The following is a 144,179-nucleotide window of genomic DNA, read 5'->3' as shown; positions in this document are numbered from 1 at the left end:
AAAAATATAATGCAAAATAATTATAACCAAGTCCCCACCTGCCGGGACTAGTTCAAACAAGGACCAGCCCACCCAAACCCGCGGCCATTTCTATGCAAGATTGAAGACCTAAATTAAATATGTCCAGACCTATATCCGATAAGTGAATTCCATCCCACCTATAAAGGCCGGGAAAACCACCCTCCAAATCAACATGGCGAAATGAGAAACCATTAATGGATGGCATACATTTTTCCATAGCGTGATTAATACGCTTTCTAATTTTTTCCAGAGGTTTGACCTCTGGCGAGGAAAACCATAACAGACGTAGAACAATTTCTGAAAAAATTATAGTAGTATTAGGAAACTACATTTTAAAATGGTGCAAATCTATTTTCATCATAAACAATAAATCCAAGGTTTTCAACTTGCCGATGTCATTTCCACCTAAATGAATAATTAGAATAGATGAAGATGGCCATATCTGTGTTAACCTAGAGAAATAAAAGAAAAGGTTAGGCCATTTCAAACCTCAAGCACCCATCCAGCGCACATGAAATTGATGAGTATTCAATGACAAGTTCTCTGAATAACAACGCTGAGAAGCCCGTTTCCAAGCCCAATGAATATAAGAATGTCCAAGAATCCAAATCTCAAACTTCAAACCTAAAGAGATTAAAAAGATAAGTTAGGACGTATATAAATATTATACCTCTGTGATTCCCATCTTCCCAACCTCATAATGATGGATTCATCCAAGCCCTCCGTGGCGGCTCCTGTACGAAACGAGTGTGAAGTAATTTTCATATCATCCAATCCCAAATGAGACAAACAATGCTTGAGAACAGCTGAAAATTGAAATTTTGTCATAGAAAATAGATCTTGATGTATGAAAAAAGAACCATCACCCATAGGTCTAACCGCTAAATATTTTGAAATTACTACTAGTGGGCATGTTATAGGATTGCCACAAGCAGCCAGATTGAGCCAGTGTCCTCTAGCAAATTGATCTGTTTTCGACTGACGAACAAAGATCCTAACATCCGAAAAATTAATGACAGCATCACTAAACCTCAGACCCGCCTGACCGGTTCTGCGGTACGCCGCTAACTCTGAAATGCGAAGCGTCTCAAAAAAAACATAGCACAAATGCCGAAGAGAACTAAAGCGCCTCATATTCCGAGTAGCATACCGCAGAAGTGGCCAGGCAAATCTTCCTCAATAACTGGATATAGGCCTACGATTATCTGGCAAAATGCTTTCCTGTATCCCTTCAAAGCCTGCCTGACAGTGAAACAATTATTACAACTAGGAAGGTTATGTAATTTAAGAAATAAGGAAACTCCTGCCAAAACTTTATAAATGTGATTGTATGAAAAATGTGCCTGTATTAATGAAGGCAAAAATGCAAAAACAGCCTGCTCTGTTATTGACCAAACTGACCAGTTGAGCTCCGTGCAAAATGACACCCATTTACCCCATGCAGCTGAATAATCGACCCATGTATGAGGCACTATAGAACCTCGGATGGCCATAACAATTGGTTTCAAATCAAATTCCAAAGGTGCCTCGGGCAAGAAAATCCCACGGGATCTGCACTCGAAAGGAGTTCTCTGAAACGTGATATTTGGAAATGAGATAGAGAATCAGCAATATTGTTTGTTTTTCCAGGCACGTGTTTTGCTTTCACCCAAATGTTTAGTTTCAGACATAAAAACACAAAATGCCTAAGCAATTTTATGACCAATAAAGATTTAGATGACAAGCAATTGATAGCGTAAATAACCACTTTATTATCAGAGTGTATTAAAATCCTTTTATCCTGAAAACTGTCACCCCATAGCTCCAGCGCCACTAAAATAGGGAAGAACTCTAAAAGAACTATATTCTTAGTAGTTTCCTGCTCAACCCGAGCCGGAGGTCAAGAACCATAACACCAGCAGGTACGCCAGACAGCAGCGAAACCTTTTTCCATTTTATTCTGAGGAACGTATTTCTGCAGGAGCATCAAATTCAGCCAAAGACCGACATCTTTCATTCCCCATTTGAGACTTGGATAAACTGACAATTTTTGGCGAAAGGATTCGTCATAATAGAACCATCCTAAACCTCTAAAATTCCTATATGCTTCTACTATATGTTCCACATGCTGGAAAAGACCACTAAATGTTTCTGGAAATTTCTCACCCATAACTGCAGCAAAGATACAAAACGCCTGTAGCCAGTTGTTAAAAGACCTGGCGACTGGACGCTTCCTAATATCCTCAGAATTATCCTCCGTCCTTTTTTCATTCCTAAATGTAAAATCCTTAGAAGAAGGAAGGAGGGAAAGTATGTCCGCAAACCCTCCCCCCTCCATATTTTCTCTTTAATACTAATGGGTAAACGGTAACCTAATGGAGATACATCACAGGGTAAAACCTCCTTTAAACAACTATCTGGAACAGTATTAACTATAGGAGTAAATATGGGCACCTTAAAGACCACAACATACAGGGGTATACAATGTATGGTTAACAGCAAACACACACACATATCATAGGTTGAACTGGATGGACTGGTGTCTTTTTTCAACCTCACTAACTATGTAACTATGAATGTTGTTGAAATATTGTTTTAAAATCTTTATCATTTCTTTATTCTTTGTCAAAAATTTTCAAAAAACATACTGAAACTGAATGGAGGAGGTGGGGGAAAGGATGGGTATAGCCAACCCTTTTGAAGAGTGCCTGTCACAGGTCCAGAAGATTACAGGTAAGGGTAAGGGGGATCCGAGGAGAAAGATTTCAGCTAATGCAGGAGCTAGCAGCACACATTTTATTGACTGTAAGTAATGCCCCTTGTGTTTTTTCATTTTTGACTAAACTTAGACTGTAATTTCTTTCACACCTTATTTTGGAGAAACACTGAAAATCTGGAAACCTTTATGTGCAAGCTTCTAAAAGCACAATGTGATGTCTGCATAAGATGTTGTTTAGGTGCAATCTTTAAAATGTTATAAGTAGTGTTGAGCGAACACGGACTGTATTATTCGTGTTCGTACCGAATAATTGGATTTTTTGTACCCGAACACGGACACGGACACTTTACTGTATGTTCGGGTAAAAATCCGTGTTCGGTCGTTTTATTTCCGGGTTTTGCATGCTTTGGCGCTCTTTTCATGGCGGGCTTTCAACAGCCAATCAACAATCGTTTAACTGGTGTGCCTTAAGCCATCCCAGCCATGCCTGCAAATGTCTCAGTAGCTGTGATTGGCCGTCTGAAGCATGTGACCAAGTCTTTATAAGTTCGAGGCAGCCGCAGCGGCGTCATTATGCTGCTTAGATTCAGGGACAGAGCACACATCAACGTGCTGGCTGCTGATTAGGGAAAGATAGGCAGGAAAAAACCATTTGTGTCCGGATAGAATTGAGGGACAGGTCGGAGTGTTTAGGCAGGGCGAGTTGTAGGCATTTTAGGGATAGAGTCTGCTGAATTATATAGGGTCAGTGTCTTCTACAAACTACAATCGATATTGCTGTGTGGGGGGTGGGGTCTGCACTCAATCCTGATCTACGATCTCTTCTCAATCCTGTTAGGGACAGAGTCTGCTGAATTTTAGGGAAACTGTGTTCTACAAACTACAATCGATATTGCTGTGTGGTGTGGGATTGGAGATAGGCAGGTGTCAGTGATCCACATCCATTTTTCTGTGTGTGAGCTGCAGTGAACACAATCTTTTTGGGCTGCAGTGAACACAATCTTTTTGGGCTGCAGTGAACACAATCTTTTTGGGCTGCAGTGAACACAATCTTTTTGGGGTGCAGTGAACAAAATCTTTTTGGGGTGCAGTGAACACAATCCTTTTTGGTGTGCAGTGAACACAATCTTTGTGGGGTGCAGTGAACAAAATCCTTTGTGGGGTGCAGTGAACACAATCTTTTTGGGGTGCAGTGAACAAAATCCTTTTTGGGGTGCAGTGAACAACATCCTTTTTGGGGTGCAGTGAACACAATCTTTTTGGGGTGCAGTGAACAAAATCCTTTGTGGGGTGCAGTGAACACAATCTTTTTGGGGTGCAGTGAACACAATCTTTTTGGGGTGGAGTGAACAACATCCTTTTTGGGGTGCAGTGAACAAAATCCTTTTTGGGGTGCAGTGAACAAAATCATTTTTGGGGTGCAGTGAACACAATCTTTTTGGGGTGCAGTGAACACAATCTTTGTGGGGTGCAGTGAACACAATCTTTTTGGGGTGGAGTGAACAACATCCTTTTTGGGGTGCAGTGAACAACATCCTTTTTGGGGTGCAGTGAACACAATCTTTGTGGGGTACAGTGAACAGAATCTTTGTGGGGTGCAGTGAACACAATCTTTGGGGGGTACAGTGAACACAATCTTTGTGAGGTGCAGTGAACACAATCTTTGTGGGGTGCAGTGAACACAATCATTGTGGGGTGCAGTGAACTCAATCTTTGTGGGGTACAGTGAACACAATCTCATACTGAAGGTTTGAGGGTGCTGCCTGTTCCATACTCCCCCTACTCCTCATCTAGCCTTTTAGGGGTACAAACAATAGTAATTGGGGCCTAGTGTGGTTGTGTACGTGTGATATACATACACTTTTTTGGGATCATATTTTCTATTCCGCTATTTAATCAAAAACCTTTGGGGATCAGTTAAATTGGGGGATAGTCTGTGTTGGTACGTGTGAGAGAGATCCACCTTTCCAAGTTGTTGGGGTTCATCTCATACTTCTGAAGGTTTGAGGGTGCTGCCTGTTCCATACTCCCCCTACTCCTAGCCTTTTAGGGGTACAAACAATAGTAATTGGGGCCTAGTGTGGTTGTGTACGTGTGATATACATACACTTTTTTGGGATCATATTTTCTATTCCGCTATTTAATCAAAAACCTCTGGGGATCAGTTAAATTGGGGGATAGTCTGTGTTGGTACGTGTGAGAGAGATCCACCTTTCCAAGTTGTTGGGGTTCATCTCATACTTCTGAAGGTTTGAGGGTGCTGCCTGTTCCATACTCCCCCTACTCCTAGCCTTTTAGGGGTACAAACAATAGTAATTGGGGCCTAGTGTGGTTGTGTACGTGTGATATACATACACTTTTTTGGGATCATATTTTCTATTCCGCTATTTAATCAAAAACCTTTGGGGATCAGTTAAATTGGGGGATAGTCTGTGTTGGTACGTGTGAGAGAGATCCACCTTTCCAAGTTGTTGGGGTTCATCTCATACTTCTGAAGGTTTGAGGGTGCTGCCTGTTCCATACTCCCCCTACTCCTAGCCTTTTAGGGGTACAAACAATAGTAATTGGGGCCTAGTGTGGTTGTGTACGTGTGATATACATACACTTTTTTGGGATCATATTTTCTATTCCGCTATTTAATCAAAAACCTCTGGGGATCAGTTAAATTGGGGGATAGTCTGTGTTGGTACGTGTGAGAGAGATCCACCTTTCCAAGTTGTTGGGGTTCATCTCATACTTCTGAAGGTTTGAGGGTGCTGCCTGTTCCATACTCCCCCTACTCCTAGCCTTTTAGGGGTACAAACAATAGTAATTGGGGCCTAGTGTGGTTGTGTACGTGTGATATACATACACTTTTTTGGGATCATATTTTCTATTCCGCTATTTAATCAAAAACCTTTGGGGATCAGTTAAATTGGGGGATAGTCTGTGTTGGTACGTGTGAGAGAGATCCACCTTTCCAAGTTGTTGGGGTTCATCTCATACTTCTGAAGGTTTGAGGGTGCTGCCTGTTCCATACTCCCCCTACTCCTAGCCTTTTAGGGGTACAAACAATAGTAATTGGGGCCTAGTGTGGTTGTGTACGTGTGATATACATACACTTTTTTGGGATCATATTTTCTATTCCGCTATTTAATCAAAAACCTTTGGGGATCAGTTAAATTGGGGGATAGTCTGTGTTGGTACGTGTGAGAGAGATCCACCTTTCCAAGTTGTTGGGGTTCATCTCATACTTCTGAAGGTTTGAGGGTGCTGCCTGTTCCATACTCCCCCTACTCCTAGCCTTTTAGGGGTACAAACAATAGTAATTGGGGCCTAGTGTGGTTGTGTACGTGTGATATACATACACTTTTTTGGGATCATATTTTCTATTCCGCTATTTAATCAAAAACCTTTGGGGATCAGTTAAATTGGGGGATAGTCTGTGTTGGTACGTGTGAGAGAGATCCACCTTTCCAAGTTGTTGGGGTTCATCTCATACTTCTGAAGGTTTGAGGGTGCTGCCTGTTCCATACTCCCCCTACTCCTAGCCTTTTAGGGGTACAAACAATAGTAATTGGGGCCTAGTGTGGTTGTGTACGTGTGATATACATACACTTTTTTGGGATCATATTTTCTATTCCGCTATTTAATCAAAAACCTTTGGGGATCAGTTAAATTGGGGGATAGTCTGTGTTGGTACGTGTGAGAGAGATCCACCTTTCCAAGTTGTTGGGGTTCATCTCATACTTCTGAAGGTTTGAGGGTGCTGCCTGTTCCATACTCCCCCCTACTCCTAGCCTTTTAGGGGTACAAACAATAGTAATTGGGGCCTAGTGTGGTTGTGTACGTGTGATATACATACACTTTTTTGGGATCATATTTTCTATTCCGCTATTTAATCAAAAACCTTTGGGGATCAGTTAAATTGGGGGATAGTCTGTGTTGGTACGTGTGAGAGAGATCCACCTTTCCAAGTTGTTGGGGTTCATCTCATACTTCTGAAGGTTTGAGGGTGCTGCCTGTTCCATACTCCCCCTACTCCTAGCCTTTTAGGGGTACAAACAATAGTAATTGGGGCCTAGTGTGGTTGTGTACGTGTGATATACATACACTTTTTTGGGATCATATTTTCTATTCCGCTATTTAATCAAAAACCTTTGGGGATCAGTTAAATTGGGGGATAGTCTGTGTTGGTACGTGTGAGAGAGATCCACCTTTCCAAGTTGTTGGGGTTCATCTCATACTTCTGAAGGTTTGAGGGTGCTGCCTGTTCCATACTCCCCCTACTCCTAGCCTTTTAGGGGTACAAACAATAGTAATTGGGGCCTAGTGTGGTTGTGTACGTGTGATATACATACACTTTTTTGGGATCATATTTTCTATTCCGCTATTTAATCAAAAACCTTTGGGGATCAGTTAAATTGGGGGATAGTCTGTGTTGGTACGTGTGAGAGAGATCCACCTTTCCAAGTTGTTGGGGTTCATCTCATACTTCTGAAGGTTTGAGGGTGCTGCCTGTTCCATACTCCCCCTACTCCTAGCCTTTTAGGGGTACAAACAATAGTAATTGGGGCCTAGTGTGGTTGTGTACGTGTGATATACATACACTTTTTTGGGATCATATTTTCTATTCCGCTATTTAATCAAAAACCTTTGGGGATCAGTTAAATTGGGGGATAGTCTGTGTTGGTACGTGTGAGAGAGATCCACCTTTCCAAGTTGTTGGGGTTCATCTCATACTTCTGAAGGTTTGAGGGTGCTGCCTGTTCCATACTCCCCCTACTCCTAGCCTTTTAGGGGTACAAACAATAGTAATTGGGGCCTAGTGTGGTTGTGTACGTGTGATATACATACACTTTTTTGGGATCATATTTTCTATTCCGCTATTTAATCAAAAACCTTTGGGGATCAGTTAAATTGGGGGATAGTCTGTGTTGGTACGTGTGAGAGAGATCCACCTTTCCAAGTTGTTGGGGTTCATCTCATACTTCTGAAGGTTTGAGGGTGCTGCCTGTTCCATACTCCCCCCTACTCCTAGCCTTTTAGGGGTACAAACAATAGTAATTGGGGCCTAGTGTGGTTGTGTACGTGTGATATACATACACTTTTTTGGGATCATATTTTCTATTCCGCTATTTAATCAAAAACCTTTGGGGATCAGTTAAATTGGGGGATAGTCTGTGTTGGTACGTGTGAGAGAGATCCACCTTTCCAAGTTGTTGGGGTTCATCTCATACTTCTGAAGGTTTGAGGGTGCTGCCTGTTCCATACCCCCCCTACTCCTCATCTAGCCTTTTAGGGGTACAAACAATAGTAATTGGGGCCTAGTGTGGTTGTGTACGTGCGAGATACATACACTTTTTTTGATCATATTTCCTATTCCGCTATTCAATAAAAACCTTTGAGGATCAATTGAATTGCGGGATAGTCTGTGTCGGTACGTGTGAGAGAGATCCACCTTTCCAAGTTGTTGGGGTTCATCTCATACTTCTGAAGGTTTGAGGGTGCTGCCTGTTCCATACTCCCCCTACTCCTAGCCTTTTAGGGGTACAAACAATAGTAATTGGGGCCTAGTGTGGTTGTGTACGTGTGATATACATACACTTTTTTTGGATCATATTTTCTATTCCGCTATTTAATCAAAAACCTTTGGGGATCAGTTAAATTGGGGGATAGTCTGTGTTGGTACGTGTGAGAGAGATCCACCTTTCCAAGTTGTTGGGGTTCATCTCATACTTCTGAAGGTTTGAGGGTGCTGCCTGTTCCATACTCCCCCTACTCCTAGCCTTTTAGGGGTACAAACAATAGTAATTGGGGCCTAGTGTGGTTGTGTACGTGTGATATACATACACTTTTTTGGGATCATATTTTCTATTCCGCTATTTAATCAAAAACCTTTGGGGATCAGTTAAATTGGGGGATAGTCTGTGTTGGTACGTGTGAGAGAGATCCACCTTTCCAAGTTGTTGGGGTTCATCTCATACTTCTGAAGGTTTGAGGGTGCTGCCTGTTCCATACTCCCCCTACTCCTCATCTAGCCTTTTAGGGGTACAAACAATAGTAATTGGGGCCCAGTGTGGTTGTGTACGTGTGATATACATACACTTTTTTTGGATCATATTTTCTATTCCGCTATTTAATTTAACTGGGCCTCCATGCGAGACCTGTGTGCCTTGTTGCGCTGTTTTGAGTACTCCACCAACATGGCCAGTGGCAATGACGCCGTTCTCAGCTTAACTATCCCACTTCTATGCCTCCTTGAAAAAACAATTCGGGCGATGATGGAAGAGGATGTGGCACAGGATGAGGAGGAGGAGGAGGATGAAGAGGTAACATTTCCAAGGCTTTCAGGGCAGTCATTCGCAAGGGGCTCCGAGGGTGGGTTCCTGCACACGCAAACGCCAGGGACGCAATTGTCCAGCAGGGGCACAGTTCTGGAGGATGAGGAGGATGAGGAGGAGGAGGAGCTGGAGGAGGAGATGGAACCATGTTCACAGCAGGGTGGCACCCAGGCCAGCTCATGGCCATCACTGGTGCGTGGCTGGGGGGATACAGAGGACACGGACGATACACCTCCCACAGAGGACAGCCTTTCGTTGCCTCTGGGCAGCCTGGCACACATGAGCGATTACATGCTGCAGTGTCTCCACAACGACCGCCGAGTTGCCCACATTCTAACTTGTGCTGATTACTGGGTGGCCACGCTGCTGGATCCCCGTTACAAGGACAACGTACCGTCCTTAATTCACTCACTGGAGCGCGATCGCAAGATGCGCGAGTACAAGCGCACGCTGGTAGACGCCATGCTGCTGGCATTCCCATCTGACAGCGGGGCCACAGTGGAAGCACAAGGCAGAGGAGGAGGAGGAGGAGGTCGCCAACGCAACCAGGGCACCGCCAGCACCTCAGAAGGCAGGGTTAGCATGGCCGAAATGTGGAAAAGCTTTGTCAGCACGCCACAACAAACAGCAGCACCAGCAGCTCAGATGGAACGTCTTAGCAGGAGGCAGCATTTTACCAACATGGTGGAGCAGTATGTGTGCACACGCCTACATGTAGTGAATGACGGGTCTGCCCCCTTCAACTTCTGGGTCTCCAAATTGGGCACATGGCTTGAGCTTGCCCTTTACGCCTTGGAGGTGCTGGCGTGCCCTGCAGCCAGTGTATTATCTGAACGGGTATTTAGCACGGCTGGGGGCGTTATAACAGACAAGCGCAGCCGCCTGTCCAGAGACAATGTGGACAAGCTCACGTTCATTAAAATGAACCAGGCATGGATCCCACGGGACTTTTCCGTACCTTATGCAGAATAGCAATGGATACCGACCTTACCCACCCATTGTTCCATTTTTGCTCTTTCTCACTCTTTTGGGGTGTACCCTCATTTAAAATTTTTGAAAAGAAGCAGTGTTGGCTACCTCGTCCTCCTCCTCAGGGCCAGATTAATGTAGGGGCTATTGGAGCTGCAGCTCCAGGCCCCTACCTTTTATATAGGCCCCGGGTTGGCCATATTCACTGTTACCGCTCTTCTGTCACTTGTAAACACAGAAGTCTGGCTTCTATGCTCGCTTCCCCAGGCAGCACCCTCAGAACCTCCCCACACAGCGTGAAGGCCGGACAAGGAGGGACAGTTGGCGATGCATGGATGTGTTTATGGGCTTCAGAGACAGCATCCCATGTTGAATTAGGCATGCATGGCTGCACCCTTCCTCCTCTGGGTGCATGGCAAGGCACGGCCCTTAAGGCCCTTCAAAATCCTCAGCACCAAGCCCATGATGCTGTTAATCCGGCCCTGGTCCTCCTCCACCGCCGCTTCCACCTACACCGCCCATAGGTGTGCGCAGCCTATTGCATTAAGGTGTGCACCCCAAAGTTGAAATACACATGCATGTGTTTGCCAGCAGGGAGAGTAATGTATCGGGGCCATGTACCTGTAGGCAAGGAGAAATAGAGCAGAGCAGGTCCCAGGGAGATCTTTCCCATCTCCTCACTGGCAATGCTATGTGCCCTAGGTGATTAGGGTGTGCCCAGGCACACCCAGCACACCCTGTGCGCACGCCTATGTCACCGCTAGGCTTGTGACGGTATCAGATTTTCATGCTGCGATTAATTGATTAAGGTTTTGCCACGGTATACGGTATTATCACGGTATTCTATTATTAAATTTAAATTATTAAATTTCCACCTCACTTCAATTTCATTGCTGAATTTAGGGGCTTTGGTTCACTTATGCACATTATTATATAGTCAGTCAGTACAGACTCTGTGAACCAGGCCTAAAATAGGTCATCAAGCAGTGTCTGGCCTAACTGGTGATAACTGGTTCTGGCGCTCGGCTCCGATCCGATGGCCTGGTCATTAAGAGGGCAAATCCTTGTGGTCAAGAAGTGGTTAAACCTGAAGGAGGTGTTGTTTATAAATTACTTTACTATTGCTTTAGGCCTGGTTCACATGTATGCGGGTTGGTGGTTCACATTTGCACAGGCATAGCAGCCCATTGATTTGAATGGGCTGCTATGCCCTCATTTTCCGCAGAAAAAAGGTGCATGCAGCATTTTTTTAAAATTCAGTGGCCTTGAAATCCATCCTGCTTTTGCACCATGCGACTAACCTGCAGTTCCTGCTCTGGCAAGCTTTCTGCATTTTTTGTATACGTGGGCACGGCATTTAAAAATAAACAGTTTGCGTGTGCAGCAACGGCAGGTAAGTCGCATGGTGCAAAAGAAGGATGGATTTCATGGCCACTGCATTTTTTTAAATTCTGCATGCACCTTTTTTCAGCTGAAAACGCAGGCATAGCAGCTCAAGCCCATTCACATCAATGGGCTGCTATGCCTGTGCAAATGTGGGCCCCCAACCCGCATACATGTGAACCAGGCCTAAAGCAATAGTAAAGTCATTAATTGGTTAAACCTGCAGGAGGACCGGTGTTTTTATCTATTAATGACTTTACTATTGCTTTAGGCCTGGTTCACATGTATGCGGGTTGGGGGCCCACATTTGCACAGGCATAGCAGCCCATTGATGTGAATGGGCTTGAGCTGCTATGCCTGCGTTTTCAGCTGAAAAAAGGTGCATGCAGAATTTAAAAAAATGCAGTGGCCATGAAATCCATCCTTCTTTTGCACCATGCGACTTACCTGCCGTTGCTGCACACGCAAACTGTTTATTTTTAAATGCCGTGCCCACGTATACAAAAAATGCAGAAAGCTTGCCAGAGCAGGAACTGCAGGTTAGTCGCATGGTGCAAAAGCAGGATGGATTTCAAGGCCACTGAATTTAAAAAAAATGCTGCATGCACCTTTTTTCTGCGGAAAATGAGGGCATAGCAGCCCGTTCAAATCAATGGGCTGCTATGCCTGTGCAAATGTGGGCCGCCAACCCGCATACATGTGAACCGCCAACCCGCATACATGTGAACCACCAACCCGCATACATGTGAACCAGGCCTAAAGCAATAGTAAAGTCATTAATAGATAAAAACACCGGTCCTCCTGCAGGTTTAACCACTTCTGGATCGCAAGGATTTGCCCCTTTAAAGACCAGGCCATCGGATCAGAGCGCCAGGACCAGTCATCACCAGGTAGGCCAGACACTGCTTGATGGCTATATAATAATGTAATGTGGGCTGCTAGGCGTGTGTGTGTGTATATATATATTTATTAGAGCTGCACGATTCTGGCCAAAATGAGAATCACGATTTTTTAGCTTGGAATAAAGATCACGATTCTCTCACGATTCTCTGTGTAACAAAAAAAAAAAAAATTGGGATAACTTTACTGTTACGTTTTTTTTTTTTTTTTTATTCATTAAAGTCTAATCATTGCGTTTGAAAGACTGCTGCGCAAATACAGTGTGACATAAAATATTACAACAATCGCCATTTTATTCTGTAGGGTCTCTGCTAAAAAAATATATAAAATGTTTGGGGGTTCTAAGTACTTTTCTAGCAAAAAAAAAACTGATTTTAACTTGCAAACAGCAAGTGTCAGAAAAAGATCCAGTCTTTAAGAGGTTAAACTTCCTTTCTCCCTGGCAGAGGGAAGGAAAAGATACAAATGTAATCATTTTTGTTTATAGTTAGGAGACTTAATGCTGAAAGGTGTTAGCTGAGTGAGTGAATGAGTCATCCAGCTCACTGAAATGTATCAATTCACAAGTCAGGCAGACTTGACAGAGAAACTCGGTATTTTAAAAATGCCACAATAACAATACCGTGGCTATGCAATACCGCGATATATCGAATTACCGAAAACCGGCATATGTCTAGTCACCGCCACATCCACCACCACCTCAACCTCCCTCCTACTCCATATGGGCCTCGTCCTTCAGAGATGAAGAAGAACATTGTTTTATTTTTCTGTTTTTTTTTGTTGTTTTAAGTTATTTCCCTATCCACATTTGTTTGCAGAGCACTTGCCATGCTCTTAATTACGTTTTGCTGCCATTTGCAGCACTCTAGCCCTTTCCTTTGGTGTTTTAGAGCCATTTTAGTGCCTTAAAGTTCGGGTCCCCATTGACTTCAATGGGGTTCGGTGTCCGGGAAAAGTTCGGTAAAAGTCCGGGACACGGACCCGGACTTTTTTTTAAAGTTCGGCCGAACCCGTCGAACACGGACATCTAGGTGTTCGCTCAACCCTAGTTATAAGTACACTGAATAACATTACCTCACAATCCAGATTTTATAAAAGAACTTTGGAATAATCAGGTTTTGCAGTAATTTTTCAGGTGTTTTACAGGCGTTTTTGCACAGGTGTTTTTAGGTTGACAAGTGACCAATGAAAAAAAATAAAAACGCCTGTAATCTGCCAAAAAAGAAGCTCATGTACTTTTTGAGCGTCGGACATTTTGCTTAAGGCGACAGAACACTCAGATGGGAACAGGATCCATTGAAATGAATGGGATTTGTCTTGTTGGGCATTTTTAGAGCTAAGGCTTAGAGCAGAAAATCGCCCAAAAACGCCTAGATGCGAACAGAGCCTAACTGTTTAAAATCTGTTCAGTCTGTAGGTTGAGATTAGTCTGATCCTGGGCATGTGTGAATCAGGTCACACATATTTACCAATTAAAAATTGTGCAAGGACATGAGTAAGTGTTTGGAAATTTGTCTTGTCTGCCGATTGTTTGGTTCACCTTTAACAATCACATGAAGTTATTATCACTGGAGAATCTCATTATGACAAGTCATTTACATAACCTCTGAGACTCTTACCATAGCAGGGAGGAGGTGGACGAGTATAAATGTGATTGCTGTTAATATCGGTATGTACCGAACTTACTGTGACTGCAATTACATTTTCAATACTGTCATGCTTTTATTTTTAGCACAACAAAGTAAAATTCCCAACAAAGGGAAAGTCCAATATTTAGTTTAAACAAAAAACAGTTCTGTTCAAGCAGTTCTAATGGCCATTGTAATTACTTGTAAAATATTTTCTTTTCTAAATTAGTTCTTGTGTTTATGGTAATGTTGATACTGTATAGCTGCTTCTCTAGGAGATCACAGATTCCAAGCCTGACTTTATTTTACCATATTGTCTATTCCTAAACAGTCTTGAACTCTGCCTGAGCTCTGCATGGCATCTAAGCACCTTCCCAGCTTATGTCTAAGAGAGGAGACTCGTATTAAAATGAACCTGTGCTTCATAATGTAAAAGCATTTCCAACAAGCAGATATAACAAGATACTATCAGACTTATTATCTAAAAAAGCCAATTCTCTGTGACTCTTTGATTTAGTTTCACTTTGGTCCTGAACCTTGAGTTTCCCTGACTTTACAGCTAAAGTTAGCCTTGCACTGCTTGAATTTTGTCCAATTCCTCCTGGCTTGGAGCAGTGCATAACTCCACCGACACTGCTCTGTGTTCCAAAAGTCTATTGTTTAATTGCCGAAGGAGCCTATTGGAAAACTGTTGTCCAATCATTTGCAGGCACTGTTTGGTTTTGACAGCTGGCATGTGTGGCAAACCTACGTTTCACTAACTACCACCCCAATGTCCAATGAGCAAGCCCCAATTGGCGCTTTCGGTTGACTGTGGAATGGCAGTTTATAGAGCTTAGCCCAAATTTTTGGTAAAATCAAACCCCATTAACAAGGTAAATTTTAATCAAAAAGAAGATTTTCTGGATAACTAATTTAATAACAGAGATCTTGTGGTATTTTCCACTACATAGGATGCTTACTTTTAAAGTGAGTGCAAATGAAGACTCCTAATACTTGTCTTTCCAGTGAACAGTGAGTCCTCGCTTTGCTCACTTTAAGATCTATGGTTTCCAAGAGAAACTTCAAAATTCAACCTATTTGAGTGTGTCAGATACTTGCAGTCTCTATATCACTACAGAACACATCAGAGGACTAGGCAGCCTGTACTTCACTACAGGCTCAGGCATCTTACATATCCAGCATTTCAACTGTGAAGATTCTGCCAGAGGATATAGCTTTTGAAAACACAGAAAGTAAAGATTCGCTGCCCAACAGAGAGTGTCTTCATTTGCAAGCAATTTTTTTTAATTGGAAGTATCACTTTAAAGTAGAACATTGGTTAATTTTATAGAAAATGTAAACCCAATAAAATCTTAAGCCTGAACATGTTAAACTGGTCATACTCAAGCCAGCTTGGTGGTGGGTGGCCTTGTCAGCCACTATCTGCTCAACATTTCTAGATTAAAAAAATCAATGGAGCCTGGTGGAAACTTTCTGCCCTAATAGCACCTGTATCCAATCATGTGAAGGCACTTTTCGGATATTTTGACAGCTGGTCGGGCCGGCTGGCAAAAAATACCTGCAGCAGGAGATTTGTCCACCTGTGCTGTGCAGTATGGACGGAGAAAATGTTACCTAGGGATCTGATTAGTAACAGCACTTTCTATTTTAGGCTGACAGCACTAGGCCATTGCATTACCATTTGCAGCAGTGTTCTCAGCCTACCATGCATGCTACTTCAGTTGGCCATTGGGCTGAATATGCCTCCAGTAGACCCGATGGGCAGCCCGATGGCAAACTGGAGAGTTGCACATAGTCGGACAAAAATACTGTTACTAATTGCAAGAACACAACTTAATGCTATCAGCCTGAAAAGGGATGTGGTGTTAAGAATTAACAGAAAACTATTTGCCTAACAAAACTGTGTAGAGTAAGACATGATGCTAAACATACTGAAAAAAAGTTGTTTTGTAAAGAATAATGGGAAATAATATAGAGCAGAATTAAAAGTATATGTTGTGTCACTGTTTGGATGCTATGTATAGTCAGTACATATATAGTATATATTGAGTTTTTGAAATAAACATTTACAATAAGATTAAGGACATGTATAGGTTGTGTTTTACAATCTATAGTTTCTGCTTTTCTTGTTTTAATATGGTAGAGCAACAAGAACAAGCTAATAACAGTACAATGCAGTGAAAAGCTGTGTACCATTACCAGTCTATAACAAATGTCTGGAATGGGCACATGGATTATCACCCAGGTCATTTCCAACATTCACAGCCTGTCTTAGTCACAGCTGCCTGTCATGCCTATGTCACCTTATGGGTATTTTAGGAATATCCTGTCTTTCACTTTTTGCTCCTCACATACTACAGTTCTGAACATTTCATTCTTGAGTTGATAATACATTGTCATCTAAAACAGTACTTGTTCTGACTTCAAACCACGCTTCAGAAGTCTACAGTGATAGAATATTCATATCCTCAGGAGACAGTTTGTACTCTAGTGCATTCCATTGTATTCACTTTCAGAGGATAAAGTCAACAAATCAGCTTGATAAGAAATGCTAGTAGCCATAGAATAAACTAAAGGAGCCTATATTTAGTTATGTCATGCTAGGAAAAGTCCCTGGGTTTTATTAAACAAGAACAAAAATGTATTAAATGTAGTGATTTATTTTTTATGCTACCATTAGGACCAAATGTATACCTCCTTGTACTCCTAGGCCAACTGCCTTGTGCTACCTCTTTTCTAGTCTTATTATCACACCCAGATCATACATTATATCTACACAAGGTACACAGGGCTGGGGATAGAGGCAGTTTGTCCTCTCTGCCTCATTGAATCTAGAACTGACAACTTGAAGCTTAGGTCTTCCTACTATGCTAGCAGTTTAGTTCTAGATGTACAGAGCCTAAGTAGGTAAACACTAAGTACACTCTCCACTATTTTACCAATAAAATGCACAGGCTGTGCAGGGACAATGAGGATTGGTTGGGAAAGAACTGGCAAGTAGGGTGGCAGTTTGAAACTTTTTATTAGAAATGGGGGTGTGTTACTGATGGTCAGAAACAGGATTGGTGGGTGGCTGTGTGTCACCCCTTGCAAACTTGCTGTCCCAAGGTACAGTCTATATTGACTATGCAGAGATCTGGCCTTGACTACTATTGGCATTGTGGTGCAAGAATTTGTATTTGTATTATATTCACTAAGTGGCTGTATTTTGTTGGCTACACTTAGTAGAAGTCTATGAAGACCTATGCAGGAGGTGTTACTATTGCAGTCCGGATACCTTTAAGAAACGAGTGGACATAGGGCAAATACCCCCTGGGTGAGTTCCCCAGTTCTTAAAACTACAAAGCTCCAACAGTCTCAAATACTGAGAACACAGTCCACTATGCCATTTATAAGTCTCACTGATTGTCACAGTACTTGGTGCAGTGAGGCTCTGTGGGGTTCATTTACTAAAACTGGAGAGTAAAAAAATTGGTTACAGCTGTGCTTGGTAGTCAATCAGTGTCTAACTTCAGCTTTTTAAAGTTTACTTTTTGACACAAAAACCTGGAAGCTGATTGGTTTCTATGCAGAGTTGCACCAGATTTTGCACTCTCCAGCTTTATTAAATCAACCCCTATTGACCACATCTAGAGGCAGGAGTACTCAAGGACTGTTGGGGAGTGCTTTCCTAGTGAGTCAGAGCAACTGCACTTTTTTTTTTATACCAATTGTAGAACACACTCCAGACCGGGCTGGCTGTTTGGTCCCAGGTTCCAGGCAGCCAGACACACAGTAGTTCACAGTCACTCAAATCAGAATAAAAAAATTATTTACTGGATTAACTTGGATAGGGTGAGGGTGAGCCTTGCGATATTGCGATACTCAAAAAGCAACTAGTAAAAATGCAGTGGAGGACACTAAAGCTGATCTGCTCCTCCATCGTGTAACCACCCTCTTGAATGTGAAGATTAAATTAACTTCAATGCAGGAACTCCTCCACTGTAACAGCTTCCTCTACTGCTTCAAGATACTCTGGACAGAGTTTCCCGAGCTCTATTCCCAGCTAGACCTTCTACTGTAGGCGGCATGACTAGTCATGTATTTTTGGCAGCCTATTCTTGAAGATACTGCCCACATTGGCATATGTGACATATATTGACAGGTCCCCTCACCTCCCTAGTACATGGTTTGCAGGCAGTGAGGTGATGCTGTAACCTTCAGAAACTAATCAGTAAGCTGTAATTATGTGCTGTAACCTGGGACCCCAAAAAGATTTCTTCAGTGCTATTGCTGGCCCTCAAGATGGGTCTTACTCCTCCAGGAACAAGACAGCACTGTCCTAGGCCCCAGCCTATTTATTCCTCTCTCAGCCCCCTGCTGGCCACTCACTCTCCTGACCAGTGATTGGCTGAAAATGCATGAATATGCAGGCCAGGGTCAGATTCTCCCACCCACTATATCCAAAAAATCAGTGGGTTGCAGGGGAATGTAGTTGAGCCTGTACCAATGGAACCAAGGACAGACAAAAGCAAATGATCATTGCTCCCCTGCTATAGGAAAGCCAAAAACTAAATTTACCCAAGAAACTAGAAGCCTAACTAGAAGGGTGCTCAACAATTAAAGTGGCCCTGATTGTAGTCATGACCAATGTTACCATGACCCTGAAATGGCAACTTGAAGATGATAGGAGCATAAGGGAGAGGATAGAACCAATAGATTGAGGTATGGTGAGAACATTCTTTATAGCAGACTGGGGAGCTGAGTAAAGCGCTAAAGTGAATGTAGCAGCAAAGGGAAGACAGGAGGTCTTTACTGTGATCTGTGTACACTGGTCATCCCCCTGGGAGTCACTGCAAGACCGACTGGTTTTGTACGATATTAATATTTTTAATATTGAATACTTTCCAATTGACCATTTTTCTATACAATAGGGAATGTGGTGTTGATTATTACAACTGAACTTGCTTATTTGAAACTACTTCTATGATATTCAAATGTGTTTGCAATTGGAAATTTCTTATTCTCCTTGTGTACTTTATTTATAGCTAGTTACACTAATGTGTGCATGTCTGACTGTTACTATCCAGAATCCAAATATGCTTATCAGGTTCTTTTAAACATCTCAAGCATTTCTTTGTGTGAACTAAATAAATAAATATAAAATTATGAGCTAAAAATAAAAGATATGTTTTGAAAGTTTTCAGTGTTTGTATCTTGCCACTTTAAGTTATTACAATTTTTTTTAAAAACTGTGAGTTTCTTGTATTCAACTTATACTTGCTGTATTTGAAAGTCTTATTTAAATAATGCTTCTTTTTAAAGCTTTAAAGGAGAAGTATAGCCAAAGCTATTTTGGCTGTACTTCTATGGATCACAGGAGTGCAGTTCGTTCTGAAGCGCGCTGTGAGCTGATGTCACAGAGTCGGTCCAGGCTCTGAAAAGATCTTGATCTGCCCAGAAGCCTTGACCAGCAACTGGTTTAGCCAGGCTCTGAAAAGATCCTGATCTGCCCAGAAGCCTTGACCAGCAACTGGTTTAGCCTGTCAGCAAGCAACTGAGAGCCCGAGCCAGCTGCACAACTTCCCTCCACAGGTCAGCACACAAGTGAGCGCTGGGGAGACAAAGAAGAGAACAGGTGACTGACAGTCCACGGCTCCCTGCTCAAAGAATGCTGAGAACTGAGCAATCAGCAGGCTTTGCTTTTCAGTCTTAGAGCCTGTGTTCTGCTGAAAACTCTAAACTAGTCACTTCTGGTGACCCTCCAGCAGCAATAATTGGAGATTTTGACCAGTTGGTGTTTTCACAGAACAGGCGGCAGTAAATACACTACGGTACACGCTATAATGAGTGAACATTGTTAGTCTGCCCCCTAGTAACCAACAACATGGCCGCCTACAAGGCGGGGACAACTAGCGGCGGACTAACAATGTCCACTCATGATAGCATGTAGCATGCACTGCCGGTGTTCTGTGAAAACACCAACTGGTCGAAAACCTCCAACTATTGCTGCTGGATAATTACTGGAAGTGACGTGGTTGGAGATTTAGGCGAGTTGGAGTTTTCAGCAGAACACCAGCAGAGGACAGATGCAGCATTGGATCGATGCTGCATCAAGCTAGGTTAATATATATGTATTTTATTTCTAAATCCTGAACTTCTTTTTTAAGTTAGAAATACAGACCAAACTGTGGAAGGAATGTATACAGTGGAATGATCCAACTTTGTTTTAACAGTGTTCATATAGGAATAAAACAGGCAAAATATTTACAGAATACATTTTAACTGGACCATGTACACATGAATAAAACGCTCATAAACTGCATGTTTACCTGCAGACACCTTGTGACATGGAAATTATAAAAGACAGGTACTCCAGAGGCTTATTGTATGTGTAATGTTATGGATTTTATTGCAGAAAAATATATATTGTTTAATTAACCCCTTCATGAAGGGGTTAAAAACACTGCCAGTGGCCGCTAATGCAGCACAAAGGGTTTAATTAACTCCACCAATACCCACCAATGGGGTGGGGATTAAAGTAGAATTTCCAGTTTAAATGTAACTAGCCTTAAAAATTCTCCAAGCCCCCTCCTAACACCTATGATGGTTAACCATTGTAGAAAAGATGTATACACCTATTTTCAGGCTGCTCAAGTAAGGTCATGTTATCCCCTGTGTGAGTTAGTGGTGTATGCAGTGGAGAGGAGGGAGCGCAAACAACAGATGGGATATAGGAACCTATGGGTGATGTCACCAATCCAGGCTTCACCAGCCATTGTCAAGCTCTCTCTCCTCTACCCTGCAGCCACCAATGACTAGCACAGGGGATCATGTGACCAGACCGGAGCGAACTGAGAAAAGGTAAGTCCTCAGGTTAGGGGGTGCAACTTGCCTGGCCCCGGGTGCTAACAACCCACACTACGTCACTGTTCTGAAGGGAGCCTTGAGCTTTGCCCATGCCTGTCATTTTAAGGGCTGTGCACACCTGGACATGACCTGCTGATCTTCAGCAAGACTTTGATACTAGGTACGAGATTTCTTCTATCCCACAGCACTTTGAAATCTCCAAACTCCAGAGCTCCATCTGGGAATACCAAAACCCAGAGAAAGCTGTGAAAACAGTTTTCTTCACTCAAAACTGATTTTCTGGAGCTCCGCACTGCCTCGCACTGTCACAATATTAAAAAACATATTTCTTCATCACATTCAGAGCTTCTTTTCGCAAACCACATAATAGAGTCTTTAGCTTTTTTTGCAGCCTTTGGCTGTATACTTGTTTTAGTTTACGTGGAGTAAAGCCCCAACAAAACATAATGTTACACTTGTTCCTAGTGGTGATTTTCAATAAATGTTCTACTTGTCACAGGGTAACTAGCAAGGGTTTTTATTTTTTCAGTGGGAACGCCGTTCCGGCACCTCCAGCATTGAATGTGTGTAACGGCAAGAGGTGCTGAAGTGTGCTAGATGGTCTATTGATGTTAGCTGCTGGGGGATCTATTGTTGCTCAGGGGAGTCTCTCATTGTTGGTGGGGGAATCTATGTTTGCTGGTAAGGAATCTATTGTTAATGGGGGAAAATTTTGCTAGAAGGGTCTATGTTTCAGGGAGCGGTCTGTTGTTGCTGACTACTGGAGAGTCAATAATCCTGGCTGCTCAGTGTTCTATTGTTTCTGGTGGACAAATCCTATTGGGGGTGTATTGTTGCTGGTTTAGATCTATTGTTGCAAGGGTGGATCTATAGTTGCTTGGGGGGTATTGTTGCTGGCTACAGGGAATCTATTTTTCAGCTTTTTTTGTTATTAACATATGCAATACAAATCAATTAGCACCACAAAATGATACTTAATTCTGTATTCCCTAAAAGTGGCAATACTGGGTGGCAGCTAGGGGTTGGAACCAAGGAATGGTGCTTGGAGGTGAGTAGGTGGCGGAGACAAGGCTTGACTCAGAAGGAAGAAGTACCTGCACCTATTTCCTGAGAAAAAAATCCCTGGAAATTAGAGGAGGATAATCTCCCTCCTCAGCTTTATAAAGCATACTGTCACTATATGGTTGCACAAAAAAAGTGAATCAAAACACTGCAACTTTCCAAAGCACACAGTTTGTTATGGAACATCCACCCACTGAAAATGGCCCTGTGCACAATATACTATTAGAAAGCACTTTTGGAACTATTAGAATCTACTTTGGGGATTTCACCAGGCTTGATATAATATGCGTCACCAAATACACAAATTAGTTACTCCCAATGGCTGTGGTACAAATGCATTTTTCTCTTTAAACATCAAAGAGGTGTATTTCTAACTCCAGATTTTCAAAGGCAAAGTTAACTTTGCTGGCCCCTCACTGATGGGTAACTCAAACTTCAGCTATAGCTAAAAATAAAATTGACATATCTTAGGGGTTTGTTTTTTCTTTTTTTGTTTTAAAGGTATCTAAGTGTTTTTAAAATAAAAGTGAAAGTTTTTTTTTTTTATTTTAAAGTTTATTTACAATCAAAATTTTAAATCATATGTAGCACTACCCCCGTAGGAGTTGGTGAAGTGAGGGTTCACCCACTGCTACACGACTTGTCACACAGCATTTCCTTCTTTCATCTGGACACAGAAATTAGTCTCTGTCTTGTTTTTTTTGTAGTTTATTAGGGAATGATAACTTTGATAGGGTAAGGGATTATGGGATACCCAGTGTGACAACAATAGTAATTCAGGGACAACTTTGTCCCTATTTACCGTTTATATCTTCTTCCTTCCTCCTGCATAAACTGGGTTCCCTTTTTTTACAGCTTCTGCTGACTCACTACTGAGAGTAACTAACAGCCTATTGTTGGTTCAACAACAGCCCATTACAGGCAGGAACTCTCAGTCCCTTGACAAAGTAGCACGTGTGGAGTAAATAGCATTTAACATCACCTTCTGCTTCCCTGTGGCCACTGATCTCAAATCCACTGCTTGCAGAAATGCTAGCCCACCTGGCTGCTTTCTCTTCCCAGTCCTCCTGACTGACATGCACATGGCGATTCCCCAGGGCAAGGTTTAAATAGGGCTTTGCACAGTACTGTCTTCAAGAGAGCACTTCTACAACTAGCAGTCTCTCCCCTTGGCTGTCCCTGCACCATGCTGATCTACCCACACTCTCTTTGCTGCCTCTTCGGTTAGGGTCCCTCCAACTGCCTCCTGTGGTAGGATCCTTCCAGGCCAGCCTCCCGAGCTCCAGCCCGAGGTAACCCCTCCCCCCCTCGTGGGGGCTCCTCACTCAAGGGCCACCAACAGATTCTCCTCAGCACTGGTTCTCCGTCTTCCACCTGACTCCCCTTCTGGCATGGCTCATGTCTATTTAAGTGCTCCTCATTTCCCTGCCAGGCCCTCGACCTGAGGATTGGCTAAAGTCCCCTAAATATTCAAGGGAACCCCTCCTAGCTTTCACCCACTATTTTCTAGATAATGTTTCAACATTCTAGAAACAGGGGGAGGCATCAGAGAGCTGCCAGGATGAGTCATCCAGCCCTGGCTTCTAATAACACTGACCCAGATTTAGTGACTTAGGTTTATACCTGGGCCAGACTATAGTTTATCTACTCTCACTTCAAGTAGCACACACTAGATGGTGCTACATCTTCCTGGGAGTACCCCCAGGAAGAAGTCAGCTGTGACTAAACGTCGGACCAGCGTGCTGACGTCACCACCCAAAACCCGGAAGGACGGGCGACGGTGTTTCAGTTTCAGCGCTTTTTATTCTACTAAATATGAGTTCCTTTCTTTACATTAATAAAGTGTTGAGTTTTTACATACTACACTATGGAGGCTTTTGTATTCTCTATATAGTAACCTCTGGACGGATACTGCTTCTGGCTTATGTGCTCTGAGTCTGATATCCGGTGGAATCTCTACCTTATTGATGGTCCTTTGTAATTCATATTTACACCAGCATCTCGATCTGTATCCAACAGGGATTGAATTGATTGGCTCATTGATTACCACTATCTGGTTAGCTCACAGGCATTCTTTACTGACAGACACACCGTGGAGGAGAATATTTATCTATATCGTTGTGGTGGAGGACTGTATATTCCCTATACACTTTGTCACACCAATTGCTTTTGGGACTTTACTACCCTTTATTTATCCTTTGTTATTATTTAATTACACATTTATTTTAATTGTCACCTCACTGTTTATTATCAGTGTGCACGTTTATACATCAGTTGAACATACATTTTTATATATATTTATTTATATATGTCTGGTCATATATAGCGCACCTTCACTTTGTTTATTTTTGTTTAGGTGTTGTCCCACTTTAAGCTGCAACTTTGTTTTTCTGTTATTAGCGCAAATATTATTTATACATGATTTTCTATATGCACTGCTCTTGCTTAAGGGTATAGGAGGATACTCATGCTCATGAGTCTTAGGGGAGGAAGGGGAAAGACAGCAGGTGGAACAGCAGGGTGCATCAGCTCCCAGAATCTGAGAGGAGGAGGCGGAGAGACAGTCGGCAGAACAGCAGGGAGCATCGGCTCCCAGAATCAGAGGGTAGAAGGTGAAGAGACAGTGGGAGGAACAGCAGAGAGCATCGACTTCCAGAATCTGAGAGGCAGAACAGCAGGAAGCATCGGCTCCCAGAATCGGAGGGTAGGAGGCAGAGAGACAGTTGGCGGAACAGTAGGGAGTATCGGCTCCCAGAATCTGAGGGTAGAAGGTGGAAGGTAGAAGATGGAGAGACAGTGGGCGGAACAGCAGGGAGCATCAGCTCCCAGAATCTGAGGGGAGGAGGTGAAGAGACAGTGGGCGGGACAGCAGGGAGCATTGGCTCCCAGAATCTGCGGGGAGGAGGCGGAGAGAAAGTGGGCGAAAAGCAGGGAGCATCGACTCCCAGAATCTGAAGGGAGGAGACGGAGAGACAATGGGCAGAACAGCAGGGAGCATTGGCTCCCAGGATCTGAGGGTAGAAGGTGGAGAGACAGTGGATGGAACATCAGGAATCATCGGCTCCCAGAATCTGAGGGGAGGAGACAGAGAGACAGTGGGCGGAACAGCAGGGATCATCAGCTCCCAGAATCTGAGGGGAGGAGATGGAGAGGCAGTGGGTGGAACAGCAAGGAGCATCGGCTCCCAGAATCTGAGAGGAGGAGACCGAGAAACAGTGGGTGGAACAGCAGGGAGCATCGGCTCCCAGAATCTGAAGTGAGGAGGCGGAGAGAAAGTGGACGGAGCAGGGAGCATCAGCTCCCAGAATCTGAGGGAGGAGGCGGAGAGAAAATGGGTGGAACAGCAGGGAGCATCGGCTCCCAGAATCTGTGGCGGAGGAGGCGGAGAGACAGTGCACCAAACAGCAGGGAGCATCGGCTCCCAGAATCTGAGGGAAGAGGCAGGGGAAGGCCTGGACAAAGTTACTGGTGAGAACCAATGGGACAGGAGGCTGTGTGAGGGAGGGCACTGTTTACATCCAGCCTGATTGTTAAGGAAGCTGGCATGTGCTGGCTTCTTAACAATACATTATTCACTCATTGTTTAGAATGCAGCTACTTAACAACAAGCAAAACACACACCTAATACTCATCCTGGGTGCAGCAATCAGGATTTTTCAAACCGCAGCCCAAATGCAGTACAGCAATGTGAAAAGTCTCAAAGCCTTCAAGGCAGATCATTTTTGATGCCCTTTTGTCCCACTGGAAAGGAGCATTCCAGCGTGGCAAAAGTGCATTAGTGGGAAAGGGCCCTAAAGGAACCACAGCTCAAACAATGGTGAAACATGTCTTATCTCCAGAACCTTTCCCTGGTGTCCTGTACAGTACCAAACAAATTCTGGTAGAGCAGTGTAAATTTGTTTTTCTCTCTGTGCTGTGATTTTTTTTTTTAAGACTTGCTATACATCTATCTACACCTGTGTTTTACTAGGTATCATGTCAATACATGTGCATCATACCATGTGCACCCCAATGCACAAAAATAGCAACTGCAATACAGCACATCACAATGCACACAGCATGTGCTATTTTTCCCTGCATAATAAAAAAAAATTCAGCAGGTCTAGTATTTTATTTATTGATTTATGTTGGCAAGCTATTGAAAATTAAGTGGAACGCAAGATACCATGGAGAATAGAGCACGTTAATGGACTGCGAAGGTCTGAAGGGTCACTTAGACAATTTTTTAAGTGCTAGTAAAAAAAAATTGGCGCCAGACAAACAAAAGTATTTCTAACTATGTTTGCATCAGACAAATATAGCAGCCCACACCTTGCATAGCCACTCATTTTTATCCTAAATATTGGTTGATTCAGTACTGATTATTTATGCAGTTTTAGTATATTGCTGAATTGCAAATATCTCAGAACATGACATTTTGTTCTGGAAATTCCATTGACTTTCTAGTTATAGGACTGCATGGACAAATTCAATGCAGCAATCTATAACAACCACTCAGATTTACTTTTCTGTCATCTGAGTACAGAAATGTAAAATTTCAACAGTTGCTGTAAGTTGCTGCAGCTTGTATACAGTCCATGTACTTTAAATTTTTCTAATTAAATAAGCATGTTTGTTAACACGTTAATATGGTGTTTAGATGGAACAGCATCTTGGAACACAGTGATGCATAACCCTTCACAAATTAACCACAGACATGCAGACAAAACAGAAACTACAAAAGAAAAAAAAAAAATGCGTGTATGTACAGTAAACTGATCTTTACACATGTAAGGACAGTTTGTTCTCAATCATCAGTTTAATCCAAAGGCTCAATTAAGTGAGTGAGAGATCATATTCAGGAAACTGCAAGTTCCGGGTTACTCACGTGTGATTATTAAAAAAAAAAAAAATGTGCGCAAACACTGAGCCTAATGCATACTTCCTACACCTTGTAAATACTGCATAATATGAATACATAAATCTGTCATCAATAGTTTCTCATAACTTCCTTACATGGGTCTGAGCTGCTACAATAAATGTTTTCTATCATGTTAACATTGAACTTCAGGTGGATAGAAAAAAATATAAGTCAATGCAGTCATATATATTATTCATATACGAGGGTTCTTCAAAATGTTTCTGCACTTTTAAATCTATTAATTTTAAAAAAAGTGTGGAAAGGCTTTTTATGAATGGAGGAGGTGCCAAGCAAGTGACCTCCTGTGATATCTGTACTGCAGTAACTTCAAGTCTCAATGCCAGCAGGAAGTGCAGGTAGAATATAAGTTATAATTACCGTAACAATCCACCAGCCAGAGATGGTGCACACTTAATAAGGCAACTTATTTTTTACAGTGTAAATGTACAAAAATAATCTTTGGACATGCCTCAGCTTGATTTACACTAGATCAGGTTATCAAAGTGGAGGTGCTATTTGATAGGGATGTTTAAGTCTCAGGACTTGATAAAAAGAAATGAAAATCATTTGGCAGAAAAAAGAGCTCCCACGTATGTACTGCATTTTAATGGTGTTTTTAGATGTTTGCCTAGATTTCAGCTTTAAGCAATATATAAAAAATATGGCTATAAACAAATAATAAAGACACATTAAGGTATAGCAACAACTGCACTACAAACAAGGTGATTGATATGGGCTATGGGGTATAAGCATACTTGAGATGAGGGAATGATGGGAGAAAAATTGTTTTTACATCAAGATTAGCAACCGTGTGGTCAAGGAGACTAAACCCCCCCCCCCCTTCTTATATACTGTATATAGTTTTATATACAGTGGGTACGGAAAGTATTCAGACCCCCTTAAATTTTTCACTCTTTGTTATATTGCAGCCATTTGCTAAAATCATTTAGGTTCATTCTTCTTCCTCATGAATGTACACATAGCACCCCATACTGACAGAAAAATACAGAATTGTTGACATTGTTGCAGATTTATTAAAAAAGAAAAACTGAAATATCACATGGTCCTAAGTATTCAGACCCTTTGCTGTGACACTCATATATTTAACTCGGGTGCTTTCCATTTCTTCTGATCATCCTTGAGATGGTTCTACACCTTCATTTGAGTCCAGCTGTGTTTGATTATACTGATTGGACTTGATTAGGAAAGCCACACACCTGTCTATATAAGACCTTCCAGATCACAATGCATGTCAGAGCAAATGAGAATCATGAGGTCAAAGGAACTGCCTGAAGAGCTCAGAGACAGAATTGTGGCAAGGCACAGATCTGGCCAAGGTTAAAAAAAGATTTCTGCTGCACTTAAGGTTCCTAAGAGCACAGTGGCCTCCATAATCCTCAAATGGAAGACGTTTGGGACGACCAGAACCCTTCCTAGAGCTGGCTGTCTGGCCAAACTGAGCTATCGGGGGAGAAGAGCCTTGGTGAGAGAGGTAAAGAAGAACCCAAAGATCACTGTGGCTGAGCTCCAGAGATGCAGTCAGGAGATGGGAGAAAGTTGTAGAAAGTCAACCATCACTGCAGCCCTCCACCAGTCGGGGCTTTATGGCAGAGTGGCCCGACGGAAGCCTCTCCTCAGTGTAAGACACATGAAAGCCCGCATGGAGTTTGCTAAAAAACACCTGAAGGACTCCAAGATGGTGAGAAATAAGATTCTCTGGTCTGATGAGACCAAAATAGAACTTTTTGGCCTTAATTCTAAGCGGTATGTGTGGAGAAAACCAGGCACTGCTCATCACCTGTCCAATACAGTCCCAACAGTGAAGCATGGTGGTGGCAGCATCATGCTGTGGGGGTGTTTTTCAGCTGCAGGGACAGGACGACTGGTTGCAATCGAGGGAAAGATGAATGCGGCCAAGTACAGGGATATCCTGGACAAAAACCTTCTCCAGAGTGCTCTGGACCTCAGACTGGGCCGAAGGTTTACCTTCCAACAAGACAATGACCCTAAGCACACAGCTAAAATAACGAAGGAGTGGCTTCACAACAACTCCGTGACTGTTCTTGAATGGCCCAGCCAGAGCCCTGACTTAAACCCAATTGAGCATCTCTGGAGAGACCTAAAAATGGCTGTCCACCAACGTTTACCATCCAACCTGACAGAACTGGAGAGGATCTGCAAGGAGGAATGGCAGAGGATCCCCAAATCCAGGTGTAAAAGACTTGTTGCATCTTTCCCAAAAAGACTCCTGGCTGTATTAGATCAAAAGGGGGCTTCTACTAAATACTGAGCAAAGGGTCTGAATACTTAGGACCATGTGATATTTCAGTTTTTCTTTTTTAATAAATCTGCAACAATGTCAACAATTCTGTGTTTTTCTGTCAGTATGGGGTGCTATGTGTACATTCATGAGGAAGAAGAATGAACTTAAATGATTTTAGCAAATGGCTGCATTATAACAAAGAGTGAAAAATTTAAGGGGGTCTGAATACTTTCCGTACCCACTGTATATATATATATATATGTATATATATATATATATAATGTATATACACACACTATATTGTCAAAAGTATTGGAAAGCTTGCCTTCATATGCACATGAACTTTATTGGCATGCCAGTCTTAGTCTGTAGGGTTTATTAGTGAGTTGGCTCACCCTTTGCAGCTGTAACAGCTTTAACTCTTCAGGCTGTCCACAAGGTTTAGGAGTGTGTCTATAGGAAAGTTTGACCATTCTTCCGAATACGCATTTGTGAGGTCAGGCACTGATGTTGAATGAGAAGGCCTGGCTTGAAGTCTCTGCTCTTATTCATCCCAAAGGTGTTCTATCAGGTTGAGCTCAGGACTCTGTGTAGGCAGTCAAGTTCCTCCACCCCAAACTTGCTCATCCATTTCTTTATGGGCCTTGTTTTGTGCACTGGTGCGCAGTCATGCTGGAACAGGAAGGGGCCATTTTCAAACTGTTCCCACAAATTTGGGAGTATAACATTTCCCAAAATGTTTTGGTATGCTGATGCCTTAGGAGTTCCCTTCACAGAACTAAGGGGCCAATCCCAACCCTGAAAAAAAAAAACCCACACCATAACCCCCCTCCACCAAATGATTTAGACCAGTGCACAATGCAAGGTCCATAAAGAGACCTTCTCTTCCAATATCGAGCCTAACCTCACAAATGTGCTTCTGGAAGAATGGTCAAACATTCCCATGGACACACTCTTAAACCTTGTGGAAAGCCTTCTCAGAAGAGTTGAAGCTGTTATAGCTGCAAAGAGGGTGGGCAAACTCAATATTGAAGCACACAAACTAAGACTGGGATGCTACTAAAGTAGTTCATGTACGTGTAAAGGCAGGCGGCCCAATACTTTTGACAATATAGTGTGTGTGTGTGTGTATATATATATATTGCAAAAACATTTTTTGTTTATTTCTTTTTCTCTTTTTCTCGTAAATCAAAAGAAGAACTTACAAATACCCCCCCCCCCCCCCCTTGTCCTAATCTGGGTGAAAACTTCACTGTAGTGGGCTCTCATATACTGTATGTGGTGACTGAAACTGGTATCAGCAATACGCTATTTTCAAGCCAGAATATTAAAATAAAGCACTTTAGAATAACTAAATGCATCCAATATACCTGCTTTGTCTCCTAATACACAACTACAGTAGACAATGCTCAAGCTAGAATTAGTTCAAATTAGATTTTCCTAGCCTCCCCAAGGTATCATGCTGATTGTTGAATAGCTTATACAGAAGAGACTTTGTTGTTGCTATTATGATCCTTATTTTCCATAATGACCCTTGGAACTAACAAACAAATATATACCTATATCAATTGTTATGGCAAATGACTTGGTAAATTGGGTCTCTTCTCACATATGGGGAAAAGTGACCGCACATATATAATTATTGGTTTATTATATATGCTGAGTGTCTCTTTATTCTAAAATGAAATTGTCGACAGGCCAATCAAGTACTAATATATTATAAAACAAAGCTTTAAAACAAACCCTCACTAATCTCTGTAGTTGTAGGCACTGTAAAGCAATCCACCTTCAAATTTCTCAGGGGACGCACTGAAGTTTTCCAAGTGCGTCCTCGCAACCCTGTTCTTCCGTCCCCAGAATTTTGTATACTGTATCAAAAAATACAGCACGAATATCACAAATCCTAACTAGCTGTGTTAACCCCAGTGAAATTTGTATAACTATATGAACCTTATATATACACAAATGATCTCCAAACTATAATAAATGTGCCACAGCGTCTTCTCCCCTATGCTCCAGCAGTCTAAGGTCCTGACATCATCAAGACCAATTTAAAGTCCACAGCCCTGCACAGGATTATGTCAAGGGACAGTCCACCACTAGAGCATGGGGGTGCACCGTTGGCTGGGGGAGCAGTGGAATGGGTTCTACTCCTCTCCCTTAGACAAACTGAGCGCAGACCATCTGCAAGGGATAATTTTATAGCTTCTGAAAGTTGGGTTTTAAAGGTTGCTGTCACTGGATAGTAGGACAATTAGTGGGCAGTGCTTGTAACTGCAGGGGGTGCTTCTAAAAATAGTTTTTGGTTTAAAAGATAAAAGCAGGTAACCTGCAGCACTTTTTTCTTAAGCAAGATTTTTGCTTTAAAGTTGTAAACAGGAGCAGGAAAGGAAATCTTTCTAGAAGAAAAAAACAAAAAATATTTGAATTGTTTACTTCTGTTTTGCCTACTATCTCTAACCTGATATAGGGTAACTTGTTGGAATTAGTCAGAATGATCTGTCTTTTATAGAAATAACAATTTGCAACTGTTGTATAAGAAGATCGCAATACCCATTTGTAGCTTTGCGCACAGGGTTTCTTTCTTCTCCTTGATTCCTATTTATTTTGTTGTAGACTGACTGTAATGAACTGAAAACATGAACTACTCTTAACGGAACAGTTATTGTGCTGTACAGTGATGTACTGCACATTTAGTGTTGTACATTGGTTACCTGTACTGTTTACTGTTGCATAACACTTTCCACATTTACACATCAAGCATTTCTCTTGGAAGCCTTCATTTCATTACTCGTAGTAAAAGTATTTGCCAAAGGTTACGTAAATGTACTGTAAGTATACCTTCACGGAATAGAGATAGATTGCAAGCTGTCACTCTCCAGAATTGTGGTGTTAAAATAAAAAGCAGTATAGTTTTAAAACAAGGAACTTAGTAAATCACTACATACTGTATATCTCTATAACACTTCTACTATTTGTCCTGTCTGAAAGTAGAAAATATAGTGTAGTGCCTTACACCATTGAAAATGTGTTGATCCCAACCTTCCCACTATATCATGCTGACTGGCCACAGAAATTTAAGATAGCAAAGAGCCTCTATTGCATCAGATCCATGCTTGTTTTTCAAAAGCAAAGCTGTTTATCTAGGACATAGGGAAGAAGACCAGTGGGTTCTATTTTTGTAAATACATTCTTGTGTCTGATTTGTAGAAGGCCAACTTACTTTCTGCTTCTGCAACATAATTGAGAAAGGCTGAATGCTTCAATGCCATTTAGAGGAAATCTTGTATTTTCATCAATGAATACATGACTTCCACTGATTGACCAAGGTAAAGAGGTAGGTGTATGTTATCACAATCTACTCTTCAGTCAAGCAGAGGAAGCTTGTATTTATTGATAAAAATACAAAGCTTCCTCTGAATGGCTGAGAAGCACTCAGCCTGACTACATTCGGGAAGTCTCAGAGGACGTTGCTGGAACACAGTGTTATTAACTGTATGCTGTAGCCCTATGGCATCTAGGTGCTATCTCTTTTTTTTGCTTTTGGCAAAGTTCCAAACAAAAGAAATAATTTTGAACCAATAAATGTGGAGATATCACCCAAGGCAAACATCCACATTCCAGCTGTCACCTCTTTTTAGCAGATTAGAAAATGAAAGCAAATATTTAATCTTCTATGAGCAACACTTCTTCTTCCCGGTCCACAATTTTTATAAATGATCCTTAATGAGATTAACTGGATTATTCAAGCAAGCTGATCAATGTTTCCTGAGACCAGCTGGCAGGTGATACCTGTTGCTAACCATAAATATCAGATTGCAGTGGTACAACTAGGTTTTTTGATGCCCAAGAAGAAGTCAGCAAATGTATTTGCAATTCACAGCACAGTATACCCAATGATAATTTGATTCATTAAATTTGGAAACCATTTAATGATTTCACAGTCTGTGCTGATATATTCCCAGGTTTCCAAATTCTCAGCATGAACCAAAAAGCATTCTCAGATCTAACGTTTACTGCCCAGTCCAAACTACTATGCCCAATCCCTAAATGTATAATAAAAACACAGTTGGGGTCCCCACTTTTTGATAGACAGGAAACCAAATGTCATTGTCTAAATAACTCCATACAATAATGAATTAGAAATTTTTTTACAGCAGATACAAACTCAGTCACTAAAATCTTATATAAGGTTTAATGTTATATGATTACAAGTCATTTTCATTTTTTTAGTCTTCTGCTTTCCTGGTGATCCTTTTGTAATAGTATTTGTTCAGGCACTTCCTGTTATAGGGTGTCTCTGTCTCCCAATTTTTCTTTTGAGTTGTCACCCTGTCAAAGGGGCTACCAATGAAGCCTACATGTAGCCAATCCAACACATAATTAGCAGGTATGACCTAATACTGTCGCCTGTCACCACCAGGAAACCTGCCCTCAGAAATGCCATGCAGCTGGAGTGCATGCATGTAGATAGAAAGGTACTGCACACAGGCTGCAGAAACTTATCATCACTGACGTGCAAAATAGGATGAAAAGGGTGCAAATTATTATTTTGTTTTATAACTAACGACAATTTTTTACGATATACAGTTTTCTAGTCTAGCAAAGTAAATGTAATTCAGTAAGGGTTTACATCTACCTAATGAGAAAAGAGATTCAACCCGTACTTGACTATTTGCTTCATCAAAAAAATTTTTTTTTTAAAGTTGGAAATGCATAGACTTTCCTTGATTTTCTTTAAAGTGGTTGTAAACTTACCTTTATCGTTTGCACCTATAGGTAATCCTATAATAAGGCTTACCTAAAGATACTTAAAATATCTCCTAAACTTACACCGTTTAGGAGATATTTACATTGCATGCACCGATGACGTCAGTGCCGCAAGCGCTCTGAAGGAATGGCCACCCATGCTGTTTCTTCAGAGTTCCGTGCTGTGACTGGCAGCTCCCGCCCGCATACGTGGGAGTGACATCACGTGGCTCTATCCAGGATCACAGCCGAAGTCCGTGGACCCAGAAGGAACATGGGCGAAGAAGGATGCGGCCTCAAGCGGGGACGATGCAGGCTTCCTTTGCAGGTAAGTGTCACATAATGTGCTAGTATATGATGCATACTAGCACATTAAGCATTTACTTGCAGGTAAAAAAAAAAAAAATGAAAAAGAAAACTGGGTAACTGGGTCAGACAGATGAGTAGATGCAATTGTTGTCCAATCAGATTGTACAATGTATGGGGGAGTAACTTGGTCAGACAGATGAGTAGATGCAATTGTTGTCCAATCAGATTGTACAATGTATGGGGGAGTGACTGGATAAGAATTCACAATATACAGACAATGTATTGAGAAGATGTTTACATGGAAGTTTCAGATCCACCAATGATTGTAGTCCATCTCCATAAAATGCACAGTTTTGGAGAGGGCCACATATACAGTACATGTACAATCACATTTAGGCAAATATGACTTTTCACATCCAAGTTAAGGGGAACATTGGCACAAATATTGAGAAAAGGAATATCTATAGAATAAATATTGATACGAGGAAGATCTATAGAATAAATATTGCATTGTTTCAAAAGAAAGTTAATGAATAGAATAAAGCTGGAAGCAATATACTTAATCTGCTAATCAAAAGCTCATTTGGACATGCTACCTGCAGATCAGCATTACATTGAGCAGGAGCCTAGTGTGTGTTCACTTGTACTTAAGAACGTTTCTGCACTAGAGTGCAAAAGGATTCCGTGCATCCGGCGCAAGTCACAACTGTTTTCCATTGTCTCAAACTTTGTTCTTGCTCGCAAATGCGCCAACATGTTCCAAAATCAGCCCCATAGTGTTTCTTAGGTAAATGTCCGGTCGTTGCCGATAGCAACCACTGCCGCGATCATGACTAGGAAACACACTTGCACTGATCACTGTAGAGCAGACATTACTTTCTCCACTGACACTCCAGCACTTTGCTTGAGAAGACCTAGTGTTACTTGGGCAAATACTCGGCCGTTGCCAATAGCAACCCCTGCTGTAACTCAGAGGAAATCCCGGATGAGCCCCTAAGGGCTAGTCCCCGTAGGGTTTGCTGTATGGACTTGTGGGGCATCCTCTGATTACCAGCACACAGTCACTTAGGGCAGTGGTCCCCAACCCTGGTCCTCAAGGCCCACTAACAGGCCAGGTTTGCAAGATAACTGAAATACATCCCAGGTGATATAATTTGCTGCTCATTGATTGCAGTACTCTAGTCTGCATCTCCCCCAAGGTAATACTTAAAATCTGGCCTGTTAGTGGGCCCTGAGGACCGGAGTTGAGGACCACTGACTTAGGGTATAGTTCACACATTCATCCTTACTTCCAATGGCTCGTTGCTCAATAAAAAGTCCAGGGGTGTTGGTTTTTTGGTGTTTATTTTGGAACTTGGATGGGAGAATGAAATAGTGGGATACTCCAACTGGAACTATATGCATTAGATAAGGAAAACTCTCACTTGACCTCACTAGGTTGCTTGTGGAAGCAGATGCACTGCTTGAACCATACTGCCACATGTATAGAAAGGGTTAAGTCTCCTTTTTCTTTTCTCTCTAGCAATAGACTTGGTGAACTCCATTCTCTTCAGGACACTCACTTGCATCCCCTTTACTGACACCCGTCCACTGACTCTTCAAGATGCAGGGGTGGCCCCCCTCAGATCAGGCCCCTTGACACAGATCTTTACTCACTGTACTGCACAATCAGATCCTCCCGTGTCTCACCTTGAAGTCAGCTCCAGTGGACCTCTGGGTTCAGTTCCTCTCTAGCTTTCTCTCCAGGCCCTCAGGTCGACTACCTGAGGCCGCATGGCACCTCTACAAAGGAGGAGGCAGCCACCCCCTCCCTCTGGGACTCCGCTATCCAGCCGAAAGACCCCCAAGCACATGTGCATCTGGCATTTATACAGTATCCCAGCATGCACCGAGGCACTTTCCTCTGCCAATCACCAGGGCTGTATTAAACGCCTGTGCACTAATTTGTCAGGTTTCCTCCCACTGTCCAATATGCCTCCCTATTGGACCAGTGTGAAACACTCTGCAGACAGACTGAATTGCGCTGAGCACATTGAGCAGGCCTCACTAGCAGATCTTGCTCTCTGGTAGGCAGAGAACAAATATAGATTTACCTGCAATCCCTCTGATAAGCAGACAGGATTCAAAACTATACTCTCTCTCTAGCACCTACCTAGAAGGGTGCTACACTAACACAAAGCAAAACCCATCACCACCATCAGAAGCTCTGGTGAACAGCTGTTAGTACTTTAACTCTGCACCTCAGATAAGCCTGTGTCATCCACCTGGTGTATCCTGCTTCTGTATTTATCCAGCTGGTCCATGCATGCCTAACTACAGCTATAGTTACTGGCCCCCAAGCTTGACTCCAGATAGTGACAGTAGGTCAATGTAAAATCCCCATTGGGACAGAACAAAATCCCCCTGGAGATCAATCAAACAGGCATGCAGGAAGCATCTGTATTGCTTCCTGAATGCCTGCAAACCAGCGTTCAAATGCTGTCTGAAAAGTGACCCACCGTGGATTTTAAAGAGGGGTAAAATCTATCAAGAGGTGTGAAAGAGGCCTTAGACAGGCTGAAGCAGTAGCAGGTTGTTATGATTATCATCAGAGAATTGGGAATAGGGGTGGTTGTATCCCAGTTTGAACCCTCCTTGGCAGGAAGCTGTCACTGTTCTGTGCCAATGACCTGCGAAAGGGACATTTCCGGAAAATATACAACGGGCATGTGCTGGGTGGAGAATGCCTTGGCCACTTATGATTGACCCAGTACAGTGAAAAAACCCTGGCGAGATCACTTCAGTCTAGGACAGTGATGGCGAACCTTGGCACCCCAGATGTTTTGGAACTACATTTCCCATGATGCTCATGCACTCTGCAGTGTAATAGAGCATCATGGGAAATGTAGTTCCAAAACATCTGGGGTGCCAAGGGTCGCCATCACTTGTCTAGGATCTAAGCACACAGCACACCCTGAGCTCATGTCTAATTGGGAACCTTTTGTGTGGGGACAAACTCAACCAATTACCATAGTATATTCCTTTAATGGTAAGGACAAATTCATGTGTGCTAAGGAAAGCCTACCATTCAAATTGTGCCATGCTACCAGAGTGAATGGTAAACATGGCAAAAAGTAGGTTTATTGTGATCGTCATTTTGCAAAATACCATTGTTTTTCAAACAAGGGGTGTGACAGTTTGTTTCCACAGTCAAGGCTGTTAAAACTGCTTGGCATCTTTCTATTAGTATACAATGCTTGACAAAATTCCTTGCAGTTTAAATCTTAAGAGCCGATAATCATTTTCCAAACTTGTACAAAGAACAACACTTACTTGGGAAAATAAGGTTAGTTTTTACAAACTAGATTGAGTTTTTAGCACCAGGAGCTAACAGTCTATTCCTAAACTCTGTGTAGTAAAAGATGCATTTTTGAGAAATGTGTTTATAAAATACATTGTTTTTTTAGGTAACTGGAGCTGACAATTTATTTTCAGACTCAGTGTACTAAAAGCTTGCATTATTCACTCACCTAGATGCATGCATATTTTATACTCACAGTCCTGGCAGAGGTGTAAGTAGAAATTACTGACTTCCACTAAATCTTTTTTTTTTGGCTGTCCACCACAGCTCAGGTGTTTTGCCCTAATATAACAATTTCTACAATATATAATTATTACAATCAATGTGCTATAATTTATATATTTAATTATATCATTTCAAACCTAGATTTTAAGGGTTATACTGAGTTGGTAAAGTTAAATACATCTTGGTTAGGATATACAGTAAATCTGTAGATTAAAATGCAATTTAACCCTTTTCCTCCGGCACCTCCCGACTTTTTAATGGATTTCAGATGTTGGGACGTGGGAGGGGTTTATGATCATGTGACCGCTGTGAGTGGCTGTTATGGCAGTCACATGATTGCAAAGCTCCCGATCTCAAGAAGCGTTCGGGAGCTTTCCATTAACCACTGGTTGTGCCAGGAGCACACTCTCGGCACATCTGTATCTGCAAATTGGTGTGCAAATATGCAACCAAGCTCCGTCTGCCTAGTGGTTAACTGAGTGACCCTAAATTTACCATTTTAGAATTTTGGTGACATTAGGGGTATCAGTGTTGCCAACCTGCAGCACCATTTTTTACTGACAAAATATGGTAAATTTACTGACTGAGCACATTTTTTACTGACAACCTGAAAAATTTTATGAAAATCTAAGACAAATAATATTTAAACAGCAGAGACACAATATGGAAACACTGACAATACCCACATAAATTAGTTTGACTGGTTTACACTTACAGGAGTTAACACAACATGACAAATTATCAGACCCTGATATTTACAGACAGGTATAAAAATCACTGATTTTTACAAATCGTCTATAAATTTACTGACCGTTGGCAACCATGAGGGGTATTCGGTCAGTTTGTATCCAAACTGCCTAGTTCTAGTTGCTATCTTCTTCACAGCGCAGCATGCCTCTGTACATCACAAATCAGGGCTATTTATAACTTCAGGAATTAGTCAGTACATACGCATTCTTTCCCTATGATGCTTGTCCTGTGCTGATTCCATGGTGTAATTAGTGAAATTACAAACAGAAATAAGCATGTTAATTAACAAGTCAGATGAACACTGTTTTCAAGTCTCCCTATTATGTTGTTTAATGTCCAGTGAGGTAAAACTTTCTCTGGTTTTGGTATTGGGCACTTAAAGTCGGCATTTCGGTAATCTTACTCAATAAAGCTCTATCTTTATCAATAAAAATGGCCTAGCTGAGATTATGCCATTGGTCTGCTGCAGGCAGGAGGATGCATTTCCTCAGTCTCCTTTATCCCAGTGATCAGATTGCAATTGTAATTTTGTAGCAATTTACAAGGCGAGAGGCTGCAGCGGGCCGGATCTGTATCAGGCATGTATGAACACAGCAAAGATCTGCACAGGCAGCAGGATGTATTTGCCTATGCCATCTCTGAGCCAGTATCTAATTCCAGGAAGTGGATGCTGATGTTAGATAATGCTTGATCAAAGATGGTATCTCTGGACAGGAAAGCACATAAAGACAATGTCATATAAACATTATTTAGAATGCATACACTTGACATTAACAATATACTGTATGTTAGGTCCATTAACAAACAATCATTGCTGTACAAGAATTCTTGCTATAAGCTCACTGGTGAGATCTAGCATCATTTCACATTCATGGGTGCTTCTACCTTTAGAATGAAAGTCATTTTCAAAATAGAGGGTTTCCACATAGATTTAAAGTATATCTATACCCAACAACAAATATGTAATACATTGCAGCTTATCAGAGGCATAACTAGCATTGGGCATGTGGAATACGTTGACACTCTTCCTTATCTGTGTGGTGCAGACCTTACAGGCAGTAGACAGAGACAGGAGATGGCAGCACCCAACCCGGGTGTGCAGTGCAAATGTTTATGGCTACATGCTAAGCCTGTGGAGATAGCTGTGAGGGGGGCAGATTTAAATGGCTGCTTATTGTCATCTTTAGCTGTCTAAGGCCAGCAACACATGGATCGAAATTCAGCTGGTTCAGCACAGACTGGCCAAATTTCAATCACTGTATTGGCAGGCTGATTGTACAGAAGTCCATCTATCAATTGACTTCTGTACAACCAGCCTGTTGGGGTTCTCCTGAACGATCAGTGCTGCTGGCTATAACTGGCAACACTGTTCATTTTATTCTGACAGCAAAGAAAGTTCCCTAATGTCACAACACAATACCACAGTGGGAGGAATTCCCCATCCACCATCAAATGTGTAGATGGGGAAATCCGATTTTTTTTTTTTTTTTTAACCTGCTGAATGAACAAAAAAAAAAAAAGATCAATGTATGGGCTGCCTAAGTCAGCTAGTCATCTCAGATGCTGCCTGCTTGTATACTGCCTGACCATAGGGGACACCAAGCCTGGCCTGAGCCCTGGGGTCATATATTTTATACCTGTTTAGAGTTTAGTTTTAACCACATTGGGAATTATACAAAATTTTGACTTTGCTGAAGATTCCTTATCTTGGAGTACAGTACAGGACATATGACTTATATTCATAGACCACCTTTAGGTGATTTGGACAATGGCAAAACATTTGCTGGGGTTGGCTCCTAGTGAACACTCATAAAACCTTGTCCACTCCAAGATACTCCAGCTTTTAGCAAGCAATAAGGAATTATCAAGACAGAGGGGAGATGTCAGGAACATGCAGCACTCCTGTTCTCATTCCAGCATCCTGGTTTTGGTTGTGATGCATTCTCTCTGTCTGTCCAACTGCAAGGTGATTGATATGGCCAGTTTGTGCGTGGAGACCAAACCTGATTTAAGCCAACCAAGCCTGCAGTCCCATGCTTGTGATAGTTTCCTTGTTTATGACCTCGGACTAGAACTTGGACTATCCTCTGAACTCTTATGGCCTTTTGACTACGGGTTTGACCCTGACTATTTTAAACCTTGCCTACCATGTACCTGGACTGTTGTTAAACCACTCTGCCGGTCTGCCAACTGCAAGTAGCAATTTGCTGGGCTCAGTTCACATCTGCACCAGGGTGGTAGCCAGGCACTATAGTATTGTGTATAAGACCTGCGGCAATCGAGTACCGGTAGGCCTGCTTGTCTTAAGGAAAAGGGGACTGCTATAGTTGAAGAAAACATAAATTAGCTATAGTGTCTGACCACCTGCGTTAGGGGCAAGCATTACAGGAGGCGTCTGTTTCCTGTACTTTACTCCAAGAAATTTACAGATAAGTCAAACTTCCTATTATTTTTAGCAGAGTACAGGACATATGACTTGTATTCATAGACCATGGAATGTACCTATGCAATAAACTAAGGTGTGGGCGACAACATGGCAAACAGAACTGCCAACAGGCCTCCAAAAAACACAAGGGTTAAAAAACCTGAAAACAACTAAGATAACAACTTGAAGTATCTTACGGCCAAAGCTTGCATCAGCTGATGACTGCACATCCACATAGAACTTGGAGAATGAGTGAACAGAGGACTAGGTGCCAACCTTGCAAATTTGGAATACAGATGTTTTATGCTAAAAAGCACCAAAGACACCAACAGCCCTAGTGGAATCAGCTTGGATAGGGAAGGGAGGAACCCTTTCCTTAAAGTGATTGTAAAGGATATTTTGAAAAAAATATTAACTAAAAAACATGTTATACTTACCTGCACTGTGCAATGATATTGAACATAGCCATCCTTTACCTCCTCTTCTGTGGCGGTGTGGACCGCCTCTTCTTCCTACAAGTGCCCCTCAAGCAAGCCATGTTCTGTGGGGACACCAGCACAAGCTGCTGCTCTCTCTCTCCTGTGAGAATTTCCTCTGAATTTCAGCTAAAGTGTATGAAAAGCTTTAGTCAGGTACAACTGACCATTTTAAAGGTATGGGTTGTTCATCACTTTGTGTTTCAGTGACCATGTTCAGCAGGAGAAGTAGAGAGGATGAAGATCCCGAGCAGAGACAAAGACAGCACTAAGAACCTTGTATAATGTAGGAAGATGGCCCTGGATCTTAAATTGCCTTAGTTCCTTTAGAGTGAGATAGGTAGATGGCTCTGGATCTCAAATTGCCTCAGTTTCATTAGAGTGAGGGTATATCCATACTGTAGAACACAATGCCTCTGGCTAGTTTACTCTCTAACATGAAGGTGTCTCAGGTGAACAAAAAAGGTGTAGGGAAAAGAGTGCTACACCAAAGGTTTAGGAGTCCAAGTATATTTATTCCATAGCAGAAGATAACAGAAATGACAATCTAATGCAATTTGGGGACTACACAGTTCTCCATTCATCAGAGCTAAGACTGCTGTTTTTTGGATGCTATAGAGCAGGGATCCCCAAACTACGGCCCTCCAGCTGTTGCGGAACTACACTTCCCATGAGGCATTGTAAAACTCTGACATTCGCAGACATGACTTGGTATGATGGGAAATGTAGTTCCTGAACAACTGGAGGGCCATAGTTTGAAGACCCCTGATCTAGAGGGTTTGAGATTTCGCTCCAAAAGGGAGAGCTTCCTTGGAACTTAGTCCATTCAGAATAATATACTGTGCCCACACTGCAAAGGCTAATTGGCCATATAGGTCTAGGGGATACAGAAAAGAAGACTCTTTTTTTTTTTTATCCAATCCTCCACACTTCTAGACCAAGACCAATGCATCATCAAGACCAATGCAGGGTTCTGCAGTAGCTCTGCACTGGACATGAGGATGCGGAGGGACAGCCAGTCGGGAGAATGGAGGATTGCAGAGGTAAAATTGCTTCTTCTCTCACCTAAAAAAGTGCAATTAACGAGGGATAGTTACTTTTCCCAGAGGTGGGCTTTCCCCTTTATCACATAAAACTGCAAAGTTTGAAATGGATTTCAGATTCCTTTACTCAGTTTGTGCCTATTTTTACTGCAGGATTTGGATTGATCAGTTAGACAGTTCTGCTTTAATCCTAAACTGTGGAAACAAAAAGAAATGCGGTGCTTCTATTTACATAAAATAATGTGGTTAGCTCAATCAGATCTTTTTCTTCCCTGGCAGTTCCCGTATTCCCTATTGTCCTTTTTACAAAAGATATTGCTTTATAAATTACAAAGGAATCAACACTGGATCATTTGAAACAAAAGCTTGCCATTTATCATGTCTTTCTTCACGTTCTAAAAAGCTGCAAAGCATGATGTGCTTAATGACATATAATGTAGAGTACAGTTTAATGATAATATGCTTGATAATGAGAGAAAAGTGCTAATGAGATCTCATCATGCCATCAAAGCAATTAATAGACCATTCAGTTTACAAACTAGAGTGTTATCACAAAATTTGACCCCCGAGCAATAATAAAACGTTACAGCTCCCTATTTTAACTAACAGTTAAAGGTATAGTAACACTTTCTTTTTTTTTTTTTTTTTTTGGGGGGGGGGGGGGGGGCACAAGCAGGATGGACAAGCTCACATTAGCTATGAAAATGACAGTGTTACTAAACCCAGGACCTGGCATTCACTATATCTGGTCTCCCACAGTACACAGAACATAGAAATGCAATTATTTTAGTAAATTTAGGCTTCTAAATACCTTTTCTCATCAGCAGTATATAGCAGTCTTGTGACTTCAATCAGGGTCTGGTTAAAGCTTGTAGGAGGAGTTTTCATTCTACTCTGGCTGTCCTATGAGGCTTCAGAACCCTTGACCCTCTCTGGACAGTGCTAATCAGGGGCAGACTGGCAACTTTCGGCCTAGGGGGCAAGTACAAACCAGAGGCCCATGGTGCATTGACTCAGTCCCCCTCCCACTCTCCTTCTTCCCTTCTTCCTCCTAAACCCCAAGCTGAAGCCCTGCTCCAAATACTCTCTACTTACAGGCTGAATCCAGGTTTTCGACCTGGCCAGCAGGGGCAGTTGGGGGGAGCTGGCACAGCTCGGTCGAGGCTGGCCGGGGGAGAAGAGTCTCCAGTGGGGAATGGAACCGGCCTCTGCTCAGACACAGTTTAGGCTTTTTATTTCTATTCACCAGGAATCTTTTATACATGTCTGTGTCAGAAGCAGTGCAGCCTTTTTATGGGGCATCAGAGCGGTACAGGGGGCAATTGCCCCCCTGCCCCCTGGCCCAGTCCTCCACTGGTGCTGATTGGCCCTGTGCTGACCACATGCATCCTCCAAAGATTAAAAAGAACTCTAGCAAAACACCAAACTGAGCATGTGCAAAGTGACTCCAAAGGCGCTGTCTTAGCAGGAGAAGGATTGGGGACAGTGGAAGGAGGGGAGGATCAGAGAAGACAGGATCAAGCAGCCTTTTTACACAATTTGGAGGATTAACCCTTTAGGTTCCACAGTGAGTATAACAAGCATGCCTTACTGCATATACAGACTGATTTTACTGTTGTGGGTTTAGTAACACCTTAAGAAAGCTCTGATTTAAAAAAAATGTGGCGCACTGCATGCCTGTTCTGAAGCCTTGGACCTCTGATTAGCCTCACTGAAGACTTCCTACATGCAGACAGGTTAGTGAAGCAAACTACAAAGTTTCATAGTAAAGAGCAAAGTTATAGCCAGGGCTGGTGGTATTCAAGAATCTCTAGAGGGGAAGAATCATCCTTAAGGACAGCTTAAAGAATGCTGCTGCTTTTGTTAAGGATATGTCATTTACAGCCTGGTAGTTGTATATGTCATACACCAGGTCAATGTCCTAGCTATGCTGTTTAGCAGACTTTTGTGAGAAAAGACTGATACCTCTCTACCAACCTAATTGAGATTTACACAATGGTAAGCCTGGAAAGCAGCCATAGTCCTAGTACTTATGGCAGTTTCTGACTGCTCAATAGAACACTTATTCCAGTAGAAGGACTTTACACATGGATTTCCTTAGAAATCAAATTTATTTGTTCATATGGGGCTTTCAATTAGAAGTGCAAGAAGACAGAATGGCCATGTCCCAGTTTCTTTCTTCAGTATTCTGGTAGGTGCAATAATAGGCTTTAATAGAATACAACATCTTATGTCTACAAAGTTAAATTCCATAGCAACAAAAGCAGCATCCAGCAAAGTTTCTTCAGCTGGCTCAAAAGCACTTCTGAGTAGAGATGGGTGAACAGTTCGGCCGAATGAGTTCCGGACGAACATTTGCCTGGCGGCCATTCACCGAACACCTAAATTAGAAGGGTGTTCGCGCCAACGAACACCCTGCAATACACTAAGCACTGCACAGTGCATTCTGCGCCCTGATTGGGCGCACAGTATAAGCTAGTTGTTAAGGAGTGTTGAGGGTGTTGAGGGTATGTGGCCTGGTATGGTTCGAAGGGGGGCACTCGCTCGCCCCCCCCCCTTTCCTGACTTGCCAGGCTGTATGCCCGGATAAGGGTCTGGTATGGACTTTATGGATGCCATTTTTTTTTCCATTTTGGCTTGGGGTTTCCCTAAAATCTATACCAGACCTGAAGTGTTCTGGTATGGACTGGGGGGGGGGGGGGGGCACACCTTTTTTTTTTTTCTTTTTTTATCAGCACTTTTTTAGTTTTTAATTCAGCTGTCAGCCGGGTAACCTGTTGACAGCTGATAATTCATTGGTTAAGAATGCCGCATCCGGCTTCCCGGCCCCTCTCCTTAACAGTCAGCTTACACTGCGTCCTGATTGGGCAAAGCTTTGCCCGTTCAGGGCGCAGAATACACTGTGCAGCGCTCAGTGTATTGCACAGTGTTTGTCAGGGCGACACCCGGCGAACACCGTGCAAATTCGAACGTTCGGTAAATAGCCAAACAGGCCCATGTTCGGCCGAACTCATGCTCAAGCTGATCCATTCACCCATCCCTACTTCTGAGTTTAAGACGTTCCTAGCACTAGAAGGAATCTAGAAGTCAAACTATTTATATTTTATTTAAAAAAAGCATAACATATTATATTACCAGTCTCTAGAATGGGTGGATGCATTAGTTTTTCCACACTATGAACTTTTTCAGCAAGGACAGTAAAAAAAAAAAAAAAAAACTGGTGATCATTCCAGAAATTAGATGTTCTTTTCACTTCATATGGGCTAACCTGGATGCATTATGTTTGTTTAACCACTTAAGCCCCGGAAGATTTTACCCCCATTCCGACCAGGGGGTATTTTGCGATTCAGCACTGCGTGACTTTAACGGACAATTGCGCGGTCGTGCGACGCTGTACCTAAACGAATTTGGCGTCCTTTTTTTCCCACAAACAGAGCTTTCTTTTGGTGGTATTTGATCACCTGTGCGATTTTTTGATCACGCGCTATAAACAAAAAAAGAGCGTCAATTTTGCAAAAATAGCAATATTTTTCACATTTTTTTATATGAAATTCCCCAAAAAAAAAATTTAAAAATCAAAATTTTTTTACTTTTTCGGCCAATTTGTTTTATGCTACCTATGTTTGGTAAAAAAAATCGCAAAAAGCGTATTTTGATTGGTTTGCGCAAAAGTTATCGCGTTTACTAACAAAGGGAAAGATTTCTGTCATTTTTGTTGTTTTTTTTTTTAACGTGTAATGGCGGCGATCTGCGATTTTTTTTGCGGTACTGCGACATTGGGGCGGACAGATCGGACCCTTGACTGACATTTTTGACACTTTTGGGGTTACCAGTGACATTTCTACAGTAATCAGTGCTATATATATGCACTGTTACTGTAAAAATACACTGGTAGTGAAGGGGTTAACTTTATTTGGGAGGGAGGGGCTGTGTGTATCCCTAGGGGCGTGCTTTATACTGTGATTGGCTGGGGCTTGAGCTGTATGGACACTGATCAACGGATCTACATACTAGATCCGAGTGATCAGTATCCTAACAGCAAGGAGAATGACAGGTGGCTTGTTTACACAAGCTGCCTGACATTCTCCCTCTCCCCCGCCGATCGCCGAGTGACCGGCGGACATCGGGTCCGCCGGTCACACGCGCGGTGGGGGTCCGTGACCACGCGGGAGCGGGAGCGCGCCTCCGGGGGCGCGCGCTCGCTCCCTAGACCCTCACAAGCTAGTGACGTAGCCCTACGTCACTTTGCCTGTGAGGGGCTGACTGCCGACGTAGATCGGCGTTAGGCAGTCGGCAAGTGGTTAAACTACAAATTCCACAATCTCCCAGCTAATTGTGAATGTAGCCACCCTAGGACAGGTAGTGTGTTATTTGCAGTGATACTAGGTAAGAATGAAGGGAAAAAAAACTAAGAAAAGAAAACAAATGCAGCCATCACATTTAAGGACTGGTAAGCCACAGTATAATAAATTGATTTCTTCAGGTTTAGATATGCTTTTGTTTTTTAATCACAAATTAAGTACCATGAAAAAATAAAAAATAGGGATTTTGATTCACTTTTCAGGTACTAAGATAAAATGTTAGTTTACTGAATAATCAACATAGGGAGATGTTTAAGGGCACACTTCCCACACTCTATAAATAGACTGGTATAATTGCAGCGCTTGCCAAATTGCATGATGACAGGAGCCATTGTTCAAGCTTGTTATAGCCATTGTCAAAGAGGAGGAGCTGAGCTGTTTGGGGAACATTTCACACCCTGAGAGTGGTTAGTACACACTCTCTACAATTTCAGTTCTCCTTTCTAATTGCAGGTATTACCAGTGATTTACAGAGCAACAAGACATAGGAAAACTTCACATAATGCATCCTTTATTACTTGCTTTTTCACTTACATAATCTACCCGAGTTTCTTTTATGCTGTTTTCTATAGAAAAAGTGAGAAACAGTACATACTTCAAGATCACAGTGACACTCATCCATGAGTATTTGATTTTCTACAGATTCTTATAGTGCAACAATCAAAAACATTTTAAAATATGTAAATATATGTAAAGTATGAAATATTGTAGACAATTAGGTAAAGCTGTGTAAGTCCAATTTTATAATATACATAATACCTATATCATTTAAATGTAGTAGTACATTAAAAACTGATATATTATTATTGAAAAGGCCTATATAATTTATGTTGCCTGTACATAAACCACAATGACTACTTACTTACTTTATAACTATCCACGTTCAACCTCTGGATGATCCTAGACTTTAATTGGGCAAAGTGCTAGCAGGAAAGTAGATAAGAATAGAGCTGTGAGAGCAGTAACCAGTGAATTTGTATAAAAGGGCCACAACAAGTTCTACTACAGGCCAAATTACTGGTGCAACTGCTACAATTGTTCATATACCACTGTCTGTACATATCTATATATAAGGATACATAGATTATTTGTTAATATTGTTATACAGGATTTATATAGCACCAACAGTTTGTGCAGCGCCTTACAAAGTTAGGGCAAACAGTACTGTTACAATACAATTCAATACAGAAGGAATCAGAGAGCCCTGCTCGTTAGAGCTTACAATCTAAAAGGGAGGGTCAAGTGATACAAAAGGTAATAGCTGTGGGGGATGAGCTAATGAAAGAAAATAAAAGTACAGTTGTTAGGTGGAGGCAGGATAGGCTTCTCCAAAGAGAAACATTTTCAGGGATCACCTAAAAGTGGATAGAGTTGGAGATAGACAGATTGGGGTAGGGAATTCTAAAGGATGGGGGAGGCTCTGGAGAAGTCCTGAAGGCAAGCATAGAAGGAGATGATGAGGGAGCTAGAGAGCAAGGAGGTCTTGGGAGGAATAAAGAGGACAATTTGGTATGTATTTTGAGACTAGATTAGTGATGTAGCTGGGGGCAGAGTTGTGGATAGCTTTGTAAGTTATTGTTAGCATTTTGAATTTAATTAATTGGGTGAGTGGCAGCCAATGGAGGGGTTGGCAGACAGGGGTGCCAGATGCTGAGCAGTTTGTAAGGTGGATGATTACCAGAAGACCAGTAAGACCACTGGTACTGCGATACATAGAAGAGACCTGTGGTGCACAGAAGACCATGTGAGCTTTTATGGTGATAGTTTGTAACCATGTTTCAAGTGATAAAAAGAAAAATCACAAGTTTTAGACTGTAGTGCAACAGGAAAATCTCTTGGACAGACACGGTCACGAATGAAGAGGTGCTGCAAAGAGCAAATTAAATAAAGCCAGTTTTTTTGGAAGAAAACATGCAGATTGTTTGGCAAAACAGGAAAGAGAGAAGAAAAACAAGGTTGGTGGATGACATCCAGAATATTATAGGTAGCCAAGATGTAAGTCAGAATTTTAACCTAGCAAAGGATAAGGCTAAATGGAAAGCAATGATGGACACAAGGGTCCACGTTTACATTTAACCTAAGAGCAGTCATAGTAGTGGTAATTTTCATGTGAATGTTACATTTTTTAAAATAAAAACAACCTGTTCTTGAATACAATAGCATATTTTCCTTTGTTACATCAATCCAGTTCAACGTGTGTGTGTGTGTGTGTGTGTGTGTATGTGTTTGAGCTTGTGTATCTAAGAATTCCAATAACCCTGCATATTTCGCTTTCTGAACAACACAGTAGATTTTTTAATTCTTTAACACACTCAGGTAATGCCATTACCTGTGGATTCAGTTCCAAATGTTCACTGCACTGCCCTAACAATAAAAAACCCCTTACGCAATTTATGGTTTAACCTTCTTTCATCCAATCTCAATTTGTGGCTGCACAGGGACCTTAGAGTTTATCATGGTTACTATAATTCACTTTTGATATATTTGTACATTGTGATCATGTCCCCTCTGAAGTCCTCCATCCCCCTTATTACATTGTAATTTTTTTGCCCCTCACTGAACTCTTCTTAAAGCGGAGTTCCAGCCACAAAAAAAAAATTTCAACATACATACCCCCGGGACAGTCAGGGCTAGTACATTCCACAATGGCTAGCTTCTGATCTGTCCCGGTTCGCACTTGCCTTTTAGAAGAAATACTTACTTTTAAAATTTCTTCTCCAGCGCTGCCATCTCAGGTGTGGGCAGCTTGAAGACAGCGCGATCCTCTTCTGCGTCCTCTTCCGTCCTCTTCGGTCCCACGATGCACTGCGCCGGCCCCGCCGTCACTTCCGGGTCTGCAGCGTCATCCCTGCACAGCTTCTGGGCATGCCCAGAAGCTGTTTAGCAAGATATGACGTGCCTGCGCCGGAAATAACGGCGGGGCCGGTGCAGGTGCATTGATTCCTGGGAGCGATGACGTTCAGCTCCCAGGAATCATTGCAAAGGGGAAGTGACGGTGCGGCCCGTATTCCTGCAATTACAAGATAAGTAAAAAAAAAAACAAACAAACAATCGTAACTACCCGTTTCTTTTTCAGGTGAGCTATAGCAAGCGGATGGCCCAAAATCAACTATGTCAATTTTGTGGCCGGAACTCCGCTTTAATAATTCAAAGACATCCTTTCTGTGGATGTTCCCCTTATTACGTTGTAATTTTCTTGCCCTTCACTGGACTAAAAAGATTAAGGACATCCTTTCTGTGTATTGGTGACCGAAACTGAACTTCAAGGTCAGATTGAACCTGGGTTTTGTCAAAGTTAGAATGATTGCTTTATTTCTTGAATGTATGCCATTTTTTAATGGAGGAAAGTATTCTGCTAGGTATGTTAACATGCTAAGTCTGTGCTCAACCAGCCCCTCTCAAATCTTTTTCCATTACTTGTTTTACCAGAGAAGCCTATATTTATGCGTATTTTGCATGCGTATTCTTGCCACCCAAGTGAAATCCCTTTCCATTTTTCAATAAAATTCTTCTTCAGCCATGGAGCCATCCATCCCCCTATTTGTCAAGGTCTACTTGCTGCATTCTGTGACAAATTTATTTCCAACATGATTAACAAGCTGTTATCATGAACAGGTATACTGTCATTATGTTTTATTGAACAGCAAATTGTATTATATTATTATGTAGTATACTATGCTTACATATTTTATATGATTATTGGTATAATGAGTGACAACCGTTGTAAAGGTTTACATTGGTCAGGAATGCTTTTGAAAACAATAAACCTATCAAGTCTATAATTGATTACAGCAAATGAAAGAAGTCATAGAATGTGTCTGAGTGCTGGTTATGAGGTATGTACCCAGTGTTGCGTTGCCCTAAGTATCTTGGGAAAATAGGAACTGAAAATATGTGTAGCTCATAGAGTTCATGAAAAGGATGTATGCATATGTAGTCAATCACTACATCGTAATGATCCAACTGCTAAACAGTCTTCCCATAGATGTGACTAGACCTGTGCACCTGGTGAACATATCTTAAGAATCTTGCCTGGTGACCTGAGACTAGGGCAAGAGTGACATGTTTAGCTGTATGCAGGCAGCGCTGGGTGGAGTGATATGCAGTCTAACACTGCCTGCATAGTCCTGGCATAATGTCATTCCGGAGGCAGTGCTGAAGAGCAAGAAGTCCTGGAAGTGATGGTTTGGCTCCCATAGAGTCCTGATCTCAATATCAAGTCTGTCTAGGATTACATGAAGAGACAGAAGGATGTAAGGCAGCCTACCTCCACAGAAGATCTGTGGTTAGTTCTCCAAGAGGTTTGGAACAACTTACCTGCTAAGTTCCTTCAAAAACTGTGTGCAAAGTGGGAATTAAAGTCAAAACACATTCTGCTATGCCTCCTGAGTATAGGGATACCACATGTTTCACAGCCTAGATGCATAGAGGGGTCCAAAACCCAAAGAGCACATTCAGGCATTTCAGGGACATAAATTACACATCTAATTTGCTGACTGCCTATCACATTTTTGGAGGCCCTAAAGCACCTGGACAGTGGAAACACCCACAAAATGACCACATTTTTAAAAGCAAACACTGAAAGATATTTTCTAAAAGACATAGTAATTTTTATTTTTTTGCAATAGATTTTTATTACGTTTAAAGTCAAATATAAATATAAGCTGCCAATGGTGGGTACAAAGAGGTACAAACGTATACCATGGGCTAAGAAAGCACATAAAGATAGAGAAACATACATACTAAGTAACCATAGACCAGTCAAGAGGCACTCAGGGATGAACATTGACATAACACATGAGTTGTCATCAGAAAACTGAAAAGACACTAGTACGGTAAGTATAATTTGTTAATGCAAGTGGACCAGGGTTCCCACAATCTATCAAAGGTGACTATAGAGCCATTCCATAATGCAAGCGTTCTTTCATACGAGAAATGCATATTGACTAGTGCAATAGCCTATAATAATCATACTAATGGAAGTAGACACCCTATCAATGTCTATACTTAGAATAGCTAGAGCTGGGTTAGGAGACAATAAGACCCCAGCTGTTACTGCAGATATCACTTGAAATATTTTGCACCAAAAATGAACTGTGCTTTTACAAAAACCATAGGATGTACAATAAATTCCCCGTTTGACCAAAACTTGCCAGCAGAGCGGAGAATAAGAGGGGTATTTCAGGGCTAGATGGCATGCGGTTAGATACCCCAACTGTGTCAATTCTCAGTGTTGGGAGAGCATGGAATTATATGGACTTGAGGGCCTTGCTCTATTGTACAGCAGTAAACATGGTGGCAAGATCCTCTTCCCATTTAAGGAAGGCCTTGGATTTAACAAAGGTCATCTTTTTTTTAACCTAAACAATAAAAGGAGAAATGCTCTTTCTTCTAGAAACAGGTGAGAGGTAAAGTTGTCGCACTGGGTCAGTAATGTGTATCTCGGGAAGGGAGGATACAAAAAGATATTTGATTTGTAAATTGGTAAAACAGTCTTTGGATGTAACTTTCAGTCCCTCCATCCTTTTGAGTGAGCGATTATGAATTATGTAATTAATAACTGCAATACCTTTTTTTGCACCAGGATTGAAGGGAGAGATTCGGAATAAATAATAGAGAGAGGTTTGAACCACTGTTTTAGTTAGTCTAGATGGGCTGCAAGTTAATAATCAAGATGGGCTGCAAGTTAATAATCATTGTCCATGTAGGCCAAGCCTCCTCCCCATCTGTGCTTAAGAAGTTGAGAGTGTGAACATCTAGCTATCTTCTTTTTCTATATAAATTGTCTAAACAGGGAGGCAAAGATGTTTAAGTGCTTTGATTTAAGAGGGAATAACAAGGTCCTAAACAGGTATAGCATTTGTGGGAGGATGAACATTTTAAGGGAAGCCAATCTTCCGTTCCAGGATAGCTTAAATCTGGCCAGGTGGGTCAGTTCTTGGGATACTTTCATTCCAAGGGTGTCAATGTTAATGTCTGCTAAATGAGCTGGCTTAAGAGGTCAGAGTTATACCTAGGTTGGGGGTGCCATTAGAGTTACAGGAATAAGGAAGAGAATGTGGTAAAGAGCCTGTAACTGCTGGAGAAATCCAGAATTAGGGATTTGTAAAAATGAACTTTAAAGTAAGAAGTTCCACTAAATTGAGTTAAAAGCTGGCGGGCGTAGGGTAAGGAGGTGGATGGGTTCCTAAGAAGAAGGATGACATTGTCTGCAAAGAGGTGAACCTTGTGGTATTTCCAATATGAAAGCTTGTAATTTGGGGGTGGAGAAGAATGGATTCTGCCAGTGGTTCATTGATTACGCTAAATATGGCGGGTACAGTTAGCACCCTTTGAGGGGCCCATAAGGTATCTCAAAAGTTCTGGATAGTAAATTAGACATGTATACCTGAGCATATGGGCAGGAGTATAGAACCAGTATAGTACACAAGACTTCTAGACCCAATGGATTTTGTCGAACGCCTTCTCTGCATCCAAAGAGAGGAGCAGAGAAGATGTCAGATGAGTCTCAGCATAGTGGAGGAGGCTAATTGTCCTTCCAGTGGTGTCAGATGTCTGCCTTCCTTTTGGTGAATCCTGCTTGGTCTCCTTTAACCAGTTCCCACCCAGCCTGTAGTGAAATAATGGCTGGACAAGACCTTCATCATGCAGGGGGATGTCACATGATGTCCTCCTGAAACGTCATGTCATATGAGGTCTACTGGACACAGCCGATGACATATCAATGTACTGTGCCGCTGCTGGTACCATGTGATTGCTGTGACCAATCATAGCAGATCACTTGACAATTGTAACCAATGGATGGCTTCTTTTCATGTCATTCTTTGTGTACAAGTGGGTCGCTAGCTGTGATTGGTCAAAGTGATCACATGGTACAGACAGGGCCAATCACAGCCTATCTGTACCATGTGATTAGTTGTAGCCAATTACAGCTAATCACAAAAATACTCACGGAATAAATCAATTTTATTCAGTAAAAATGATTTATAACAGTGAAATTCACTGGTATAAGTAATCATATTGTGTAAAAAAAATAAAAATAAATTCTGATCACTAGTATAATGTTACTATGATATCACTGTTTTGCTCTGGTCACAGTGTTTTTTTATATACTGTCACTAGTGAATGTCCCTGATCACTGCCACACCAGTTATATGATGTACTGCACTGGCAATGTAAAAAAAAAAAAAAAAAATTAATACAACACCTTGGCCTAGCCACTTTCGAAAAAGGGTAATTTTTGGGATATTTGTACTTTCCTGGTGTTTTCAGGCATCAAGAAATGAGACAGGCCATCACTACATCAGGACTGATCAATTTTCATATATATATATATATATATATATATATATATATATATACCAAAGTTTGTGGACTCTATAACTTTCCTACAGACTAAATAATAAATCTGATTTGGGCTATTTTCACCAAAGAAATGTAGAAGAATACAGTTTGGCCTAAACTGAGGAAGAAAGATTATTTAGTAGCAACATTTTCTAACAGAAACAAAGAAAAACTTTTTTTTTTTTTTTTCAAAAGATTTGGTCTTTTTTCATTTATTTAGCAAAAAATAAAAAACCCAGTGGTATATAAAATGCCATCAAAAGAAATCTATATTTGTGTAAAAAAAAAAAATGATAAAAATTTCATATGGGTGGAGTGTTGCATGACCGCGCAATTGTCATTCAAAGTGCGACAGTGCTGAAAGCTGAAAATTGGCCTGGGCAGGCAGGGGATGAAAGTGCTCAGTATTGAAGTGGTTAATGAGAGCGGGTAGAATATCAAACAGTCATCCCGCTGACAATTTGGCATATTTGTGTGGAGTAACGAGATTAGCTTGAAATTGGCAAGAGTAGTTGAGTCTTTCCCTGGTTTATCTTAGGGGGAAAATACACAGTAGAGGCAGCAGCTGTGAAAACATCCTTAAAGTGTTACTAAACCGACAACAGTAAAATCAGCCTGTTTATGCAGTAAAGTATGCTTGTTATACTCACTGTGGAACCTAAGGAGGTAATTCTCCGCATTGTGTAAAAAGGCTACCTGATTTTGTATGCGCAGATCCTTCTCTTCTTCCACTTACTCCAGAACATGTCTGGATAATACAGAGCCTTTGGAGTCAGGCTGCACATGCTCAGTTTGGTGTGTATTACTAGAGAGGTTTTTTTTTTTTTTTTTCCTTGTGAGAGTGCATGTGATCAGCACAGAGCCAATCAGCACTGTCCAGACAGAGGGTCATGGGTCTTGGATCCTGATAGGACAGCTCAGTGCAGTATGAGAACTCCTCCTACAAGCTTTATCAGGAACTGATAAGACTGCTATTGAGAAAAGGTATTTAGCAGTTTACATTCACTAAAATAATTGCATTTCCCTGTTCTGTGTACTGTGGGGGGCCAGATAAAGTGAATCCAGGGTCTGGAGTTTAGTAACACTTTAAGATATGGTGACAGGGTGTTTTTAAACATTTGTTTGTGAAGTTGTCCGGCCAGGGAGCCTTTCCCCTAGGCAGGCAAACTATGGTTTTAGTGATCACAGATACAGTACAGTAAAAGGGGCATTTAATTTGGATAGTTGTTTTGCAGATTGGGCAGGTAGCCGTAATCGAGCTAAGAAAGGGTCAATGTCTTGTACAGACGGTTGTGGAGTCCAGGTGCCGTTTTTGAGGTTGTTCAAGTAGCTGTAATAGTCTGCAAATGAGTTAGCAATCTCTTGGGGATTAAGGATCTTGTTATTAGTATTGGGGTTAACAAGGTAGGAGATTTTAGTTTTGGCTGTCTGAGCCTTTAGTCTGTTCACCATAAACTTTCCTGCTTGGTTAACCCTGACATAATGGTGGATTTTAGGAGTACGAGCAGATCTTTCATATTGCTCAAGAAGCAATGAAGTCCTTGTAAATCAAAAGGTGGCCCCTCCTTGATGGCAATATTCTTGCGGAAGAGCTTATGGATGAACCAGAGCGAATGCGAGTTTGGGGAAATTAAGTTAATCACAGTATGGTTGGAAACAATTTTATATCCCATAGTGAGAGGGGAAAAAAAAAGGATGGAGATGGGAGAAATCCGATGTCTCACTAAGAGTAATGTGCATGCTGTGTAGAAAGAAGTTTGCGGGTGTGCCAGTAATGGCAGTATGGGGATCGTACCTACAGTAGGAGCTAGTAACAAACATCTAGGGGGTAAAGAGTGGTGAAAAAAAAGCAGCAACATAACTGGTGCAGTATTTCACAGGTAACCAAGTCCATAGGGCTGCCATGATGAATCGAGAAGTGTCCAAGGAACTTTGCATAGTGTGAGCTGCTGGAGAGGCCCTTGAAGGAGCAGAGGAAGGAGGTTGTTCCACCAGGATAAGGTGTTAAAGCAAAGAAGGAAACAAAAATGATGAACACACGTATCCAGTGCTGGGACAAGGTTATCTGGTGACCAGGGGGAAGATGGCAAACTGTGCCCCCCACTCCCTGGGATGGGGCAAATAGTGGCATAAGCTTTGTAATATTTGTGACTAAAATAGTACCAATAGATGCATTACACTGTAGTGACTTGAAGAGCTTTAAATCGGAGCACAAAAATGTGGGTATGGCCGGTGGTGTCACTGGATAGAAAAATGTTTCTGTGTCACAAAGTTACTGAAAGAAAATCATCCTTGTGACAGTGAAGTCACTGGAAGGAACAATGTCCCTGTGTCTGTGGTGTCACTGGAAGGAACAAATTGCTCTGTGTTGACAGTGTCACTGGGAGGAATACATTTTCTGTGTTGTTGCTGTCAGTCTTAGGAGGACTGCTTGGCATCTTTGTCAGTGGGATAAAGCTATGTGGGGTGTATGGAACTAAAGGGTGCTAGGGAGGCTCTGATGAAGAAAGGGGGGATGTGTGGCTATCATTGCTGGTATTTAACAGGCAATGAGGAGGTGATGTTGCCTCCTCACCTCCTTGTTTAACCCTGAAAATCTGGACTTACTCTGCCTCTACTTTGTGCAGTTGAACGTGGTTGCAGAATAGTTACGGTGCGGCCCCATGCCATTTAAATTTTGCTATTTGTACAGTCCTGGCTGCATTTCCTTGTTCAGGTGGGTGATCAAGCAGTAAATCCATGCTTGCTTTTACCACCCTCCTACACACCCGTGTGAACGAGCCCTAAGGCCCTCCCTTTAAGCTACAATAGCAGTTGTATGAGGGGAATACAAATGCCGCGGCTGTGATTCTATGCACCCATGAAAATATTATTCCCCTTGTTACATTTGGTGGACAGTAAAAACCACTGAACGCAACCCATTTAAGCTAAGTTAATGTTATTGGAAAAATGACAGAATGCAGTAAGGCAGTGGTCCTCAACCCTGGCCTACAGGGCCCACTAACAGGCCAGATTTTAGGTATTAGCTTGGGGAGATGCAGACTAGAGTACTGCAATCACTGAACAGCAAATGATATCACCTGGGATGTATTTCAGTTATGTTGAAAATCTGGCCTGGTAGTGGGCCCTGTAGGCCAGGGTTGAGGACCACTGCAGTAAGGGACCTGTGTTAAGGTCCTTGTTCACATGGGTGTACTCAAGTGTATGCCCGTGTGAGGGCCATGTTTGCCTGCCTGGGAATGCACAGCTGTGTTATGCATCATGTCAATTGGGATGCAGCTGCTGTGTGGAAACTGCTGCTGCACCCAATTTTGACAGCTGTGCAGGCGCGTGCCCCTGAACACTGAAAGTGTGCGTTTGGGGCCTTGCACCTGCATGGCTGTCAAATTGGGAGCAGTGGCTGTGTCCCAACTGAAATGAACAGGACTGCCTGTATGGGGATACACAGAACACTTGTTCATCCCTATGTGGGCAAACACAGCCCTCCATGGTACACCCATTTGAACAAGGTGTAAGCCCTGAAAAAGACTGAGTGATTAAATTTGTATTCGACAAAACACCCTAGGAATTTCAGAATCAGTTAGGAACAAGAAAAGAGTGAATAGGCAGAGTTTGAGGCAGTAAGAGTATGTGTTATTGAAGAGCAAAATCAAAGACTTGCAGAGAAATGTGCTAGGCTGCGTTATGGTGACAGTTCGAAGAGATAAAAGCGAACTGGGAAGGAAAGGGTGTCAGACAGATGGGTGTATGGACCTCTAGTGTGCAATGCCCAGAGCTTAAACAGGAGGCTGCATAATGTGTACACACAGATTTATAGGAGGGGACAGCAGATAGCAGAAGGGAAAGGGTTAAAAGAGAGCAGGGAAGACTGACCGGCCGTAGAAACCATCTGAATTAGCACATAACTGTTAGGAACATAGATAAATGTATAAACGGAGTCTGAGCCGAACCAAATAAGAGTGACTTTAACAGTGAAGAAGGTGAAGTAACCTGGTGTTCTGCCAAAAACTCCAACTCGCCAAAATCTCCAAACATGTCACTTCCGGTGACTCTACAGCAGCAATAACTGGAGATTCGAAGAGTTGGTGTTTTCACAGAACACCGGCAGCATATATACTACGGTACACAATATAATGAGTAGACATTGTTAGTCCACCCGCTAGTAACCAACAACATGGCTGCCACTAAGGTGGGGACACTTTTTTTCCTCCTTACCCAGTGTTCTGTCAAAACAGCCAACTCGTTGTGTACCATAGTGTATATGGTGCTGGTGATCTGTGAAAACACCAACTCGTTGTGTACCATAGTGTATATGGTGCTGATGTTCTGTGAAAACACCAACTCGTTGTGTACCATAGTGTATATGGGGCTGATGTTCTGTGGAAACACCAACTCGTTGTGTACCATAGTGTATATGGTGCTGATGTTCTGTGAAAACACCAACTCATTGTGTACCATAGTGTATATGGTGCTGATGTTCTGTGAAAACACCATCTCGTTGTGTACCATAGTGTATATGGTGCTGGTGTTCTGTGAAAACACCAACTCGTTGTGTACCATAGCGTATATGAGCAATCCGCGGCCATCGGAGCATACAAGACCGAGCCAGCTCCCGCATCCACCCCAAGTAATTGTGCACCCCTCGGGGCACCTGTGGATACTTTTATTTTCCGCCAGACAGGCCGGATCGGCGAGTGGCGGGACCCGCGGCCTAGTCGGGAACCGCTGCCTCTGCATCCCCGGGCTCACGTAGGCCATCATCGGCGAGAGGGTAAGCCATCCGACCCTCGGTCATCCTGCATTGACCCCCCGAGACCTCCACATCACCCCACTAACGCCAACGCGGAGCTATAAGGCCGCTACCAGTACTACCAGCCCGGGCATACTGCGGCCGGCCGCCATCTTGAATAGGCCGCAACTCCAACTCGTCACCATCCACCGCTCTGATCCCCCACTATTGTACCTCTTAGGCTGCAGCTGCCCCTCCGCGATCCCCTGCTCAAGCCGGACTGTTTATTTTAGCTCTGGACTGCCGGGATCCGGAGCTCCGAGATCAGGGCCTACACTCCTGCAAAAGCCGCGGACTTTCCTAGCGGTCGCCGCGGTCTGACGTCCGGCGCGGCGGCGGCTCCACAAGCTGACTTTGACTTTTGGCCTCCCTCTCACAGGCACCCTCTGCCTATACGAGCCCGCTGGATCCGCCATCAGTCATCTAGTGTCTTTTTCTGGGCACCAGAAGGGCACTCGGAATAGCAGCCTAGTCGCACTGGAAGCAGCGGTTATCCTCACACTAGTCGCAGGGTAAGCACACAGCCCCTCACACCGCCTATTGCTTGCACCCAGCTGCTGCACACAGACTGTCCTCCACAATCTCTCCTGCTTGTTGCTGCTCCTTCCTCTGCTTGCCTATCTCATCATTTGATCAATCCTTTCCTTCTACATACTCAAGTGGAGATGGAACTTTTTTGACCGGTGATGACCGACCATTATTAAAGTGAGCTCTGGCGGCACCCTGATGATCTAACCCCCTGGCAATGCCTTCTAAAACACCCAACTTACGTTCAATGTCCGGCAAAAAATCCGGGAAGGGATCCTCATCCAAACTACCCAGCTCCGGTACTATCAAACGATTTCTGTCTACAGGCGGCTCAAGCACTCACACGCGAGGCAGTAGGGCTGCAGCCTCAGTATCGGGTGCAGTGTCATCCATCCGCTCCGCATCACCGCGGGAGCACTCTCCTTCTTCCTCATATTTTTCTGACCCGCTTGAAGAGATGAACTCTCCGGCAGCTTCTGATATGTCTTCTCTTTTACACGGTTTGAAACAGGAAATTGGGGGCATGTTTCGCAATCTAGAACGGTCACTAAAGAAAGAGATCACCGCTGTCCGCGCTGATATGTCCCACATACTTGGCAGGGTAGAGGATACAGAACGGAGGCAGGACTCGCAAGAAGACTCCATTAGAGAACTACAGGACAAAGTCACGCAACTAGCGGTGGCCCACCGAGCCGCTTTATATAAAATGGAGGATCTGGAAAACCGCAACCGGCGGAATAATGTACGTATCCGTGGTCTCCCCGAAGCCACCAGGGATGACGATCTTGAAGCATCGGTAAGGGGCATATTGAATTCCATCCTGGGGAGGGCTCCTACTGATCCTTTACGTTTTGATCGCACACACAGAGCGCTTAGACCCCGTAACCTGTCCTCTGACCTGCCTCGGGATGTCATCTGTCGCCTGCACTATTTTGAAGACAAAAATGCTATCATGACTAAATTACGCGGCACTCAAGTTGTTGACTTTCACGGGGCGTCCCTTAACATCTTTCCTGACCTTTCCAAGGAGACCTTAGAACGACGCCGAGCACTAAAACCGCTCCTGGAACAACTTAGGGCCAATGGCTTCACTTATCGCTGGGGTTTCCCAGCTTGTCTAATAGCTACCAAGAATGGTCATTCTGCTACCCTTCGCTTCCCGGAAGATCTACCAGCCTTTCTCCAAGATGTTGGACTCCCACCCTTGGATCTCCCAGGGTGGCATGATTGCATCCCCATTTTCACTTTCAAACCAGGTGCCTCCTGGAGTAAAACGCCTTCCAAGAAAATGCGCACCTCTGCGCCGTCTTCTGCTCACAAATCGGGGATGACCCCGATTTGAGGAATTCCTATCTCTCTATCTGTTGATATGATTTTCTTTCTCATGCCTATTTACGTTTTCTCCTTACAGGATCATTAGTTTATTGTTTATATCATGCCTGTTTTACGTACTCATGTTGGGTTTATTACTGTCTCCTCTGCCAGGGGGAGGTTATTCCATGGTTATTTGATGATTTGATGTTTTGTTCTATACCTTGCCATTTACATTTTGGCTTATTGGGGTGCCGCCGCCGGCTCCCTCTTGTGCGTCTCCATGGGATGATGTTACGTCCGGTCGATACGCTCCCCTCTCTCCTTTTGGGGGTGGGGGTTCCCGGATCTGGGGCTCTGTCGCGCAAGACTTATTCTCCTGCTCAGCGCCCTATCTCTGGGATCGCACATCCCCCCAGGGACCACTGCAGTCTACTGCGTGCCAATGCATGGTGTCCCACAGGATATTGTCTTTGTATTGAATCTATGTCTTCTCCTCTTTTCTTGTTGTTTCTTCTTTTCTTCTTCTCTTCTGTTTTCTCCTCCCCCCTCTCCTCCCCTTCTTACCCCCTTTCCTTTAGGCCCGGGTTCTTATTGTTAGTGGGAGGGGTGTTTGTAGATGCCCAATGGCGACCATAAAGGTCTTGTCATATAACGTTAGAGGCTTGAACACGGCATATAAGCGCCATCAAGTGTTACGGGAACTGCAACGTGAATCTTGTTCTATTGCTTTCCTTCAAGAAACGTATCTCACCCATTCTACTCACGTCAAATTATTCTCTCCACAGTACCCAACCTGGTACTATGCACTCTCACCCTCTAACAAAGCTAAAGGTGTCGCTATTGGGTTTCGCAGGGACACCCCTTTCCAACTTGACACTATGCTTACCGATCATAATGGTCGTTATCTTTTTTTAAAGGGTTCAATAGGAAACACCCGCTGTACTCTAGCTAACATTTATGCACCGAATCAGGCTCAGTCCACTTTCCTACACACAACACTTTCTGAGCTGGCGAAGTTTGCTGAAGGTCTCCTGGTTGTTGCTGGTGACATCAACATGGTCTTGGATCCTGTTCTTGACACCTCGCAGGGCCGCTCAAATGTCCCGTTTAAACAGATCGCACGGATTAAAAAATTGTTACATTCCCTTCAACTAGTCGATGTCTGGCGAATTCTGCATCCTAAAGATGCGGACTTTTCCCACTTTTCCAAAACACACAGTTGTTATTCCAGGATTGACAACATTTTTCTAAGCCATTTTCACTTACCTCTTTTGCGATCCGCCTCCATTGGCTGTGCCTCCATTTCGGATCACGCTCCTGTTATGACCACCTTGCTCCTTCCTTCTCTCCCACCCCGCTCCACTAATTGGAAGCTGAATGACTCACTTCTCACAAACCCCGCAGATGCTGCTCTCTTATCTTCTGCTCTTAGCCAATACTTCTTTGAAAATGCCACTGAGAGCGCATCTCCCTCCTTGGTGTGGGAAGCCCATAAGGCTACTATAAGGGGCAGATTGATGGAGCTGGGGGCGCGGAGGAAGAGGGAGCAGGGCCACTTGATTGCTGAGCAGCTTGCACTGGTGGCGGACCTGGAAAAGTCCCATAAACTATCAATGCATATCTCCCACTTACAGGCCTTAACAGAAGCTCGGGAATCCCTACGATCCTTACTTGACAAAGCTACCAAGCGCAAATTTCACTTTTTAGCTCATAAACGTTACGAATGGGGTGACAAGCCAGGTAGAATGCTTGCCAGGTCTCTTAGAGCCCAGAAGTCAGCAGCCTTTGTACAGAAGGTGAAGCTCCCCACTGGCCTTATGGTCCATTCCTCCCCTGATATTGCCAAAGCCTTTAGGGATTTTTATAGCAAGCTTTATCATGTAGAAGGCGATCTATGTCATCTCCCTATAACCGAAAAACGCAAACGTATTTGGGCTTACCTAAAGAAGGCTAATCTACCGACCCTTTCCAAACGCTCTCTGCGGAAATTGGAAAACGACTTCTCTGTTGAAGAGTTCCAATTGGCACTAAAATCCACCCAAGCCGGTAAGGCGCCTGGCCCTGATGGTTTCACGGTCGCTTATTACAAAAAATTTGCAGATGTCCTACTCCCTCACTTAACCTCGTATGCCAACTCCATCTCTAAATCCACTGGTTTTCGCCCAGAAACACTAGCCGCACACATTTCAGTCCTGCCTAAGCCGGGAAAGGACCCCACAGAATGTGGCAGTTACCGCCCTATATCTCTCCTAAATGTAGATCTTAAATTATACTCTAAGGTTCTGGCTAACAGACTCCTGCCCCTGATCCCCTCCTGGGTCTCCGCTGACCAGACTGGTTTCATCCCCGGCCGGGAGGCGAGAGATAACTCCCTTCGTGCTCTCTCTCTGATCCACTTTGTCCGCACGGAGTCCCAGCCCACCCTGTTTCTTTCTACTGACGCTGAAAAAGCGTTTGACAGGGTGGACTGGGACTATTTGTTGACTACCCTCCGTTTTTTTGGCCTTGGCTCTAAGGCTATACAACGAATTACGGCTTTATATGCCCAGCCGTCGGCTCAGGTACGGGTTAACGGTCTCCTTAGTACTCCTTTTACCCTTCATAATGGCACGCGACAGGGGTGTCCTTTGTCGCCCCTTTTGTTCGCCATCTCACTCGAGCCTTTTCTATCCACTATTAGACATTCCAACGACATCCATGGTATCACTGTGAACTGTCAGACACATAAATACGCAGCTTATGCGGATGATATACTTTTTTTCATCCAACAACCTCGTATCTCTTTGCCTGTACTCTTACGAGCCTTTGCAGACTTCCGCCACCTCTCAAACTTCAAGATTAACATGTCTAAATCTGAAATATTAAACATTAATCTCCCCCACACTGAAACCTCCGCTCTGGCCCCACATTTCCCATTTCAATGGTGTCCGGCTAAATTGAAATACCTAGGCATTTTTCTAACCCCCCGCCTGGATCACTTATTCCGTCATAACTACATACCCCTATTGAACATGCTCAAATCAGATCTTAGGAAATGGTCCTCCTTACATCACTCTTGGTTGGGCAAAACTAACATAGTTAAGATGAACATTTTACCTCGTATTCTATTTTTTTTTCAAATGTTACCGCTGGGTGTACCTATTGGGCTTTTTACTATTTTGCAGTCTTTGATTTCCAGGTTTATCTGGCAGGGCAGGCGCCCCAGGATTGCCAGGGCGACGCTTTTTCGTCCAAAGCGTTCTGGGGGACTTGCACTCCCTAGTATCAGGGATTATTTCCGGGCGGTCGCACTAACTCGTGTGGCTGATTGGAAGTACTCTTTTAGTTCTAAACTATGGGTACAGCTGGAATACGACCTATGTGACAGAGACTTGTCTGCAGTACCATGGATTCCGAGGTCCGCCAGGGCCCTCTCGCCAAACACTTCCCCCCTGACTTTATCTACCTTGTCCGTCTGGGATTCCATTCATACAAAGTTTTCCTGGAACTACAACTCCCCCTTAATGCCTCTGCTGAACCACAACCACTTCATGCCTGGTAAGCTGGATGCTGGATTTAAAAATTGGTCTCCTAAGGCTCCCCTTTTGTTATCTCACGTAACCCACTCTAATACTGTGAAACCACTTAGCCACATTATGGGCTCTAGCCCTGTAACGGTCATGGATCATTGGAGACACAGACAGTTGTCCAGGTTCATAGCTACTCTTCCACGTCCGTTGCGTGACTCCAAGGAATTGAATCCTATTGAGACGATACTGTGCCCTAGGGACCCCCCTCTCCACCCCACCTCGCAGTTTTACAAGGCACTTCTCTCATTACAAGGCCAAGCCTACCCGGACTTTCTACACAAGTGGGAACTGGATATTGGATCTCAAATCTCTGATGCTCGGAAGGACAAAGTTCTTGCATTGGCTCACATTTCCTCTCTCTCCACCAAGGTGGCAGAATCCAACTACAAGCTATTATCCCGTTGGTACTACACCCCGAGGAAAATGCACATTATTTCTCCGGCCATCTCCCCATTATGCTGGAGGGGATGCGGAGATACTGCATCACACGCACACATTTGGTGGCACTGTTCGGTGATTCGGCCGTTCTGGTTGGAAGTCCTTCGGCTTATCCAGGTCATCACGGAAGTCACCATACCATCAGATCCCTGGGTTGTTTTGCTACATGGAACTACCATGCCGCTCTCTAAGTACAAAAGATCAATGATCCCTCACATGCTTAACGCAGCTAAAGCCCTGATCCCCACCTTTTGGGGCTCACCGTCCATGCCCACGATACGCCACTGGCTACGGAAAGTTGATATGATATACCAATTAGAGGAACTTACTTTTATAGCCCGTGACAAATTAGACCGCTTTCACTCTACCTGGCAACCTTGGTCTTCTTTTAAAAACTCTTCATCCTATATGGCCCTACTCACTGAAGACACCCCCCTTGGTCTATCACCTCCTAATGTACTCCTATCTGCTTAAAGTTTTTATTGTTGGGTACATAAATCGCCCGTGGCCTAATTTCCCACCCCTCCCCCCCCCTCTTATCCTCTTTCTCTCCCAGCTGCTCTCCCCTCTTCTTTCTCCTCTCTTTTCTGCTTTTTTCTATCCTTTCGTTTTCCTATAAGTTCTTTCCGACTTCTGTTTTATGATGCAACATGGTGTGTTCTCATTATGTTTTTTTCAGAATTATTATGACTAGGTGTGCTTGGCACACACTGTGATGTTCATGCACTCGTTGAGATTGTTCCATAACTACTTACCATATTTAATGTCGGATTGTACGGTCTATGTTCGGTTTTTCTATGTTTTTTTGAAAAAATTTTCAATAAACAGAAATTAAAAAAAAAAAAAAAAAAAACCATAGTGTATATGGTGCTGGTGTTCTGTGAAAACACCAACTCGTTGTGTACCGTAGTGTATATGGTGCTGATGTTCTGTGAAAACACCAACTCGTTGTGTACCATAGTGTATATGATGCTGGTGTTCTGTGAAAACACCAACTCATTGAAATCTCCAATTAATGCTGCTGTAGAGTCACCGACGTGACGTGGTTAGACATTTTGGCAAGTTGGGTGGAAAAAAAGCTGGCTGAAATTCCAGAATGTTGCTTAGTGAAAGAAAGTGAATAACAGTTGCAGAAGTAGGAGCGAGAAGATATAGTTGGAGTGGCTGCCAGAGAGGAGTTAGGGAATCGTCACACTGTGCAGATATATGAAAGAAAATGAAAGTCACTCCACTCAGTGAGGAAGGAGAAGCAGTGGAAGCTCCCAGTGCGTCCCCCTCACCATGGATTAAGACTGTGCCCAGGGCAGGTGTCCCTTCTGCCCAACCTTAGTCCCGCCACGTGGCGTATCAAAGGAGATTAAAAAGAAACAGGTCCAGAGAAGAACCTCACGCAGAACACTTGTTAAAAGATTGGGGGGGGGGGGGGGGGATAAGCTGGGTGACACGTCATCCTAGCTGGGGACTGTAGGGTTGTTGATCTATCCTATTAGGGCATGTCATGATCCACCATGAGATTGTTTCTTGGATGATCTTTTGCAGGAGACCGCTTGCCAATCAGAGGAGATTGCATGAGAAGCCCTGGATCCAGGTGGTGGCAGTGCGTGGTAGGTGGATACCTTCTTCCAGGGAGGTTGCTATCACAGTTTCTCCATTGTGTGTGCAGGATTTTGTGGTTCCTGAGAGCCACGGTGATTGAGGCAAGGTTTCTGTGCCTTTGAAGGGTATATTTCAATATGTCAGGAAGCAGCAACAGCCTGAGAAACCAATCCAGGAGCTGATGTCACGGCGAAAAGCAGTGGGAATTTTTTTCTTAGCCTGGTACAAATGCCTGGGCAGAATGAAATGCTGCGAGTCAGATGTGAGCTGATATTCACACCGATGGAGTAGAACTCTCTCAGTCAGCGGCCATTAACCAGAGTGGATGCCACGCCCCAGGCATAGTGAATCTTTTGAAAATGTAATTTGTTGACACAAGTTTCTGGAACATGCAGGCAATAAAAAGAAAATAGATTTTTTCTTTTTTTTTTTTTTTACACAAAGTTGTCAATTAATACTATATTTCCAACACACTGCATAGGCATACTTACAACTGCACCACAAAACACATTCTGGTACTCCTTTTGAGTGTGGCGATAACACATGTGAGACTTATTTATAGCCTATAAACATAGAGAGGCCCAAAATCCTAGGAAAAGCTTCAGGCATTCCAGAGGCATAAATTATGTATCTACTTTGCTGACTATCTATTACATTTTTTAGAGGCATTAGAGCAAGACAGTGGAAAAGCTCACAAAATTACCACATTCTGCAGAGCAAATACCCCAAAGTATTTTTTAAAGAGGCATGTGAGTATTTTGAAGACTTAATTTTTTTTTACAAGTTTTTGGTAAATGCAGAAAGAAAATTGTATTTTATTTTATTTTTTTACACAAAGTTGTCAATTTATTAATATGTTTCTCACAATCAGCATTAGAACTTTACCCCAAAACCATCCTACTACTCCTCCCAAATATGGCGATACCACATGTGTGAGACTTTCAGTGTCTGGACTGATTATGTATCGGACAATGTATCTTGTGTATCACACATATAAAAAATTGTATCATAAAATATAGCTTAGTATAGTCTCACTTGTAGCTGTCATAGTTCCTCTAAGCCAAGCAAGCCTAGCCTACTGGTATGTAGCTGCCCCCAGGAAAGCCATGTTCAGTGGCCAGGAAGTACAGGATATTCTTTTTTCTTTATTGCTTCTTTACTTGTGTCACAGCTCTTTCTAGATACCTAAATAGCAGCTGTGAAAACTCTGTGTACACATTAAGGGGAATTTACTAAGACTGGAGCAGCTAGAATCTGGACTAGCTGTGCATGGCAACCACTCAGCTTCTATCTTTCATTTGCAAAGCATAACTGAACAAGGTGCAGATAGAAGCTGATTGGTTACTATGCACAGCTGCTCTATATTTTGACTCCTCTAGTTTTATTAAAATCCCCCATAGACTTAACTTTCAGGAGTCGGATGTAGAGCGTGCCTGTGTAGTATGTAGAATTACTTGTGGTATTCTCTGGGAAAAAAAAAAATATAGAACTTTGGGAATCCTTTAAAATGTATAAATATTAATATATATATACTTTTTTAAACAAAATTATATATATATATATATATATATATATATATATATATATATATATATATATATATATATACACATACTGTATAGTAAAACCTTGGATTATGAGCACAATTCGTTCCCAAAATGTGCTTGTAATTCAAAGCACTCGTATATCAAGTTGAATTTCCCCATAAGAAATAATGGAAATAATGGAAACTCACATGACTTGTTCCACAACCATTTATTCATAAGTCCTTCAGTCTATAGTCCATATAAAAAGATTATAGGCAACTAAGAGGCAAATTCAGGGAATGCCTGGGTAATCTTCCTGTAATATCAGATCCAAATCGCATCATTTAAAGAGGAGTTCCGACTGAAGAAAAAAAAAATTTAAAAAAGTCAGCAGGTACAAATACTGTAGCTGCTGACTTTTAATATATAGACACTTATCTGTTCAAGGAGCCCACAATGCCAGCACCCCAGCCGATTTTCGAATCTGCTGCTAGATGCTGCAGCCACCACTCTTTCTAAGGGAAACCGGCAATGAAGCCTTTCGGCTTCACAGCCGGCTCCCTACTGCGCATGCGCGAAGCGTGCTGTGCATTTTTATAGGCTCGGTGGCGGGTGAAGGAGGACAGAACTTCCGGTGGACGGCGCCTCCCGGAAGTGGGGAAGGGTACCTGTCAAAAACAAGTACCCATTTCCCCCTCCCCCTGAAAGGTGCCAAATGTGGCACGGGAGGGGGGGGGGGGGAGGAAGCAAGTGAGCTGAAGTTCCACTTTTGGGTGGAACTTCGCTTTAAGGTAGAACTATAGGCAAAACGTTTTCCTGGTGCCTCCATGGCAGCATACTAGTGATAGAGCTCCACCTCTACTCCTCCCTCAGGACCAATGAGTAGCATAAAAGAAAGGCCCAGCCCCCTGTCCCATCATTCTCCTTTTTTTCCTCATACCTTCCTGACTGGTGAAGAATAAGCAGTATGTCCATACCTCTGCCTCCAGGCAGCTTTCCGCCGGATTCAGCCTCTCCCGTGCGCAGTCCCTGCTCTTGGGTCGCTCAAAGCACTAATATGGCCGGGAACCCCTTCTATGGACCATTGGGGTATCATGTGCAGTGTTTCCTCATAGGAACGCATACTGCCACTGTCTCTTTAAAAATCTTAAATGTTTGGTTTTGCAGGATTTTGCACAAGGACTGTCTTTTTTATTTTTTTATTTTTTCCTTTTCCTCCTTCTTTACAGGTTGGATTCCCCTTTAGGTTTTCCAGTATTTTTTTTTTTGTGTGTTTGTATGTTTATGTGTTCTTATTCATTATCTTTCCCCTTCTCTTTCCCCTCTTTTTCCCCTTCTTGCCTTCTTCTTACCTTTTCTACAGCCTGTCTCTTTACGTTTCGCTAAGCATCCGATCCTGTGTGGATGGCTTCCAGCCCTGAGATTCCCCCTGCAGCGCCAAGTAGCTCGAGGTCACCCTTTCCTCCACAGAGTATCGACGTCTCTGCGGGCCGCCTCGCAGGGCGGGGAGTAGAGCCGTCCAGTGCGGTTGAGGCTCGGGTGGCCATCTTGGATGTTGGAACCAGGTGTCATTTTGCCCTGAGTTCCCACAGGAGCTAAGGGGAGGGATTTTCCATGCTCCCTTCTTATTAAAGGGCCATTCCACCTACTGTCCACCTGAACGACAGCATATTTTCCCTGCTCCTGCTGACTTGTTTAAAGCCCTTGGTAGGAAGCACCTTTAACACTTTTTTTTTTTCTCCCTTCTTTTTGTTTTCTGCTCTCCTTCCCATTTATTCAGTTTTTTTTTTATTCAATAAAACTTTTTTTTTCCTCTTCTTTTCTCTTTTTCCTCTTCTCTTCTTTCATATTTTCCTTCTTTCTTCTTCTTTTTCATTTTTTTCCTTCTTCTTTCGCCTTCCTCTCACAGCCGGTCCTTTGGCAACGCCCTACAATGAGCCACTCATCACGCAACCAAAATCTTCACAATAGGTATGGGACCACGTTTTCTGTAAGTATTGAAGAAAGAAGAAAAATAGTGCTTTTGTGGACTAACAAATGTCCTTTGTTCCAGCCAAACACACTCCAAAGACCTGGAAAGTCTTCAAGGCACCACGCCCATGATAGTCTGGACCGCAGATCAAGATCTTCCCACTATAGATCCTCAGAGAGATCAAGGTCGAGACACCATCACTCTCCTTCTCCACCATCCCACTCCTCGAGGAAGAAGTGCTGGGCTTGTGGTGCAGTGCCTTTGCCCAGAAAACTAGTCTGCCAGGACTGTTTTTCGGGACTACGCATCCAACCGTGAGCTTGAAAACCAACAAGTGGTGGATCTGCTAAAGCAGACAATGAAGGATTCCCTTTCAGAGTTGACAACTCTGATACCCGCACAGACGGCTCCTTCTGCAGCTCAGGTTCCGGACAGGGATGATAGCGCTCCAGGCCCCTCAGGGCTTAACCCTTCACGCTCTGCGGTTCCATTACTTGAAGAGGCATCTTCAGGGCACCTTTCGGAGGAGTCCTCAGAGGAGTCGGACCCTTCAGGCTTTAACTATGCCTTTATTCCACCCTTTATTCAGGCAGTCAAGACAGCGATTGCCTGGGAGGATCCTGAAGAACCCATTCCAAAGTCAAAAACATATTTTCCTTTCCTTAAAAAGGAAACAAGTATTCTTTCCTCTTATGGGCGAGATAAGAGAAATTATCGAAGAGGAATGGAAGAAGACGGATAAAAAGTTCTCCTTGGGCCGTCTTAATAAGCTCTACCCTCTCGCCGAGGCTGAAGCACAATCATTAAATTCCATGCCGGTGGTGGATGCTACAGTCATACGACTCGCCAAAAACGTTACACTACCTATGGAGGATTCAGCTTCTTTCAAAGATCCGCTGGATCGAAAAATGGACCTGGACCTAAAAAGAAGCTACTTGGCCTCGGGCGCAGCCTGTAAACCAGCTATTGCCCTCACATCTGTCTCCAATGCCATCAGAGCATGGACGGAAAATGTTGAGACAGCTTTACGCCAAAATGTCCCCAGAGAAGACATTGTCAAGGCACTGGAGAAACTGAAGATTTCTGCAGATTTCATTGGAGAGGCCGCCATTGATACAAACCGTTGTTCTGCGCAGTCAATGCTCCACACAGTAACGGCCAAAAGGGCCCTCTGGCTAAAACCATGGACAGCTGATCTTGCGTCCAAACAGAGTTGGTGCATGATCCCGTTCGATGGCAAATCCCTCTTCGGAGAAAAGATGGACAAAGCAATTTCCAGGGTAACTCGAGGCAAGTCTGGTCTCCTGCCACAAGACAGGAAAGTCAAGAGGACAAGAGTCTATTCATCTAGATTCCGACCCTCAAATTCCAGGGATTATAGGCAAGCCAGACAGAACAGGAATAACAGAAGACCCTGGAGAGGCATCCAGGCCTCTTTTCTGAACACACGCAAAACCAAGGCTTTCACCACCCCCCAGGAGGCAGTGAAGCCTTTTTGACGCCAGAAGATTGCAATCCCTCCCAGTCGGAGCCAGGCTGCAGGCCTTTCTCTCAGTTTGGGCTTCGCGTTGTCAGGACCCTTGGGTTCTGTCAACAATCCATCTGGGTCACCGGTGGGTGTTTTCCCCTCCTCCTCCTCACGCCTCGTTTCAGGAGTCAAGAATACCAGCCTCGCCATCAAAAGCTTTGGCATTATCCCAATTCCTGACAGATCTTCAGCTTCAAGGTGCAGCCATACCAGTTCCATTGGCGGAACGTTACACAGGTTTCTATCCTCCGCTCTTTTTAGTGCAAAAAAGGATGGGAGGTTGGAGACCGGTGATAGACCTCAAGAGGCTCAACCGATATATAGAGCTCGAGAGCTTCAAGATGGAGTCTTTGCAAACTATCATCCAGGTCATCCAACCAGGAGATTGATTGATATCTCTCAATCTACAAGATGCTTACCTACATATCCCAATCTTTCCAACTTATCAGAGATTTCTGAGGTCCGCTGTAGGCGAGATACACCTTCAGTTCAAGGCTCTTCCATTCGGGCTCTGCACGTCTCCGCAAGTGTTCACCAAGACCCTGATAACTGTCCTGGCCCCCCTCAGGGAGAGGGGGTTGAGAGTGTACCATTATCTAGACGAGATTCTCCTGTTGGCAAGCAATTCGGATCAACTCAGATCCCACAGGGAAATTCTCCTTCAGACTTTGCAGGAGTTCGGCTGGCTCATAAATTTTCAAAAAAGCAACCTGTCCCCGACACAACAGATGGTTTACCTGGGAGCCATGTTCAACACCCAAGTGGGGACAGTGTCCTTACCCAGCCAGAAGATGGATATCATCATACAGAGGATGTTCACTGTGATTCGGAGTACTCATCTGACGGCCTCTCAGTGTCTAGTCGGCACAATGTCCTCTTGTATTCCCATGGTGCCATGGTCCCACTGGCACCTGAGGCTCTTCCTAACAGGTTTTCTGTCACAATGGAGGAAGCAACACCTCTCCCAGAAAATCCGAATGACCGCCTTAATGCGCAGAAGCTTGTTTTGGTGGACGAAGAGGGGAAATCTTGCCAACCCCCGTCACCTAGGCTTATTCAACTGGACCATCATTACTTCTGATGCAAGTGGGCATGGATGGGGCGCCCATTGCAGGGAGGTCAAGCTGCAGGGAAGATGGTCTCACTCAACCAAAGGAGTGGTATCCAATGTGCTGGAACTAAGAGCGGCATTTCTAGCTCTGATTTCCTTGGCACCCCTCCTCCAAGGCCACAGAGTTCTCCTGAGATTAGACAACAAGACAGCAGTGGCATACCTGCTAAGACAAGGAGGTACTCGCAGCAGGACCCCCCTTTGGGAGGTCGAACCCATCATGCTGTGGGCAGAAAGGAACCTACGAAATCTCAGGGCCGTTTACATTCCAGGCCGGCTGAACACAGTGGCATACGCTCTATCCAGGAGGTTCACAGACAACAACGAGTGGTCTCTACATCCTCAAGTTTTTCTCCAAATCGCCAACCTCTGGTACCCTCCTCAAGTGGACATGTTTGCCACTCCGGACAACTCAAAACTCCCCAGATTCTACTCTCGCCTCCCCTATACTCAGTCGGAAGCAGTCGATTCCCTGACATGCCCATGGAATTTCTTGACGGCTTATGCCTTTCCTCCCCGCCCGCTGATTCTGAAGTTCCTCCAGAGACTTCTCACAGAATCAGTACAAGTCCTGACGATACTCCCTTTTTGGCCGAAGAGACCGTGGTTCTCTCTAGCCATCCATCTCAGTGTGGATCCCCCCATCAGGATTCCGCTTTTTCCCAACCTACTGTCCCAGCAGGGACTATATCATCCGAATCCGCAGAGGTTGGATCTTCGGGTTTGGAAACTGAGAGGCGAAGGTTTCAGTCCTTAGGATGTACTCCTGAAGTCATCTCGACACTGTTGAAGGCCAGGAAACCCTCTACCAACGCGGTCTATTCAAAAGTCTGGAATAAATTCCTAGCGTTCGCCGCAGGGCAGGATTTCAACCCCATCCTTCCCTCTACCTCTCAAGTTTTAGCCTTCTTACAGACAGGATTGGATTTAGGATTGGGGCTAAGCTCCCTTAAAGTGCAGGTAACAGCAATCTCGGCTGCGACCAACAAGAGATGGGCTGAAGATCCTCTAGTGGTTACCTTTTTAAGAGGAGTGTTGAAAATCCGTCCTCCCGTTAGACGCCCTTTTCCACAATGGGATCTTACCCTGGTCTTGGAGGTTCTTTCTAACCCCCCATTTTCTTCAGTGGAACAGGCTTCTCTTTGGAATTTGTCATTACAAACCGCCTTCCTCTTAGCCATCACCTCTGGCAGACGAGTCTCCAAGCTGCATGCCCTAGGAATAAGTGAAGATCACATCACCTTTTTTCCGGACAGAGTGGAACTTCACCCTAGGCAGGGGTTCATCCCCAAGGTCTCCACTTCTTCTCATCTTCTAGAACCTTGGGCTCTTCCGGTTTTCCAAAACGCAGACGACCTAGACATCTCTAGAGTTCTTCGGGCCTATCTGGAAATCACAAGCTCATTCAGACAGTCTGACAGTCTGTTCGTCATCCCCTTCGGGAAAAACAGGGGCAAAGAGTCCACCAAGAGGACTCTATCATCATGGATCATCAAGCTCATCCAGAAAACCTATAAAGTCAAGGGGCTATCTCCACCTTCACAAGTAAGAGCTCATTCTACTAGGGCAGTCTTGGCTTCCTGGGCGGCAAGGGCCAACGTTTCCTTAGAGACGGTTTGCAGGGCCGCTTCATGGTCATCACGTCATATATTCTTCAAACATTATCGTATCGACCCAGGGTCACTTTCAACTGTGGAGTTCAGCAGAAGGACTATTCAGTAGACCATGTCTTTGTCCAATTAAAGATTTGCATATTTAGCATTACCCACCCATTTTTCTTTGCTAGTTATTTATCACTAGTATGCTGCCATGGAAGCACCAGGAAAACGGAAAATTGTTTCATACTTACCGTAATTTTCCTTTCCTGGTGCCTATCCATGGCAGCATATGCTCCCACCCCTAGTATTCTATACGACAGAGAATGATGGGACAGGGGGCTGGGCCTTTCTTTTATGCTACTCACTGGTCCTGAGGGAGGAGTAGAGGCGGAGCTCTATCACTAGTATGCTGCTATGGATAGGCACCAGGAAAGGAATATTACGGTAAGTATGAAGCAATTTTCCTTTTTTTTACCATTTTGGATAGAGCAAAGGAGGATTTTACCCCTGTCAGGTTTTGTTCGCCATCTGTGTCCCATTGAGGAGATTTTCCTTCACTTCGTGTCCCATAGCCAAACAGGAAGTGAGAAGAAATCTCTTTAAATCAAGGGAATTCCTTGGGGACTTCTAGGCCACCATAACTAGTGTACCCTTTGGAAGAATTCCCCTCTATTATTTTTTTGGGGACAACCCAAAATGTGGGTAATTTCTTTTACTGTCACTTTCAATGATAATGGTAAACAGGACAAAAAGAGAGGGTTAATCTCCTTAATGGGAGCACAGACAGCAATAAAAACTTACAGGTGTTCTAATCCCTTTCCACTCTAACTAAAAAAAAAAAAAGTTTTGCATTTAGTTATACTTTAAGATTTGACTTAGGGCTCATGCACACTGCAGCTAAAAAAAAAAAAAAAAGGAGCTGTAATTTGAGCTTTTATTTGAGCTTGAAAAAGCTTAAGCTTTTTAGTGCTCTTTTGTGCTCTGGTGCGCGTTTTTTATTGAGCTTCTTCAAGCTTCTTTGAGCTCCTTCAAGCTTCTTTAGGCTGTTTTGAGCATAAGTGTTTGTTTCACAAATCCTCTTTAGGGCTCATGCACGCTGCAACTTAAAGAAGCAGCTCCAACAGGCTTTTGAGCTTTTTTGAGCTCTCATTTTTTTCTGCCTGGAAACTCCCCTCCATGTTAACCATTGTGTCCATGCACACTATGGCTTTTTCAGGAGTTTACAAGCACATGCTCTTACAGGCAGAAATAAACCCCCCACTAAACTCGCGTTTTTGAAAGGAGCTTTTAAGCAAAAAAGACACCTAAGTGCCCAAAAACAAAAAAGCGCAAAAACAAGAAAGCATGAAAAAACACATAAAAAAAAAAATTTGAAATAATGAACTTAAGGGTAGGGTTTGCGAAAAAAAAAAATGCTTATGCTTAAAAGAGCTCAAAGAATTTCAAAAGGAGCTCAATAAAAACGTGCAAAAGAGGCCAAAAAAGTACAACCTTCTCCAAGCTGAAATAAAAGCTCAAATGCCTGTAAAGGCAGCTTTTTTTGAGGTGCAGTGTGAATGGGCCCTTAAACCCACTGGAGGATTTTGCTGTCTTACGTCCAGGCCACTTTTTGCGATTCGGCGCTGTGCGACTTTAACTGACAATTGCACGGACGTGCGACGCCGTACCCAAACGAAATTTACGTCCTTTTTTTCCCACAAACAGAGCTTTCTTTTGGTGGTATTTGATCACCTGTGCGATTTTTATTTTTTGCGCTATAAACAAAAAAAGAGCGTTTATTTTGAAAAAATAACAATATTTTTAACATTTTTTTATATGAAATTCCCCCCAAGAAAGATGTAAAAACCAATTTTTTTTACATTTTTGGCTAATTTGTTTTCTGCTACCTATGTTTGGTAAAAAAAATCACAATAAGCGTATTTTGATTGGTTTGCGCAATAGTTATTGCATTTACAAACAAAGGGAAAGATTTCTGTCATTTTTGGTGTTTTTTTTAACGCGTAATGGCGGCGATCTGCGATTTTTTTTGCGGTACTGCGACATTGCGGCGGACAGATCGGACCCTTGACTGACATTTTTGACACTTTTGGGGGTACCAGTGACATTACTGCAGTAATCAGTGCTATAAATATGCACTGTTACTGTAAAAATGACACTGGCAGGGAAGGGGTTAATTTTATTGGAGAGGGAGGGGTTAATTTATGCCTGGTGTATACTGACGTGTGGGGGGGGGAGGTGACTATGTGACAGAAGGACAGATCGGATGTCCAGCTATGCTGAACACTCCGATCTGTCACTCCCTGTCACTTGGGAGATCCGCCCGCTTGTGTTTACACAGGCGGGCGGATCTCCACACTAGATCCCCGACGATCGGGGATGAGCGGCGGCGATCGCCGCTGCTCTTCCCCTGGCCCGACTCCCGCTGTGACCGAAAACAGCGGGAGCGAGCCTCCGGCGGCGCGCAAGCGCCGCCCAGAAGGGGGAGTGTCTGACGACGTAGTACTACGTCGTCAGACGATAACGAGCCACTCTGCCGCAGTAATATTACTGTGGGCGGAGGTAAAGTGGTTAAAGTAGTACAGGAAACTTTTCTAAACTTGGAGTGACTTCAGTAGTGCTAACTAAGACAGCTTTCATTGACTAAAATGGGACGTGACGCTACTTGTAATATTAGACCTTGCTCATTTATCAAGTTAAAATTTATAAAAAAAAGTTGTCTTTAAAACACTCGCAATCCAAGGATTTACTATATATATATATATATATATATATATATATATATATGTGTGTGTGTGTATGTATGTGTGTGTGTGTGTGTGTATGTGTGTGTATATATATATAGATACATATCTTAGGGATCGACCGATTATCGGCAAGGCCGATATGCACTTTCCCCGATATATCGGAATCGGCCCCGGAAGTTACCGATATTGCCAATATTTTCGTGATGTCATTCTGCCTTTTTAGGCCACCTCCCTAGCCTTGGACAGCTTCGCCTGGAGTCGGGACTAGTCTCGCAGGAGTGTATCACAGCCACCCACAGTAGCCCGATGCCTGCCAGCCACCCACACCCATAGGCCCTGTACCAGCCAGCCACAGGCACTGTATCAGCGAGCCAGCCAGCCACCCACAGGCCCTGTACAAGCCAGCCAGCCACCCACAGGCACTGTACCAGCCAGCCACAGGCACTGTACCAGCCAGCCACCCCCAGGCCCTGTACCAGCCAGCCACCCACAGGCCCTGTACCAGCCAACCAGCCACCCACAGGCCCTGTACCAACCAGCTACAGGCACTGTACCAGCCAGCCAGCCAACCACAGGCCCTGTACCCACCAGCCACCCACATCCCCTGTGCCAGCCAGCCACCCACCACAGGGTGCCAGCCACCCACCACATGGTGCCGGACAGCCAGCCACCCACAGGCCCTGTACCAGCCAGCCACAGGCACTTTACCAGCCACCCACCTACCACAGGGTGCCAGCCAGCCACCCACCACAGGGTGCCAGCCAGCCACCCACCACCACAGGGTGCCAGACAGCCACCCACCACCACAGGGTGCCAGACAGCCAGCCACCCACCACAGGGTTTCAGACAGCAAGCCACCCATCACCACAGGGTGCCAGCCAGCCACCCACCCACCCACCACAGGGTGCCAGCCAGCCACCCACCACAGGGCGCCAGCCAGCCATCCACCACAGGGTGCCAGCCAGCCAGCCACCCACCACAGGGTGCCAGCAAGCCAGCCACCCACCACAGGGTGCCGGACAGACAGCCACCCACCACAGGGTGCTGGACAGACAGCCACCCACCACAGGGTGCCAGCAAGCCAGCCATTAGGTATTAAACAAACATTAACATGTTCAGTACCAGATTTGTGTCAAAAATTGTCTTTATTTACTTTAAATGTACAAAATAACGGCCCATATCGGCTGATACTGATATGTGATGGCCAACACACACACACACACACACACACACACACACACACACACACACACACACACTATTGTCAAAAGTATTAGGACACCTGCCATTACATGCACATAAGCTTTAATTTAACTTTAATGGCATCCCAGTCTTAGTTCACAGGGTTCAATACTGAGTTGACCCACCCTTTGCAGCTATAACAGCTTCAGATTTTCTGGGAAGGCTGTCCACAAGGGTAAGTAGCGTGTCTATGGGAATGTTTGATCATATTTCAGGAAGCACATTTGTGGTCCATAAAGACATGGATGAGGAAATTTGGGGTGGAGGAACTTGACTTGCCTGCACAGAGTCCTGACCTCAACCCAATAGCACACTTTTGGGATGAATTAGAGCGCAGACTGCAAGCCAGGCCTTCTCACCCAACAATCAGTGCCTGATCTCACAAATGTGCTTCTAGAAGAATGGTCAAACATTCCCATAGAAACACTCCTAAACCTTGTGGACAGACTTCCCAGAAGAGTTGAAGCTGTTATAGCTGCAAAGGGTGGGTCAACTCAATATTAAACCCTTCAGACTAAAGCCTCGTACACACAATCAGATTATCGAACGATCTTTCGTTCGATTTTTGTTGCATGCTAATCTCATATGGAAAGTGAAGAGGTTATACGAAAATTCCCGTACGACAGAATTCAACTTCAGAAGTGATGTCATGTGTTGAATTGTTTTGTATGTGTTCTTTCGTTTCTGAGCATGCCTAGTCTTGCTCTTATGATTTTTTTTCGGATGAAAACTGTACTAATTAAATGAAAATCGGACGTTGTGTTGACATACGATAAAGATTTTATAGCCTGCACATGCAGATTTTGTCGTCCAAAAATTCGTAAATGGCTGTCAAAAGCAGTATACTTACAATCCGAAAATCGGCAGATCATCAAATTTTTCTTCCGATTTTTGTATCATGTGTACGGGCCTTAAAACTGGGATCCCATTAAAGTTCAAGTGCGTGTAAAGGCAGGCGTCCCAATACTTTTGGTAAGTGTGTGTATATGTATGTATATATATTAGTGATCGATATCATTTTTTTAATGCCGATACCGATATTTTGGTCATCGCATATCGGTATCGGCCGATATTTTCAGACGTTTAGAGGCAGGGCCGGACTGACCATTGGGCACAGCGGGCATTGTCCCGGTGGGCCGCGGCGCCGTGAGTCATCCACGGTAAAAGTAAGTTCCCTCACTGCGGCCGCAAAATTACAAACACCGGCCGATGTACTTGCCAGTTTCCTGCTTACCGGCTCCGCGGCCAATCAGCCTTCTGCTCAGGGGAGGTGTGAGTCACACCCCCCTGAGCAGAAGGCTGATTGGCAGCGGAGACGGAAGTCAAGTAGTTCAGCGTGTGTTGTGTTACTTTACTTCCCGCCGGCCGCCGGTGTCCTGCCCGGCGCGGCCAGCCCTGCCACTGATCGGACGGCATCTCAAGCAGCTGCAGCCTGCAGATGGCAGCTCCTTCGGTCCAACTCCGGGCTGCTCGCAGGGGGGGCGGCGGGGAGAGAAGAGCAGAGAAGGTAAGTGCCTGCCTGCAGACAGTGCTGTGCAGCCCCGGCCGTGTGTGACTGCTCAATAGGAGAGGGATGGATGGGGCGGCTGCAGCCTGCATATAGAGGATTTTTGATGTTTACCTATTCCTCCCTGCTGCCGCTGGATGGATGCCTGATTCTCCTCTCTGCAGGCATTCTGCGGCTGCAGGAGAAATATGGAAATATAATAAATTTCTCTATATGCAGCTGTCCCATCCCCCTCCTATACAACTTCTTTTACTGCTCCCCACTCCCCCAGTGATCTTAGCGCCCCCCCCCTGTGCTCTTCAAGTCCCCATAGTACTTTTCAATCCCCCCTATGCACTCTGGCTCCCCCAGTGCTCTCCACCCCCTGTGCTCCCTGGCTCCCCCCTAAGTGATTTCCAGTCCCCCCAGTGCTCTCCAGTCCCCCCCCATGCTCTCCATCCCCCTGGTTTTCCCTGCCTGCCCCCCCCCCAGTGCTATCCACGCCCTGCGCCTTCCAACCCCCCCCCTTAATTCTCTCCAGTCCCCCCCCAGTGCTATCCACGCCCTGCGCCTTCCAACCCCCCTGCAATGCTTTCCAACCCCCCCCTTAATTCTCTCCAGTCCCCCCCCCCCTTGCCCTTCAGCTCCTCCAGTGCTATCTGCTTTCCCTGTGCTCTCCGGCCCCCCTAGTGTTCTTCTATCTTCTATTATGTCTGCAGTCTCCGACTTTCTCCTGTACTATGTCTGCAGTCTCTGCCAATATCCTGTACTATGTCTGCAGACTCTGACCATCTCCTGTATCACGTCCGCAGTCTCTGACCATCTCCTGTATCACGTCCTCAGTCTCTGACCATCTCCTGTATCACGTCCGCAGTCTCTGACCATCTCCTGTATCACGTCCTCAGTCTCTGACCATCTCCTGTATCACGTCCTCAGTCTCTGACCATCTCCTGTATCACGTCCTCAGTCTCTGACCATCTCCTGTATCACGTCCTCAGTCTCTGACCATCTCCTGTATCACGTCCTCAGTCTCTGACCATCTCCTGTATCACGTCCTCAGTCTCTGACCATCTCCTGTATCACGTCCGCAGTCTCTGACCATCTCCTGTATCACGTCCTCAGTCTCTGACCATCTCCTGTATCACGTCCTCAGTCTCTGACCATCTCCTGTATCACGTCCTCAGTCTCTGACCATCTCCTGTATCACGTCCTCAGTCTCTGACCATCTCCTGTATCACGTCCTCAGTCTCTGACCATCTCCTGTATCACGTCCTCAGTCTCTGACCATCTCCTGTATCACGTCCTCAGTCTCTGACCATCTCCTGTATCACGTCCTCAGTCTCTGATCATCTCCTGTATCACGTCCTCAGTCTCTGACCATCTCTTGTATCACGTCCTCAGTCTCTGACCATCTCTTGTATCACGTCCTCAGTCTCTGACCATCTCTTGTATCACGTCCTCAGTCTCTGACCATCTCTTGTATCACGTCCTCAGTCTCTGACCATCTCTTGTATCACGTCCTCAGTCTCTGACCATCTCCTGTATCACGTCCTCAGTCTCTGACCATCTCCTGTATCACGTCCTCAGTCTCTGACCATCTCCTGTATCACGTCCTCAGTCTCTGACCATCTCCTGTATCACGTCCTCAGTCTCTGACCATCTCCTGTATCACGTCCTCAGTCTCTGACCATCTCCTGTATCACGTCCTCAGTCTCTGATCATCTCCTGTATCACGTCCTCAGTCTCTGACCATCTCTTGTATCACGTCCTCAGTCTCTGACCATCTCTTGTATCACGTCCTCAGTCTCTGACCATCTCTTGTATCACGTCCTCAGTCTCTGACCATCTCTTGTATCACGTCCTCAGTCTCTGACCATCTCTTGTATCACGTCCTCAGTCTCTGACCATCTCTTGTATCACGTCCTCAGTCTCTGACCATCTCTTGTATCACGTCCTCAGTCTCTGACCATCTCTTGTATCACGTCCTCAGTCTCTGACCATCTCTTGTATCACGTCCTCAGTCTCTGACCATCTCTTGTATCACGTCCTCAGTCTCTGACCATCTCTTGTATCATGTTTGCAGTCTCTGACCATCTCTTGTATCATGTTTGCAGTCTCTGACCATCTCCTGTACTATGTCCAGCGGGAACATTCTGCAGCCGCACCGCACAGCACACCCAAGGTAAGTGGAGGTCTGGAGAGAGGAGTGACTTCTACTTAGGGATTTCTTTTGCAGATAGGCTGGGCTGGCACTGGCAGCAACAATTTTATTCAAAGAAATCAGGATTTCTTCTGCAAATAGGCTGGCACTGGCAGCAACAATTTAATTCAAATCAGGATTTATTTTGCAAATAGGCTGGCCTGGCACTGGCAGCCAGGCATAGTACTAGTCTAGTACTATGCCTGCCAGTGCCAGGTCAACCTATTTGCAGAAGAAATCCTGATTTGAATTGGTCATGTCATGTGTCTGATGAGATTGTTTTTTGTTAATTGTCTGATCTGATGCCACTGCCAGCCTATTTGCAGAATAAAACCTTATTTTTCCTTATGTTTTGATCATGTGTCATGATGACATAGATTTTGGTAATTATCTGACTCTGATGCCAGCCTATTTGCAGAAGAAATCCTGATTTGAATAAAATATTTGCTGCCAGTGCCAGCCTGCCAGGTGATCTGAGGTGTGAAGGTGCAGGAATTGGGACTGATCTGAGGTGTGAAGGTGCAGGAATTGGGGTGATCTGAGGTGTGAAGGTGCAGGAATTGGGGGTATCTGAGGTGTGAAGGTGCAGGAATTGGGGGTATCTGAGGTGTGAAGGTGCAGGAATTGGGGCTGATCTGATGTGTGAAGGTGCAGGAATTGGGGTGATCTGAGGTGTGAAGGTGCAGGAATTGGGGTGATCTGATGTGTGAAGGTGCAGGAATTGGGGTGATCTGAGGTGTGAAGGTGCAGGAATTGGGGTGATCTGATGTGTGAAGGTGCAGGAATTGGGGTGATCTGAGGTGTGAAGGTGCAGGAATTGGGGTGATCTGAGGTGTGAAGGTGCAAAGCTCACTTGATTTCTTACTATTCAAGCGGTTTACAGCAGTTACTTTATATGAAGTTGACAGTTTTTTTTTTTATGTACCTGGCACTCCCAATTTCTTTTAAAACATTTTTCGGCACACTATGCCCAAAAAGGTGGTCTACCCCTTGATTATTAGAGTAACCCTCATCTTGTGCTGCTTCATACTATTTTTAGGACTCAACCATCAAAACAGGATTTAAAGTAAGACAAAAAAAAACCGCATCATATGGCAGCTCTGATCTAAATCGGACCCAATCTATCAGATTAGACTAAAAAAGGTACCGTAATCGAATCCACACATCCTGGAACATTAAATCCTCTCATCAAGCATCCCGACGAACGTCCCTCCCTGCCACGCCCCCCCCCCCCCGCGGGCTGCTCAGTCCAAAATGCCCGGGCCTATTTTTTGTCCCAGTCCGGGCCTGTTTAGAGGTACTAATGTGGAGGGATCTGGGGGTCTAAAAGACCCCAAACCCCTCCTCTGCACTTAAAAGCATTCAAAACGCCAAGTTTGGCTGTTTTGAATGCTGTAATTTTTTTTAATTTGGCGCAGAGTACCTGGAAGTGATGGCATGACATCACTTCCGGGTTTTTACTTGGAGATCCGATCAGAGCCAAATGCAGCTTTGATCGGGTCTTCAGAGGCCGTGCAGGTAGGTTGACCGTGTCTCCCAGTGGGACAGGAGATCCGGGCTAGCTCTCGGCCGCATCGGTTGTCATTACAAGACAGCCGACCGTCGGCTATGGACGCCGGTACCGGGGTGATGCCTCTAGCTGCAGGTATCACTCCGGTACAAGCACTTTCCCGAAATACCGGCAATATTGGTAACCTCAGGGACCGATTCCGATATATTGGGGGAAAGTGCATTTCCGCCTCCGATATATCGGTGTTGCCGATAATCGGTCGATCCATATATATATATATATATATATATATATATATATATATATATATATATACCATATACACCTTAAAATAATAGTATTGACCCAAAAGCATGATAGTTTATAGAATGTAAGAATGTAAAGTGAGCACACAGCTGAAAAAAGAGACTTAATAGCTATTCTTCTGTAGTTCCACCCTAATTTACTAGTAATACAATACATTTAACTTTTTAATTTACTTTTGAACACATGAACATGAATATTCTTTGGGAGTCCGTGTTGATGCAATCACTTCAAGTGAGAACAATATTGACATTTTACACATTATTTATAGTAGATTATTATCTGAGTTAATTAGGTGTTTAGATGTATTACCTATCCAGATAGCGCTGACAGGAACATTCTCAGTTTCCTCTGTTGGCACATTCTGCTTCAATAAAGTCACAGGAAGTACTGCAGATAATTTCAGGTACAGTAAAGTTGTAGAACCAGGATGCCCCATTACACACAGGTATGAAGCACGTTGGCCATCCACACCCTAACTCGGTTATATAACAAACCCGATGCTTGTGTCACGCCAAGCCCTTGTTACTAATTGATTATATGGCTCAGGTGAACCATTTTTTAGCATTTGTGCAGCCAGTTTCCTCACCTGACACAGGTGTTTTCCAGTGTTTACTGTACTGTATACACTGCAAATCATGTTAGCTGACTCCAAGCTACAAAACATGGCCCACATTTGTGGACAGGAAGAAAAATATCTGCCTCATTACATAAAGCTCCCATGACACTCAGATATTCTAATTGCAAACAGAGCAAAGTACTCACTTGACATGCCTTTGCTTGGAGATAACCATAGCTTTAGCACTGGAATCTAAAACACACTTAAAAAAAAAGAACATTTGACAAGTAAGGCAGATAGCAGCTATGAATTTCCTTTACTATAGCAGACATACAAACATTTTCTTGGGGAAATTAATATAATAATTATTAATGTTTTTCACTCTTACTTGCAGTACTTGCTCAATTGTTGGACATAGCAACTTCAACATAGTAATACATTGGTACTGTACATGAAATAAATAGTTGGTAACAAAAAAAATACAATGTAAAGCTTTAAAGTAGATACATGATTAAAATAATAATAATAATAATAATAATTGTTGTTATTAATGTTATTATTATTACATCATATAATAAAATTCTACATTAAAGAGGAAGTAAACCCTCTGAAAAGAAATGTGGAAAAAAAAAACCTGTAAAGACAAAGGCATAATGAGCTAGTATGCATCGCATGCTAGCTCATTATGAAGTACTTACCTGAAAACGAAGCTACCGCAGTGCCGCACGCTCGGCAACAGGACAGCTGACATTTTCGGCCGTCCTGCTTCCTGGATTGCGTCCTCCGGCCATCTGAATGGCCCGAGGCACGATTACATCACCCCCGCGCATGCTCTCGGGAGCCGCCTTTCACGGCACAGGGCTCTGAAAGAACGGCATATGTGGCCGTTCCCTCGGAGTGCTTGCGCCAATGACATCATCGGCTGCATGCACTGTAAATATCTCCTAAACGCTGCATGTTTAGGAGATATTTATTAGCACCTATAGGTAAGCCTTCATATAGGCTTACCTATAGGTAAAAGTCTTTAAAGTGGGTTTACAACCACTTTAATCCATTAAACATATACCTGGCTTAAAGCGATAGTAAAGTCTCATTGGAAAATAGGGTTTCCATCCGTCCAGATTTCACGGACAGGATCGGATGTCAGCCATAGAGATGCATTTGGCATCTGTTCAGATCCGCCAAAAAAACTGACAGGCGGATCTGAACGGTCCGCCTGCGTGAAAGGGTCCTTATAGAGTCTACAAGCTATGGTACCAATCACTGAAAATTGATTACACCTGATGTACTAACTGCCTATCTCCTTTCTTGAGGCCCTGAAATGCTAGGACAGTGCAAATACCCCCTAATGACCCCTTTTTAGAAAGTAGATAGTCCAAGGTATTTAGTAAGAGGCATTAAGAGGTTTTTTTTTTTTTTAATAATATAATAATTAATTTTAAGACAACTCACAGAAAATACAGAAACCAATGATACCCATGTCACATCACTGAGAAACAAGTGAGGTCATAAACAATACATGGGTCAGGAGAAGAACATTCTGGAAGGCCCGGCTCTAAAGAGTCTCTGCACCCTGCAATGATTTCCTTTTTTTCTTTTTATGTAGTCCAGTAAGAAAAGAAAAATAAAGAAACAGTATTGGAAGAAGAAAGAAAGAAAGAAAGAAAGAAAGAAAGAAAGAAAGAAAGAAAGAAAGAAAGAAAGAAAGAAAGAAAGAAAGAAAGAAAGAAAGAAAGAAAGAAAGAGAAAGAAAGAAAGAAAGAAAGAAAGAAAGAAAGAAAGAAAGAAAGAAAGAAAGAAAGAAAGAAAGAAAGAAAGAAAGAAAGAAAGAAAGAAAGAAAGAAAGAAGGAAGAGAGTGATTTCAGGAACCTAATATGTATAGAGTCTGAGGGACAGAAGGGAAAGGGGAGACATGATTGAAACCTTTTATACATCAAGGGGGAGAATAAGGTTCAGGAGGGCAGTTTTTTCAATATGAAACCAAAATCAAGAACACACATGAGACATGACCTCAAACTAACTGGAGGAAAATTCATAACTACCAGTAATCTTAGAAAGTATTATTTTACTGAAAGGGTAGTTGATGCTTGAATGAATAAACTATCAGCAGAGGTAGTAAAGCCTCATACACACTATCAGATTAACGGACTAATTTTCTTTAGTTTTTTGTTGCATGCTAGTCTCATATGGCAAGTGAAGAGGTTACTTTCATACGAAAATTCTCGTAAGACAGAATTCAACTTCAGAAGTGATGTAATGTGTTGAATTGTTTTGTATGTATTCTTTAGTTTCCGAGCATGCCTAGGCTTGCTCTTATGATTTTTTTCAGACAAAAACTGTACTAATTAAATGAAAATCAAATGTGTTCACGTACGATAAAAATTTTATAGCCAGCACATCCAGTTTTTGTCATCCGAAAATTCGTAATCGACTGTCGAAAGCACCATACTAACGATCCGAAAATCGGCAGATCGTTCGTCAGACGAAATTTTACTTCCGATTTTCTTATCATGTGTAAAGGCCTAAGACAGTCAGCAGTAAATACACTGAACAAAATTATAACACTTTTTGTTTTTGCTCCCATTTTTCATGAGCTGAACTCAAAGATCTAAGACTTTTTCTATGTACACAAAAGGCCTATTTCTCTCAAATATTGTTCACAAATCTGTCTAAATCTGTGTTAGTGAGCACTTCTCCTTTGCCGAGATAATCCATCCACCTCAAGATGCTGATTAGACAGCATGAATATTGCACAGGTGTGCTTTAGGCTCGCCACAATAAAAGGCCACTCTAAAATGTGCAGTTTTATCACACAGCGCAATGCCACAGATGTCACAAATTTTGAGGGAGCGTGCAATTGGCATGCTGACTGCAGGAATGTCCACCAGAGCTGTTGCCTGTGAATTGAACGTTCATTTCTTTACCATAAGCTGTCTCCAAAGGCGTTTCAGAGAATTTGGCAGTACATCCAACCAGCCTCACAACCGCAGACCATGTGTAACCACACCCAGCCCAGGCCCTCCACGTCCAGCACCTTCACCTCCAAGATCGTCTGAGACCAGCCACCCAGAAACCTTCTCAGGGAAGCTCATCTGCATGTTCGTCCTCCTCATCGGGGTCTTGACTCGACTACAGTTCATCGTCGAAACCGACTTGAGGTGGCAAATGCTCACATTTAATGGCATCTGGAACTTTGGAAAGGTGTTCTTTTTTCACTGTACAGGGCAGATGGCAGACAGCATGTATGACGTCGGATGGGTGAGCGGTTTGCTGATGTCAACGTTGTGGATCGAGTGGCCCATGGTGGCGGTGGGGTTATGGTATGGGCAGGCGTATGTTATAGACAACGAACACAGGTGCATTTTATTGATGACATTTTGAATGCACAGAGATACCGTGACGAGATCCTGAGGCCCATTGTTGTGCCATTCACCCACGACCATCACCTCATGTTGCAGCATGATAATGCATGACCCCATGTTGCAAGGATCTGTACACAATTCCTGGAAGCTGAAAAGATCCCAGTTCTTGTATGGCCAGCATACTCACCGCACATGTCACCCATTCAGCATGTTTGGGATGCTCTGGATTGGCGTATATGATAGCGTGTTCCAGGTCCTTCCAATATCCAGCTACTTCACACAGCCATTGAAGAGGAGCGGACCAACATTCCACAGGCCACAATCAACAACCTCATCAACTCTATGTGAAGGAGATGTGTTGCACTGCGTGAGGCAAATGGTGGTCACACCAGATACTGACTGGTTTTCTGACACCCCCCAATACAGTAAAACTGCACATTTTAGGGTGGCCTTTTATTGTGGCCAGCCTAAGACACACCTGTGCAATAATCATGCTGTCTAATCAGCATCTTGATATGCCACGCCTGTGAGGTGGATGGATTATCTCAGCAAAGAAAAAAATGCTCACCAACACAGATTTAGACAGATTTGTGAACAATATTTGAGAGAAATAGACCTTTTGTGTACATAGAAAAAGTCTTAGATCTTTGAATTCAGCTTATAGAAAATAGGGGGAAAAACAAAAGTGTTGCTTTTATAATTTTGTTCAGTGTAGCTTAACCACTTAAGCCCCGGAAGATTTTACCCCCTTACTGACCAGGGCCTATTTTGCGATTCGGCACTGCGTTGCTTTAACGGACAATTATGCGGTCGTGCGACGCTGTACCTAAACGAATTTCACTTCTTTTTTTCCCACAAACAGAGCTTTCTTTTGGTGGTATTTGATCACCTGTGCGATTTTTTGCGCGATTCATGCGCTATAAACAAAAAAAGAGCGTAAATTTTGCAAAAATAACAATTTTTTTTTACATTTTTTTATATGAAATCCCCCCCCCCCCAAAAAAAAATTGTAAAAATCAAAATTTTTTAACATTTCAGGCCAATTTATTTTATGCTACATATGTTTGGTAAAAAAAAATGCGTATTTTGATTGGTTTGCGTAAAAGTTATTGCGTTTACTAACAAAGGGAAAGATTTTTGTCATTTTTGTTGTTTTTTTTTAACGAGTAATGGCGGCGATCTGCGTTTTTTTTTTTGCGGGACTGCGACATTGCGGCGGACAGATCGGACCCTTGACTGACATTTTTGACACTTTTGGGGTTACCAGCGACATTACTACAGTAATCAGTGCTATACATATGCACTGTTACTGTAAAAATGACACTGGGAGGGAAGGGGTTAACTTTATTGGAGAGGGAGGGGTTAAGTGTGTCCCTAGGGGCGTGTTTCTAACTGTGATTGGCTGTGGCTAATGGTGTAAGAACAGAGATCAACGGTCCTACATAGTAGAACCGTATGATCTCCATTCTTACACAGGGGAGAATGACAGGCGGCTGTGTTTACATTTGCCGTCTGCCTTTCTCCCGCTCTAATGGACGATCGCGAGTGCCCGGCGGACATGGGGTCCACCGGGCACACGCGCGGGGGGGGGGGGGGGTCCGTGAGCGAGCGGGAGCGCGCCTCCGGCAGCGCGCACTCGCTCCCTAGCCTCACAGGCTAGCGACTTTGCCTGTGAGGGGCTGACCGCTCACGTAAATAGTCGTGCGGCGGTCGGCAAGTGGTTAAAACATGCTTGAGATAAACATAGATCTATATTCAGAAAAAAAAGTTAACAGAAAAAAAACAAAAATGAAAAACAAAAAAAATGGGCAGATTCGATGAACTACTGTCTTTTTCTGCTGTCACTTTTCTGTTTCTATGTGGATATATGTGGTTTGTTTTTTGGTCAGCTGCAATGATCTGTAGATCTTTTCAGGGATAAAGAACTTATATATGTTAATCAGCTACTTGCTTGATTAACTGGAAATATGACACATATGAAAAAAATAAACAATATGTCATTTTTGGACTGATTAGTAATTGAAACAAAAAAAAAAATAGTATAGGTCGTTAAGCTCTTAGGGTCATATGACATGTAGCCTTATCTCATTTCATGCAAAGAAGCAGTTTCCTTATCTTGATTTAGAAAACCAGTACAATCCTGTAATAAATAAAATAAATAAATGTAACTATCCTTAATAAAAGATCGGAACCCTGTCAGAGAACAAAATGGCTTTAGTTTATGTAAGTGTTCTATGTGTTTTTTTTTTTCCAAAGTAAAATAGTCCATACACGTAAGACCTGCTATTTATAAATCTAGGTTTCTTTGGAAAGGATCTACTAGTACAATATATGAACACTAAGCTCTGTATTAAAGGCTTAGATGGGTAATACTGGAAAATAATAGAAAAACAACCACGCTATAGGTCTTGCCCAGGGGAAGCTGAAAGCTTTATTTTGATGTTCAAAGGGAGCAGTTTTAGATGCTGAAAGAGCTTGGTAAACACCCCATGTGGTAGTATGTGTTTGACTCATCGAATAAATGTTTAGTCATACATTTGGTAAAATTGAAATAGAACAGTTATATCCTTCTTCGATCCTGTAAGCAGGGCCATCTTGCCGAATGGGCACGCTGGGAAGTTGCCCGGTGGCCCCACTTGCTCAGGGGCCCCACCTGCCCAGCAACCCAGCCCCAGCCAAGTATTATTCCCGATTCCCGTGTGCATCCCGCCACAAATCTTAGCAGATGGCAAGCGCCTGTCTGCCCTGCTCTGCTGTCAGGCCACTTGGGCCGTGGAGGGGGAGCTCACAACTGCAGGAATGCCTGTCTGCCTCCACGGGGACAGGCACACACAGGACAGTCGAGTCTGACTCCTGTCCGTGTGTGTTCACCGGACCCAGCCGCCGAACTTGGAAGATGTCAGTAACCTGGCACTGCTGTACCAATAAATATAGCCTTATCGATAATTTGCATTTTTATTCTTGTGGGTGATTGTGTAGGCAGGGCCCCAGTGCACTGCATTGCCCGAGGGCCCTTTAATGCTCTTAAGATGTCACTGCCTGTAATTTAGGCCAATCATGGCAAATGGTTTGATTACAGATAAAGATCAACTCACATTCACTATAATTAATACTCACCAAAATCTGCAGCTTTTTGTGTCCTGGCCGATGGTTCTGCTGGAAGCGATTGCTCAAATTGCATATAAACATGTACTGGATGTCTATATAAATGGTATATCTGTACAAGTCCAGATCACTACCTTCAAGTATAGCTTAATCTTTTCCATCCCTAAAGTGGACGTAAACCCCATTCATGAAATTTCACCTGAGCACACCTATCTATAGTGCTTTCTTATCTCTCTTCAAAGCCCTAAGGCTGGCCATACATGGTCAATTTTCTTGAACAATTTTCTGTTAGATTTACCAAAAACCATATAATAGGAGGTCAAAACTAAACAACTGTCTAATTGTATCCTATAAGGCAGGCCTTTGTACTACATAGTTTAAGGTAAATCTAAAAAAAAATTGTACAGAAAATCGTAAGAAAATTTTATCATGTATGGCCAGCCTAAGTCTCGTGGCTTTCTCCTGCTCTGTTCCTCTGTTATCAGCACGATAACTTCTGACAAGTTCTCTGTCAACTGAGATAAAACCAGGCTGAATTTTTGTGTCAGGGTTGGTGCTATAAATAGATTAGCAGAGAGCTGCTCTATTCACAGCACAGCTCTTCCTGTTTCCGCCTGTGTGAAGAGGGGAGGTGTGTGCCCTTCCTCCAATCAGCTGTCTCACAGTGTATAGCCTAACTTCCCTCCCACAGGTGAATCAGGAAGAGAAAATTCTAACAAGACGTGCACTTTCTAAACAGAAAGATGAAGACAGCACATATACAAATAAAACATATGTAGGGAGATTTGTTTCATCTCTGTGTATCATCTGAGGCTGTTCACTTCACTGGCTATGTGTGAGGGTTTACATCCACTTTAAGTTGGAAAACTCTGGTATGCAAGTGCCAGGATTCTGTGATATCTATGTGAATTATTAAGGAATCCCATTTAAGGCCCCTTTCACACTTGTGCGACTTCAAAGTCACCCGATTTTACCGCAATTTTGATGCGAGTTTGACTGAGCTAATATCTTTTCCTCAAAATGCACCAAAATTGTGCCAAAAGTAGGGCAGGGACTACATTGTAGTCAGTGCGATGGGGCTCATTGGAAATAATGGAGAACGACTTGTCATGCGATTTTGCAGTCCCAAAACGCATGACAAGTCGCACAAGTGTGAAAGGGGCCTAATATGTCTACTATGAGGAAGTGCATTCTTTAAATATTAGTTGTTCTTAAGTTTACTTTTGTACTACAGAGTAGGATATGCTAACCACAGCAAGCTCATATGGTGGCACAGCCCTTCACACCCGCGTACTGGTATTCAAAAAGTGTTAGTGGCCTAAGAACATTTAACACTTTCTGGGTCATGTATGAACTGTCATTACTTCTTCCTTGTGGCAAAAAATTGTTTTTACACTCCCACCTATGTGTGAAATGTAAGTGAAGCTTTGCACACTAACCAAAAAAAAAAACAAAAAACTGTATTAAATATATATATATATATATATATATATATCATTTTGATAGAGCAATTGGACTTTTATTGATGTTTGTGTTCCTGTTGGTGAGATTAACACACTCAGTTTGGCCTAAAAAAGGTAAAATCCAACATTTAGAGTTGTGACCAGAACAGGAATAGAAGACAAATCTTTCGATGGTAACATTTGCCCAGTGACAACTGTCTAAGAGGACATTCCCTGACATTGGAGAGATTTCCTTTCACTTCTTGTGGCGTCTACAGGAGTAAGCAAAGGGAAAGCTCCCTAGTTTGACACCAATGGCAAAAAAAAAAAAGCTGACTGGAGTCTTTTCTTTTTAAAAAAAACAAAAACAAATTGCTTGGCATTAGACATATTTAAGTGGAAAGTGAAGGAACTTTGCAGCAAATTCAGGACATGAGGGAAATGTCCTTATTATAGGAGTGCGTGCAGGGTGTGTCAAGTGTGCCATATGTGGCACAGATTCCCCCTGTTTAGACCCCTGATATTTCGCCAAAACCCCTAACGGAGCTCCTAAAAATATTGTAAAAAAATAAAACTGTAAAAAATAATTAGAAATAAAATAATAAATTAAAAAATGTAGGCACCATCCACTGCCCTACTGACACTACCCACTGCTCTACGGACAGTGTCAGTATATATACACATGTACACACATACGTGTTTGAGCTTTGGGGTGCACATCCTAATGGAACAGGCTGTGCTCACCTATGGTCCTTATATTTGTATTTTGAAGTCTGATTTTGATATGGAAGCCAACGGCTTCCATAGATGAGCAATGCAGTGATTCTGACATGAATTAAGTATCTAAAGGTTGTTCATTTTTGTGTAGTGCCTACTGAGGTACTTCCTATGTAAAGTCAGGGTAGAAAGACCTGATTATTTCATCTATTCTATGGGGTTGTTTAGGAAAACACTTATATTGGGTTTAGCTGCTTGAAAAGTTTGTTTGTGTTGTGAAGCAGAATGGAAAAGTCACCAGCATTGCAGAAGATGCCCATCCCTCAGCATGTAATATACCATGCCCATTGGCAGATTTTTAGGTGGTGCTAGTTAGTTTAGCATGCCTGCAGTTTCAGCATGGAAAAAAAGCAAGCTGTTAACATTTTCCAATAGGGCACTGTGGCTACAGATAGGGCATTTACATTATCTAAGCGAACAATTGGGTTATTTATTTATTTTTTCTATTTTTCAAGTTCCATGTCTCCTATATACCATGGCTTTGTTTTCCCACAAAGGGATTGGTTTTTACCATCTATTCTCCATTCTGGTCTGGAATGGATTTATGCCAGTAAAAAAACAAAAAAAAACAAAAAAAACAAAAAAAAAAAAAAGCATAGCCAGCCACCAAAATCAATGTAAGACCCTCATACAGGCATGCAGCCTGGCTTACAGGGAAAGTGAAGGGCAGTGAGCATATGGCTCTACTCCTGAAACATACCAGGCCATATTCCCTATACACTGGGAACGTGCCTTTGCCTTGTGTTCATACTGCATTGTGCAAACTGATGGCAAACAAATGTATTAAGTAAGGTGAAGACATTTTTCAGAGTTTGCAATTCAGTGACACTGCCCTGCCTTCTGCGTGCCCCTTGGAAATCTCATTGTACTGAATGATGATGATCATTAGCTCCTTCCTTTCACTAAACCCATTAAAATATCTCCTGCTACCTTTCACTGGCTTGCAAAACAGACAAGCTCACTGCAAGCCTGATGTTAGCTGGTATGCAAAAATTAAATAAAACAGCTACATAAAAGTGTATTTTAGAAGATACTGTATATCTAACAGAGAAATTATGAATCATATATTCACCATAGGAAATATGTTAGGACCCCCCTCCCTTAGTATAGACACCCCCCCCCACACTAAGTACAGACCCTCCTCCCACAGTATAGATCCCCTCCCTCAGTACATACTCCCCACACTAAGTACAGACCCCCCCCCTCCCACACTATAGACCCCTCTCCATCAGTGCAGACCCCCCTCCATCAGTGCAGACCCCCCCCCCTCTCCATCAGTGCAGACCCCCCTCCATCAGTGCAGACCCCCCTCCATCAGTATAGATCCCCCTCCCCTCAGTGCAGACCCCCCTCCATCAGTATAGACCCCACCTTAGTGCAGACCCTTCATCAGTGCAGACCCCCCCCCCCCACAGTGAAGACCCCCCTCCATCAGTGCAGACCCCTACCTCAGTATAGACTCCCCCTTCCATCAACACAGACCCCTTACTATCAGTACAGGCCCCCCATCCCCTCTGTACACAGCCCCCTCAGTTCAGATCCCCCCTCCATCAGTGCAGACCCCCCCCCCCTCCATCAGTATAGACCCCTCTCCATCAGAACAGACTCCCCCTCCCCTCAGTGCAAACCTTCCTCCCCCAGTGCAGACCCCTCTCCATCAGTACAGACCCTCTCCATCAGTGTAGACCCCCCTCTGTACAGACCCCACTCCATCAGTGCAAACCTCCTTCCATCAGTATAGACCTCCCTCCCTCAGTATAAAATCCCCCCACTAAGTACCGATCCCCCTTCCCTCAGTATAAACCTCCCTTCCCTAAGTACAGACCTCCCTCAGTATAAACCCCACCACTAAGTGCAGACCCCCTACCACAGTATAGACCCCCTCCATCAGTATAGACCCCTCAGTACAGACCCCCCTCTATTAGTATAGACCCCCTTCTCAGTACAGACCCCCCTCCATCATTATAGATCCCCCCTCAGTATAGACCCCCCCCCCTCAGTATAGGCCCCTCTCAATCAATATAGAGCCCTCTCCATCAGTGCAGACCCCCCTCAGTACAGACCCACCTCCATCAGTGCACACCTCCCCCCTCAGCCCAGACCCCCCTCCATCAGTGTAGACCCCATTCCATTAATACAGACCCCCACCTTCAGTACAGACCCCCTCCATCAGTGCAGACCCCCCTCAGTATAGACCCCTCTCCATAAGTACAGATCCCTCCTCCTCCCAGTGCAGACCCTCTTCCATCAGTACAGACCCCCTCCGTCAGGGAAGACCCCCCTCAGTACAGACCCCTGCCCCTCCATCAGTGCAGACCCCCTCCATCAGTGCAGACCCCCCTTCAATCAGTATAGACCCATCTCCATCATTACAGACTCCCCTCCATCAGTGCAGACCCCCCTTCTTCAGTGCAGAACCCCACCCTCAGTATAGCTCCCCCTTCCATAGGTATAGACCCCTCTCCATCAATACAGACCCCTCCCCTCAGTGCACACCCCCTTTCATCAGTTTAGACCCCCCAGTGCAGATCCCCCTATCCACTTGTGCTAGTAGGGAGGTGAGGGTTTGGATATGCGCTGGGGGGGGGGCGCTATGGGAGGGAAGCGGGTTTGTGCTCTTTTTGGAGGGTCCATTTCTAGCATATGACTTCCCTCTCCCCTCCAATAGTGCCCCCCAGCACATGTCCTCTTAACCCCCCTCCATCACTCCCCCATCTTTTTTTTTAACTTGCCCCTCTTCCTGGCCACTGTCCCCCTCCTCTGTCCATCTGCATTACAATGTACATACCTCAGATCAGCGTGGAACATGCACAGCTGTGTCCCTTCTCCTATGTAGATGTAAACCGCTAGGAGGGTGAGGCGGCTCCGGTCCGCTCCGCTGTGTAAAACAGGGAGACAGTCGGCGAGAGACACAGATGAGTGTAGGGGTGCGGTCCCGCGGCCCCCAGGTGTAACCCCTCTGGCGGGTGTCACCCGGATGTGGTCCGCACCCCCGCACCCCCTAGTGACGCCACTGATGCACACAAAACAGTATCTGCATTGCAATGAAATAGTATCTGTAATGAGCAAACACAAAAAAAGCATGAGTTTACATCTAGGTTTTACAATGTGACACCGTTTCACACTTTAGGAATATTATAGAGATCACTTCAAAATGAGTCATTTGATTTACATTTAACTTGTGTACTTGTTACAGTGGTTGGAAATGATAAACAGATTATTATCGGAAGTTTCCATGTGCTATCTTGGCAGATAACATATCTTTATCTGCTCTGCATAAAGTCTTCTTCCTTATATGAATTTCTTGTTCTGTATTTTATATGCTATTTAAATTTTGTTCTTATCTCGACTATGTGCTTTTGTTTAGCAATGCCTCCATTCTAGCAGCTGTAACCAGATCTTAAAACAGCAGGATGCATAAATAAGCTAAGGATTTAGGTATGTTTTCTTAGTAGGTTGCACAATACAACAAGCAATGGATTCACGTGTATCAGTATCCAAAACCTGCTTTTCTTTTTTGTCTTTCATTAGAGTGGGAGATGGTTAACCTTTGTCACCTTTTATTGTTATCTAGTAGAGATTTACCCTTTCTGTCTATCCTAAAGATCACTGTCATGGGATAGAAAATGTTTGGTAATGCAACTCTCTATAGTTATCCCTGGAGTTGAATGGGGGGTCTCTCAAAAGGGACACCCAAATAATGGGATTTTCTCTCACTTTGGAGAGATTTCCTCCCAGTTACTGTTGTGTCTCTGAAACAAGATGTTAAGAAAAATCTCCCCCAGTAGCATGCACACAGAAAAAAAACAATACCCTATCCAAAATTTAAGAAAAAGTTTTAGGTATATACTTTAAGGCATGACCAAAATCGAAATTTTCATATATTGCAGCTTACCACTCCTTAGACATTATGGCTCTATTTGTTTCCTTATCCACCTGGTGATTCTGCCAGTAACAACAGGGCCATCTTACCGAATGGGCATGCTAGGCAGTTGCCCGGGGGCCCCACTTGCCCAGGGGGCCCAGCCCCAGTCAAGCATTAGTCCTGAATCCTGTGTGCATTCCACCTCCAAACTTAGCAGATGGCAAGCACCTGTCGGCCCTGCGCTGCTGTCAGGCCACTTGGCCCGTGGAGGGTGAGCCTACAACTGCAGGAATGCCTGTCTGCCTCCATGGGAACAGGCACACATAGGACAGTCGAGTCTGACTCCCGTTTGTGTGTGTGTTCACCGGACCCAGCCGCCCAAATTGGAACCTGTCATTAGCCTGGCACTGCTGTACCAATAAATATTGCCTTATCGATAATTTGCATTTTTATTCTCATGGGTGATTGTGTAGGCGGTGCCCCAGTGCACTGCATTGCCCGGGGGCCTATAATGCTCTTAAGATGCCACTGAGTAACAAATGTTCTTACCTAGGGTTGCAATACTCATACTGTATGGTATCAGGACAGCACAAACAGTAAAGGACTACAATAACCTACCAGTGGCGGCCCGTCCATTGGGGGGGCGCAGGTGCACCGCCCCCCCCCATGCATGCATCCGGCCCCCTAATCTACATGCAGGGTGCCAGATACATCGATTTTGAAGCACCAGATTAGAGCCAGAGGCTCTAATAGGCTTCAAAAAAGGCTGGGTGGGCCAACCGGGTGGGCCCACTGGGCCCATCCAGTTGTGTGACAATAGCGAAAGAATATTCACTATTGCCACCCTGAGTCTCCTCCAGGAAGCGGGTCCTGAGACCTGTTTCCCAATTGGCTGAAAGGAGAAGGCATGCTATTGGCCAAGAAAGGGGGAGGAGACGGCCGGCGAGAAGGAACATGAAGGAGCCTGAGGGGGAAGCCGCCGCCTGTCATTCCGAAGGAACAAGGTAAGTAAACTGGTGGGCGGGCGGAGAGATGTGGTGGTGCAGGCTGGAGTGATATGGGGGGGGCAGGTCCATCTGCCGCCCCCCCCCCCCACCCCCGACTGATGGAGCACCAGCAGTCACTGTAACCTACCCAGCGCCACCTTTCTATTACATATTGAGGTGGGGTTCTGTAGCCCTGGGAGACAGCCAGGAATGACAGTAACCAACAACGGTTAGTGCAGGCAGAGAGCATGGAAAATTATCAGCTTAAAATTTCAGACTAGATCACCAAGCATTTTTGTACTATTTGCACTTACTAGATACAGGAAAACACTTTCAGAAGAAAAAGGAACACATTAGAGAAGTTCATTGTTAGGTTTTACATACACTTTAATAGTAAAGTAAAAAGAATGTATATGGCCCCCTTTCAAAAACATCAAGGGCTCATGGATGGCTTCTTTGAATTTAGTAACATTTCCCAGGTAAAGTTTTTATACATTGAAAGCAAGATTTTTTTTATTTATTTTTTTTCCGGCAAATCATGTTTTTCTTTAGTTACACGAAGAAGGTGTGATACAATTAACATAGAGCACAGTCAGGAATAAAATCACTGGTAAGCTTACATAATCACAGGTTAATGCATGTAATAGGCAGGGGAAGGTAGGGTGGTGCAGAACACAGGCACAAAGAAAAACATTCACAAGCATTGGCTTTGGTGTACTGTATAACAAGATAAAGCAAAGTCTGCCCAGAGCGGTATACTCACATGGCTTATTAATGTTTCTTGTCTGCTATCAATTAAGCACTGCTACAATTAGAGACATGCTGCAGTGTTAAACATACACTTGAAACCACGCATCTGGAAACATTAAAGGCAGTGGTTCTTGCAACCTGGAAAGTAGCTGTATGAAGGTTGAGTTGCAGGCCAGGCTCACCCAGGTGCACTGGGGGATGCATAATTTAAAGGCGGTTTTAGATGCACTCCCAATGACTTCTATTAGGCTGTGTATATTCATGGAATCGCATCAAAGTTCTGCATGTTGCCTTTTTGATGCACTTTCAGAAAACACACAGTCTAATAGAAGTCAAAGGAGTACACCCAAAACTGTGTGTAAAATGTTCATGCAATTGCAAGAGTCCAAACTGCAGCGCACCGATGTGAACATAGCGTACTGTCCTTTGCAGCTAATTAAATCCATAAACCCTTTGGAAAGCTAAAACATGAGCAAAGTGTTCCTGTACAACGTCCTTAACCACTTAAGCTCCGGAAGATTTTACCCCCTTCCTGACCAGGCCCTATTTTGCGATTCGGCACTGTGTGATTTTAACAGGCAATTGCGCAGTCGTGTGACGCTGTACCTAAACGAATTTGACGTCCTTTTTTTTCCCAACAAACAGAGCTTTCTTTTGGTGGTATTTGATCACCTGTGCGATTTTTTGATCATGCGCTATAAACCAAAAAAAAGCGTAAATTTTGAATAAAAATAATATTTTTCACATTTTTTTATATGAAATTCCCCCCAAAAAAATGTAAAAATCTACATTTTTTTAACATTTTTGGCCAATTTGTTTTCTGCTACATATGTTCGGTAAAAAAAAAATCACAATAAGCGTATTTTGATTGGTTTGCGCAAAAGTTATGGCGTTTACTAACTACGGGAAAGATTTTTGTCATTTTTGTTGCTTTTTTTTTAACGGCGGTGATCTGCGATTTTCTTTGCGGGACTGCGACATTGCGGCGGACAGATCAGACCCTTGACTGACATTTTTGACACTTTTGAGGGTACCAGTGACATTACTATAGTAATCAGTGCTATACATATGCACTGTTACTGTAAAAATGACACTGGCAGGGAAGGGGTTAACTTTATTGGAGAAGGAGGGGTTAAGTGTGTCCTTGGGGGCGTGTTTCTAACTGTGCAGGGATGTGGCTTTACATGTAACAGCAGAGGTCAACGGTCCTACATAGCAGGACCGTTTGATCTCTGCTGTTACACAAGGGAGAATTACAGGCGGCTGTGTTTACATTAGCTGCCTGCCTTTCTCCCTCTGTAACTGACGATCGCGAGTGACTGGCGGACATCGGGTCCGCCGGTCACTCGCGCGGGGGGGGGGTCCGTGAACAAGCGGGGGCGAGAGCGCGCCTCCAGCGGCGCGTGCTCGCCCCCTATTGGCTCACAGGCTAGTGAAGTACCGGTACTTTGCCTGCACGGGGCTGACCGCCGCAGTATATATACTTGTGGCGGTCGGCAAGTGGTTAAGTCAGCATGTCCCAGCTCACTTGATAGCTGAAGAATTGTGTTACCTGGATTTTGTAACACTCAGGCGTACTTAAGCATGCCCCCATGAGAGGCCACTGTTTTGCCTGCATGGGAGACACAGTTCCATGAATCCACATGCAGACAGTCCCATTTATGTCAAATGGGATGTGACGGCTGCACAAACGCAGTCACTTCTTCCAATTTGACATCTGAGGCAGGCCCGGAGCTAGGAATGAAATGGATAAGCATAGGGCATACATGACAGGGTGGAAGGGGAACCTTACAGCGTGGGGTTAATTATGTAATAAGTGGCAAAGGTATAGTGCTCACTGGATTGGCTGTAGAGACAGGGTAAAGGGGAGGAGTGTAGGAGCACAGTATGCAGGAAGGGGTGTGACAGAATCAGTTGGAGAATTGAAGCCATCAGATGAATGTCTGTGCCACTGCTGCATCCCAACTGACATTAATGAGATTGCCTGTGCAATGATGCACAGAACCCCTGTGCATCCTGTGCAGGCAAAATATGGCCCTTGCATGCTATCTAGTGAGTTGGTACATGCCAAGTTAAGCGTGTTGTACAGGACAGGAACAATGTGCTTGTGATTTAGCCATCCAAAGGGTTTATGGAGTAGTTTTGCTGCAAAGGATAGTACAGCTACTTTACAGGTTTCAAGAACCACTGCCTCTAATATTTCCAGATATGTGGTTTCAAGTGTCTGATACTGCATATTTGCTTATTTTGGAGTTCAGCTTTTATTTAAATTAGTGTTTTTTTGTTCAGTGAAATTTTAGCAAAATCAGCCTCTAATTTTGCCATGTGCCATTGCGGGTAAAAATTAGAGAAAAATAAGTAATTTAAAGCTGCATGTGATAAGCTTAAGGGAGAAAACCACAAGCGCCATTCTAAGTATAGCAGTAAACCATTTTAATACAGTATAAAAAAGTTCTTACCCACAAGAATAGTATAAAAGCAAGCATTTGGTTATAAATGGTGGTCCTGGGCATCAGCATCATAGGGGTCCCTCTTGGTGCAGTCACAGCTGTTCCTAGGAGTGGGGGTCACATGAGTGCTGACTGAAGGCTTCCCCTAAGTTGCGGAGCATGCGTACGTCTGCAGCCCAGCATCTAGGAAGTGATGTCACGGCCCTCAGACGGACGAGCTTCGGTGAACCACGGATCAGGGAAGCCTTCAGCCAGCACTCAGGCGACCCCCTACTCCTAGGAACAGCAGTGACAACACTGAGAGGGACCCCTATGATGCTGATGCCCAAGACCACCATTTATAACCAAATGCTTGCTTTTATACTACTCTTGTGAGTAAGAAGATTTTATACTGTATTAAAATGGTTTACTGCTACACTAAGAATGGCGCTTGTGGTTTTCTCCCCTTTGTTTTAATGACAGAGCTGCTTCTCTCTTCACCACCAGCAGCCGTCACAGTGTGCAGATACCCCATTGGAACTCATCCTGTTTTCCCTCCCCTGCTTCCACCTCCATCAATTTACTACAGACTGCTGATGACTTACTGTTCATCTGGCTTGCGCCAATAGCTGTTTGTTTGTTTGTTTGTTTCATGTGATAAACTTGCATGGAAATGCAATTTTCCTTCCACCACCGAGCAAGAAGCCTTTATCAAGTCAAAGGCTCCCCACTTCTGACCAGCTTTAATTAATTAACTCTATTTATTTGTTTTATGCAGGCAACCAATGGTCAACTGGTAAAGACTATGGAACAAGGGCAACAAATGGGCATCAGTTACAATACATATGAAAGGATCATGTCTAAGCCTCAAGGCAGTGGGGGAACTACCAGGGTCACAAAAGGCGCACTTGCAACTGGCCCCTTGCATTCGGCCACTGTGGGGGGGCCTGGACAATGATTGGGACATACTGTAGTAGTAAACTGTTGGGGAGCGCCGATTCTATCTAGAGGCAACAATCATGGGAGTCAGGACATAGTAGTACACTGTGGCTTACTCAGTAAACTGTGGCTGAGTGAACACTCATTATCACTGGCACAGCGCACTGCCCGTCTATCCTCTATGCCCATTTATCCAAACAGATCCATGTCAGGAGGGGGAAACTGGAGTGGAGGAGAAAGTCAGCTGATCAGCTGATGGGCCAGTAGAGTGAAGGGGGAGGAGCTCTCCCTTTTGTGTGGAGACAGAGTCCCCATGTTGGGAGAGGCATTACTGGAGGCACTGGGAATCCAGACTGAGAGAAGGGAGGGGGAATCGACTGACACAACGAGGAAGTGAGTGCTAGTGTCCCCATCCTACCACCACCATCCCTCTGCCACTGATCCCATACCCCCAACACCGCCACTGATCCAATCCCCCAACCACCACCAATACCGTCACTGATCCCATTCCCCCCCACCACCACTGATCCCACCCCCCCCACCACCACCTCCACTAATCCCCTCCCCCCATCACCACCACTGATCCTATCCCCCACCTCCATCACCACTGATTCCACCACCACCACTGATGCCATCCCCCACCTCCGCTATTGACCCCTCATCACCACCGCCACTGATCCCACACCCCACCACCACCACTGATCCCATCCATCACCACTGATCCCATCCCTCCACCACCACTACTGCCACTGATCCTATCCTCCCACCACTGATGCCATCCTCCCCACCACGCTACTGACACCTCACCACCACCACCACTGATCCCACCCCCACCACCACTGATCCCATCCATCACCACTGATCCCATCCCTCCACCACCAGTACTGCCACCGATCTCATCCCCCCCACCACTACTGCCACTGGTCCCATCCCCCCACTACTGCCACTGATTTCATTCCCTCCCCTGCCTCTGATCCCACCCCCCCCCCAGCTACCACTAACCCCCCCATCACCACTGCTGCCATTGAACCCATCCCCCCACCACCGCCACTGATCTCATCTCTCCACCGCCACCACCTCCACTGATGCCATCCCCCACCACCACCACCATTGATGCCACTGATCCTATCCCCCCCACCACTGCGACTGATCCCATTCCCCCATCACCACTACTGCCACTGATCCCAAGGGGGCACTCAGGAGGATGTAGGGGGGCACTCTGAAGGCACCAGGGGGGCATTCTGAAATACCCTAGTAATAGCAAAGTCGGTGCCAGGGTTTTAAAGGTCGCACTAGTAACTGGGCCCTGGTGTTCTGCCGCCATGTGGGGGCCCCAAGATGGCAGGAGGGGGCCCGCTTCAGAACATGAGAAAGGGCCCCGGGAAAGAGTCAGGAGGGCCCCTTCATGGTTTCTTGCAATGTGGCCCTGAAGGTTCTAGTTACGCCTTTAAGGCCCATCCCCCCCCCCCCCCCAACAAAAAAAAAACACTAAAAACAACTTTAATATCTAATCTCTATATATGCCAAGGCATTTTGCCAAACTCACAAAAACTTAGCTAGCTGCAATGCTCCCAAATTTGGATTCTAGAATTGCAGTTACATCATTGTATGTATAATGTACTTACAAAGTAATGTAAAAGGCATTATATATAATAATACATAAGCTAGCATCACCCCTGGCTGGATTTGTATCACCTTTCTAAGGGTACAATTATGGTAATGCTTATACCTCCAGGGTAATGTCTATGTGTCCTGCTCCACCCTGTTCATCACAATAATATGCTGCTGGCTGATATAATATGTTGTTTCTAGGTTATGAAATTTGTTATTGTTGTTGTAGAATATTTAAAGCAAAAGATCAAATAATACACTGTAGATGTATGATATCTAGACAAAAATTCTCACACACCGATTAGTTGACTTTGCTAATACTGTACAGAAAGTAGTCTATACAACGTCTCTAGATAAACATTTGTCAGTAACAAGAACTGAATCTTACCACATATATATTTTTTTTAAATGCTGCCCATTTATAGCACCCTCCTAGGTAGGTGCAAGGATGAGTGTATAAAAGTTTTTGGTTTATCTGCTTAACAGGAAAACAGCTACATAAATGTATTTGCTTAACAGAGAGTGGTGATCAGCTAGTGTCTTGAAGTTTCACTATGTCCTAGCAAACAAGGAAAGTGCTGAATTATAGGCAGAAACCATGTACATGGGAGCATTAATATTTATACAGCCCTGGCCAATTACAAGGGGAGGTGCCCCTAGCCATACTGGGTTCCTGTATTTATATTTGAGGAGCACATGCACTCTTTCCTAGCAGAGGATTGCACCAGGCTTCGGGAGAGGCGCTGCCTCCCCCGGCACTTGCTGCCATGTGGCCTCAGATGGGTGACCTGAGAGCCCGAAGTCTGTGTGGCTGACCCTGGTCCTACCATAGCTGACAAATGGGGAGTCTTCGGTGCATCTGGTCTAGTATCACGGGTGGAGAAGGCTGCCGGTAGTGCTTCAGGAGCGTTGTGAGTACAGACACCCTAAGACAATGTTTCTCAACTCCGGTCCTCAGGGCACACAGGCCAGATTTTAAGTATTACCTTGGGGAGATGCAGACTAGAATACTGCAATCAATGAGCAGCAAATGATATCACCTGTGATGTATTTCAGTTTTCTTGCAAACCTGGCCTGTTAGTATACCCTGAGGACCGGAGTTGAGAAACACTGCCCTAAGAAGCCTTAGACAGGTAACTTCCTCCTGTGCTCTAAGTCAGCAGAGGGTCCACACAAATAGAACACTGGCTAGTGTTCTTAGTGCTTTGTCCAGGACTGTCCACTACTTTACTAAGGGACATTGCTTAGTTCTTTATCTGCCTTCTTCAGGGACTTCAGCCAAGTTCCACTAGGAAAAGAAGTTACAGTCCTCGGTGTGAATAGTTCTATTTTGAAGTATCCCTTACCCTATCTAAGTTCTTCAAAAAAACAACAAAGCAAAACCCCTAGACTGGCCATTGCAGTAACAACATGAAGCGAGAGTGTGCACCTGGCTGTGTGAAGTGTGAAGCAACCTTGTGCCTGGCTGTGGAGCAAAAGTGGGAAAGACCCAGGCAACATACCAGCGGCTTCTGCGGGGTATCGCTACACATGCATGCAGTTTTGAGTCTGCTGGTAGCTACATCTCTCAATGGTTTTATTATCCATCTCTGCCCTATTACTTGTATTCTTGGATTTGTATTTTGTAGAATGTTTAGTGTGTATTATGTTTCTCAACCTTTTTACTCCAGAGGAATCCTTGAAATAGTTTTCAGGTCTCATGGAACCCTTGTGAAAATCAATTCATTGCTGGCCTGTGGGTCAAATGACCCTTATGTTGATGGTCATTAGGAAGAATGCCCCTCTTACAGTAGTGGTCAGAATGCAACCTTATCAGACAACTAAAACAATCATTGGTTTCATGCAGATGGCTCTGACAAGTGGCATTGACTCCAGAACTCAGGCACCAACAGATTGGAAGTCAATCAGCCACAGCTCAAGAAACCCCTAGGAGGAACCCTAGATTTCTACTGAACCCTGGCTAAGCCTTACAGTGTTTGACCTTGGTAACAGATGGGTGCTCATAGTGACAGTAGAACATAGTGTGGTCATCATGTGGCCTTGAAAAAGGGACCCTGCAAATTATTTGACTGATATGACATTGCACCGATAAAAGTGTCTATCATTGCAATGGAAAGCTGGTGTTGTTGCATCATTCTACAACATAAGGGAGTGATCTTTACTTTTGTATGGACTTACCGTTTGACTTTGTATTACATACATAATTCTTTGCATTGACTATTCTTATGCCTTGTACACACGCATCGATTATTGGCCAGGAATTTTCGGCCAACGTCCGATCGGCCGATTTTCGGCTTGTTAGTATGATGCTTTCGACAACCGACTCCGACTTTTCGACCAAAAAAAATCTGGTGTACAGGCTATAAAATTTTTGTTGGCCGTCAACACAACGGCCGATTTTCCGTCAGTCAGTACAGATTTCGGCAGACAAAAATCAGATGAGCAAGACTGGGCATGCTCAGAGAAGAAAAAACACACGGAAAGTAAACCAGCACATGACATCACTTCTGAAGTTGATTTTTGTTGGCCGAGAAAATTCGTGTGCAGTCTAGGCACATTCCAACCAACAAAACACCACTCTGGACAAAAGTCGGACGATCGGTCGTGTGTACGAGGCATTAGTTTGGTGGGTGATATCATTTACAACTGCTAGTTTACTGACGCTAGGTGGTAAATTTTAATGATAAATAATATACAATGATGATGCTGAGGCTACTCTTTTTTGCTGCTGGGTAAACAGTATGTTGTTTCTGGTTGATATCATTTGTGATTGTTAACAGATCTCATATACAAGATATAATTTGAGCCCTTTACCACAGATACATTATAGGCAAATAACAACTCTTTAGTGAAAGTATCTAAACATAAAGACTTAAAGGCCTGTCACTGAAAACCTATGTCCCTATATTCACACTACACATTTTGTCCACACTTATACTGTGACGCTTTTTCCTATAGATGCCCCAGGTTATTTAGCATCCCTGAAATGTTACTGTATAGTAAGCAGTGCAATGAGGGATATCGGGAATACAAATTCCTGAAGGCCACAGGAAACAATTGGAATTCATGTACGCAAACCAGACTTTAACCACTTTACAACCGGAGGATTTTGCTGTCTTCCGTCCAGGCCACTTTTTGCGATTCGGCGCTGTGCGACTTCAACTGACAATTGCGCGGTCGTGCGACGCCGTACCCAAACGATATTTACGTCCTTTTTTTCCCACAAACAGAGCTTTCTTTTGGTGGTATTTGATCACCTGTGCGATTTTTACTTTTTGCGCTATAAACAAAAAAAGAGCGTTTATTTTGAAAAAATAACAATATTTTTCACAATTTTTTATATGAAATTCCCCCCAAAAAAGATGTAAAAACCAATTTTTTTAAAAGTTTTTGGCCAATTTGTTTTATGCTACATATGTTTGGTAAAAAAAATCGCAATAAGCGTATTTTGATTGGTTTGCGCAAAAGTTATTGCGTTTACTAACAAAGGGAAAGATTTCTGTCATTTTTGGTGTTTTTTTTTTTAACGCGTAATGGCGGCGATCTGCGATTTTTTTTGCGGGACTGCGACATTGCGGCGGACAGACCGGACCCCTGACTGACATTTTTGACACTTTTGGGGGTACCAGTGACATTACTGCAGTAATCAGTGCTATATATATGCACTGTTACTGTAAAAATGACACTGGCAGGGAAGGGGTTAATTTTATTGGAGAGGGAGGGGTTAATGTATGCCTGGTGCTTACTGACGTGTAGGGGGGGAGGTGACTATGTGATTCATGGACAGATCGGATGTCCAGCTATGCTGAACAGTCCGATCTGTCACTCCCTGTCACTATGGAGATCCGCCCGCTGTGTTTACACACAGCGGGCGGATCTCCAGACTCGATCCCCGACGATCGGGTAAGAGCAGCGGCGATCGCCGCTGCTCCTCCCCTGGCCCGACTCCCGCTGTGAATGAAAACAGCGGGAGCGAGCCTCCGGCGGCGCGCAAGCGCCGCCCAGAAGGGGAGGAGTCCAGTCACGTTAATACTACGTGGCTGGACGGGAACGAGCCACTCTGCCGCAGTAGTATTACTGTGAGCGGTAGTAGAGTGGTTAAAGTATAGATTCTGAATGGATGTTGTAGGCCCTCGGCCCTGCTCTTTGCATGTAATAGCCACATGCCATATTTTCACCACTTACCTATCTGAATATAATGACATGTGAAAAAAAATGACCATAAAAGGGCTGCAGTGGGCTTTGGTTCTCCAAGATATTATGAGTCCACCTGTAAAAAATAAATAAATGCATATATTTTTGCAAGGAAAAAAACTCAGATTTATGGATGCAATGCCAGGCTCCTGCAGGCTCTTCTTCCATCTCTCTGTCCATACCGAGGTACACGCTGTCAGTTTACAGAGCTGGAGGAAGTGTTGATGGACTATACGTGTGGTAATCACTGCAGTAAAACAATGAGATGTCACCAACATTCTGCGTACAGTCCTCTCCTTTGATTCCTGGTAATCACTGTTTGTTCCATTGAGAACTACAAGTCCATTTGTTGCGATGGCTGACAGAACTTGTAGTTCATTTATTTACAGCTCCCTGTGAATAAATTATGCGGCTGGGCGGATGGAGCCCCACACAGACGTGCTCATATCAAATGTGGCAGCGGCTGTGGGGGATAATCCTGAGGGTTTCTGGCGGGTGGGGGGAAAATCCACTTGGCACCATGTTACACTGTAAATATGAGTGTAACATGTAACATGGTCTAAAAGATAGATTTAGCCTTTAACCACTTGCTGACCAGCCCCATAGTTATACTGCGGCAGGTTGGCTCTGTTATACGAAACAAAGTACCTGTACGTTGCTTTGTGTAGTAGATAGTGGGAGTGCGCGTGTGCCACCAGAGGTGCATGCAAGCACTGATTTACTGGAGGGGGATCCAATAAGTGGGTCCAGCGGACGCGATGTCTGCCCAGCACCCGCGATTGTTCCCCATGGAGACAGAATGGCGGTCTCCCCAAGCAAACAAGGCAGACCGCTGTTCTGTCAGTGATGAACACAGGAATCCTGTGCTCCTCCTATTTAGGTATATATATATACAGTATCTCACAAAAGTGAAGACACCCGTCACATTTTTGTAAATATTTTATTATATCTTTTCATGTGACAACACTGAAGAAATGACACTTTGCTGCAAAGCAAGGCCCGAAAAAAAAAAAAAAAAATAGCGCAGGGCAGACATGACCATGTGAAGAGGGGAGACAGGGCAGGTGTGAGTTAAATTAAATTGTTTTGAGTTGGGGGGTATTCAGGGATTGGTGTATCAGGTTTGGGAGGGGTTGAGGTACAGTTAGGAGGGGTGGCCCCTCAGATTGGAGGTCAGTGGAAGTTCAACGGACGAAGGAAGAAGAAGCTTGGTCACCCACCTTTTTTCTCTGCAGAGCATCTCACCTCAGCTTCCCTGGTCTGTGATGGCGGATTTGGACGTTTTGCTGGAGCAAATCAAGGCCGCTGCTGCGGTGAAGGGGACTGAGTGGCTCCGGTCCCAGGTCTCCACGTTGATGGGGGTTCAGGACTCTGCACAGGATTCGGAGGGGCTTGCGGTCCCGCGGGCTCGGCGGTCACGGCCGCCGGAGCGTTTTTCACCGGACCCTTCCCCTCGAGCTCAGCGTCATCCTAGGAGCCCCGCCAGGGACCCTTCAGGGCCGCCGGCTAAGCGTACTCCTGCTGCGGCCGTGCGCGCCTCTGGGAGGAATCCTCTGCATGGACGGAGCTCTGGGGGTAGTGGGGGGAGGCGGCCTTCGGTCTCTCCCCGTCCCTCTCGCCGGGGTGCTGCTGGACTGGCGGGCTCCCCTACTGGCGATGCTCCGGTCGGAGGGGTGCCTCGGCGTGGGAGCGGCTTCATGGCGGCCGGTGGCAGCAGTGATCGGCGGGACTCGGAGTCGGCCTCGGCTGGGCGCAGAGAGATGACGCGGCGGGGCAAGTCACGTGGCCGGGTCATCGGAAGTTCGGCTGGTTCACAGAGGTCTCCGTCGGGCGGAGCTGGAGTACGGGGGCGTGGACGCCTGTCGCTCAGCTCTGCAGATGGCGGGAGTGCGACACCTGGTGGACGGATGTCGGCGGTGCCCGGGGACGATCGTTCGGAAGGCGAGGTGTCCGGATCGGATGTGGAAGAGGATGTCGGTGGTCGGTCGGCGACGAGGGAGGCTGGATCGGCGGCTGGGGGCGCCCCCCCTGGGCAGACAGGTGAGGTCACAATTCCTTCTCTGGCTTTGTCTGATTTGCGGGGCTTGTTTGATGTGGGGGGTGGGAGTGCTGGAGGGGCTCGGGGGGTGGGGGTGTCCCGGCCAGTGGGGGCGGGGACCCCGGAAGGGGGTGATGATGGGGGTTTGAGGGGCTTCCTCCTGGGTCTACGGGACCTCTTGGGGCGTTTGCCCCCGGGGGACGGGGGCCGCTTGTCTCCAGCGGCGGCTTGGGTGCCTCCGGCGGGGGGCTCGGGCACGGAGCCGGGGGGGGCCCCGGGGCTGGCGGGGCCGTCTTCCACGGGGCTAGTTGCGGGGGGGGCTGGGGCCCCTCCCCAGGTTGTTGGTGCGCCGGCAGTGGTGGCAGTGACGGCCGGGGCGGCGGGGGACAAGACCGGGACGGCGAAGGAGGGGAAGGCGGACGCTGTTCGCCTGGACGATTCAGCGAAAGGTGAGGTATATGTTTGTTTTGAGGGCCCACTGGGGGCACATTTGAAGCAGGAAGTCCGGGAGAGGATCTGGAAGGGTGAGTACGTGGAAATCTTCACGCTGTTGCCCCTCGAGAAGTTTCACCTGGACAGGGTTAAACCGGAGGAGCGCAAGAAGGAGGACGAGGAGGCGCGACGCTATCGGCTTATCCCTCGGACCTTCGCCAATTGGCTGCAGGCCTTTGCCATTCTGGCGGGCGTCATAGGGGAAAAGGCGCCGGAAAACTGCTCGGCCCTGTTCTGCTACATGGACGCTGTAGGGGAAGCCTATCGGGTTTACGGGGGGTCGGCCTGGCTGCGGTACGACGAACAGTTCCGGCAGCGGAAGGCGGTTAGGCCGTCCTTGCAGTGGGACCACAAGGACATCAGCCTGTGGATGCGGCTCATGTCGTCTGCGAAGGCTCCGAATCAGTTTTTTCCAGGGGGGGCCGGTGGTTCTGCGACCCCGGGACAGCCGGCCGCAAAGAGGAGGGGTTTCTGCTGGCAATTTAATGAGGGTTCCTGTAAGTCAATTCAAACATGAATGCTCCGGTTGCGGAGGTTCCCATTCCTTGGCTCGGTGTTTTAAGTCCGGAAAAGGGCGGTCCGGAGAGCCTTCGCACAAAGGGGACGACGCCGGTGAGGGTGGAAAGGCTGCGGCCTTTTCTAGATAGGTACCCCGATAGGGCGGCTGCCCGACTTCTGGGGGAGGGTTTTGCGGTAGGTTTTCGTATCCCTTGCTCTTTGGCCTCTGTGCCGCCGGTGGCGAGGAATTTGCGTTCGGCATTGCGCCACCCTTTGGTGGTGTCGGATAAGTTGCACAAGGAAGTGGCTCTCGGTCGCATGGCGGGCCCGTTTTCGGAGGTGCCGGTGCGTGACTTGGTGGTTTCGCCGTTGGGGGTGGTTCCCAAGAAGGAACCCAACAAGTTTCGCCTCATTCACCACCTCTCCTTCCCAAAGGGTGGGTCTGTGAATGACGCCATCGACCCGGATGCCTGTACGGTGTCTTACATTTCCTTTGACGCCGCGGTGGCCTGGGTGCGACATTATGGGCGGGGGGCCTTGATGGCCAAATCGGACATTGAGGCGGCGTTCAGGTTGCTCCCGGTTCACCCGGACAGTTTTCGATTGCTGGGCTGTCGGTGGCAAGGGGCGTATTATGTGGATCGCTGCCTTCCTATGGGCTGCTCCATATCGTGCGCGCTGTTTGAGACCTTCAGTTCCTTTGTGGAGTGGGTGGTTCGGGAGGTTTCCGGTGTGAATTCGGTGATCCACTATTTGGACGACTTTCTGTGTGTGGGCCCGCCCTCGTCCAACGGGTGCGCGATCCTGCTTGCCACGTTGCAGCATGTGGCCGGGAGCTTCGGCATTCCGTTGGCCCCCGACAAGACGGAAGGCCCGACCACGGTGCTCAGCTTCCTGGGCATTGTCGTGGATTCGGAGGCCATGGAGTGTCGCCTACCGGAGGATAAATTGGGGGCTTTGAGAGCTGAAATTGAAGGGGTGCTGGGTTTGCGCAAGATTCAGTTGCGCAGCTTGCAGTCGTTGCTGGGTAAATTGAATTTTGCCTGCCGCATTATGCCCATGGGCCGGGTTTTCTGCCGACGGCTGTCGGCGGCGACTTCGGGGGTGAAGTTGCCCACTCACTTCGTCAGGCTCAACAGGGAACACAGGGATGACTTGCGTCTGTGGCACGGTTTTTTGGCCACATACAATGGTAGATCCTTGTGGATGGCCGGGCCGATCAGCAACTTTGATTTGGAACTGTTTACCGATGCTGCTGGTTCGGCGGGGTACGGGGCTTTTCACCGGGGGGCGTGGAGCGCCGCCCCTTGGCCGGGGGCATGGCAGGCAGCGGGGCTGGTCAGCAACTTGGTGTTGCTGGAACTGTTCCCGGTGGTGGTGGCCCTGGAGATTTGGGGGGCGGAGTTCAGGAACCTGAAGGTTCGCCTCCATTGCGACAATCTCGGGGTGGTTCAGGTGATCAACCGCGCGTCGGCTTCGTCTCAGCCGGTGGTGCGCCTCCTCAGGTATTTGGTTTTGCGGTGTCTGCGGTTGAATGTTTTCCTGTACGCTGTGCACATTCCGGGGGTTAAGAATGATATTGCTGACGCGCTGTCTCGTTTTCAATGGGACAGGTTCCGGGAGTTGGCACCGGCAGCGGAGCAACGCGGAGTCACGTGTCCGGAGTGGCTATGGGGGATTGCCTTGGGGTCCTCGCTGGATGGATCAGGAAGTCGGTGAGCGAGTCCACGTGGTCGGCTTATTGCAAGGTATGGTTGGAGTGGCTGGAGGTGTTGCGGGTGGCATCGGTGGATCCTCTGGGTCCGGAGGTCAGGTGGGTGTTACTTTCTTTTGTCTCTGATCATTTTGAGAGGGGCGCGTCGGCTTCCGCTGTGGCTCGCAAGTTGTCCGGCTTGGCCTTTCTGTTTAAATTTCTGGGTTGTCAGGATTACACGAAGGACTTCGTGGTGAGACAAGCGTTACGGGGCTATTCCAGGGCTTATCGGAGGAGGGACACTAGGCGCCCGGTGTCCTTCGCTCTTTTGCAGGACGTCTGCCGGCAATTGGGGGAGCACTGCGCCTCGAGTTACGAGGTGGTGTTGTTTAAGGCGGCCTTTTCTCTCGCTTTTTTCGGGGCTTTCTGGATTGGGGAATTGGTCAGCTCCTCCCGGACGGTGCCGGGGGGCCTATTGGGTCAGGATGTCTCTGTCGGTCGGGAGGGGGTTACTATCCTCCTTCGACGGTCCAAAACGGACCAGGGTGGCAAGGGGGTCCGTGTCCGGTTGTTCGCGGTGCCGTCTTCACCGCTGTGCCCGGTAGGGGCGGTTCGGGATTACTGGGCAATCCGCCCTTCGCGGCCCGGTTCATTTTTAATGCATGCGGACGGGTCGTCGTTATCTCGTTTTCAATTTGTATCGGTGTTCAGAAGGTGTGTGGGCTCTTTGGGTTTGGATGCCAGTAGGTTTGCATCTCATTCCTTTCGGATCGGGGCGGCCACTGAGGCTGCACGCTGGGGATTGAACGACGATGCGGTCAAACGCATTGGGCGCTGGGAGTCTAGGAGGTTCTTGTTGTACGTTCGTCCACAGCTGTTGGTGTAGGGTATGTACGGGGGGTGGTTTTTGTCGCTGGGGGGGTGTGGGCCCGGCTGGTTATCTGATTATTGGTTGGTTTTCTTTTCCTTTTGTCCCCTTTTCTTGTAGGTTTGGAACCCTGCCTTGTTTGGATCGTGGGACACTCGTATGTTTTCTGGGGGGCCCGGAGAGCTGATGTGCGTCCTAATGGTAGACAACTTGGTTTTTCTCGGCACGAGGCTTGTGTCAGGTGGCTGGGGGTGCCGGGGCTTACTTGGGGCAGGGTCCTTCCCGAAGTGCATCGTTTCGCCCGGTTGGACAGGCAGCCGGATGTTTTGGTGCTGCATGCCGGGGGCAACGATTTGGGGGCCAGGTCCGCGCGGGCCTTGATCAGGGACATAAAGTTGGATTTCCTTAGGCTGCGCACGGCTTTTCCGGCGCTGCTTGTAGTTTGGTCGGATATGGTGGCCCGCACGCCCTGGCGCATGGCCAGGTCGGTCGCGCGCCTTAATAAGGCTCGGATTAAGTTGAACAAGGAAGTGGGGCGCTTTGTGTGTCGGAATGGGGGGTTGGTGGTTCGCCACCTGGAGTTGGAAGTGGACACATGGCGGTATCTGCGGGATGATGGAGTCCACCTCAATGCGGTGGGTATAGATTTATGGGCCCTGGGATTACAGGATGGGATCCAGCGAGCCTTGAGGGTTTGGGGGGGCACGCAAGGGTAAGGTGTCACCCTTGGGTGCTGGTGACGTTTTGTTGGTCTTTGCTGGCGGGGGAGGTGAACAGTTTAGGATAAGGGTATGGTTGGGACTCATCGTTGGTATGGGTCCCTATGGTGCATTCCATTTAATGTCAGTTTAAATGGAATTCAAAATGGTGGCACTGCGGGGAGTGGTTTGTCTCCGAGCCGGTGACGCGGCTGGAGGCCTATCAGGGCACAGGTCCCGCAGTGCAGGATTTGGAATTATTTGGAGGAGCCTCAAAGACCAACAGGCCTAATGACTGATTGTTTTATGTTTGTAAGGAATGTTTTTTCTCCTTATGTTAATTTTAAGGTAAAAGGGTTAATAAAATGGCTGCTGTGGCCAATTAACTCCAAGCACGGTGTGGTCTCAATTATTTAGGTAAAGGGAAAGGTTTATGGCATGGGGGTGGAGCCTTTGGCTTTAAGCAGCCTAAGAGTTTGGGGGTGACATCTATTCTACATTGGTCAAGCAAGGCCCGAAGCGAAAAAAAAAAAAAAAAAATAGCGCAGGGCAGACATGACCATGTGAAGAGGGGAGACAGGGCAGGTGTGAGTTAAATTAAATTGTTTTGAGTTGGGGGGTATTCAGGGATTGGTGTATCAGGTTTGGGAGGGGTTGAGGTACAGTTAGGAGGGGTGGCCCCTCAGATTGGAGGTCAGTGGAAGTTCAACGGACGAAGGAAGAAGAAGCTTCCCACCCACCCTCCCTAATTTCTGGGACTGTTATGGTTGATTTTGATTCATGTCTTTTGTGCTTTCTGTCCTTTCTGGGGGAATTTTATATTGTCATGGCAGCTGGGCGTTTTGTTGGTCTTTGCTGGCGGGGGAGGTGAACAGTTTAGGATAAGGGTATGGTTGGGACTCATCGTTGGTATGGGTCCCTATGGTGCATTCCATTTAATGTCAGTTTAAATGGAATTCAAAATGGTGGCACTGCGGGGAGTGGTTTGTCTCCGAGCCGGTGACGCGGCTGGAGGCCTATCAGGGCACAGGTCCCGCAGTGCAGGATTTGGAATTATTTGGAGGAGCCTCAAAGACCAACAGGCCTAATGACTGATTGTTTTATGTTTGTAAGGAATGTTTTTTCTCCTTATGTTAATTTTAAGGTAAAAGGGTTAATAAAATGGCTGCTGTGGCCAATTAACTCCAAGCACGGTGTGGTCTCAATTATTTAGGTAAAGGGAAAGGTTTATGGCATGGGGGTGGAGCCTTTGGCTTTAAGCAGCCTAAGAGTTTGGGGGTGACATCTATTCTACATTGGTCATGTAAAGTAGTGAGTGCACAGCTTGTATAACAGTATAAATTTGCTGTCCCCTCAAAATAACTCAAAACACAGCCATTAATGTCTAAATCTCTGGCAACAAAAGTGATTACACCCTTAATTGCAAATGTCCGAATTGGGCCCAAAGCGTCCAAATTTTGTGTGGCCACCATTATTTTCCAGTACTGAATCAACCCTCTTGGGTATGGAGTTCACCAGAGCTTCACAGGTTGCCACTGGAGTCCTCTTCCACTCCTGCATGATGACATCACATTGCTGGTGAATGATAGAGAACTTGCTCTCCACCTTCTGTTTGAGGATGCCCCACAGATGCTCAATATGGTTTAGATCTGGAGACACAGGTAGGTGCTAGGTAAAAGTATAATGGGCCTTGGCTGCTTAACAGCAGGGCCATGATTTCAGCTGGACTGTCATGTCTCCCAGGTGTGGTTACTGAGAGGGGTGTCTCCCCACTGGCTCTGTGGGAGGATTCTCATTGGGCAGTGGAGGAAATCCAATCAGTGGCCCATTCAGGCTTGTATCTACCCCAGAAGGCAGATTCCCCTGCAGAGGATTCTGGGAGTGGGTATAAGTTTGAGGGGAACGCATGACCCAGCGTCTTTGGTGGGAAACAGAGTCCCAGGAGGGAGGGTACGGCTGTCTCTTCTCCTGCCAGAAGGATTAGGTGTCTTGGGTGGCTGCCTGAGTATCCAGAAGAGAGAGCTGAGCTGCAAAGAGGATCCAGTGTGCCGAGGAGCAGTGGAGAAAGAGGGGTTCAGTTCCAGGAAAGCCTTCCAAGATCGTGAGTACTGTGAACTGCCCCTGGGGTCTGCCTAGTGTAGAGGGGACCACTTCGGTGAAGGTCCCAGGGATCCTAGAGCCTGTAAGTGTAAAGGGGGTTGCCTAGTGAAAGGACCCTGAAGTGTAAAGGGGGTTGCCTAGTGAAAGGACCCTGGAAGTGTAGAGGGCGCGCGTGTAGAGGGGACCACTTCGGTGAAGGTCCCAGGGATCCTAGACCCTGTAAGTGTAAAGGGGGTTGCCTAGTGAAAGGACCCTGAAGTGTAAAGGGGGTTGCCTAGTGAAAGGACCCTGGAAGTGTAGAGGGCGCACCAGCGGTTGGGCCCTGAAGAGTTAAGTGTGCAGTGTTAAGAGTTGCAGCAGTACAAGCAGTTACAAGGAGCTACCTCAGTCAGTGAAGGGCTGGAGGGAGTCATACACAGGACTTTTGAGCTATACAGAGTGTCAAGATTCAAGGAGCATTACAGTCCTGGATCTTCTGAGTTAACCAAGGAGTTAAAATAGAAGTTTCAGCACTTTTAGCAGAACAGTATTTAAAGTGCCAGGAAGCGTTGGTCGGCATTCAGCTGGCGTCAGGACAGCGCTAATAGCGTTGAGAGTTGCAGCAGAAGCAGTTACCTCGGTCAGGAAGGACTGGAGGGAGCAGTGCTAGACTTTTGAGCTAACCAGAGTGTCAGAAGTCAGTCTTCAGTACACTGCTTGACTTTTGAGCTAACCAGAAGTGTCAGAAGTTACAAGTCAGATTCACAAGCGCCAACGGGTGTTGACCGGCATTCAGGCAGCGTCAGTAGGCATTTTTCTTCAAGAGTCCCAATTTGTACCTAGTTGAGCCAGAGGAGTATCCCACTCATTCCCTTCTCCCATCCCCATTATAAAATAAACAACACAAACCAAAGATGCCGGAATGGTCATTGTCTCAGTTCTCACACTTGGGTTTTCAACTTAAATGTGTTGGAAATATCTCTGGTAACAATGGCAGACCCACCTCAGGCCCAATGCCTGGAAATATTGCTACACATGCTTGGCCAGTCCATCACCTTTACCCTCAGCTTCTTCATCAAGGCAGTGGACCTCTTGGAGGTGTGCTTGGGGTTGTTATCATGTTGGAATACTGCCCTGTGGCCCAGTCTTCGAAGGGAGGGGATCATTCTCTGCTTCAGTGTGTCACAGTACATGTTTGCATTCATGGTTCCCTCAATGAACTGTAGCTCCCCAGTGCTGACATCACTCATACAGCACCAGACCATGACACTCCCACCACCATGCTTGACTGTAGGCAAGACAGACTTGTCTTAGTACTCCTCATCTGGTTGCCGCCACACAAGCTTGACACCATTTGAACCAAATACGTTTATCTTGGTCTGATCAGACCACAGGACATGGTTCCAGTAATCCATGTCCTTAGCCTGCTTGTCTTCAGCAAACTGTTTGCAGGCTTTCTTGTGCATCATCTTTAGGTGATGCTGCCTTCTGGGATGACAGCCATGCAAAACGATTTGATGCAGTGTGCGGCGTATGGTCTGAGCACTGACAGGCTGACCCCCCCACCCCTTCAACCTCTGCAGCAATGCTGGCAGCACTCATACGTCTATTTCCTAAAGACAACCTCTGGAAATGATGCTAAGCACATGCCTCTTTGGTTGACCATGGCGAGGCCTGTTCTGAGTGGAACCTGTCCTGTTAAACCGCTGCATGGTCTTGGCCACCATGCTGCAGCTCAGTTTCAGGGTCCTGGCAATCTTCTTATAGTCTAGGCCATCTTTATGTAGAGCAACAATTCTTTTTTCAGATCCTCAGAGAGTTTTTTTGCCATGAGGTGCCATGTTGAACTTCCAGTGACCAGTATGAGAGAGTGAGAGTAATACACCGAATTTAACACACCTGCTTCTCATTCACACCTGAGACCTTGTAACACTAACGAGTCACGTGACTCCGGGGAGGGAAAATGGCTAATTGGGCCCAATTTGGAATTTTTTACTTAGGGGTGTGCTCACTTTTGTTTCCAGCGGTTTAGACATTAATGGCTGTGTGTTGAGTTATTTTGAAGGGACAGAAAATGTACACTGTTATTCAAGCTGTACACTCACTACTTTACATTGTAGCAAAGTGTCATTTCTTCAGTGTTGTCAAATGAAAAGATATAATAAGATATTTACAAAAATGTGAGGGGTGTACTCACTTTTGTGAGATACTGTATATCCACAGGTATGTTAATCCAGTAAGTAAATCCCCCACACAGTTGGAAAGCATCCCCTCGGTACACATTTAACCCTTTGAGCGCCCCTGGTTTTAACCCTTTCCCTGCCAGTGTCATTAGTACAGTAACAGTGCATATTTTTAGCACTGATTACTGTAGTAATGTCACAGGTCCCCCCAAAAGTGTCAAAAGTGTCCAATTTGACTTCCGCAACGTCGCAGTCCCACTAACTAATTGCCGTCATTACTAGTAAAAAATAAATAAAAATGACATAAATCTTTCTCCTAGTTTGTAGACGCGATAACTTTTGCGCAAACCAATCAATATACACTTATTGGGATTTTTTTTTACCAAAAATATGGAGCAGAATACATATTGGCCTAAAATGATGAAAAAACATTTAATTTATTTTTTATTTTTATTGGGAATGTTTTATAGCAGAAAGTAAAACATATTGTTTTTTTTTTTTTTTCAGAATTGTCACTCTTTTCTTGTTTATAGCACAAAAAATAAAAAACCCCAGAGGGGATCAAATACCACCAGAAGTATGCTCTATTTGTGGGGAAAAAAAAGGACAGTAATTTTATTTGGGTACAGCGCCGCACGCCAGGACAATTGTCAGTTAAATTAACACAGTGACGTATCACAATAAATGGCCTGGTCATTAACGGGGGAAAAGCTTCCGGTCCTTAACTGGTTAAAGCTGAACTCTGGGATAAGCAAAATGTCTGAATACAAGGGCCATGTGTAGAGTTGAGCGGACACCTGGATGTCCGTGTTCGGCGGGTTCGGCCGAACTTGAAAAAAAAGTCCGGGTCCGTGTCCCGGACTTTTGCCGAACTTTTCCCGGACACCGAACCCCATTGAAGTCAATGGGGACCCGAACTTTCATGCACTAAAATGGCTCTAAAACACCAATGGAAAGGGCTTGAGTGCTGCAAATGGCAGCAAAGCGTAGTTAAGAGCATGGCAAGTGCTCTGCAAACAAATGTGGATAGGGAAATAACTTAAAACAACCAAAAAAAAAACAGAAAAATAAAACAATGTTCTTCATCTCTGAAGGACGAGGCCCATATGGAGTAGGAGGGAGGTTGAGGTGGTGGTGGATGTGGCGGTGTCATAGGCGTGCGCACAGGGTGTGCCGGGTGTACCTGGGCACACCCTAATCACCTAGGGCACATTAGCATTATCGCTCTGTTTGCCAGTGAGGAGATGGGAAAGATCTCCCTCGGACCTGCTCTGCTCTATTTCACTTTGCCAGCAGGGAGAGTAATGTATCGGGGCCATGTACATGTAGGGAAACACATGCATGTGTATTTAAACTTTGGGGTGCACACCCTAATGCAATAGGCTGCGCACACCTATGGGCGGTGTAGGTGGAAGTGGCGGTGGAGGAGGACCAGGGCCGGATTAAGAGCATCATGGGCTTGGTGCTGAGGATTTTGAAGGGCCTTAACGGCCGTGCCTTGGCATGCACCCAGAGGAGGAAGGGTGCAGCCATGCATGCCTAATTCAACATGGGATGCTGTCTCTGAAGCCCATAAACACATCCATGCATCGGCAACTGTCCCTACTTGTCCGGCCTTCGTGCTGTGTGGGGAGGTTCTGAGGGAGCTGCCTGGGGAAGCGAGCATAGAAGCCAGACTTCTGTGTTTACAAGTGACAGAAGAGCGGTAACAGTGAATATGGCCAACCCGGGCCCTATATGAAGGTAGGGGCCTGGAGCTGCAGCTCCAATAGCCCCTATGTTAATCTGTCCCTGAGAAGGACGAGGTAGCCAACACTGCTTTTTTTCAGAAATTTTAAATGAGGGTACACCCCAAAAGAGTGAGAGAGCAAAAATAGAACAATGGCTGGGTAAGGTCGGAGTATGAGATGCACCCCAAAAATTGGAAAGGTGTATCTCACACGTACCGACACAGACTATCCCGCAATTTAATTGTTTATACCCAAAGGTTTTTATTGAATAGCGGAATAGAAAATATAATAAAAAAAAAAGGTGTATGTATCTCACGCCTACAGAACCAGACTAGGCCCCAGTTACTATTTTTTGTACCCCCAAAGGCAGGATGAGGAGTAGGAGGAGTTCGGAACAGGCAGCACCCTCAAATCCTCGGAAGTGTGAGATGCACCCCAAAAATTGGAAAGGTGTATCGCACACTTACCAACACAGACTATGCCGCAATTTAATTGTTTATACCCAAAGGTTTTTATTGAATAGCGGAATAGAAAATATTATCAAAAAAAAGGTGTATGTATCTCACACGTACAGACCCAGACTAGGCCCCAATTACTATTTTTTGTACCCACAAAGGCAGGATGAGGAGTAGGAGGAGTTCGGAACAGGCAGCACCCTCAAATCCTCGGAAGTATGAGATGCACCCCAAAAATTGGAAAGGTGTATCTCACACGTACCAACGCGGACTATCCCGCAATTTAATTGTTTATACCCAAAGGTTTTTATTGAATAGTGGAATAGAAAATATGATATAAAATTGGTGTGATTTATCAATAGCACATGTGAACAGCAGTGTCTTATATCAGTCAGCTCTGCTGCAGGCTATGGAGGGAAAAAAAAAATTCCCCTTTTAAGTTTGTAATTTTTAACTAGATTAGTACAGACTATGCCACAATTTAATTTTTTAAACCCAAGGGTGTATATTGAATAGTGGAATAGAAAAAAGTGTATAACTTTTGAAATCACTCAATAATAGCACATGTAAACACAGCAGTGTATTATCACAGTCAGCACAGCAGCACTGAAGGAAAAACGCTGCACACAGTGACTGATGAAAAAGACTTTTCTCCCTCCTCCTCAGTGGGCAAAAAAGATTGTTTTCACTGCACCCCACACACAGCAAAATCGATGTGGACCAGCTCTGCTGCAGGCTATGGAGGGAAAAAAAAAATTCCCCTTTTAAGTTTGTAATTTTTAACTAGATTAGTACAGACTATGCCACAATTTAATTTTTTTAACCGAAGGGTGTATATTGAATAGTGGAATACAAAAAAGTGTATAACTTTTGAAATCACTCAATAATAGCACATGTGAACACAGCAGTGTATTATCACAGTCAGCACAGCAGCACTGAAGGAAAAACGCTGCACACAGTGACTGATAGAAAAGACTTTTCTCCCTCCTCCTCAGTGGGCAAAAAGATTGTGTTCACTGCACCCCACACACAGCAAAATCGATGTGGACCACTGACACCTGCCTATCTCCAGCCTCTCCCTAAAAGGATTGATAAGATCGGTCACTGCAAACCCCCCCCCACACAGCAAAATCGATTGTAGAACACTGACCCTAAAAATCAGCAGCCTCGCCCTAAAATGCCCTACAACTCGCCCTGCCTAAAACACTCCGACCTGTCCCTCAATTCTATCCGGACACAAATGATTTTTGCCTGTCTGTCCCTAATCAGCAGCCAGCACGATGTGTGCTCTGTCCCTCAAATACAGCATAATGACGCAGCGGCGCTCCGTCTCGAACTTATAAAGACTTGGTCACATGCTTCAGATGGCCAATCACAGCTACTAATACATTTGTAGGCATGGCTGGGATGGCTTAAGGCACACCAGTTAAACGCTTGTTGATTGGCTGTTGAAAGCCCGCCATGAAAAGCACGCCAATACATACAAAACTCGGAAATAAAATGACCGAACACGGATTTTTACCCGAACATACAGTAAAGTTTTCGGGTCCGTGTTCGGGTAACAAAAATCCAATTATTCGGTACGAACACGAATAATACAGTCCGTGTTCGCTCAACCCTAGCCATGTGTATTCTTATTTGAAACATAGTGTGATTTGTGAATTTCTTCCAGAACTGAGCATTAATCCAGTGTGAAAACTTTGCCAGTGTGCAAGAGCTTCCTGTAATAAAGACCTGTCCCTCTGGTTGTACAGGGTGACTGGTCTTATTCTTTAACCCCTCATGCAGTTTTCTGAAAGCAGCCTATAGTGGGTGAAGCCTCTGGATCCTTTCCATGGCTCTGATCTCTACACAGACTATGTACAATAGAGCAATGACTCCAATGATACTTTTATAATGTAATATCAGTTGCCAAAGGCATTTGGTGCACCCAAAGGGGATTCATATCATATGTGGTTATTGATTTCAATATTTTAAGATGTTTTGTGCCTGGAATTCCACTTTAAAGTGACATTAAAGGTTCTTTTTTTTTTTTTTAAATAGCAAACGTCAAATTATCCTGCTCTGTGCAATGGTTTTGCACAGAGCAGCCCCAATCCTTCTCTTCTTGGGTCCCCGCCGGCGCTCTAGGCCCCTTCTTCCTGCCTAGTGCCCTCATAGCAAGCAGCTTGCTATGGGGGCACTTGAGCAGGCTCACTTCCGAGCCCCTGCTCTATCTGTTTATTCAAACACAGAACACGGCTTGGCTCCGTCCCCGCTCACTCCTTTTTGGCTCACTGGCTGTGATCAGTCAATGAGGAGGGAAAGATCAGGGAAAGTCAATGCTCTTGTGCACATCCCTAGATGGAAATGGGGCTTAGGTAAGTTTTAGGGGGCCTGCACAGAAAAGGTTTTTTACCCTGATACATAGAACACATAAAGGTAATACATCCTTGAACCTTTACAACCATTTTTAGCATATATTTTAATAACTTTATTACCGTACTATAGTCAAAGGATGGCTACAGCGCTGCACTATCATTCTGAAAGGGCATCCATAGACATCCTCCCAGAACCCCACCCCCTGCGCGCCCCCTGCCCTGCAAATTGGGAGCACTCTGTGACCGATGTGTCTCTCGGACACAGCTGCTCACAGATCGGGGTAAAGGGTAGGGATGATCGAACGGTTCAGGTCGACCATCGGTTCGACCCGAACATTGACTGTTCGAAATTCGGCCGAATTCCGAACTTTTTGCGGTAAAAGTTCGGAATTCGGCACCAGAACCACCCAAAATGCAATGGGACAGGAACTGGGCTTTAATAGCCCGTGATTGGACCAGCAACGTGAGTAAAAGCCAATTGAGGGGGCAGGAGGATGCTAGGAATGTGATTGGAGTGACTAGGGGGTCCAGAGGCCAATCAGTAGTGAATACGCCCCCCCAGTATACAACATAGCCCCGCCAAATCTCTAGCAGGGCTGTGGAAGAGAGTGGAAGCAGTTCTGTTACTCCTGCTGCAAAAGTGTCATTTAGCAATTATTAGTGAGAGGAAAGGGATATCTAGTGTAGTTAGGGTACTATATACCACTATAGTTAGATTCAAAAATCTAGTTTCTGTAGGGAAAGTGTTAAGTGTCAGGGTGACCCTAATGTAGTTTAGGGTGAACTGACTCTGACAGCTATGCCAGGGTGACCGAACTCATCCATGTCAGGGTGACCGCCAGAGAAAAAAGATCATTTTTCTTATAATTTTTAGTAGAGCAGGGATGTGGCTCCGCTCCTTTCACACCTGGGCGTTTTTGTTTCAGGCGTTTATTGGGCTTTTTTGTGGACGTCTTTGGAGGCAGGCATGACATCTGAACTTCTGTGTAGGGGTATATATACACACACACATATATGTATACATACACATACACACATATAGGTGTGAAAGGAGCAGAACCCCATCCATGCGCTAATGAAATTATTTGCAGGGATGGGGTTCCGCTCCTTTCACACCTATATGTGTGTGTGTGTATATATATATATATATATGTGTGTGTGTGTATATATACCCCTATACAGAAGTTCATATGTCATGCCTGCCTCCAAAGACGCCCAAAAAATGCCCAATAAATGCCTGAAAAAAACACATCTGGGTGTTTTTGTTTCAGGCGTTTATTGGGCTTTTTTGTGGACGTCTTTGGAGGCAGGCATGACATCTGAACTTCTGTGTAGGGGTATATATACACACACACATATATGTATATATACACATACACACATATAGGTGTGAAAGGAGCAGAACCCCATCCATGCGCTAATGAAATTATTTGCAGGGATGGGGTTCCGCTCCTTTCACACCTATATGTGTGTATGTGTATATACCCCTATACAGAAGTTCAAATGTCATGCCTGCCCCCAAAGACGCCCAAAAAATGCCCAATAAACGCCTGAAAAAACACACCTGGGCGTTTTTGTTTCAGGCGTTTATTGGGCATTTTTGTGGACGTCTTTGGATGCAGGCATGACATCTGAACTATAGGGGTATATATACACACACACATATATGTATATATACACATACACACATATAGGTGTGAAAGGAGCGGAACCCCATCCCTGCAAATAATTTCATTAGCGCATGGATGGGGTTCCGCTCCTTTCACACCTATATGTGTGTATGTGTATAGATACATATATGTTTGTGTGTATATATACCCCTACACAGAAGTTCAGATGTCATGCTTGCCTCCAAAGATGCCCAAAAAATGCCCAATAAATGCCTGAAACAAAAATGCCCAGGTGTGAAAGGAGCGGAACCCCATCCCTGCGCTAATAAAAATTCTAAGAAAAATTATCTTTTTTTTCTGGTTCTGCACATGCTACAGAGCCAAAACTTCACAGGTACACTTTTTAGACCCCCCCCCCCCCCGACACTAAATCCAAAGAAATCTCTTTTTTTTTTTTCAATAATTTTTTCAATAATTGGCTCTCTATCAAAAACGACAATTTTTAAGAACTTTTTTTTGTGTGAATAATAGTCCCTAGGGCATGACCCAGAACCCTAGGCACTTTTTAGGGGAATTTATTGGGTTTTAGTGCTTCAAAATGATGTTTTTTGATTACCGAAGTTCGGGTCCCATTGATTTCAATGGGGTTCTGAAATCCGGACCCCGAATTTTTGCGAAGTTCGGGTGTTCTGGCCGAACCAAACTTTTCAAAAGTTCGATCATCCCTAGTAAAGGGCCAATCACAGAGGCCCTTTACCATGTGATCAGCTGTGTCCAATCACAGCTGATCACTTGTAAGCATAATTGTCAGTTATTAGCAGTCCTTTCCTCACGCACCATGTCTGTATAAGGAAAGGAGTGCCAATAACCGGTATAGCTGTCAGCACACAGTTTACACTGATAATCAGGCCATTAATCATCAGTGCCCTGATGATCAGTGCAGCCCCATCAGTGCCAATCAGTGCCTATTAGTGTAGGTTATCAGTGCCTATCAGTGCAGGTTATCAGTGCCCATCAGTGCAGCATCATCAGTGCCCATCAGTGCAGCTTATAAGTGCCCCATCAGTGTCGCCTCATTAGTATCCATCAGTGCAGCCTCATCAGTACCCGTCAGTGCAGCCTCATCAGTACCCATCAGTGCAGCCTCATTAGTGCCCATCAGTGCAACCTCATCAGTGCCTATCAGTGCAACCTATTATTGCCCATCAGTGCAACCTCATCAGCGCTCATCTGTGTAGAAGAAAAGTTATTTCTTTTGGAAAATTTTATAACCGAAACTTAGAAAAACTTTTTTTCTTCTGTTTGTTTAACAAAAATAAAAGCGGTGACTAAATAGCACCAAAAGAAAGCTCTATCTGTCTTTAAAAAAATATAGAAATTCTGTTTGGGTACAGTGTTGCATGAGCGCGCACATGTCATTCAAAGTGCGACAGCGCTGAAAGTTGAAAAATGCTGTGGGTAGGAAGGGGGTGAAAGTGCCCTGTATTGAAGTGATTAAGCAGCAAAATCATTGCATTAATTCAACATTTTAACAACTATGGTTTTTCAACATTCAGGTGTACAAAATGCACCTACATTGCTATGTGACATTCTGACATTTTATTAATGGCACAAAACCTTCTTGTTGATTTCTAACATAATAATCTTCCCTTTCATAATCATAGCACTACTCGCTTTGGAGCTGCTGGTTACAGGTTCCCCTGGGTTACCCATAGCAACAACTTGACAATATAGCATATTCAAAGTGCTTGGCTCAGTCAGAAAACAGTCTAGGAGTTTTGGTTTATTGTTGTTTTATTAGAGAACTTGGATAGGAGAAGAGATAAGTGGGATACTCCAACTGTATAAACTATGCACAGTTGCTGGTAACTCTGAGTGCAGCAAGGCCGCTGCTTCACCTTGCCACTTTAGTGAAGAAGAGTTACTGAACCTACTGCACTGTGAATCACTCTTCAGGGTCCTTCTTGGCACTCCCTTTGTCCCTACTCTTCAGGGTTCTGAAACTGCACCCCCTTTATTCTGACACTCTGTGGGAGCTGGCCCCTTGATCCTCTGACTTCACTGGAGTGGTCTCCCGTCCTGGGCAGACCATTTGGCAAGTCCCCTGGTACTCACGGACACTGTTTTTCCCAGAAGACTCTGCCAGCAGCTCCACTGTCAGCTGTACTGTATCCTCTGCAGCTCAGCTCCACACCTGGTTCACTAGGCCGACTGCCTAAGACCACTTTCCTCTTGCTTCAGGAGGAGAGACAAGCTGTCAGCCTCCTCCTGGGACTCTGCTTCCCGCCAAAGACACCCCCTGGCTTTTATGTCCCCCTTGCTTTTATGAGCAATCCCAGGATGCACTGCAAGAGTGCCCTCCCACTGGGACTCTCACAAAAGCCAATGTGTCACTGTCCAGGTTCCCTCCACTGTCCAACAGGCTCCCCTATAGGATGCAGTGGGGACACTCCCTTAGACCCAGTGAATCACATCTGGGAACATGCAACAGGCAACCTAATAGATCGAGCTCCCCTGATAGGCAGATGGAGCATACAATGCTTTGACCCTAGCACCTAACTACCTAACTAGGAGGGTGCTACATAATGATTCAACAAATGATTATATTTTTAGAACTAGAACACTGAACAAGAACTGAAACCAGTTTTAGTGGTTTCATAATCTGAACAGTGGTTTTCAGAAGGGCTGTGTTTTTAAATAAAGTTGGGCTGTTCTGGCCAGTTTTCGAAAGAGTAGAACCATTAGTTCTCATTTCTGTTGGCACATCTCTCCGTCTCTGAATAACTTTGCTACATATTGCATATTATACAACTCTTATAGACTAGGCTGTAGTTTTTAATCAGGGCTCAACTCTAGATGTAACACCAAGATGTACTGTGCACACATGCTGGCTCGAATCAGAAGTGCTGCAGTTAGCACAACAGTATATTTTCTAGCATTTGTTGGCTTTACGTATGTTTCAATCAGACCGTGTTTATTTGCCTGGTTGCTTTAGAAGCAAGCTAAAAGGATTATAGGTAATAATTACATCACTTAACTTCCAGAGATCAAGGACGGTAGCAGCACCGGCAGTTAGAATGTGTGGCAAATGATTGACCCTGTCTGCAGTATGCACATTCAATTTAAATAATGTAGTCATTCTCTGTATAATGTGTTTGCAACAGTTATTTACCTGTAGGAGACTCCTGTAGGATTCCAAGCAGTGGCGTAGCATGGGTTGTCAGCACCCGAGGCAAGGCAAGTAATTTGCATCCCCTAACCTGTGGACTTTTAGATACCCCCACCCTGATCATGCCCCCATATACCCCTACTCTGATCACACCCCCAGATACCTCACCTCCACTCAGGTCACATCCACTAGATACCCCCCCACTCTGATCATACCCCCAAGATACCCCTACACTGATCACACACCCTAGATTCCTCCACTCTAATCACATTCCCAGATTCCCTCCACCCTGATGACACACCCATATCCCCCATCAGATCCCATCACTCTGATCACACCTCCAGATAACCCTAGCCTGATCATACCCCCAGATACCCTCTAACTCTGATCACACCCCCTAGATACCCCCCAGATTCCTCCACTCTGATCACTCCCCAAGACCCCCCCTCCATATTCCTCCACTTCGATCACACCCCCAGTTTCCTTCACTCTGATCACACCCCCAGATTTTCTCCAATCTGATCACACCTCTAGTTCCCCCACCAATTCCTTCTACTTTGATCACACCCCCAGTTCCCTCCAATTCCTCAACTCTGATCGCACCTCCAAATCCCCCTAGATCTCTCCACTCTGATCAAACCCCCAGAAACCCCACCAGATTCCTCCACTGTGATCACACCCCAAACCCCCCCCCAGATTCCCTCTACTCTGATTAGACCCCCAGATTCCCTCCACCCTGATAACACCTTCAGATCCTCCACTAGATCCCATCACTCTAATCACACCCCCAGATACCCCCCTAGATTCCTCTACTATGATCATGCCCCCAGACCCCCCCCCCATATTCCTCCACTCTAATCACACCCCCAGATCCCCCCCCCCAGTTTCCTCCACTCTGATTACACCCCCAGATTTTCTCCCCTCTGATCACACCTCCAGTTCCCCCAGCAAATCCTTCCACTCTGATCTCACCCCCAGATTCCCCCTATTCCTCCACTCTGATCATACCTCCAGATACCCCCCAGCTTCCTCCACTCTGATCACGCCCCCAAATCCCCCCCCCCATATTCCTACACTCCGATCACACCCTCAGACCCCCCCCCAGTTTCCTTCACTCTGATCACACCCCCAGATTTCTTCCACTCTGATCACACCACCATATTCCTCCACTCTAATCACACCCCCAGACCCCCCCAAGTTTCCTCCACTCTGATTACACCCCCATATTTTCTCCCCTCTGATCACACCTCAAGTTCCCCCACCAAATCCTTCCACTCTGATCTCACCCCCAGATCCCCCCCTATTCTTCCACTCTGATCATACCTCCAGATAACCTGTCCACACTCCCCCAGATTCCTCCATTCTGAACACACCCTTAGATACCCCCCCAGATTCCTTCATTCTGATCACACCCTCAGATAGCCCCCCAGATTACCACTACTCTGATTAGACCCCCAGATTCCCTCCACCCTATTAACACCTTTAGATCCTCCACCAGATCCCATCACTCTAATCACACCCCCAGATACCCCCCCCAGATTCCTCCCCCCAGATTCCTCTACTCTGATCACGCCTCCAGACCCCCCCCCCCCCATATTCCTCCACTCTGATCACACCCCTATATTCCCCCCAGTTTCCTTCACTCTATTCACACCTCCAGATTCCTTCCACTCTGATCACACCCCAAGATTTTTTTCACTTAGATCACACCTCTAGTTCCCCCACCAAATCCTTCCACTCAGATCCCACCCCAGATCCCTCCTATTCCTCAACTCTGATCGCACCTCCAAATCCCCCCAGATCTCTCCACTCTGATCACAACTCCAGATATCCCCCCTCGATTCCTCCACTCTGACCACACCTTCAGATACTTTCCTCAGATTCCTCCACTCTGATTACAACCCCAGATCCCCCCATATTCCTCCACTCTAACCACACCCCCATATCCCCCCCCCCAGTTTCCTCCACTCTGATCAAACCCGCTAGATTTTATACCCTCTGATCACACCTCCAGTTCCCCCACCAAATCCTTCCACTCTGATCTCACCCCCAGATCCCCCCTATTCCTCCACTCCGATCACACCCTCAGACCCCCCCCCCCAGTTTCCTTCACTCCGATCACACCCTCAGACCATCATACCTCCAGATACCCCCAGATCCCCCCCCCCATATTCCTACACTCCGATCACACCCTCAGACCCCCCCCCCCCCCTAGTTTCCTTCACTCTGATCACACCCCCAGATTCCTTCCACTCTGATCACACCCCCATATTCCTCCACTCTAATCACACCCCCAGATCCTCCCCCCAAGTTTCCTCCACTCTGATTACACCCCCAGATTTTCTCCCCTCTGATCACACCTCAAGTTCCCCCACCAAATCCTTCCACTCTGATCTCACCCCCAGATCCCCCCTATTCCTCCACTCTGATCATACCTCCAGATAACCCCTCCACCCTCACCCAGATTCCTCCATTCTGATCACACCCTTAGATACCCCCCCAGATTCCTTCATTCAGATCACATTCTCAGATAGCCCCCTAGATTCCCTCTACTCTCATTAGACCCCCAGATTCCCTCCACCCTGATAACACCTTTAGATCCTCCACCAGATCCCATCACTCTAATCACACCCCCAGATACCCCCCCCCAGATTCCTCCCCCCAGATTCCTCTAGTCTGATCACGCCTCCAGATCCCCCCCCCCATATTCCTCCACTCTGATCACACCCCCATATTCCCACCAGTTTCCTTCACTCTAATCACACCTCCAGATTCCTTCCACTCTGATCACACCCCCAGATTTTTTCCACTCAGATCACACCTCTAGTTCCCCCACCAAATCTTTCCACTCAGATCACACCCCCAGATCCCTCCAGATTCCTTCCACTCTGATCACCCCCCCCCCCCCAGATCTCTCCACTCTGATCACACCTCCAGATACCCCCCTCGATTCCTCCACTCTGATCACACACCCTAGATACCCCCACCCTGATCACAACCCTAGATAGCCCCCCCACTGTGATCACACCCACCCCCCCCAGATACTCCCACAGATTCCTCCACTCTGATCAAACTCCCAGACACCCCACAAGATTCCTGCACTGTGATCACACCCCCAAATCCCCCCCCCAGATTCCTCCACTCTGATCACACCCCCAGATTCCCTCCACCCTGATCACACCCCCAGTTACCCCACCAGATTCATCCAATCTGATCACACCCCAGATACCCCCACCCTTATTCACACCCCCAGATACCCACCCCCCCCAGATTCCTCCACTCTAATCACACCCCCAGATACCCACTCCCCCAGAATCCTCCACTGTGATCACACCCCCAGATACTCCCCCCAGAATCCTCCACTGGAAACATTTTCATAATTTTACCCAGGGATTTTTTTTCTCAGAAATTAGGATCAGGAACTCAACCACGACCCCCCAAAATCCCGCCTCCCCCCACCCTCCAAACTGCACCAAATAGTGGGTGTGGTCCAATTTCACTAACAGTGGCAGGGTCTTAAAGGGGCATTAAATACCAGGAGTGCATTGCGTGCAGAGTTTGGGGATGTGCTACGTGCAGAGTTTGGGGGTGTGCTATGTTCAGAGTTTGGGGGTGTGCTACATGCAGAGTTTGGGGAAGTTTTACAAACAGAGTATAAAGCTCAGCATTCTTCCACAGCTGCTTACCTCTGCAATCCCCATCCACATCTCACTTTCATCTTTCATCCCTCTTCAGCTCTTACCTCTGCGTGCAACCCCCCCCCCCCCCCCACCCACTGCCCCCACCCCTTAAAAGATCCACCATCTTCCACATGTCTTATGTTTGTTGCTGTATTAAACTAAAGCACCCATCCGGCTCTGGTACCTCCCTGCACAATGTTGGTGGCTCTGCCTCTCTTGATTGCAGGGAGTTCATCAAGTGGGGGTGTCGGCATCTGCAAAGCACCCTGGGAACCTGCTTCTCCAGTGTCCCCCTCCTGCACTCAGTGGGAGCCACTGGGAGACCAGCTATCACTTGTAAACACAGAAGCCAGAATTCTGTGTTTACAAGTAAAAGTGGTGAGCAGGGCAGGGAGCCAAGGACCTGAGCCAGAGGTGATCATCTCTTTCATATCAATTTTCCATGCACTTCACACTGAATTGGTCTACTTGATCACTTTCACTCTTTTGTACACTTTTCTTAAAACTTTGTTCTTATATCCTCTATTTCTCAATCTTATTCTAATATCTATAGGAGTAAAATGGAGTTAGTCTCCTCAATATGGGATTTTGTCGGCAAGCAAATAAAAAAATATATATAAAATCATTCATTTTATTCAAAATACATGGATGGAAGTCAAAAAGGTACATATATTACAGCATAAAATACATGTCATAGGACACTGAAAAGTGTTACTATACACGAATCAAGAGAAAATACATGGAGTAACAAAACCCCTAGGTTGGAGTATAAATCCTGATCCTGATTCTAAGATCTATTGCTGCCTTCTCAAAGTCTTGATCTTTCATGCCATTTCTACCATTCATACCATTTCTATGTATGTGGAGACACTGACCATCCCTGAACAAAAAATGGGTGGCATGCTTTCAAGATAGTATTGCATTACATTTCATTTATTTTCTGTACAGAGTGGCAAATATACTCTTGTTTCCATTTTTGCATATGTAGAGATTCCGAAATGAAAGTCTATTATGTTCAATAAAAAAAGAACACTTCAACCTTGTTTAGGTGCCCAACAATATCACAGAATAAATCACTGTATACAGTGCAAAAAATGGAAGACACCTTTATGTATATGTGCAATGAGAGGCTTTGATAGAGATACACATCAATGCTAAAACTGAAAAGGCCCTGCTGCCATCCCCACATATACAGGTCTGGTACAACTGAGAACAAGCAGTGTTCATCGATGTCCCCTGTACCTAGAAGTGTCAATATTGAACAAGAAGGCATTGTGATGAAGCAAGAAATTGAATAACCTGTTGCATCTCCACTGCTTCACACCTAGCTGGTTATAATACTTTTTGATTGTATCTATGCTTTTCTCATGTGTAATGGAAGAATATATGGCCTTAATGTCTAAACCAATTAAAATGTCATGGCACGTCTTAGCGCAGGGGTGCATGTGCACCAGTTCACACAACTGTCACTTCTGCCACTATCCAGCATGAGTGTGCACAGATGGAGAGAAATGCAAGTAGGTGTGTGGCAGTCCCGAAACTGGCACCAAATGCACTATTTAGGAAAATGAGCAGCCATAAGAGGTTGCTAGATGATCTTCAGCTCCTGTATGCTCCTCGTGTCTGTGATCCCCGCATTGATTCCTTATTACTGTTACTGATTCAGCCTGCCTCTGGACTTCCCTTCTGCTTGTTTTCCCAGTGTGACCCCAGCTTGTTTAAAGAACTCTGGTTCTCTGAACAGCTGGGTATGACTTCCACCTGCCTCCTGACTACATGCATGACCTTGGGTCTGACTCCTGACCTCGCTTCCTGCTCTCTCTCCATGTATGATGCATATCACCTTCTCCAAATATCTGATTGTCCTGTGTATCTGCCTTCTCATTAGAAAACCTACCAGTCAAGCGCTATCAGAAGCTACACCAGCAAGCCAGTTTAACCACCACCTTTGCTTATTTGGGCCTTTTACTCCTTGTCACAAAATCCAGGGGTGCTTGGACCTCAGACGCGAACAGCAAGCCCTTTAATCACTTTAGTCTCTAACCAGCTGCTTACTGTACATTCATACCCTCCAGCATATTCAAAAGCGAAGATTATTTTACATGTAAAGGCATAATAAGTACATTGATTTGTGGAATTTGTCTTTATAAACACTAATCTTCTCTGTCAGAAAATCCCTGCTGCAGATAATAGGCCTCCCCCTGAGGGTCATATAACTTCTTGTGTACTTTTGGCATGAAAAAAATAGAGATTAATGTTATACTTTAATTAAGAAACTCCAAGGTCTCAAGAGAAATAAGGCCCACCATCCTTGCCAAATTAATAATGGTAAACAAACTTCTATCGTAATCACTCAGCATTGTTGAAGACTTTTTCTCTACCAGATGGTGTTTAACCACTTTACCACCGGAGGATTTTGCTGTCTTACGTCCAGGCCACTTTTTGCGATTCGGCACTGTGCGAATTTAACTGACAATTGCGCGGTCATGCAACGCCGTACCCAAACGAAATTTACGTCCTTTTTTTCCCACAAACAGAGCTTTCTTTTGGTGGTATTTGATCACCTGTGCGATTTTTACTTTTTGCGCTATAAAAAGCGTAAATTTTGAAAAAAATTACAATATTTTCCACATTTTTTTATATGAAATTCCCCCAAAAAAATGTAAAAATCAAAATGTTTTTACATTTTTGGCCAATTTGTTTTCTGCCACCTATGTTTGGTAAAAAAAAATCACAATAAGCGTATTTTGATTGGTTTGCGCAAAAGTTATTGCGTTTACTAACTAAGGGAAACATTTCTGTCATTTTTGGTGTTTTTTTTTTTTAACGAGTAATGGCGGCGATCTGTGATTTTTTTTGCGGGACTGCGACATTGTGGCGGACAGATTGGACCCTTGACTGACATTTTTGACACTTTTGGGGGTACCAGTGACATTACTACAGTAATCAGTGCTATACATATGCACTGTTACTGTAAAAATGACACTGGCAGGGAAGGGGTTAATTTTATTGGAGAGGGAGGGGTTAATGTATGCCTGGTGCTTACTGACATGTGTGGGGGGAGGTGACTGAGTGACACAGGGACAGATCGCAGGTTCAGCTATGCTGAACCCTGCAATCTGACCCTGTCACTTAGGAGATCCGCCCGCTTTGTTTACACAAGCGAGCGGATCTCCAGACTCGATTCCCCCGATGATCGGGGAAGAGCAGCGGTGATCACCGCCGCTCGTCCCCTGGCCCGACTCCTGCTGTGACTGAATACAGCGGGAGCGAGCCTCCAGCGGCGTGCGCATGCCGCCCACAAGGGGAGGAGTCCAGCGACGTAGGTCTACATCGCTGGGCGGGAACGAGCCACTTTGCTGCAATCCAGTCAACGTGACTGGTCGGCAAGTGGTTAACAGTACATGTTCACACATTTTTTTTTATCTTTATGCATTACCTCCACATTGCCTCCCTTGTCTGTTGGGTTAAGCATCAAACATTTATGTTTTTAAAGGAAATCAAACCCCTTTGATGCCTGGGGCTTAAATATTCATGTTTCAATCTAGGAATTGTGAGTTACTCAATTTGTTCGCAAACTTTTTTTTTTAAAAAGAATATGTTAGAAATACAAGTCACAGAAGAGAATCCATCAGATATATTCTTTAAAATGGCATCTTGAGTCAAACAATTATTTCATTTATGTTTTTTGCCATGAGGCTTTGCCTTCGCAACATTTCTGCAAATCACATGCGATGTCCGTGCGATGCAAATTCAGCCATACAGATTATATGGCTGAATTTGCATCATGTTTAGACCAAATTCATGCAGGACCCTTTTTTTGGTCTGCATGGGTGTTCACGCATATGCGATACAATTCCTGTCAGAATTGATAGTTCGCACTGTGATAAGTGAACTAATCTGGGGGTGTCAATAGCTTTGTATTGACACTCCCAGCAGTTTGCATATGGCAGTGTGGACTGCCTGCGAGTCCGGTGCGATTCAGGAACCTGCGGTGGATTTGAAGGGTTCCCGCATCACACCAGTGTGAATAAGCACTAAACGTGAATGAGGCTTAATAAAAGTTTTATTCTTTATTAGAGGAAGTGACTTGTTTATTGTAGACTGTGTGCTTGCCTTACATGGGATGTGGATTTTTATTTGCAGAAGTAGGTTTCAGAGTTATTCTCTTTATTTATTTCAATACCCACAGCCAAAACAAGGAAGGGATTTGGTAGGCTTCAAAGCAGGTTTTTATTTCTTTCTGTGTGCCTGGTGTGGAGGTCACTGGATCTGGCTGTGGTGGATCATTGAAAATTTAGATTATTAAAACAAGAAAAGTGAATATATTATGGGTTAAATGGCTGCTCCATCCCCCAAAAAATTGAAAACTACAAGTATCCCCCATGAGACTTTGTTGTAGCAAGTAGAACTCAAACAAAAATATTTTTTTTCTAAATGAAAATATTAATTTGAACAATAGAACAAGATAAAATAATATATCTGGTCCATCCTTGATCCCCTGTGCGTTGCTTGGGATTACCTTCCATGCCAGGGCCTATAGGACATGCTACAACTATTCTTCCTGTTTTTACATCTGGTCCATCCATCCATAACTTGATTATGCTTGCAGTGTATGGTAACTGTTGCTGTTTGCAACTTAGCGGGACCCATATACTTGTTATATTTTCTTTATCCATTTAGGATTATCTCCACCTCATTATACCCTGAAGAAGACGGTCAAAACGCATTGGAAGATTTTAGTGGTCATGTAACTATCAGATTTTGTGTATGCTATCTCTACCTCCTTTGAGGAAAGAATGAGATAATATGTAAACATCATACCAGGAATTTGAGTGTATAGAATGTATATATATGTATATATATATATATATAATTTATCAGAGAAAACAAAGGAATGAACAGGAACTGCTGTGCAATAGTATATAGTACATAGCAATGCATGGGCTGGTGCGTATGGTAGAACAATAACGACAAGCATGCATAGACAATTTAGACGATTTCAGAAGTAAAGTATATAAGGTATGAAGTATTGTCGAACACCCCCAGTCCCCCCATATGGGAACAAACTGTGCCGCGAGGGGATTACATTACAACCAACCTTAGATTTGCATGCGCAAAACATTTTGAAGAGAGAGACAAAGGTTCCAGTCTAAAAGTACAAGTAGTAACCTTAGTGTTAAAGGCATAAGGCAAGTGTGAAATTACTTTGAAAGGAGTACAAGGCCTATCAAATTAGGCCAAGTGTGGCCATTCAGTAAACAACAGGGGAGGATAATCTTCTATGGGTTTGCCTTAAGGTTAATATAAACTTTATGGGTATACATTCCAATAACAACCCAGGAAAGGGACTGGGGAATAGGAAGGGAAGGAGGGGGGTATGGCTAAGATCCTCCAGGACATATCCTACCAGTAATGATGTACACAGTAGTATGGTAATCTACTGGAGGAGAGTGACAAAGAGCAGAAAATATCTGGGAGACTGCAGAACAGGGTGGATGGTACTGGTATGTTAGCGCTAAGTCTGATTGGAAATCCAAACCAGGAACAGAGGAGTTGCGGGGAGAGGTTAGGGAGGGATTAAGAATAAAGGGAGGAGGGAGAGATAGGTGACAGATGCATGGGGGGGGGGGTATGGGAGAGAATGGGAGGGGAGGTAAGGGGTTAGAGGGGGGGATAGGGGGATGAGGGAGGAGGGGGCGGGAAAAAGAAGGGGAGGGGCCCCCTTAGGGGAGGGTAAAAGTGTGGTGGCAGACTCAAAGTGAAGGGTAATGAAAGCCTATTAAAAAGGTTAAGGGCACAACAGGGTTTCATCAAAACCAGGGGGAAGGAAATGGATCACCCATGGGTTCCAGAGCTTCTCGTATTTTGGGACTTTGTCTAAAAATGTCGCCTCTATCTTAGCGTGGATCATAGGCTGCCTAATTCTATGTTTTGCTGCGAGCTCACACAAGGAAGAGGTTTTCCAGGCTTTTGCTATAGTCTGCTTAGCAGCGCTAGTGACATGAAGTAATAGTTTAAACTGGTGGTGAGTCAAGGATATGGGTTTGTTATTCAGGAGAACCACAGTTGGATCCGCTGAATATTCTTTTATTTTATTCTATTGTACAAATAAATATATTTTAGACATATAGTGGATATCACTGTATTTGCCATTCAGAACTACCTGTATATTTCCCAGATAAAGCCTCCTTCAGAATCAACTGTGATGGTTAGCCTTTAGCAGGAACTGTCAGAAACCATACAATTCTCCCTATTTATAACACAGTGATTGTCTCCTTTTGCTTTAAAGTTTTAGGAGAGAGAGTACTGAGGCTAAGTGACTGGCATGGCACCCCATATCTCACAACTTCTTCAGAGCTAGGCTGCTTATTTAGGTGTTATGCAGAACATGGGCGTCCGCAAGGGTGGGCAAGGGTGTCAAAAAGGTGCGGAGCATAGGTGACCTTAAAATGATGCCCCCCCCCCCTGAAAAAAGTTCTGCGGACGCCCATGATGTAGGCCAATACTTAAAGCAGAACTAACTTACATTTTTTGATCCAACATTTTTAAATTGCATGTTAAAAAACTGTGCATGCAAACTTGCCAACTTGTGTTTCTTTTGCATTATCCATTATTCATATTATTTATAAGCAATCTTGCCTGGTCTCTTCATTAGAATTAGTGGAAGGCGATGAAATCATTCTCTCACAGGAAATTCCCTGTAGGAACTATTTTCTTTTATTACAAGTGTTCTTTCATGCACTATTTTTGACATGCAATTACAGACCGTGTGCTTTATAGAAAAAAAGTTATACTTTAACCCTTTCACTACCAGGCCCTGATCTCCATTTTTCATCCTAAGTAGTCTGACCATTTCTGAGAGTTTGTATCTTAGCAAAGTTAGAACATTCACCTAAATGAGCTGCTCTTTGTTCCAGAAATGCACCAAAGTAGCTCCTTTACCCTTTTTTGGAGTCGACTTTGGCACATTTTTGAATAGCAGGCGTTTTGTAGCACAAGACAACGCCCATTTTCTTAGCTTAGTTAGCTTAGACACTGAATGGCACCCACATTTTGGTGTATTTTTAGCACGTTCCAGAATTGAGGGCAGATAGGTGTGATTCTGCCCGCGATTCTGCTATGCTCAGATGGGAACAAGGCTTTGTAGGTCCCGTGAGAGTTGCACAAATATTTATCCAAATTATGTTTTCCCTTTTTTCGACTCCTGATAATGCATGTGTGCGCAAAACAGCTGTAGAGGTTTACTACCATACAATGCTTGAGGACCTGGCTGCCACTCTGCAATAGATTGGCGGCGTTCCATGTAAGTGCAAGCCTACTACTTATACATAATGTTTTGTGCTTGAGGTCCTTGCTGCCATTTTCCCCGGCTGGATTGGCGGCTTTTTATGTAAGTTCTCTGTGCACATGTGGTTTTATGTTTGTTTTTATATGCTAGATTACCAATAAATACTGCACCATGAGATTTTCTCTTTTTTGTCATTGGAGACTTATTGCTTCAGCTGAGACACGCTGAGTTGTTTTTAATGTGAAAAAGAAAGCTTTCTGGTCATGATCCATATACCCTGATGCATGAGATTGTAGGCCACACCTTTCCTCAAGTAAATGAAATAAAGACATAAAAACTCGCAGTTTGTCAAAGAAAACACAGCGTCACACTTTATTGGTTTAAATATATGAGTGAAAAAAACATCATAAACATTAAATCTAAACATATAAACCACTTTAAGAACCAGAATATTTGAACTTGCTCAGTTATCAGAACTCAAGCAACCGAAAATTAAATTAGCATAGAAAAATATAAACGTCCCCCCTGAAATACCAGGGTGACCCAACCACACGAAAGGGCTTGCGCCTAAATGGGGGGGACTTTTTCTTGTCTTGCTCTTCGGATGCAAAAGGAGGAACTCCAGACCATCCAGACCTTATAAAGCCTCCCACCTGCTTCCCAGAAAGTTCCATACCTTCCCATTGGCTAATCCTTGCTCCAGGTACAGCAGGTAGATTAACCCCCAATTTACTTGACAAAATAGCATGTTACTAGGCCTATACAAATAATTCAAGCCTCTTACTGAACAGGTAGCCACAATCACACGCAAGTGTGCACTTAATGTGCCCCCTTTTCATTCTGAAAGAAGGTACTATAACTTGGATAAAAGTTGAAAATGGGAGCTGATGTTGACTACATACCTCTGAGGTCCTGGATCTTATCACACACGATTTTTGCTGTTCTAATTCTAGACAGCAACTTTATCTGGTGAGTGTTTGTCAAACACCGAAGGAGAGAGATTACTTGTATGTGGGAGAGTTGTGTATTTTTTTAATGATATGATTTATTTATTTACTTTTTTCTTTTTTACTTAATCACTGTCTCCATGGAAGGACAAACCCCTTGGTGAAAATATAAATAACAAATATAGAAGGTGTATCTAAAAAGTTTGGTGAACAGTCCTACATCTCAACAGCAACACGACCAGGTGCTAGCGTGGAGTACACGTGACCATCAGGGTAAACCCCATGCAGGCAGTCAAAGGTAGTCAGTGTGAGAGGTAGGGTAGTATAATGAAGCAATGATTAAACACCTAATTAAAGTTCTGCTACAAATTGGAGGAAACAGTAATGGAGACGCATGAAATGTTGGTGCCAGTGCATGGGACAGAAGCCATGAGCAGAAAATGTGTTTACGAGTGGTTCATATGCTTTCGCGACAGGAAGGAAACGTCTGAGGATGAGCCACGTTCGGGTCGGCTGTCGAAAAGCAGAACCCCAGACATGATCGAGGGAGTGCGACAAATGCTGGCACAAGAATGGCGACTGACTCTCTGACTGATGGCTGCGGAGTTTGGCTGGCCATACACTATACAATTTTCTTATTCCATTTCCTTTAGATTTACCTTAAACTATGTAGTGCAAGGGCCTGCCTGACTGCATACAAATTGAAAGTGTTTAGGTTTGACCCTATATTACATGGTTTTGGTAAATCTAAAGAAAAGTTGAACAAGAAAATTGTATAGTGTATGGCCAGCCTTTGGCATTAGCAAGGACACGGTATGCACCATTGTCTGCAAAGATTTGGGTAAGCGGAAGATCTGTTCCCAGTTTGTGCCACATAAGCTGACAGACGAACAGAAAACAAAACACCTACAAACTTTCAATTCATAAAAGCTATATATTTGTAGGTTAGACACAAGCTCACATTCAGGTATATATATATATATATATATATATATATATATATATATATATATATATATATATATATATATATTCATACCAAAAATTGTCCTTAAGTGCCTGAATACTAATTTATGAAAATTACCTTGCAAACTGTGTAAAGTATAACAGACATTACGAATGATTAACTTAAAGTATAACTAAAGGCAAAACTTTTTTAAGTTTTGTACGGCGTGGAGAGGGATTACAACACCTGTCTGGTTTTTTACTCTATCCAAAAAAAAACTAAAATAAATGGAAAAAAAAGTTTTTTTTAAAGTAAGCAACATTTTTATAGCTTTTAAAAGGCATAAAATAAGTCAGTGGAAATATTAGTGGAAAGAACTCCCATTAATAAGATATTTAAAGGTACAGGGTGTAGGGCTCTCATAATTATCCATGTTTCACTATCTATTCAGTTATCCAGAGTATGTTTGCAGAATGGCAGTTTGGACTTCAGTGACAGCATGCTTACTCCAGGTGAAATGGTTTACTAGACAGAGAACAGTATGACAGCCCTGAATCCTACAATACAAAGTCAGCAATAGCTAACCCCATATGTATGCCCTCACAGTTTCACTTTAAATCCTTATTTTAATTTGGATGTACAAGTTGTTTTGGTTCTGCTGCTATATGAACGGGGCATTAAAGTAGAACTAATTACAATTAGAAGAGGTGTGTTCTGTCTTGTAACTTGACCATTCTATGTGGCTGTAAGGAACATTTCAGTCTTTTGACTGCATTCTGTTTATCATGCCTTTAATATACAAAGTGTAATAAATGAATAGAAAAAGGTTTTTTTGAGGCAAATGGACTTTCTTTGTATCAACTCAGGACATTACAGCATGTAGATGTAGCACCCTACAAGGTAGGTGCTAGGTAAAATATAGTGGGCCTTGTCTGCTTATCAGTAGGGCCATGATTTTCAGCTGGTCTGTCATGGTTCCCAGGTGTGGCTGTTGAGACTGGGGAGTCTCCCCACTGTGCTCAATGAGGGCTCTCATTGGGCAGTGGAGGAAACCCAGCCAATGGCTCATCCAGGCTTGTATCTACCCCAGAAAGGCAGACTTTGCTGCACAGCATTCTGGGAGGGGGTATAAGTTTGAGGGGAGCACATGACGCAGCATCTTTGGCGGGAAGCAGAGTCCCAGGAGGGAGAGCAAGGCTGTCTCTCTTCCTGTCAAGAGGAATCGGGTGTCCTAGGCGGCTGGCCTGCGGGGACAGAAGGCTGAGCTGAGCTGCAGAGAGGATCCGGTGTTCAGAGGACCAGCGGAGCTGCGAGGGGTCGAGTTTCAGGAAAGCAGTCCCAGTCGTGAGTACTGCAAACTGCCCCTGGGGGTCTGCCTAGTGAGAGGGGACCACTCCGGAGAAGGTCAGGGGGATACGGGAGCTAGCTAGCCAGTGCAGGAGCAAAAGGAAAGGGGGTGCCAGTGTTGACCCTGAAGAGTAAAAGAGGGTGCCAGCATTTGGGCCCTGAAGTGTTAAGTGTACAGCGTGCAGTGTACAGTAGAGTAAACGGGGTGCCAGCGGTTGGGCCCTGAAGTGTTAAGTGTACAGCGTGCAGTGTACAGTAGAGTAAACGGGGTGCCAGCGGTTGGGCCCTGAAGTGTTAAGTGTACAGCGTGCAGTGTACAGTAGAGTAAAGGGGGTGCCAGCGGTTGGGCCCTGAACTGTTAAGTGTACATTGTGCAGTGTGCAGTGTACAGTGTTGAGAGTTGCAGCAGAAGCAGTTTACAGAGCCTCGGTCAGGAAGGACTGGAGGGAGCAGTGCTAGACTTTTGAGCTAACCAGAAGTGTCAGAAGTTACACTCAAGTTCACAGACAGCAAGTCAGATTCACAAGCGCCAACGGCCGTTGACCGGCATTCAGACAGCTTCTAGGCAGCGTCAGTAGGCATTTTTCTACAAAATTCCTCATTAAAAATGACTAAAAATCTTTATTGAAAAACTATAGCTTCCAAGACAATACTCTCCAGCACCATAGAATAGTTAGTGCAGCATGTAAGTAAACAAATAGTCAGCTTTCTCAACATTTAGGGGTTCTGAGAATGCGCTAGAGCGCAAAACGCGCTGGTTAGAACCAAGAGTGCTGACATCAAGCCCTGTGGCAGCCATCTTTGTAAGTTTTTGTTATTTGTTTTTAAACTGTTTTTTTCTGAATGGTTCACATAAAGCAAAAAGCAAAATCTACAATGGAATGGTTCACAAATAAGCATATCCAGGTGTTAGAATGACCAAGTCAAAGTCCAGACCTGAATCCAATCGAGAATCTGTGGAAAGAACTGAAAACTGCTGTTCACAAACGCTCTCCATCCAACCTCACTGAGCTTGAGCTGTTTTGCAAGGAGGAATGGGCAAAAATGTCAGTCTCTCGATGTGCAAAACTGATAGAGACATACCCCAAGCGACTTACAGCTGTAATCGCAGCAAAAGGTGGCACTACAAAGTATTAACTTAAGGGAGCTGAATAATTTTGCACGCCCAATTTTTCAGTTTTTTATTTGTTAAAAAAGTTTGAAATATCCAATAAATTTCGTTCCACTTCATGATTGTGTCCCACTTGTTGTTGATTCTTCACAAAAAATTACAGTTTTATATCTTTATGTTTGAAGCCTGAAATGTGGCAAAAGGTCGCAAAGTTCAAGGGGGCCGAATACTTTCGCAATCACTGTATATGTATATACATATATATATATATATATATATATATACACATTTATAAATAATATATGGAAGTGCATTTTTGCTGTTTCATGTAATTTAAAGGGACACTTGTCATTACTATACTTTGGGTTTGAGCGCTGCAGTGTTTTTACTTTTTTTCCATTTTGTTTTATCAACTTTATTTATTTTTCATATGGAATAATTATGTGATATATTGATAAACTGAACTGCATATTTTCTGTTCCATGGTATTTAAAGTTTTTACTTTGTTTTTATTTTTACTGAATTGATCTGCATAGTTTCTATTTGTTGTTCCACATTATTTAACCACTTAAGCCCCGGAAGATTTTACCCCCTTCCTGACCAGGGCCTATTTTGCGATTCGGCACTGTGTGACTTTAACGGACAATTGCGCGGTCGTGCAACGCTGTACCCAAACGAATTTGAGGTCCTTTTTTCCCACAAACAGAGCTTTCTTTTGGTGGTATTTGATCACCTGTGCGATTTTTTGATCATGCGCTATAAACAAAAAAAGAGCGACAATTTTGCAAAAATAACAATATTTTTCACATTTTTTTATATGAAATTCCCCCCCCAAAAAAATGTAAAAATCAAATTTTTTTAAAATTTTTGGCCAATTTGTTTTCTGCTACCTATGTTTGGTAAAAAAAAATCACAATAAGCGTATTTTGATTGGTTTGCGCAAAAGTTATTGCGTTTACTAACTAAGGGAAAGATTTTTGTCATTTTTGTTGTTTTTTTTTTTTAACACGTAATGGCGGCGATCTGCAATTCTTTTTGCGGTACTGCGACATTGCGGCGGACAGATCGGCCCCTTGACTGACATTTTTGACACTTTTGGGGGTACCAGTGACATTACTACAGTAATCAGTGCTATACATATGCACTGTTACTGTAAAAATTACACTGGGAGGGAAGGGGTTAACTTTATTGGAGAGGAAGGGGTTAAGTGTGTCCCTAGGGGCATGTTTCTAACTGTCATTGGATGTGGCTAGTGGTGTAATAGCACAGATCAACGGTCCTACATTGCAGAACCGAGTGATCTGTGTTTTTACACAGGGGAGAATGACAGGCGGCTTTGTTTACACTAGCCGCCTGCCTTTCTCCCTCTCTGCCGGACAATCGCGAGTGACCGGCGGACATCGGGTCTGCCGGTCATACGCATCGGCTTCGTCGGGTACGAGCGGGGGCGGGAGCGCACCTCCGGCGGCGCGCGCTCGCCCCTATTCGC

The sequence above is a fragment of the Pelophylax lessonae genome (assembly GCF_965119305.1).
Source record: "Pelophylax lessonae genome assembly, chromosome: 4".
In the NCBI taxonomy this organism is placed as follows: Eukaryota; Metazoa; Chordata; class Amphibia; order Anura; family Ranidae; genus Pelophylax; species Pelophylax lessonae.
This window is presented reverse-complemented; position numbering follows the sequence as displayed.